This window comes from Triplophysa dalaica, chromosome 2 (genome assembly GCF_015846415.1).
Source record: "Triplophysa dalaica isolate WHDGS20190420 chromosome 2, ASM1584641v1, whole genome shotgun sequence".
NCBI classification, from domain to species: Eukaryota; Metazoa; Chordata; class Actinopteri; order Cypriniformes; family Nemacheilidae; genus Triplophysa; species Triplophysa dalaica.
The window spans coordinates 25,775,785-25,919,963 of record NC_079543.1 but is presented as its reverse complement, the minus strand read 5'-3'; the positions used below and the strand labels follow the sequence as shown (position 1 = coordinate 25,919,963).

The 144,179-nt window shown below is 37.7% G+C and overlaps 10 protein-coding genes, 1 long non-coding RNA gene and 2 other non-coding genes across 22 annotated transcripts in view; 3 read left to right on the top strand and 10 right to left on the bottom strand.

Moving 5' to 3' along the window:
• Positions 1–39,253: 39,253 nt before the first annotated feature.
• radil (Ras association and DIL domains) lies at positions 39,254–57,275 on the bottom strand. Of its 6 annotated transcripts, XM_056738555.1 has the most exons (18): positions 56,903–57,275; positions 56,431–56,761; positions 54,784–55,355; positions 52,207–52,326; positions 51,213–51,493; positions 50,394–51,071; positions 48,182–48,219; positions 47,850–48,007; positions 47,080–47,195; positions 46,627–46,891; positions 45,721–45,893; positions 45,149–45,299; positions 44,818–45,008; positions 43,730–44,147; positions 42,187–42,329; positions 41,510–41,649; positions 41,247–41,350; positions 39,254–40,143 (listed from the first exon to the last, which is right to left on the bottom strand). In XM_056738555.1, exons 3-17 carry the CDS (start codon positions 55,316–55,318, stop codon positions 41,251–41,253), a joined length of 3,507 nt encoding a protein of 1,168 aa, XP_056594533.1. In that variant the 5' UTR covers positions 55,319–55,355; positions 56,431–56,761; positions 56,903–57,275; the 3' UTR covers positions 39,254–40,143; positions 41,247–41,250. The 6 variants fall into 6 exon arrangements, with proteins under 6 accessions (XP_056594533.1, XP_056594525.1, XP_056594516.1 ...); XM_056738547.1 differs by having other exon boundaries at positions 39,254–41,350; positions 56,852–57,275; XM_056738538.1 differs by having other exon boundaries at positions 39,254–41,350.
• Positions 57,276–60,738: 3,463 nt separating this feature from the next.
• LOC130413357 (monocyte to macrophage differentiation factor 2) lies at positions 60,739–65,777 on the bottom strand. The gene is made up of 7 exons (XM_056738496.1): positions 65,494–65,777; positions 63,395–63,476; positions 63,084–63,244; positions 62,914–62,988; positions 61,597–61,698; positions 61,438–61,507; positions 60,739–61,351 (listed from the first exon to the last, which is right to left on the bottom strand). Exons 1-7 carry the CDS (start codon positions 65,505–65,507, stop codon positions 61,148–61,150), a joined length of 708 nt encoding a protein of 235 aa, XP_056594474.1. The 5' UTR covers positions 65,508–65,777; the 3' UTR covers positions 60,739–61,147.
• A 2,561-nt stretch (positions 65,778–68,338) lies between these two features.
• On the bottom strand, positions 68,339–69,973 carry LOC130409885 (uncharacterized). The gene is made up of 5 exons (XR_008904939.1): positions 69,865–69,973; positions 69,569–69,654; positions 69,138–69,248; positions 68,852–68,913; positions 68,339–68,531 (listed from the first exon to the last, which is right to left on the bottom strand). It is a non-coding gene; the product is annotated as an uncharacterized LOC130409885 (long non-coding RNA).
• On the bottom strand, positions 68,984–69,070 carry LOC130414664 (small nucleolar RNA SNORD60). Its single transcript, XR_008905639.1, has one exon. It is a non-coding gene; the product is annotated as a small nucleolar RNA SNORD60 (small nucleolar RNA).
• On the bottom strand, positions 69,395–69,482 carry LOC130414672 (small nucleolar RNA SNORD60). Its single transcript, XR_008905640.1, has one exon. It is a non-coding gene; the product is annotated as a small nucleolar RNA SNORD60 (small nucleolar RNA).
• A 399-nt stretch (positions 69,974–70,372) lies between the features above and the next one.
• LOC130407397 (interferon-induced protein 44-like) lies at positions 70,373–72,012 on the bottom strand. The gene is made up of 6 exons (XM_056730196.1): positions 71,992–72,012; positions 71,730–71,872; positions 71,502–71,628; positions 71,231–71,402; positions 70,807–70,907; positions 70,373–70,674 (listed from the first exon to the last, which is right to left on the bottom strand). Exons 1-6 carry the CDS (start codon positions 72,010–72,012, stop codon positions 70,507–70,509), a joined length of 732 nt encoding a protein of 243 aa, XP_056586174.1. The 3' UTR covers positions 70,373–70,506.
• Positions 72,013–77,287: 5,275 nt separating this feature from the next.
• LOC130407389 (interferon-induced protein 44-like) lies at positions 77,288–83,021 on the bottom strand. The gene is made up of 7 exons (XM_056730184.1): positions 82,968–83,021; positions 79,613–79,644; positions 79,038–79,239; positions 78,810–78,956; positions 78,542–78,713; positions 78,120–78,220; positions 77,288–77,980 (listed from the first exon to the last, which is right to left on the bottom strand). Exons 1-7 carry the CDS (start codon positions 83,019–83,021, stop codon positions 77,813–77,815), a joined length of 876 nt encoding a protein of 291 aa, XP_056586162.1. The 3' UTR covers positions 77,288–77,812.
• Positions 83,022–90,812: 7,791 nt separating this feature from the next.
• On the bottom strand, positions 90,813–91,724 carry LOC130407381 (interferon-induced protein 44-like; the record flags this gene model as incomplete). Its single annotated transcript, XM_056730172.1, has 3 exons — positions 90,813–91,138; positions 91,330–91,430; positions 91,547–91,724. Coding segments are annotated over 3 exons (444 nt in total), but the record flags the coding sequence as incomplete, so codon positions are not given.
• A 3,415-nt stretch (positions 91,725–95,139) lies between these two features.
• LOC130408877 (interferon-induced protein 44-like) lies at positions 95,140–111,935 on the bottom strand. Its single transcript, XM_056732361.1, has 8 exons — positions 111,855–111,935; positions 97,340–97,394; positions 96,671–96,698; positions 96,264–96,465; positions 95,959–96,105; positions 95,698–95,869; positions 95,477–95,577; positions 95,140–95,387 (listed from the first exon to the last, which is right to left on the bottom strand). The coding sequence occupies exons 2-8, from the start codon at positions 97,380–97,382 to the stop codon at positions 95,211–95,213; spliced, it is 870 nt and encodes a 289-aa protein (XP_056588339.1). The 5' UTR covers positions 97,383–97,394; positions 111,855–111,935; the 3' UTR covers positions 95,140–95,210.
• Positions 111,936–118,406: 6,471 nt separating this feature from the next.
• LOC130412827 (uncharacterized) lies at positions 118,407–120,267 on the bottom strand. 2 transcript variants are annotated; one of them, XR_008905412.1, is made up of 5 exons: positions 120,008–120,267; positions 119,318–119,632; positions 118,969–119,220; positions 118,728–118,851; positions 118,407–118,612 (listed from the first exon to the last, which is right to left on the bottom strand). XR_008905412.1 is itself a non-coding variant. In XM_056737611.1 (5 exons), the coding sequence occupies exons 1-4, from the start codon at positions 120,063–120,065 to the stop codon at positions 118,751–118,753; spliced, it is 756 nt and encodes a 251-aa protein (XP_056593589.1). In that variant the 5' UTR covers positions 120,066–120,267; the 3' UTR covers positions 118,407–118,612; positions 118,728–118,750. The 2 variants fall into 2 exon arrangements, 1 of the variants encoding a protein (XP_056593589.1); XM_056737611.1 differs by having other exon boundaries at positions 118,728–118,881.
• A 2,681-nt stretch (positions 120,268–122,948) lies between these two features.
• On the top strand, positions 122,949–124,608 carry LOC130407375 (interferon-induced protein 44-like). The gene is made up of 4 exons (XM_056730158.1): positions 122,949–123,010; positions 123,130–123,397; positions 123,588–123,660; positions 124,476–124,608. Exons 1-4 carry the CDS (start codon positions 122,949–122,951, stop codon positions 124,571–124,573), a joined length of 501 nt encoding a protein of 166 aa, XP_056586136.1. The 3' UTR covers positions 124,574–124,608.
• A 2,952-nt stretch (positions 124,609–127,560) lies between these two features.
• LOC130408440 (interferon-induced protein 44-like) lies at positions 127,561–137,805 on the top strand. Of its 4 annotated transcripts, none has more exons than XM_056731983.1 (9): positions 127,561–127,691; positions 128,016–128,286; positions 135,263–135,322; positions 135,417–135,450; positions 135,785–135,989; positions 136,319–136,459; positions 136,554–136,725; positions 136,866–136,966; positions 137,091–137,804. In XM_056731983.1, exons 3-9 carry the CDS (start codon positions 135,277–135,279, stop codon positions 137,268–137,270), a joined length of 879 nt encoding a protein of 292 aa, XP_056587961.1. In that variant the 5' UTR covers positions 127,561–127,691; positions 128,016–128,286; positions 135,263–135,276; the 3' UTR covers positions 137,271–137,804. The 4 variants fall into 4 exon arrangements, with proteins under 4 accessions (XP_056587961.1, XP_056587977.1, XP_056587953.1 ...); XM_056731975.1 differs by lacking the exons at positions 127,561–127,691; positions 128,016–128,286 and adding exons at positions 130,546–131,165; positions 132,742–132,895 and having other exon boundaries at positions 137,091–137,805; XM_056731999.1 differs by lacking the exon at positions 127,561–127,691 and having other exon boundaries at positions 128,173–128,286; positions 137,091–137,805.
• Positions 137,806–143,301: 5,496 nt separating this feature from the next.
• LOC130407367 (interferon-induced protein 44-like) overlaps positions 143,302–144,179 on the top strand; it is a 2,539-nt gene continuing 1,661 nt past the window's right edge. The window contains exons 1-3 of the mRNA XM_056730151.1: positions 143,302–143,381; positions 143,829–143,897; positions 143,984–144,017. Of these exons, the coding sequence (XP_056586129.1) occupies positions 143,843–143,897; positions 143,984–144,017 (89 nt within the window). The 5' untranslated portion in view covers positions 143,302–143,381; positions 143,829–143,842. The remainder of the gene's footprint in view (positions 143,382–143,828; positions 143,898–143,983; positions 144,018–144,179) is intronic.

Genomic DNA, 144,179 nt, shown 5'->3' with positions numbered 1-144,179 from the left:
AAATGTTGTCAGAAGTGACAAAAAGCATAGATGTGGACCAACGACAATACAACAATACAGCAACATAACAACAGATCTCTCCCCATTTGCTGCCATTTTAGGAAAAGTAAATGCTATGGGAGTCAACAGGGTTTGGTTACTGACATTTTTCCAAATATCTTACTTTGTATTTAGCAGAACAAAGAAATGTATCCAGGTTTGGAACAATCTGAGGGTGAGTAAATAACGACAGACTTTTTTATTTTTGGGTGAACTTTCCCATGTTGGTATTGAAGTTTTAGATTCTTATCAGTCTATTTTAGTAAAGTCAACCTGTTCATTATTCCTGAGTGAATGCAATTAAAAATCTTTACAAATATAGTTTATCTTCTTGATATGTAATATACATCTTTAACATCCTGAAAACTGAATACTGGTAGAAAAAAAAATTCAACATGCAGCAAGCTTACTGACCATAGACTGCATGAACAAAAGGCATCAAATTTGACTGACAGCTCGTCCTCGCTCTGAATAGACCCCAGCTATATTATACTGCTACATTCGCTCTGTGCCCCACCCCCTACATTATCTTGGGCTGTCCCATCTTTATCTGCATATTCCCTCCCATCTATGCAAATGGTTCCTCTCATTCACTTAATAGGGGTATTAATCTGATATCAGCCTCTTAAATACAGAGCACGCAGAGTATGGCTGAGATGAATGAGTTTAATGGAAGTACACCAGCACATCAGCATATAAATGTGACAAAGCCCTGGACGGTAGATGATTTAGTGCTTTATATTTGGGCAATTATTTAGCTTTTTGACACCTTTTGCACTGGGAATCTTTTTTATAAATCATACTATTGGATTATTATAGGATTCATCTTATTAGGTATCATTATTGATAATGTCCCAAAAATTGTATATGGAGAGGGCGAGCATATAACTGACCAAATGTGAAGTCCGTTTCAATAATCGCTATTTCTGTGAATTTCATATATTTTGTCCCATAAAATCCTTCTGGCACAGTATTTGTCGACGGCACCCTGCGCTAATGTTCATGTGCTCATCTGGAGTTTAATTGAAATAGATGAGGGCGCAAATGTTCAGGACACATTGAAAGCAACCGGGGCAAGAGACGAATTGGCAAAGTGGCGTTTGATTAATACGATACTTGACCCCCGGTAATTATGTCCTTTACAATAGACTGGTGACACCTATTAACCACAGTAATCACTTTTGCTGGTGCGCCGTGTCGGAGGAGCGCGACATATGGCCACCTTATTGAAATAGATGCTCCGGACGGAGAAGATGGGAGGCAAGGGTGCTCCAATGAATGTTTGCCTCATTCATGCAATCCCAGAGGAGAGATATCTGACAAAATGTACAATTATTTAGCCTTCTGTGAGCTTCGTGGGAAACCGGAGCTGAATACTATTTGTAGAACCGATGACATGGAGTTTGAAAGACAGGAAGTGACATCGCTAACCTTGGGATTCACTTGAAAGAATTGCGTGTCTTTGTGACTGTGAGGCAAAAGTTGAGCGATGTTTGTTCTTTTTGGAGGCAAAGCAAAATAGAACAAACAGCAAACCGAAGCCCACACATCTTGGAGTCTGACAGTTCTGAATTTTAATCACCCATAGTTTGATGTTTTATTAACTCAGTATGGCCTGAATTTATTTGGCATGCATGGCTTTGCAAACGGATTTAAATCTCTCTCTCTCTGGGACACACATACACATTTTGGCTTTCCATATTTGATGATGATTTTCCATAGACATAATCACTTTCAAACAAAACTCTTGCAGATATTTCTGCAAAAAAAAAAACTGTATGATTTCAAGACTTTTTCCTCATGGGCACCACAAAAATAGTCTCCACATGGTTGGAAATGAGCTTTTTTACAATTTTTGCAGGAATATTTGATTTGGTCCCTACAACGTAGGGGACCCCACACACAAACTGTCCTTTAATTAATGTCCATTTTTGTATTTTCAATTGTCGTAGTAAACAAAAACTTTTTTATCACAATCTGTACACAAGAAAATCCACCATGAGTTAAAGATAGGAAACTAAAGAGACAAGTATTGTAGTATTGATTACTAGTCTACTAGCACCCTGGGAGTCCTCTAGTATCCTTTACCTAGTTTCCTCACTTTTTGAGAGACTAGGGAGTGGTCGTGATGGCCAATCTCTGGTCATTCATTTGCAGGTAATGATTTTGGAACAGGGCTGTTAATGGGGCATTATGGGAGTCCCCGGTTCCCCTGACAGCTGATTAATGTCCACCGTGATGACATCAGCTCTGAGAGAAACTAGATAAAAGAACACTTGTATTGGACCGAACAGGATGATGAACGAGCGAGCATGCTAGCAACTCATCTCATTACGAACTACAGACTGCCGGCCATTTAGCTAATGTAGCGAGTCATTGTGTGTCCAGGGACCCCGGGCTGCAGGTTTGGAAATTAATGACACGGCAAACGTGCGATATGGAGTTTGACCCTGCATAATACGCAAGCATATAGGATTAACCTTGCCTTGTCAGACTCAGCTATTGTTATCCCGAACGCGGCGGCACAGTACACAAGCAGGGGAAAGAGATATTTATACCATTGCCCATATACCTGGATTTAAGATTCATTTCATGGGCTATGGCTAAGCCGCGGGGAAGGATTAAGAAGATAGTCTTTTCTCTAAGAGGTAGCGAAAATAAACCTCTCATTGAAAAGGTGAAAAAAATCAGCCTGTTTATTTTAAGGCTTATTCTATAACGGATAGAGTTGGCTAAGGCTGATCAAAAAGAATATGGCGGTTCAATGAAGGAAAATTGTGCAGCGTCATCAGTGTTATGTAGGGAGACAAATATAATGGAAAATACGTACACGTCTTAAACAACTTCTGAAGCAAATATTGTCGCTGTCCATGCGAAACTTTGGATGTCCAAATTGATTGTTTTTCAGGAAATTATAAAACACTGAACCTTTTAAATGATTAAATACTATGTTGTCAAAATTGACAGGCACTTTTTCATGCTTTTTATTGGTTAGATATTTGTAAACCCTGGGACATACATAAAGGGTGCCTAATTAATAGATAAAAATCATGAAATATGGAGATAAGAGGTTTCATAAGGACATGAAATTACAGATGATGGTAGACTCACAAGTCTTTACTATTAACCTGTGAAAACCTTTGCTTGCAACCACACAATCCTGTTCAGGGGTCAGAGGATAGAACATGGCATCGGCAATGGCAAGGTCATGCGATCAAATCCCAAAGAACACACATGCGGAGAAAGTAATCACAAAGAAGTGTTGGCCACACAAATAATCGAGAACAATTAAATCTACCACAGGTTCAAGTCCAATACCAATTTATTCAAAGTGTGGAAGAATTCAGCCGATGTGCTTCAAATGAACCTTAAAACCTTTTACGTTTACCATATACATGGGCCTGACCTTTCCGATGAGAACCATGTTTTCGCCACATACTTAAATCCTTGGGAATCTGCCCCATGTCTCTAATTAACCTCTAAGACTTTCTCTCCTTTCTCTTTCAATCAGGGTTATGCTGTCTTCCCTCCATCAAGACTAGCGTGCTAATAAGCATATCAATCAAAGAATAAATTAAGACCGCTAGCTATTTAGGGAGGTTCGTTCATCTCATCTCAGATTTAGAATCTATTTTTTTATTGCAATGTGGATTTTTAAGATTTGTCTTTTAAGGTTATATTTACAGGTCGAGTATATAATTTTTTTCACTAGCGGCACAGTTGGTAACTGACCAATGCTTTAAAGGCGGAACAGCCCAGAGGTAAAGGGTTTGAATCCCAGAGAACACATATAATGATAAATAAGTGTATTTCGAAGTCACTTTGGATAAAAGTGTCTTCCAAATGCATAAATTTAAATGACGGCAATATATCAACCCTTTACAATCCCATCTCTCTTGTAAAAAAACTATGAGCTATTTATGGTGCGTTACAAAATTACATGACACTTCACGGTGAGGGGGGCCACGTATTTAGTCACCGGTCACTCTTAATGGCTTCAAATCATGCAGAAAATTATTCACTGACCCCTCTCACACCTCCACGTTGCGAGCAGCTGTAAGACAACCCCGCTTTTGTCAAGGATTATAACGGGCGGAAATCTGGTCTTATTATTAAAGAGCCGCCCGGTTTGGGCCCCTTTTTCTTTCTTTCAGCCATCCAATATTCATTAAAGTGGGATTTCGGCACATTAGCAAAGGAGAAGAAAGTAGCCCCTAGAGACTGTGTTTGCGTTTCAACATTGCCTCTGTAATTCTGTCAGACACTTCTGTGAAGAGGGGCAAAGGGGAGGGGCTCCACTTAACCGGGATTTATTACCTCCACCAGCTGCCCTCTTCTCTCTCTCTCTGTAAAAGGTAATTGCGTCCAGTTGTAACAAGCTAATTGATTGCTAATTAGATAAATCAGCACTCTAAGAGCTGTCAAGAACTGACGGATGGTAACAGAAGTCATGTGGCCTCCACGCAACGGCAGGAGGGTGCGCCAGGGATGTTGCCGCCGAACAGAAAGAGCAGGCTGGGTGCATCGAGAAAGGTCGAGGGGAAGAAGATGATACCGGCAAAATGGGCAGATGAGCGCGGGGAAGGGGGGTCTCGCGTGTAGTGACAATGCAAATCAAATAGGGCCGAGCAAACATGATTGATTCAGAGGGGGAAATTGGATTGAATGGACAGCTGGATGTCTGCAATGACTCCCTGGCCACCGGGCAGCACCCGGCACTTTCTCATGCTAATTCATCCCGGGCCAGCGTAGCCGTGAATGGAGGGTACCAGCCTAAACAGGAACTGGGACCAGGGGGGGTGTTTTGGTTGGGTTGAGTGTAAGAATGAATGAATGAATGAATGGGGGAAGGGCAGTACTAAATACGGACTAACGTGCAGTATGACTTCTCGAATAAGTTTATACGTTCATGAAAATAAAAATGCAAAAAATTAGCAGAAAACGTAACACATTTTTCAAAAGAATACATGTTAAATGTAAGGCTTTTTAGAATTTATTTGTATTCAGTATAAATATAATTTGCTTTCCAAGACAATAATAATAATACAAATAATTGTTATTATCATCATAATATTGAATGAGAAAAATATCAGTAACATTATGTAATAAAATTTAATATAGATATATAATACAATTTAATTAATTTACTAAAACTATATATTTTTCTAAAATATCTAAAATATTGTGAATACTTTCTGAGGTCAATTTTAACACAAATGGTCATAATGCACCTGCTAAACTGACCAGTATCTCAAATTTGTTGTGTCTGCTCATCTTATTTTGTTTTGAAGAACAAACGGGCTGTTTTTGGTCTGTTTGAGCAGTATTATGTAAACATGCTCTTCAAGCCACCCAATAAGACTCAAGCCACACCTTTGTTTCTATTTAACCTCTCTGATTATGCAGACATCACTTAGACGTTGCCATGGACACGGAACATGGTTGGCAAGCAAGGCCAAGCGCCCTCTGTCTGCCTAAAAGCAGCCAATGAAACGAAACCAAAGAAACACAATCATCTTTTTTCCCTCACAACATTTTTTCATTTCCAAAATGAAAATAAATACGTTTCTTTGAAATGGCAATTTTGAACAAAATATATATATTCCTAATATTCTTTGTTGAAAACAAAAAAGCATAATTAATAAATGTTCTACATGAGTATTGGAGAGCCACTGCGGTGCTCTCAAGTGAAACGTTAAGCATTAACACACACATAGATCAGGTTTCCACATGAGGCGTTGGCCCCTGAAATAGGGGGTTGAGGATGTGATCCCTACAAGTTCCTCTTATCCCACCCACTCCTGACACACACACACTTTTTCACCAGCTGACCCATGAGAGACATACAGGCCTATTGAGTTCCAGCTTCGCTGGCATGCGACATGCCCATTCTTTGCATGCTGCAGTAACACAGTGGGTGGCATATCCGAGCGCAGTTGCTGCAGGATTTATAGCTAGCAGGTTGGGGGTTTGTTCCAATGAACTAGTTAGCATGTGACTATAAGTCAGTTTCTTTTTAGTAACCTTATTATATTATTTATTATGATATATTGATGGCAGCTTAGAATAAAAAATAAATCAATGTCATTATGGAATATTTCATTTTTTATCATATCTAATGGTTTTAGAGGGGTTTCCTTATTCAGGATTCTGGAACAAATATTGTATGATTTTTTTTAAGTTAAAAGTTGAAGGAATCAAAGACCTTGGAGGACTCAAAAATCATACAGTATAATGTAGGTTTATAGATACTAATAATGCATATGTTTAACCAATATTTGTATGCTTATATCCCATATGAGCTATAAATCCAGTGTCCTGTCACAGATTTACATTTAGGAGAATGTGATGCTCTGCACTGCTAAGCCATCCATGCTGTTCATCCAGTCACGGTGAGGGCTGTTGTCTGTGAGACCTGTGACATGATGAAAGGTGGAGCCACTGTGTAAATCCCGGCTTATTCACACCAAGACCCTCACAAGAAGTGTGTCCATGTATGCGCACAAATAAGTTATTGTGCATTTGTTCTCTTAGTCTTCCAACTGATGCATTTCCTAACATACTATATCTTCGTGGCTTATGTTACCACCTGTCCATTCTAAATTTGGAAATATTTCTTGACAGTAAGACTGTAGGTCCAATGTGTGGGAACTTCAGTGCTGAAAGGGATTTGCATTGAAACATATACATTTACAAAATATATTGTCAAATGCAAAAAAAATATATTTAAGTTAAAGAATATTTAAGGAAATGTTTAATTGCTTCCCTAAATTGAAGAGCTGCCAAAATTGCAATGATGTTATTGATCTTTGCATTTAATCTCAGCAATTTTTGAATTTTCTTACAGATAATGGAAATCAAAATTAGTTAAATACCAGATAACAGAAGTTTAATAAAAAATATACAAAATGATATAAACAAATAATAAAACACTTTGTTGAATAAAAACATTTCCAGACATATTTTGACTGAATTCTAACATTTCAAAGATGAAGTTGAGACCCAACAGTAAAACACTGATTCAACCAATAGTGTTAGTTTGGGGCGGGGCTATTGGTTTGTCCAACAATGATCAGTCATTTTTTACATTTTGAAAATATTTTTTATTGTCACAATCTGTAATCTATTGATTTGTGTTAATTGACATGAATTTACCCCTTTTTCATTTCAGTCGACACAACTTTTTTGTGTCACCCAGCATGACTTTTAATATCTTTCATTTGAATAAAGGATTTTCTTGATTTGTTGTAAAACTCAAGAGAAGTTCTTCACAACACTCCCAATTAACATAATTCTTAAAAAAGAAATCCATACCGCTATCCAGTGGTGTCTTGAGTTCAAAGCCAGAAGTTATCAGGGGGGTAAAACATTCTCAGCTTCTCATTGGAGATCACTTTCACACCTCGCCCTTTCATTTGCTTTGCAAAAAAACTTTCGGGGTGGAACATCGGTGTCTAGACGGGCGACATAAAAGAAGCAGCGGTCGTTCATGCGTGTCTCTTCCTCAGCATTGTCCCTCAACTCCTCGGCTCTCCTCGTCCCCTTCACCCACTGTCTGCAGAGTATTGTTGAAAGACAATGAACTGTCGTTGCCGCTTCCGAAAATTGTAGGGATCTTGCTCTTCCCTGCGATGTGACCAGCAGGACAGCGGTTGCAGCAGAGTGGCGGTGCCAATCAGAAAGAGTTCAAACATCTACTCCCTTTTACTATATAGTATTTAACAGTGTACATGCAGAGGACTTTGAAAAGCTATGCATTGTGGATGGTCGTGTTCACTTGACATTTAGTTAAAGGTAATTTTTTTACATTGAAATTATTTCTCATCCTAGTCGTCTAATTGGTAGGTTGAAATTTCTGGAAATGTCAAAACTGGGACCAACTTTGGTCTATTTGTTTGGGTGGATATGTTTGTTTGACCAATAGCTAAGGAAATCCATGACAATTATATAATGATTTTAGCAATGTTGAGAAATTAAACACAGCATATTTAATACTTACAGTGCAGTTATACACTTGTATACAGGGTGTTACAGGGTATACAGGGTGTTATAATAAAAATTGTGTGCATCACATTTTGGTTTTTGGTTCTTGCTTTAGAACTTAGCACTCACAGCAGAATGATATGGATTAACCACATTATGTTTTTACCCTCACTCATTCATGGTTTGAATTTGGGATGTCACGATAAAAACAATTACAACTCGGTTATCATTTGCAAATGAGCCCATGGCAATGATATTACCGCGGTATTTATCGCTATGGTTTCTTTTCAAAATAAAGGATGCCATCAGCGATATCCATCTTTAAATTAGTTTATATTGTGATTGGCTGTTATATGGTCATTGAATCATGTATAGAAAAGAGAAAACATTGTGAACCTTAACGCAAATTTTTTAATGGGTGTGGGATTACGAATAGTTTACGATATTACGATATGTGTAGAATTAGCTTGATATCGGTAATTACGGTTTGTAATATCGTGACCATACTAGTCTGTTTCACCATATTGTGATACAACTAGTTTGATAAGAACATATTTGCCTGCTTGTTTTCATTCTCGGTCTAAACATATCATCTCAATTGCTCATAGGTGACCCGTAGGTGTTTTCATTTTGTATAGAAAAATACAGTCATACAACAAGTCTAACAATTCTTCAAGTTAGCATTATTGTGCAGTATAGGACTCACAGTTCATTCAGGACATAACCTGTCAGTCTCCAGATCGTTCAATAAAAGGAACTGAATGGTTCCAACATAATGTAGATGTTTTACTGGCATATTACTATGCACAAATGCTAATTAAAATAATGCTTGTTTCGCAAAAGAATTAGGCTATAAAATAATAAAAGTCCATTAAATCAAAAGATTAATTTGTTCTTCTCTTAGCATGTAGCGCAAGACATTTTTTATTCTCCTCTCCGTGCCTTTATGAGAAGACTTGAGGTCTCCACGGACCACATCATCTGATCTGAGGCGGTGGCTTCCAATAATTCTGAATGAATGGAAAGACCTTCTCCCTTTCACTGGCACTTATCACCAGTCTAATGAGTACATCTCTTCTGCATGCTGCAGCGCGAGCTACCCGGGTAATTTATTCTGGGTCGCCTAAAGCCTTCATCACAATGAGGCGCCTCACAAAACAAACGCAGACAAAGCCAATGTTAATTTTCTTATTATCAGCCCCTTAATTATTTGTTGTGCGTGATAAGTGCTTTCAGCGCCCGTGATATCAGCAATAACCTTCTGGCTGTGGCATCGAGGGGCCTTGTTGAGTTTTCCCCTCGTCGCGCTTTCCCCCATTATTAAGACAATGAGGAGCGAACACAAATACCCTTCATCGCGCTGCCTTCTCCTCGAAACAGAGGAATAAATATTATAGATTAATTAATCCGTGCTGATTATAATTTAATTAGGTTGCCTCCAGAGGCCAGAGCACGCTTTCTCCCTTCAAATTTGTTATGTGGCGGGCTGAACGTTTATGAGAGTGTGCTCACTCACGGGCGCATGGGATCTTTGTTTATGAGAACGTTTTGGTCACGTAAATTTACTCTGTGGATGTATTACACGTCGCGCGTTTGTCGCCAGCAGTCATGGCTTGCGGCAAAGAAGACTGAGATATAAAATTAGTGAGCGTCTGATAAGTTTGGAAACGTTGCCAAAATGTTTTGTAGCCGGAGGGTTTTTTATTTTCATTTCTCATGTTTACAAAGTGCAATTGTTATTTTAAACAAATGTGTTAAGTACAACTATTTTCACTCAGTGGTTAGCTGTTGTTACAGAGCTCTCATGAATATGGACGCATTTGGTAGGTAAATATTTTTGTTGACCACTGAACCGATTATTGCAAGTTTCTACTTCTTCTTAATGTAATTTAACCATCTGAAATTTAGATGCACCAATACTAAATTTCTCCACCGATACCGATTATACAGTGATATCTGCAGATAACTTTCTGAAAGTTATTAATTAAAATTACGACTATTAATATTGAACATCAAACTGTTTATTGAAAATGTTAAGAAACATCACCAGAGGACAAATTCATTGCATTTTCTTGTCCTCTTTTGATTGACGGTATATTTCGGCCCTGATCATCAGCTGCTTTTAACCGATCAGCCGAAAGCCGATATATCGGTGCACCTCTACTATATCTGGCCTACATATAAAATTGCATTCAAAACTGTCTCTCTGTTTGGCAAAGGTAAGTTGTCGAGTACACATTTTTTGGAAATGTCAGTTTGACGTTACAGTCTGAACATTACTATATACGTGCATGTATATACATGGTATAAACGTTATATGTGTGTTTGTATGTATATATACCTATACATAGTATGGATTATCTGCAATTTCATGTTTAAACAGAGATGGCGATAGACAGGAAAAGTTGCAATTTGCAGTTTTATGCCCCTATTTACCCTACGGTCCTCTATATTAATCTTCAATGTCTTGTTATTTTTTCCACACCTCAAAATGCCCTATTAGCCTCTTTAAAACAACACCCACCAAGTCCAACCGTGCCAGCTGGTAGCCCGTTGACCTCCGCGACCTGCGTTTGTGTTCTGACCTCTGGAATGAAATAACCCACACCTGTAAGAATGACTTAGCAGGTGGACGAGTGTGCCATGAAAGTGCATCCAAATAACCGCATCAAGACCCTCTATTTTTGCGAGTGAGAGTGTGAGCGTATGTGTGTGTCTAATTTAAGGCAGGTCTCGGCCGTCCATCTGCTGTCGTCTACCGGTGTGGGCTTCCTTCAGAGGCTAAACACACATTCCTCTCACGGCCTTATTCTAGACTTGTAACACAAAGCCCCTGTACAGGTGCAATGTGCAAGGTGTCTGTCTAGCTCTCCTTCATACATCATCATCATCACTGACCCGGCATTCCATAGATTCCTCCGCCCTCCGCTGTCGGCCTATAGCTGGTGTGTGTCCGCAGACTTGGGCTAGAGGTCTGATTGCTTTTCCTACCTCCCACATGCAGAACAGGTGCCTCCTCCCCTGGGACTGTTAAAACTCCTACTGAGAGAACTTGAGTCATGTGCTGGCTGGTGAACTTTGACCTTGCTTAGCACCTGCGCAGACCACGGTGAAAAACAGCAGATCATCTCCATGGTTCATTCTGGAAGGATTAACTCTGTGTGTCGATGGAAATATGGCCGAGAAAGATTTAAGATTTAACTAGTCAAAAGTGTGATGTAGATACTTCTAATCTGTAAAGGGATAGTTCTCCTTAAAATAAATAATCTGTCATCATTTATTCATCCTGATTTATTCATCCTGATTCATCCTGCAGCTCAGTGGTAAGAGCATTGTGTTAACCACGCAAGGTTGTGGGTTCGATCCCAGGGGATTGCAAATCCCTATGTATAAATGTATAGGATACAGCAATGTAAGTCGCTTTGGATAAAAGCGTCTGCCAAATGCCTAAATGTAATGTAAATGTAAAAGCTCCGACCGAAAATGTCAATCGACCACATTGAAGTTTGGATACCAATGTTATGTAAAATATCTTCTTTTGTGTTCTGCAGAAGATAGAATGTCCTTCAGGTGACTAAATGATTTTTGGGATGAACTTCCCCTTTAATGTACTGCTTTTGACTTTCAGAATTAACTTCATAGATGCAAAATGCATTGTCAAAAAAGAAACGGGAAACCAAAATTCAGCTGATCTTAAAGTAATTTGTAACTACTTTACGCAATAGATTATTTGTATTAAAAAAAAAAGTAATAATGAAGTCCCACCATTAAACTTAACCGGCACTGTCATTAAATTGTTTCCTATACTTAAAGATAGAAAAGTAGCAAATTGCTATGAGATTGCATTGACAAATGTGCATTAACCAAAACAAGTATTTGAACATCTCAACACCGCAAGATTTTGTCTGATTTACCATTCTGGCCAATATTTTGGTCAATAGAAGTTCAATAGGTTGGTTTAAGGTCATGGTGTATTCGAGTTCCTTTTTCCTTTTTGTTTTAAAACTACATTTGCAAACATGAAAGTCTGCATTCCGAATGACTATTGAAATCGACTCAGTCAGTTTGATTTACACTTTAATATTCTTCGGTCACACAGGCCAGTAAGTAATCCGTGCAAGTAAATGACAGACAATAATTTTAGTTTGCATTTTCTGTCCACTTGTTTGTGTAATTCCTTCTAGAATTTACATCACAATGGCATTAAATTGATCTACATATTGCCAAACTGTGAAACGACTTAATCGAAAATGTCATTCGTAAGCAACCCATGCAAAACCCGAAGATAAAATGCCAGAAATTATGGCGATGTCTTTCACTTGATTGAAAGATCACAGACTTGGCCTCACCTCAGATGAACTGTAGCTGATTTAGACATGATTATAAAAGTGGGCTTGAGTTACAGCGTGCTCTTTTCGTTCCTTTCGTCTGGACATCATCCAGTAGTACCCTCTTATGATGTTTAAATTTGCTGGCAAATGCGTCTGTTTCGAGTTGAAGGAACACCAAACCGTTAGCACATGCAAAGACTAAAGGATAAGACACACGCACAAACATGAAGCAGCGATGCTTTGTGTTTGTTTTTCAGCGCAGCCACTGGTTTTACGCTTGAAACAAGGTACAACAGAGAGATATTGAATAAGTACATCCGTCCACAGACATGTCACGGTTAGGGACCTGAGGTGGACCCATCACATGTGGCAATCTTGGGTGGGAACGTCCGTGAAACTACAGAAATGGAGGGATAAATACAGCATGTCTCGCCTCTCAGCTGGAGCTTGACGGCACAGACCGTGAAAAAATGTGGAAGTTCACATTGCTCAGTCACCACAATTGGCACTTATGATACTTTTGAGGTTTGCACTCACCCTCTCTCAGCCCGATTGAGGCGGCGATGTTGCGAGGTGGAATGCAGGCGTGAGACGGCACTTAAACAACATGCAAACAAGAGAGAGAGAGCGGAACTATGACATCAAAACTATGCTCTCATTGCTTTTTAAAATTATATGCAATTCTATGTCTTTCTACTGCTCTGTGGTCTGGAATTATTGTTAGTAAGCGTAAGCAAAAAGGTAATGTAATGGGGTGTTGCTAGCATGAGTTAATGCGCTAATATGTTTAGTTTACACAAAAATAAATCATTATTTTATCATTTGTTCACCCCAGTGTCATTCCAAACCTGTATGACTTTCTTTCTTCTGCAGTACACAAAATAAGATATTTTGAAGAATCTTGGCAACTGAACAACATTGGATCCCATTGACTTCTGTTATGGACACAAAAGCACAGAGACAATCCTTAAATCAACTTTTGTTTCACAGAAAAAAGAATCATATACAGATTTTGATGAAGATTAATAAACACTCATCATAAAGAAAAATAGTTTCAGAGGCAAAGCAACTCAAGACATACATTTTGGTCAAATATTACATAATAAAAGAAATAGATCAAAACATGCACAATAAGATCAGGTGCATGTATTATCGTTTGATTTTATCAACCGATGTTTAACACCGAAACAGATTTAACCAAAAAAAGTACATCAAAGGGACCATGTAAAGGTTCATCAAGGTCACATCTGACCTCTTATAGTTACTAGCTATGCGATAGCTAAGTGTGCTAACATCCAATTAGGAACCGGATATTAAACAAATGGTATGAGGCGTGCTTCTCTGAGCTCAACCTCCACTACAACTACACACTCCAAGATTTGTCACAGTAAAATGTGACGTGCAGTTAGTCTTTTTCAGATTTTACGGTCTTATATTTAAATGGAAGTCAAATGTAGCTCCTGTGCACAGGACTGGGAAGCACTTCAGCCAGTCCTGGTACAAAATAATCATAATTGACGGGTCGATACTGTCAGCCTAAGCCAGACTGAACTCACAGCATCATACGGCCAAGAACCGCCCACTTAGACGGAAAGAGTTTGTCTGATATTCTTCTAAAACAACCAGCACTTTGATTCGTTTGTACAGACCTTGTAGGATCAAATACTACAAAATAATACACAGCAGACATCCATGACAGTCTCCACAAATGGTTCAGAAAAGAGTTTTCTTCTTTTTTCGTAAACTTTGTGATCAGAATTTCTATTGGTCTAAAGGTTATAAACAATAACTATTTCAATAAACGCCAAGAATTTACATTTATAAGAACCAAACAACATTGGATGCCATGGACTTCCAATGTGTGGACATAAAACCATACTGAGAAATATCTTCTTAAAACTCTTTTTTTTGTTATTAAGGTTTGGAAGTACATGAGGGTGAACAAATGCTGCAAGCATTGTAATTGTTAGATTAACAAAAGTCAATTACTCCCGTTTCACGCCTGTTTAAATAAAATAAAAAATAAAATGTTTACCAATTATTGGTAAAACGCAAGCTAAATTGAGCCTGATAAACAGTTGAAACAATATAAAAAAATGAAAAATAGAATTAATAACCTTGGTGACATGATCGTGCATTGCTTGTCACATGATATGTTATTTTAAATTGGTCATATGGCTGAATATGTGTTTTTCAGTGTCTTTGGTGTGAAGCCCATGCATGTATTAGACACGTAGAATTGCAAAAACTTCGGAACAAAAGATGCATTCTTTTTAAAAGCGAATGCTCACCCAGACCTGCCTGAAACGCCTCGTGTAACCGCACCCCCACAAATCTACGTCAGTTCCTGGTATGATTTGACTAAGACCGCCCAAATGTATACCCAAGTAAGGTGGGCGTACCTGTCAGTACAATTGCTTTGGAACCTGATGTTCCAAATATGGTAAGAGGCGTTACATTTCTGTCACACGCTTGCTGTTTTCAACCAATCACTACGCACTGTTTAACTGGCCAATCATAGCACACCTCGCTTTTCAGAGCGATTACGCGTTTCAGAGAGGCGGGGCAAAGACGAGATACAAACATGCACGATATGTGGAAAATACAGCCTTATTGAACCTTAAATTTCAATATTGGTCGGAATTGCACCCAAGTTTTTCACCTACTGTTGCACCTGTGCATATGGTTGAGTGACAATAAAGGGATTTGATAAATCATGTATACACATTGCGTTACATCTAAAACAAATGATAATATTCGTTTAAGCGTCATTTGACACCTTTATATATTATGTCATCAGTATTCTAAATACTTGATAGTAATATATATAACATAATTATATGCTCTTTCTTCCGGTACTTGTGTGAGGCCTGCCAATCACATTGGAGCTGCCGATTTTAGAGAAGTGCTTTTAAATCTTGAGTGCGATATTAGACAGTAAGTGAATGGACTCTGGGCGGTCTGTGAGCATGCACATCATGTCTTTTAGCAGATCATTACACGAGCGTTTCTCCAGTCTGCCTTCGTAATTAAGTGAATCATCCATTGGCTCTGCAGTGGTGGAGAACCTTCCCGGGCCTGGAGAAAAAAAAAAGAGTGGCGTATAAAATGAGGGTTGCCCTCGACGTGCCAGCAGTGAGGTGTTGGTCTGACAGGTGTGTCGTGATCAGTACAAAGTTTTGCCATTATTCTCACCTCACTCAGCCCACACGGTAAACACACTCATTAGCCAACGGGCCGTCCCGTGAGAGATAGCATGTTTGACATTATTAATTGGCTTTTCTGTAGAAGGAGTCAAGTAGATGAAAAGGTTTATCATGCTGAAATAATTAATTTTTGCCTCGGAATTTGCTGACTGTTCACTTATTCTGAATGAGAGAAAGAGAACAGGAGAGAGAGAGAGGATCTCGATTATATTGGGCTTCGGGTTTTTTCCACAGCGACTTTCAATCCATCCCGTTTCTGCTCCTCTTATTTTCTTCGCGGATGGGAGAAGACGTATTAGCCTGCGAAGATTTGAAATTGTACCAGAAAAATAATTAAATGAAACGTAATTAACTTGAACCTGTATAAAGGAAAGGATATATTTTATCTCTCTCCTTTTCAAAGGGCAAAGATTAGCCACATGTTTGGAGACCGGTGTTGCATACAATTAATTTACACTTAATTCAAATTAAAGTGGAAATTATGTTCTATGATAATGGCAAATTCGTGACATAATACCTTTAATCTACTCCGCTATCTTTGCCCTCCGTGGCCTCATAATTACTTTCATTAATGTCATCGAATATTTTACATAATGAAGTGCACCTGAACTCTGCCAATGTCAATATCTGACCCGATTAAAGAAGATTCAGCACAATACCCAAATTAAATGTTTAATACGGCCAGCGTCCGCCGCAGCCTTTGTGTACACACAAAACTCCCAAAATTGGACTCTCTCTACAAATTTGCCAAGTGGTCTGTAGTTTTATTACTTTTGTTCATAATGTTTGGTAGTCAATGCAAATGCATCTCCAAATGGACTAAAATTTACCAATATAGGTAAAGGCACATCGACCACAGTTTGGAAATGTAAAGGATACTTTGAGGATATTTTGTCACTAGTAATAAGGAAAAATGAAAAGCAATATCCCTGTGTGCTCAGAGGTTCATAGCACAGGAGATTGGGTGTAGTTCTCAGTTGTGTTCATTTAAGCTTCAACCATGTCTTTAGGATTTTCTAAAATTGCTATAAAGAGAAATTAAAACTAATTAGATTAACACATTGAAGATGTAAAATTAACGTAGATTGACCAGATAAAATAATCTGGATTTGAGTCAATTTGATGGTAAATGTTTGAGTTCATATTGAGAATATCAATAACATTGACTTTTGATTGCAGACTTGGCAAATCTGAGCTCCTTTGTGAAATTGTTGAGATCTCTTCTGAAACTGACACTTAAAGGGAAAGTTAAAAAAATATAATTCTGTCATGAATGACTCACTCTATAGTTGCTCCAAACCTCTTTACATTTCTTTGTTTAGTTAAACACAAAGAAAGATATTTGGAAAAGGTTTGCAACTGACATTTGTGGGACATCGTTGACTACCATAGTAGAAAATTCAAATGGTAGTCAAAGGCCCCAGAACTTGCTTCTTCCTCAAAATACCTTCTTTTGTGTTAAACAGAACAAAGACATAATATACAATTATTTTTCCTTATTCCCTAGAAATGTCTGTTGCTCACATTCTTCCAAATATCTTTCTTTGATACTTAAGGGTGTGTAAATGATAACAGAATTTTCATTTTAGGGTGAACTTACCTTTCAGCAAAAGTTTCCATTTGCTCTTTAATCTCATTGTTGTCTATGAGAATCAATTGATGTATTAAAGACATCCGTGATTTTTGGGAGATTATTCCTCTAGAAAACCGAATCTCGAGAATCTTCGGCTTTAATATTCTTCTATTGTGAGATAAAGACACTTTTGTTCTCATATTGTCCTTCGGAAATTTGTATTGTCCAAATTCACTGTTTTTAAGGAAGTGGGAAAAGTCTGTACTTTAAATGATTAAATACTGTGTTGTTGAAGTCGACAAACACTTTTTGATTCTTTTTATTGGTTACATATTTGCTAAACCCAGCGACAAACATAAAGAAGGACTAATAATTTGATTTATGGCAAAAAGTCACGAAGTATGTATAGCAGCAATATGCTTCTCTTCTAATGTACAGTTTCAGAAGTATTGGGGTATTTCCAAAGCAATAGTCCTTAAGGCTCCACATATACAAGCTAAATTGTGCCAACAAAATACATTGCGATACACTACCATTTCATATCCTGATCTTAAGGCCCTACAGAGAAAAACATGAGGGTTGCTTCAGAACACTTTCAAAGGCAGAAATCTGTGAACGGGACAAGCAAGACACAAATACAGTAAAAGAGCACTTGCTAGTGGCTTATACGTGCACAACAGCATCTAATGAAACTTAGTGAGAGCAGGCACTTGAAAGATTACGATCATACTGACAGTCTAACCACAGACTCTTAAATGTTCACATCACTGGCTTTTGGCATTTCTTGTTGGAAACCCCCTGGTGTTTATTCTTCATCATAAATCATATGATGTAAGCTTATTAGCATTGTGGATTTCATTAGAAGAAATGGACAAGATTTCCTGGCCTTTGTTTGTTATGTTATCTTCAACAATGTGTCATACTAAAAATGTTGTATTGTAACTTCCAATAAAATCAAAACTGGAGTTTTGTGTTGTTTAGTGTATGTCTGTGAGGTTTAGGGCCATGTATACCAGCGCACTTGTGAAAGTTGGTAACCAAACAACATTGATCCCCACAGACTTCCATTGTATGGACACAAAACCACCGAGACATTTCTCAAAATATCTTCTTTCGTGGTGCACAGAAGAAAGACTCGTAGGTTTAAACATCATGAGTTTTAACACAATATCGGACGTTTTTAATCCTGATTCTGTTATGTTGCCTTGAAAAAGACTTTATTTTTGTTTGACTAAATAGCGAATCATAGGAATACAAACACAAGATGACGTGAACTGTCATGAGGACATACTTAACACATGCTACAGATGGAAACATTAGTGTAATATGACACCACGATTGAGCAGAAATCATGCTGAAGGACGGCATGTGGAGAAGACGTACATAAACGTGTCTACTGCCATGTTTGAATGAATCCCGTCTGTATATGTGCCCCATTGTGCCCCACTGCTGCTTGGCCAATCTGTCTGGCCTTCACGTTCAGTTATCAGGTCATAACCCGACATGGCGCCAGCTTTATTGGGTCACGGCGTGGCACCAGCCTGGCATCGCCCGCACACGCAGGGTTGTCCTGGCAACCATCTGCCCTTTGTCACCGCGTCGCCTGCTGGGAATGCCTTGACACGCCAAACCTTGAGAACTGACAAGGTAACAAATGTTCCAGCTCAGGAGGATACACATGAACATGAGGGAGAGATCGAGAGAGACTATTTTCAGTAAAACAGACAGTGGCAATGATGATATTTAACCATTTTAAATAAATACATTTACATTTTGATATTTAAAAGTTACAGTATCATTTTATTTTGTTTTTTAAAGGGGTCATATGGTGCGAATACATATTTTTCTATGTCTTTGGTAAGTTGCCCAAGCGTGTTTTAGACATGTAAAATTGCAGATATTAAAAGTGTCTGAACAAAAGCTGCATTCTATCTAAAAGGGAATGCTCACCCAGACCTGCCTGAAACGCCTCATGTAACCACACCCCCTCAAATCTACATCAGTTCATGGTATGATTTGACTAAGACCGCCCAAATGTAAACACAAGTAGGGTGGGCGTACCTGTCAGTACAATGGATTTAGAACCTGATGTTCCAAATATGGTAAGAGGTGTTACATTTCCGTCACGCACTTGCAGTATTCGACCAATCACTATGCAATGGTTAACTGGCCAATCATAGCACACCTCGCTTTTCAGAGCGATGAGAGGTCGAATAAATAAGAGATACAAACATGCACGGTATGTGTTTTTTAACCTTAAATCGTTTATACACATTGCATTACATCGAAAATGATCCAGTTAATATTTGTTTTAGCCGTGTCATTTCACCCCTTTAAAAGCCATTCTTCCCTTTTTTTTTTAAGATATGGTGCCTCAGTCTACAATAACGTAAATGTAACGTAAAACAGTAAATGTGGGTATGCAACACAAATAAAGATCAGCAATTGGATGCTGCAGGATCACTCAAATAGTGAATAAATTGCTATTGATACTAATAACCATCAAAAACTTAAACATTTGATTTTAAACAAACATAAAAACACTACTGCTCTAAATTAGACTAACAATTATAGTAATATTTAAGGAATTATTTCATTACCAATTTTTTTTTTTTTAAACCCAACAACAGTGAAATTTTGTTAATTCTTGTTTGTAATTATTAAATACAGTTTCAATGGTTAACATTGAAGTACCAATAAACAATCCTTGTCAGCAGCATTGTTAGATCTTAGTACAGTAATATAATCTATTATAAATACAAACTTAAAAAAGTATACATATTTATTAATGTGCTAACTAACAAAAACTTAAAATGAAAATTGTATTTGAATTAACCTACATGTACACAACAAAGATAATTAATGCTGTTACCATACAGCTCATTGTTAATTCATGTAAATGCATTAACTTATATTAGGAAGTAAAACTTTACAACAAAGCGTTACGACTAAATCTTTATAAGAAACTATGAAAATGTTTCTCATAAAAACAAGGTGCAGGAAACGAGTATTCAGAAAGGATTCATTACTTCAAAGGTGCAAATGTCAAATAATTCCCCATTGTAACTAACAACATGTCAAGGAGATCTTCACATACTGACATTCTGGGAACCTGTTATCCGGTCATCTAGGTCATCTGGCTAGATCTCAGGAACTATCAAATGATGACCACAAGCCTAGTCTCTAATAGACCAGATGTTTGTGGTTCAATGATTGTAAACAGTCTGTCTTGCTGGAATCAATGAACAAAGGCTATATAATCCAATTAGAACAGTCCAACACATTGAGATCTGTTTGTTCGCTTGCTTATTGTTCTGAATTACTAGCTTTGGTTTTTATCAACCTAATTGATTATAACTCATCCGATTCGTACAGATTTTGCGAGGCATCTAATTCGTATGAAGGGGCACTAGGACTGGGCTAAAGGGGTTGAAGCCCCGAATGTGATCATTAAAGCCCCTAATGTTGTTATTACCATGCCCTATACGGCTGCTCACTTTGTGTGTCTTTTGCACATGCAAGTTTGTTATTTTAAATGTAGGCGTGCTGAAACTGCGTTCAAATAGAGAGTGACACTCTTTTCTTTTGTTTGTCATGCGCGTTCATTCACATTTCGCATTCACAATTTGAGTCCAAAACCTTTCAAAATGCCGCAAGTGCAGGAGATGCCCGATATATTTTTAAAATGTATACCGTGTATTCTGACATATGGATGTCTCTGGGCAAAGCCCCAGATATCCCCTCACCCTAGAACCGCCGCTGTGAATAAGTGCAAAGTGAATCATATAAAAACGTACCTTTTTTTAATGCAAATAATAAAGACCCACCTCTAAACCTAACATTACTGGTGCGAAAGCAAATCGTACTTAAATGTCAATATGAGATTGCATGAATTCATAGGAATTAGTCACCTCTCTAAATGTTATGAATCACCATGATATTCTATGACAATACTGCAAAGCAAGCTACAAAACTGTGCGTAACATATGTAATGAGTGTTTTTTAACACAGAATTGTTAAATTGAAAATGAAACCTGTTAGACATTTCAATAAAATGTAGTACAAAACCATGACTTCATCCCCAAACTGCGCTCTCATGTCTCTGCACGCAGGGAACGACAGATTGGAACCCTCTATCATTTCACTATCCATCTATCAGTCCCTCATGCCTCTTCTATCATTTCCTCATCTCTCTCTGCCTTTCCCTGGCTACTGGTGACAGCTTGAAAGGTATGGACGGTAAGAGCTTTGGCAGCTCGCTTCCCCACGCTTGGACACAATGAAACATTACTCTCAGATACATCTTCCGTGTTCAACACACAGTCCCAGGACAGGCTTATCGGCTCTGCCCAGGAAACCTGAAGTCAAGCCATGTTATGCTGAGCGGCTTCAGGTCCAATGTCTTTTTTTAAATTCAAACACTCTCTTTGTCCACCGCCTTGCACCGGAAAGCGACCTTGCCTTTTCGGCGTGACCCTAAAGGACAAAAATCATCTATTACCATATCAATATATGACATTTCAATGGCAATACTGTCTTTCAATTTGAATTAATTAGGATTACAATAAATTATAGAAGATATAATGTTGTTAAAAGTCAATAAATTTCATACAGGGATTACATTTATGAAATAATAGTTTTTACTATTGAAATGTACTTATTATTTCGTTTACTCACAAAACACAAACAACCATGATATTTTCTCTCATTGGTTCATCAGACATGAAGATGAATGTACAACATTTCATTATTAAGAAGCTTCTTGCCAAAGAGCTACAAATGCGTCTAAAGGAAACCAGGGCAAATTGTCACACAGGAAAGATGTCACCGTTGTCATGTTTCAGTAACTTTAAAGTTTAAAATCAAAAGCCTATTGCATAAATGATGTTTAGTTTATTAGTTTTAATCATTTCAATCAAATTTGAGTTAGAATATTTTTTGTGAAATATATAATTTTGTTGGATTCATTTAATTGATCGGTGGTTTCACCTATAGTGTGACTTTTTTATGTTTTAAGAATCATTATGTCCCTCTTAATTGCTTACACTGTTTCAATTCCAGTGAAAAGTCATCAAAGAGCATACAATTTGCTTTTTTTTTTGGCAAATTGTGACAATTTATCCTAAAGCATGATTATTTGGCTTGCTAATGGGGCATGTTGTCACAAAAGGTCAACAAGTGTTTATTGAACGTTTCCTAAAAGTTTCAGCAAATAATACTGTAATCCTCCTTGTGTGAATATTATGAAGTCTGAATGTGAATCCTTTTAGGAAATAACAGCAGAAATGTCCAATGGCCAAGGCCTTGCATGTGATTTCGAAAATGTATTTAAAGTGTAATAACTAGTCTTGGTCTCATCTGTATCATTTCATTACACAGGGTTTCTCATACATTAACACATTCAAGTGAACACTGCCAGTCAAATCAACACACAAGTACACATGGCCCAGACGCTATAGAGGAAAATAAAAGTGCTACACAGATGCCTGCCCGAAACCACAAACTGGAAACTAGTAGAAAAATAACTGAATGAATTGAACTGCTCTATTGCTTTGTGATCTATCTTAATGTCTAGAACATAATATTATATAAGCCGACTTAGCTCTTTAATACCGCTATGGAAAAACACTTACAGATTTTCAAGCCAGGTAGAATTGTAAAGATGCAAGAGGGGGTGAAACAGAAAAGAAAGAGAAGTCGCCCACAGGAAGAAATTCATTTCCTGCGGCATATAAGCAGCAAAGAGTATCAGTACGAAAAACCTGGCGGACCGATAAGAAAAATTCCCTCGTTACTTTGATAACCATTTGTTCATTTCCTGACAACAACAAAAAAATTATAAATCTCTAAAAATGAAACGGGGGCAGTTTTTTCCGCTCCTTTTCTTCCTTCTCTCCTTCATTCCATCCACAATATGGCAGCGGAATGATAATCGGAGCATCGGTTATCGCAGGGTATTTGTTCCTTGTGGGAAGAGGCCCGGTGACAGAAAGGGAGGGGGCTGCTACGGTTTGACTCTCTCACTTTTGTGTCAGGGCCCTGCACTCTGGACAAGGGTGGATTTGCATTTTAATAGATGCAATTTATAGAGTTCGCAGCCACATTCGGCGCAGCACAAGTAGCATCATTAAGTTAGCTAAGCCGGATTAGTCCTGATCTGGGGTCAGATAACAGCAGCGCCTAGCCAGCTTCAAGACCCACAAGTAATGTATGAGACGCCAGCAAGTGTGTGTCTGTGTTAACCTGTTTGTATGAGAGTATTTGTTGGAAACATCTGCAAAAATAATTAAATGGTCGATCAGAAAGTGAGTGAAAATAATGATATAACTATTGCTTTCATGCTGAACAAAACGATATAAACCATCATAGAAGTTCTGCTGGATGGAAGGGTCACAATGGGAATTGTATTGTTTTACTAGAAAATGGTCTTAACTTCTTGGGAACCAACAGAACACCATTAGATCCTACTTGGAGAAGACACAAAACACGATACATATTATATACACACATGCAATGGTTTATAATGGTAGAGCGATGGAACGAATTGGAGTATCTATTTATGCAAATGTTTGTTTTCATTTCATATACTGTATTTACATGCACATATATCTCCACATGCAGATTATCTTCTTCGATCATGTAGCAGTAAAAACTATTCGCTTGTAAGAGGAAAAGAGAGAGATTAACAGAGAAGACAGCTGCCTGGTCTTGAATTTACCACTGCATTGTGGGTAAGGAGTTGCAGTCTGTCAGTCGAAGAGCAACGGACTGTGGAAGACACACCTCGACGACCGCGTAAATAAGAGATTATGCATCGGGCAATAAAACGGCAAAGCGCACCGGGTTCTGTTTGTGCGTTTGTGTGTCACGAAGAGAGTGTGTATTTGCATGCGTATGTGTATTTGTGCAACTGTGCGTGTACGGCATTATTAGAAATGCAATATTCATGGCTGAGCTTGCACTTCTACAGAGGACCCTCATAATAGTTTGACTATGCAATAGTATGTGGGAATTTTGTGTTCTTTATTGAACAAGTCTTCTTTGTGGGTGTAAGTGTACTTTGACTTTGAGAAGGTTTGACATGCCTGGTCTCGCATCGTACCAAAATGAAAAAAATAAAAACTACAGCCTGAAATGATAGAAAAGCCTTCAACAAATCAGGTTTTAAAATCCAAATAACTAAAATGTCATATAAGATTGTGCTATTAGACAATTTACGTGTTATGTGTTATTTTTGTGGATTGATTACTATTTGTATTACAGTACCATAGTTTTACTACAAATACTATAGTTAAACTAAATAAATGGATACTAAAGTAAAACTTTAGGATTAGATGTTATAATTCCACCATTACAGCACAGTTGAATTCCCAATAGGTTATGGCTACTATGGTTTTACTACAAATTAAACCAATATCAAAAACTTTAATTACTGTAGTAAAAACATGGTTTATTTTTATGTAAGAATTTTTTTAAATGTAAGAAGCATTTAATTGATGATAATCGTAACTATATATTATAGTTAATGCATTTCAAGCAATTATTGTAATTGGGCTGATACATAAAATTATGCCGCTATGAAGACGTGTTGATTAGACTGAATAAAATGTAAAAAATATATAAAATATTTATATTATTTATATTTAAAAACTATAGTCTGCCTCCGAAAAATCTTCAGTGATTGATTTAATTTAATTATTATTTTTAAACATTATTGGGAAAATGCACTTTCATTGCATCAATTTATTCAAGTCTAACTATCTTTTTGGAAATGAGACCTCAATTTTGAAACCAAGAATAAATATAAAGCATAATTCATTAGCTAAAATAAGATGGAAAATATCAGCATATTGGAAACTGGCAAAAAATCCAACATCATGCATGCATAAACATAACTAAACTATGTTCGAGTTTACATGTTAGGGCTGTCAAGCGATTAATCGCGATTAATCACATCCAGAATAAATGCTTGTGTTTACATAAATACACATTTAGGAAATATTTACATATATTTATTTATAATAATATATATATTTTTATATTATATATGTTTATATTATTATAAAATGTTCTTGTTATTATTATATTATATTTTTATTTTGTAATTAATATTTGTTATATTACTTAAATATAACATATATAACATGTATGTGTATGCGTTTAGAAATACCAAATAACTATGCAAAGTACACAGACATAAATTATGCAAACACAAATTCTCATTCGGAATGCAATTAATCGTGATTAATCGCTTGACAGCCCTACAACAAGTAACTACCAGTGTAAAATATAAAATCCAGACAGGACTGGTTACATTCGTCTCAATAGGCCTATATTGTAAAGTTACCACGTGATGTGGCTGCAGCACATGAAACATACTAACACAGTTTCATTCAATTAAAAAAGTTAACTCACAAATCAAGGAGATTAAAATCAATAACGTTGTTTTCAATATCCAACTAACTAATCCTTTACCTGCCTGTAATAAATTGGACTTGTGCATTTAGCCCCATGTTTTGGCTTATTAAAACCTTTTAACGTTCCCCATTATGCTGATATACGCAGGCTGGACCCTGACTCTCACCTAATTGTGTGTATTTTAAAAAGCCATTTTCTGTTACACTGCACAAATCCATTATATCAGTGACTTTCGCAGTAATAATGCGATTGAATTAATGCACCAAAACAGATTCTGCGGCCTGCGGAGAGAGACAATGACAGATGCCCTTATTGCGAGCACGCCACCTCTCCACCCCGTTATCAATACTATTAGTGCGGGTGTTAATAAGAGGGAAGTATTAAAAACCCCTTGTGTGTGTCAGTCTGGGAGTGGATGTGGAGAGGGCCTCATAGTTGCTGATAAACCCTGACACCTCACAGCGGGGTTAAAGTGACACACAAAGCCTGTGCACAGAGACGGACGGGAGGGGCTCTTATCAACGTGTTAGAAGGGTCCAGATTCCCCCATAATTTCTCAAAAACAAAAAGAGATATGTATTATTCAGCATTCTTAAAACGTGACTTCTTTGTGAAACTATTTTTTGGGGAGACGGAAGGTAAGAGAGAAAAAAATGTTGTTACTTATTTATAATATATAAATATGATAAAAATACAGGCCAACCAAAGACCTGATAACTTGTCTTTGATACGTTTAAATATACATTTAGAGTTGAATTTGTCGTGTTAACATATAAGAATAAATATGTATCTAAACAAAATGAGCCTTACTACTGTACAGGAGACAAGCATAGTCATTTTGCAACTATTTGCAACTATCTCCAGGAAAACACCATCTGATCTCAGAATAATCATTAATTGGAATCTGTATGACATTTTTGCCACAAACAATATTTGTTTTTATCCGTTTACAGCATATTAACACACAAAGTGTTACAAATACTAATACAGATCTATTCTGTATTGCTGATAAATGCAACAAATACTTTGAAAGCAAAAGTAAAAAATGAATGAAATAATAAAACTGACATTCAAAATGTAGCCTTTTAAAAGTCTAGGAACCTAATGTATCTTTTTTTGATCGAATTCAAATGCAACAGTAATATTTCTCTTTGTCATTACGTCTTCACAAAGTTGAATAATAGCATCTACACTTTATAAAACGTGATTGTTTATTCAGGTCACAAATTGTGAAACCCACACTCCTCCAGAGGCCAGATTTGTATTAAGTCAGCTTTATTCAGTGTGATTTCCATGCATGGAATATGTTTTGTCAGTCGCCGAGGCAGAGGGATTAATTTACGATTGTACCAAATGAATATCAAACAACATGTTTATTCTAAAAGCCAATAATGACTAATGACGTTTGTCATATTGCCTATATGAATATTTAATGAAATTAATATATCTGTGACAGCAGATTTCATTTCGCCTATATTACAAATGTGTAAACACATCGACTGCGGCTGAATGCGAGTGTGTGTGTGTGCATTACTGTGTGTGTGATATACCCTCCCCTCTCACAGGACCCTTATCTCCAGGCTAGTGATCACAGAGTTTATCTTTTTAATTATGTGGCAGGTCTCTTCTAAAGACAGACGGGAGGTGTGTGTGCTCGTGTGTTATTTCCGTTGTCAGCAGTAGCGTCTCGGTCCCTTTTCATTCAACATCAAAATCAGCCAATTCCCGTTGCAACCCCTCACCTTTATATCAGGACCTCTGTGTTAGGGGAACCGGGGGTCCCCCTTCGACCTGCGCTGGGAAAAGCGCAGATAAGATTTCTCCCCTCTGTCAGATAAGCTTTACGGAATTTTCCTCTTTATAAAATCCTGAATTGTACACACTATAACTACATACACCCTAATAGTAATGTTCATATTTTGAAGTGTATCTTTTATGTAGAATTAAAGGGATAGTTCACCCAAAAAAATAAATCCTTACTCTCTAGTTATTCCAAATATGTATACATTTCTTTGTTTGGTTGAACAGAGAAAAGGATATTTGGACAAATGCTTGTAACCAAACAGTTCTTGGACACGATTGACTACCATAGTAGAAAAAAATACAAGTAAAAGCCCCAGAACTGTTTGCTTTCCTACATTCTTCAAAATATCTTCTTTTGTGTTCGACAGAACAAACAAATTTAAAGTAATTTTCCTACTAGGGTAGTCAATGGGGTCCAAGAACTGTTTGCTACAAGCATTCTTCCAAATATCGTTCTTTGTGTTCATCAGAACAACAAAATGTATACAACCTTGGAACAACTCTAATGCGAGTAAAAGGTGACATTTGGGTGAACTCTCCCCTAAAAATAATTGTTTGCTTTGCACAAACACCTTTTCCTTCCAGATAAGCATAATATAGACTCCATTTTTTATTACAAAAATGTCAAAGAAACAGCATGAGGTACCGTGTCTGGGCGAGACGCTACGGGGTGCATTATTATCAGTCATCTTGATATGTGTCAAGGAGACTACCTTTAAAATCTTTGCCTTTCATGGCGGGGTGCTCAGCCACGGTTTGTGCCTGACATCCGCTCAATATACGGTCTAAGGTCAAGCCTACACATACTGCATCATGGAATGCTAAGACTGTGGATTTTGAAGCCTCTCTCGATTTAGCATTCGGTCTGGAGTGTTAACCTCTTCTCTAAAAGTAATACTACGGGAAGCCAGACACATGGTACCTATAATCTCGAACATCTTTCAAAAATACAGAGGATGCATGCGTATGTCAAGACGGGCATTACTGCCTGGCTCCACAAAGAAACGTTGGCCCTCAACAAATGTCCCTGCGGTGCCACATGCTCACAATGTATAAAATACTTTTTCTGTTAGTCTAGATATATAAATATCAGATCTAAAATGTCATTTATGAATGTATGGTTTTAATTGTTATAAGTTATATTTTTATACAATTAATTAAGAACAATATCCGTTGTCCAGTGGTTGAATATTTTTGCTGTTTTAAGAATAATTTGGTGCTTCAGGACAGTTTAAATATCAAATAAAAAGCATCAGTCTTTTATTATTCCATTTAATGGCAGCTTCTCTGTGTGACAACTTACCCCACAGTGTTACTTCATTGGGGCATGTTGTCACAAACTGTATAAAACAATGACTTCTGAGGGTTTAAAAACATTAAAGGGATGTGGGGAATTACTTATTTATAAGAGATATGTTCTCATAAGAGGCCAAGTGTAAACAAGTATTCCTTTGAAAATATAGTAGTAATAGCATCAAAATGGGTTTTGTGGGCCATTGCATTGCTCGAATGTTATTATTTGCAAAGCTGAATATTATCACAATTAATTTGATATGCTACCTCATTAAATAAAATACCACATATATACACAATGGAAACAATGCAAACACATCCGCCAAGGAACAAATGCTCCTAGCAGGTAGGGCAACTCATCTGAATAAATCTATTTTGGTCCTCTCAAGGAGCTGTCAGCTGACCCTGTGTTGCAGGTTAAGGGTTAAACGGCTGTAAATGGCGACGACGAAAGCCGTAGGCGGTGGCTTTGGGAGATAACCTCCTCGCGATGCCTCCTACCCTCATATTAACCTCAACATGAGGGGAGCCACCCACATCACAGGCAAACAGACCCGGGTCGAATTTAAATGAAGCGTTCCGTCAATAAGCCTCCTCTGTGTATGAGACGTCCAGCACAGAGACAAGAGAGATTAAACAACAACAATGCAAAATTCTGTCAAATGTGCTATCAACTTGACTCTAGAACAATAACCGTTCTAATGAGATAATGTCTTGAAATCAATGATTGGCAATTATTGTAGACAAAATTGTAATTTCAATGCATGCCATTTTGGATCGTGATGTGCTAATATAATTATGTGTTTATCCAACAATGAACGGACTACATCTAGGACAGAATATAGACTACAGACAATAAAATGGTTTTGTATAATACTTTGTGAAATGTAATGTTATTTACAATGTACAATATAAAAAACAAAGATAACAAAAAGTAACAAAATAACACAGTAAGTCAATTAATGTAATTGAAAGGGATAGTTCAACCAAAAATTTAAATTCTTTCATCATTTACACAGCCTCAAGTTTTTCCAAACCAGTATAATTTTTTTGTTCTGTCTAACACAAAGAAAGATATTCGGAAGAATGTTACAACTGACAGTTCTGGGACATCATTGACTAGTAGAAACTAACTTCTGTTGAACACAAAATATATGATATTTTGAAGAATTTAGGAAAACAAACAGTTCTGGGTCACCTTTGACTACCATTTTTATTTTTCTACTATGCTAGTCAATGATGTCCCAGAACTGTCAGTTGCTAAAATTCTTACAAATATCTTCCCTTGTGTTCAACAGAACAATAACAACATATAAAGGTTTGAATTAACTTAGGAAAGAGTAATTCATTTGTGGATCGAGTATCCCTTTAAAAATGATCAACTACTCATCCTAATACACAAAATACACTGTTAATACACATATTGCCCAAATCTAAAATGGAAATACTGGAAATAAACAACAATATTTTATGGAAACTTTTATCCGGCAAGAATTTATGCATTTTTTAGAGAATATTTTTAAGAACTCTTTTCATTTCGATTTCATTTATTCTTTATATATCTATCATGTTTTACCTTTTTTGCTTACACAGCATTGACACACAGGGTTTAACTAGCCATCAACCTCTAGTGGTGGATGAGAGTATCAGGTGATCATATTTAAAAACACTTGTATTCTCATCTCAAATGAGAAAGTATAAAAGGGCGTAGTGCTAAAGCACATATTACAAAATGGATTTGATAAACAATATTACAAGTTTTAATGTTGAATGTACTTTGTAACAAATGAATTAGAATGTGTATAAAGTTTTTATTTTAAGTATTTATTCTCAGACAATTTTCAAGTCACCATAGTGGTAGATGTAGTAATACAACACCAGTATAATTGTAGTGACAGTATATTTACAAATTATATATGTGATATCAATAGAAGGCTATACATTGAAAAGCTTAAGCTTGTTTTTCCTATACTAAAACACTCCAGACGGATGTTATTTTCTCCATAATAATAGTTACAGTAACACAAGGTCAAGAGTGAAACGCACAAAGGTTATACGCAGCCCCGCAAGTGAATTTGGCTCAGGGTGTGAAAGCTTTAATGAGCATTGGGGAGGTCTGGTACTGGAGTGGTTCACATTATCTATCCCGGGCCTGAGTTTTTGATCTAACTCTCGCGCTAGACCTCCATGACTGTGGCATCATAGAGGTTATATGGATGTCAACACTGCAAATCATGCTATAATGACTATCCCACATGCTAAATGCTGAATCCATCCATTGTCTTTTAACTGTCCGTTTCCATCTCGCTAACCCTATTAGGATGGATGTGGTCCACATATGATAGAGTTTGGTCACAGCTGTCTTGCTTTGCAATAGTAACCGAAAATATACAATACAACACTGAATCCAGTCACCGGTGTAAAAAAAGGATTTGGGGAATTTGGGTAAATGCAATATACTACCTTTGTTCAGGAGCAGGTTGACAGTTGTCCTAAATATTTTTTATTGTTAGTCTATATGCAGGAGCATGTTAAGAATGTCAGTCACACATATGTATAGACACATTCAGTAGACATACAATCTACAGTCCTTTCAGATGGAAACAGACATTTGGTCACATTTTCTGTTTGGTGTCTTTAAATATTCACCTAATAAAATAATGTACCTATTGTGTATACATAAAGGGTACTAAATTATATTTAGATTTAAAATGTATACATTCAGTCATTCTCCTCATCATATCCGCAATCCCAAACCTTGCCAGAATGTGCACAATTAATATCAAATATGGTTTTCTTATCCAGATAGGCAGTATTAAAAGAAACTTAATATAACATGACACACATTTATAAAGTAAATTAAAGTAAAAATATTTCACTTTCAAAATTGACTAATGATGTTCAAATATATTTTCAACAGCTGTTGTGACTCTCATTGGTCTTCATGCATTTCTTTTTTTAAATACTGGAATAATAATTGCATTGACTTTTTTCATGAATTACTTACTTCAAACTTACACATCAAATGTTAAATATTTAGATTTAAATATTTTAGAAAGCAGAGTGTGTTCTTCTGTTTACGCAGCATCTGTTTGTATGATATCCCAGTGATTCTGAAGGCTGAGGGCCTCCTGGTGCAACCATGGTACAGTGATCGGCTTTCTCAAGTGTGACTGCAAGCATTGTTCTGCCAAACAAAGTCCTCACACTGATGTGCGGAACCCGCTTAACAGATAGAACTTCTTTAACTTTATACAGTTAAGCTGCAAAACATAGATATCAAGATTTACGTTCAACTGCAATAACCCAGCGAACACAGTTCACATTGAAATCTAAAAAAAATTGACCCTAATTTATGTGTGAAATGGGACAAAATAAAAAAGGACATTTCAGTTTTTTAATTTAAATCTTTTCTCTTGTGCATTTGAATATATATGATTTGTTTTTTCTAATTTCATTTAAGTGATTAAAACAAATGGAGGATTAGATGCTAAAATAATTATTCACATTATGTTTTTATGCATACATATAAATGTTTTTTGTTTGGCCGGGGAACTTGTTATAAGCCCCTGTTGGGGAAAAGCCTAACATGACCCCCTCATTGTTCTGTTTCTTGGACAACATGACTCATGATCAGATCTTTGACTGGCAGCTCTATGGCATTAGTATGGTGCACAATGTGAAAGGGCAGCAATAGGAAGTGCATCTTTCCTCAGTTACTAACCCACATCTGTTAATGGGCTATTCTTAGTGTGCTTTTGATGTGGCCCAAAGTGATGTCATTTTAACTTAATTTCATATGCCCTTAAAAATATATAAGGAAGACGTAACATCCGTGTGAGGCATATGCCTATAGTGTATATTCACATTTTATTTAACAACCTATATATATATATATTTAGGATATTTAAAACTGGACCTAAACACTTTACGCATCTTAATATTGCGTGTATATAAACATAAAAACTGCTTAAACCTTGTCAATATGCACATAATAATAAAATAAAAAAATGCTCTCACATGCATAAAATATTTAATAATTAAATAAATAAAGAGTGCGTAAATATAGTGTGGACATATGTTTAAAATCGACTGAAAAGGCTGGTAAATGCCTGAGTCAAAACCACACAAAATAACTTTATCTGAACTCTATCTAATATATAATTAGACTTTACCATGACACGAAAAGCTCTGGTGGTTTGCGGAACGACTTTCTGATGTCTTAAAAACTGTGTTTAGCTGACAAATGTTTTAGCTTTAGACGTATCCGCCTTTGAAAATTGTGACAGTGAAATTCTAATTATCTCTGGCGGAAAGTATAAATGCTATTTTCTGCATTAATTAACTTAAATAAGTGTATATTTTAAGAGATGTTTTGACAATAGCCTACACGATACTTCGTCACTTAACGTCACCTTTAGGTGTGAAGACAAGTAGGCTAAAGTGATGCCAGATTAACTTTTATAAATAATAAAATCATATTATTCATTTGTATTTTTAAGGATTATTAATATGGATATTATACTAATGTGGATTCTGCACATGTTCCTATGCCTACTAAAATCGGCAAATAGGCTAGCATGCTTTATATAGATATATTATTAGTATTAATTGAAAACAAGTTATGTTTTATAAATTGCAATAGATTTTATTGAAACTTAGTTATTTGAAATCTCAATATTTGTTTTAACAAAACATATTAAGGATATTTCAATTTTCAACAGTCACGGAATTAAAACAGAAATATGCCCAATTGTAAATTGCATGATTTGTTTCTTAATAAATACATCTATTACAACTACTAAGTCCACATTTTAAAATGATAAATATTTTAAACATGTATAGAATACGTTTGCAAGACGATGATATAACTCACGTGCATGTATTCCCTATTGAAAACGTGGTCTATAGATTCAGGTCTGTACAAATGTCTGCTGAAATCAGCATGTATTTGCACGTCACCTTCAACACATCTCAGTCCCCTTGAAACTGCACGGGTGAATCTTCACAGGTCTGGCAGATATTAAACAGGAAGATGTCGTGGACATGAAGCCGTGCGGATTTTTGTAAACAAGTGACTGTGCGCCACCTCCTGGGGATTCGCAGAAAATTCAGCAACAATATATCCAGCAGCAGAACAGGATTCATTTATAGGCGACGTCTCAAAAATGGCAAGGATGGATTACAGTTTCACAAAGCTTGTTGTTTTCTTTAAAAAGGACTTTAATAAAAGATGTTATATAATTAAGATAATAGCGCCGTTTGTAACATATAACCCTGGGGAACATCAATTCTGTTCAAGGGTTAAAATGGAATTTATCTTATCTTATTTTATTGGGAACTAAGCTGGTCGGATCTCAACTTATGTGTTGGGTTCTACTAGTGTAAGGTTATCTGTCGGATGGGTACCAGTAGAAACCCATTAAATCCTATAAGAATAAGGCCCAAAACACAACTGAACGTAATTTTAGCAGGGAAGTAACGACACTGTCGTAAAAACGCATTTCATGTTCTAATGTTTGCGTTGCACTGTTCAACTCGTCTGAATTGCAAAGCATAAGGTCGATCTGTACCTGAAGGCCTTTTCCCTCGACGACCTACGCCATCACGTCTCATGGATAAAGACTGTAATTAGTGCGCTTTGACGTGTGGCTAAACGTGGCATGTTCATTACCGCACCCACTATGAATTTATCTCTTCCTATGGGTCCTTTTTTCCACAGATGCTCATTCTGATGGCTTGAGATGAAAGAGAGAAAGAGAGAGAGAGAGAGAGAGACGCAGACGAGTCTAGTTACCTTGACACCCTAATAGACTGCTTTCTTCAGTGCAATCGAGCAAACCAGTGGAGCAAAAACCATTTAGGTAAGCAACATAATCACAATCAGATCACTGCCCATCTCCCCATTTCATCTGCGTATGTGTACACTCTGGCTAACTCTTCTTTTTCTCAATCTCATGTGGATGCGTTTAGATATTTCTTTTCATCATTCTTCCCAGCATCATGTCACTTTCTCTCGCGCATCCTCCCGTTAAAAGAGATGCTGATGCTGACTTTAATCTAGGCGAGGTAAATGACCTCTCGGATGAGCCCGGGTCGCTATCTGCGGCTATAGAAGTATGTTATCACCGTTATTAGAGCACGTTAAACAGTGGCGGAGAGTGTTGAGACACCGGGCGAAATTGGAAGCTTATTGTGATTGATGGGTTCCTATTAGGTGCGCGCCGTTATCGCGGCGGATGGAGGGGAACGGCGCACTGAGTTGTAACACAACAGATTACCTGAGCCTGTAGTCTCCCAAAGGATGTTTAAATAAAACAGTCGCTCTCTTTAGCTCTCCTTTTTTCTCCCCACACCTTCATTTTCACTCGCGGGCCACTCCGCCTACCCAACGTCATGTGCAATTTGCCCGAGCCGCTCCACTCAATAAACCGACATTGCGCTCATATTTCCTTTCATTTCCCCGACGATAAAGGAGAGAGTAGTGCGGAGAGGGAATAGTATTCTGCTCCGCGCTCTTGCACCGATTTTTTTCTCCCATTTCTTTCCCTTTTGGCGCACCGTGCCAACATGATTGATTGTGACTCGCAAACCGGGTGTCCGGCTCTGCCCAACAAATGACTTTGGCCCCTACCAGTAGACCTTGACCAGACAGAAATCAATATTTCACCATTAAAATCTATCAAAGAAGAGTTAAGGCTCCAGCTGTCCAAGGCGCCCTTTTGGCGCGGTGCGCACATTAAAGCCGACACTTGTAGTACATGGGTAATCAATATATAGTGGTTCACATATCATTTGTGGTCACCTTTTGGGTCGTGATGGATACTTGGACGAGTCGTGATTCATTTTGTCACCCCATTAAGGCGAACTGTGTCAAGTCGTTCTTTCGATTCATCTGGAAGAGATTCCTATTCCTCAAAATCTAAGCGCGAGGGAAGGCAGGGGGAAACAGCTATGGGGGGTGTATAAAAAGAGCACTGGCCTTTGGGTACCCATTTCAATGAGGATCTATGGAGCCTGTTGGAATGTAAAAATCCTTTTGAGAACAACCAGAGCACAAGGGTGAAATAAATGAAAAGTACACTTGGAGGCGATCAAACAGTATTTCAATCATGTGCCATAAAAAAAGTAAAAGACTTTAATTGATAGTTCACGCAAAAACGAGAACTCTGTCATAATTTACTCAACCGTGCGTAATTTCAAAGCTGTGTGACCTTTATTTTGCACAAAAATAAGCATTTTTTGAAAAATGCTGGTAACCAAAAATGAATGCTACACTTTGACTTGTATATGTTTTGTGTACAGAAGTGAATGGTTTTTGGATACCAGCATTTTCTACATTTTCTTTTTCTGTGTTTTGAAGACGAAAGAAAGTCATATTTCAATAAAAAGGACAGATTTTTAATATTTGGTTAAACTATCCCTTTAATGAAAAATGTGATATAAAGTGCATACTTTATTGTAACAAATGTTTTATAAATAACTATAATCATATTTTTGATCCTATTATTATGTTTGTATTTTAAATTACTCAATGCTTTCATCCCCTGCCTGCTTTGTTTTGATACATCCCTCATCCAATTCAGTTCAATGTACCTCATGGTTGAGGGCTGTTTAGCATTCAAGGAGGGGCATAATTTCCACTCAACCTTAAAAACAGCCTACTGTTTGACGTGGTTACTCGAAAGTATAAACATTTAAAGACTTAAAAAACAGTCAAAGAACATGACTGTTTTTTGCCGTTACACATAGGCTAGAGCGAGTGTCCCCTGCCATCTTGACCCATATGTTAGCATCTTACCTGCTGCAGAGACGATTATTAGTTACAAGAAACTGTCATTAAAAATGGATTTAGTCACTCTCTGCAGGGGGCAAGTCTGCCCTCCTGATCATGTGTGCCTTCAAATTATGATGGTGTCTTTCACAACTATGCTCATTCACACATTTAACATGAACGACAAAAAATATATTGTCTTTGGAATTCTGTGTTATGGTAATAGCACCATTTCTGAATCGTATTTATCACTAATAAACAGTTTCAAGATGGCTTATTGTATTTGGTATTGTGTGTTGACAGATGGGATTTGTTGTCACAATACTAAATAGCAAGTTATTTAATGTTTTTCAGCAAAATCTTTGACAAACATTTGCACATTATGCTTGAATAAAGTTCTCCACATCCTTGGTTTTTCATACCCTGTCCAGTCAAATATTTCCTTTACAAATTACACCATTACACCATGCGAGTACAGTATTATCATTTTCAACTCCCTAATATATTTTGCGGGACATTTAGGTTTAAAATGCCCGTTGTAAGATTTATTGCTGCCAAAATGGGATCTAGAAAAGACAATGAATATTTACGTAGGAACAGGCCAAACGGAGATGGTAGTTCTGTCATACGGAAGAGGAGGAGAAGAAAAGGAGGCTGCAACGATAAGTGATTATGCTTGGGCGCTCTATAAATCATCTGCTGCCGAGCACATTTTCCAGGGTCTTTACTGTTATCAGCACTATATAGACCGAATGTCAATGCCCCTGAATAAATCTGGCTCTCAGCATCTATGTCAAACTGATTTACCATTACGAGACCTTGATCCTGCTTGATCACCACATCAACCCTGCAAAGGCTGGTGTATGGAAAATGCAGGTAAACGTTAACTTACATGTCACTTCAGCTTGAAAACAGCCTAGTGCTTTTAACTCTTTGTAAGCAGAAGTATTGCTGAAGCTCAGGAAATACACGAATTGTATCTTAAATGCACTATAGTGAAAAAGGTTTCACAATGGCATGTGTAAAATTCTATGTTTTCCCCGTAACAATATTGTTAATGAACCATGGCTTTCCAATACAAATGAAAAGTAAAAAAGTAAATTCCTATGTCAAGTACTGTGCTCGTCTCATTTTTAACAAGTGTAAATGCAACACGTTGTTCAAATTTTACATGAGTTTTCCGCGGATCGGTGGATAAACTAATGCGCTAATAGGACTATGTACCGGCTTTGTTGATCCTCTTTCTGGCCATTTCTCATGATGGACGATGCGGTCTACAGGCCCATTCATTGCTATAAAGCAGCTTAGTGTCCTGTCAGTCTGCATCAGCATTCAGCACCCCCTGCGTATGATAGAGGTGCGGGCGTGATGCATTTCACAACCTGGCAAATTACCTTCGCAAAAGCACTATAGCGATAGGAAGAAAACCCAGCAACATTAATATATCAAGGCTAATAGGCAAACGGGATGGAGAATCTGTGTACCGCGCACTTGGATAACAATTTAGGATAACCATTACGCAACCATAAACGTAAAAGATGGAAGCCTACACACAAAATTGCCGACAATAACATGCATTTCTTATTGCACCTGTGCGTAAAAGCTGGTGTATTTTAGTGACGGCAGAAGAGGGTTCTGCTTGCCTGCGCATCCGCTATCTGTTAATTGAGGCGAGGGAGAGCGCAGTTACCAGACCTGTCAGTGTTAATCAAGCCTCATCTCTTAACACAAGCCGCGCTTTGCGACGAGCCGAAGATTAATATTCCGAGCGAAACAGATGATAAATCATTTGTACATAATTAGCGCTAGGCAAGGTTATAGCTGACACCAATTTTTATCTTAATTACGGGGGAAATTTGTTCCATTAATTTAATTTGTCGCGCACGGACGCGCACGCGCCTAACAAAGTTAATCTTACACCTGTCAGCGCGCGACTGAGGTAGGCTGTGTATTCAAACCTGCTTGTGATCTAAGTCGCTCTCTACTGCATGCCAACCCAAATGGGACCTCGTGAGTGCGTGATTTGAGACGCTCTCGCGTGGCAAAAGTTGTTTGCAACTGGAGCGCGCCGGATGAAGTTTTGGGTTGTCTGCGAGACTCCGTCTGTTGATTGGTCAGAAATGTCAACGGACTCGTTGTAAAACCAATGAGGTGATGCGACGACTTTTCTTCGCACTGTATTTGCATGGGTGGGCTACTGTATTTATTTTAAAAGGTCGGTCACGGTTTAATGGTCAAAACAAACATATTTATGCCCCTTTACAGTGCCCGATCATGCAAACATATTTTCGGATGGACATATCGATGTAGGATTTTATAATTGAGTAAATTATAATTGGCTGATAATTATTGAATCAAGCGTGGCATTTCATTAAAATCGTTTGCCAAATGAAAAGGTCTGTTCACGAAGTGGGATATAAAGCAATCTTCTACTGGGAAAAATGTTCGATATCATCTTAATTACAAGATGAGATTGATCGTGGTGATATTTTCACAAACAAGAGCAGGTAATGTGAAACATTAAATACAACAGAGATCCGAATTTTGACACAATGCTGCCCCCTGGTGGGCGGTGTATCCCGTTGAAATCCACTGAAATAGATCATAACTGCCGTAAACACACAAGTATCGGTCTATTCGAAATCTTGTACACATTTTCCTTTAAAAACAAACAAAAATAAATAAATATATGGGTAGGCAGATGTGTGTTGAACAAGCTCTAGTCTGCAATTTATCTATTTGTAAAGAACAACCCCATCCGCAGTGTTTTGGCGCCCTCTCCTGGCCATTTCTGTGTACAGCATTAATGACAAATATTCAAAGTTCAGTTTGATTTCGACGTTTAATTTAATAGCAAGGTTACCATATAAATTTTCCAAATACAAGTTCAACCAAAAACGAAACGTATTTATGAAATATTGCGATACAGATTTGGTACAAACATGAAATAATGGAAAAAAGAAACCCCTTGTATTCAAAACCTTGTGCAATGTATTCTCAAGTATAAATGGAGAAAGCTTCTATTGTGAATTATACGTAGTATACTAATACTGTTATTTTGAAAACAATATATGCTTACACATATGCAGCTTGTGAATAAATAAACGTACAGTTGCTTCCATTGTGAAAACTGCCAACATGGTAAACTAACACAATTATGTAAAATAGAGAGAGAGAGAGAGAGAGAGAAGTGCACCTTGAATTAGACGCTTCGTGTTGATTTAGTTACGTACATATATGATTTATCACTAATGAAACTTTCAAATATTTTAGTTAATAAATAAGTTCTTTTGGAGGATTTTGCATGAGGCAAAAACCTGTTATATCCGAAGAACCAATATTTCCACCAAATATAGAAAATACATTCAATTCTGCCTTTTCGCGAGGCCACTTAAACATCTTTAATGTATAACAGGGAACTAACCAGACGCGACACTGAACGCATTGTGTGACGCGAATCACAAAACAGCGTGTAGACAAGTTTATCCGTTTTCGTTACTTATAAGAAACTTCTAAGATAAACAGATGAATGCATACCTTTACATTTTAAAGGTTCGGCGAGGCTTCTGTTAATGTCTTGCTGTCGATTTTTCGTAGTATTTAAATTGTAGTTTCTGAACCTGCCACAATCACTAGCTGCTTGTCCATCTTTGATGATTATTCATTATGACGAGCAGGAGACTTCGGTCCAATGAGATTTCAGTTTGGGCGTGGCTACCTTGCCTGTCGTCACAAAACGTAAATAGTATTAAAATCTATAACTCGTTGCAAATAGGAGAAGTGTAGTGACGCTACACAAATGTATAAATTCCATAGGTAGTGCTATATAAAAATATCAGATTAAACTATTGGCCTATAATAACTATTTATAGCTTCGAACAATAAAACTGTGCGTCTAGATAACCATTTTCACTCCCTTTACAAACTTGCATTTCATCCCTGTCCTTCTAAAACCTTGTATGTCCGAATTCGCTGTTTTTAAGGAAATGTAAAAAAATACTTTTCAATTATTACATATTTTGTTGAAAAGCACTTACAATACTTTAGTTCTTGGTTATATAATTGCAAACCCAGTGACAAGCATAAGGGTGACTAATAAGAATGATTTATGGCATAAAAAGAATCACGAAATATGGAGATATGAGTTTACAGAAGGACAGCAGTGATATGCTCTGCTATGCACTGAAATCTATATATTGGGCCATAGCAGAAAATGCATACTTTAAGTAGATATATGTAGGCGAACTGGGATGCAGCTTGGTACAGACAGCTGGGTTAAAATGTGTTTACTATGTCGCGTTTGGTTAGGACCCTGTATAGTACAGATACAGTACTGTTTGTTATTTTGTTTGTTATTACCAGCAAATAACACCATCTAAAAATGTGATAGATTTTAACAGGGCTGTGGTTTGGGTTTGATAGGACGGGCATCTGGGAATATGGACCTGGGCTTCTTGATGAGGGTATCCACCAATGTCCTCTATGGTATAGCTTATTCATTAGGCAGGAGAAGAATGGGACCACCCTTAAACCTTTTGTTCCAAGCCCAGTATTTTTCAGAGATGTCACTGGGTTGACATCACATCAGCCAGATTACGTGCACGAATACATTCCCCTATTTTTTACATTCAAAAACCACAACCAATTTGTGTAAGAGGTAAAGTAAGACAGAGCTGTCAAACTGTCATTCTCATGAATGAGAACTAGTGCAGTATTGTACAGGGCTGCAAGGTCTATAGTGTGCTTATTCTCCTGTCTCTAGTCTAAGGAGGACTCGATGTCTCTCCTCATATTTCATCTAGGTAGAGAGTCACACTTGCAGTTACTCTCTCAGCAGGAAGAGGCGATGATCTTCTCTGATACGTCAAGATCTGATTTGGCGACGAGAAACCGGAGCCGTCCTCCCCCAAGACGAATCAAATCCACAGCACTTCAAGAGAGAGACAAAGACAAATTTAACTGCGTGTTTTAATAATACCTGCACAAAATGTAACAGTAACATCTTATATGAAAATTTTAATTTTTGCTGAACTATAAGTGTGTGAGAGAGATAAGATCATCATATACAATATGTACATTGAGCACTAACCTCTGGTAGTCTGCTCCAATGAGACTCGTCCCGTTTACTGCCAGGATTCTGTCTCCGATGTTAAGTCTTCCATCTGCAGCAGCTGGTCCATCTGGAATCAGTGTCCTGATGTAGATTCCAGGAGAGTTCAAAGGGGTATGCTGTGTTTAAAAAAAAAAAAAAAAAGACGCACTGGTTGGCTTTTTAATGGAAAAGATAGGCTATGGAATTAACACGAATGCATCACTTTTCACTTTATTTTTTTTAACGTTTTGCCAATTTTTTTAATAGTCAGTGATGGACATGACGGAGAAACGAGCGGAGAATAGGATTGGAAGAGTCTGACTTAATTTCAAAGTCAGCTTGAAGAAAACCTAACCTAAAAATGACATAGACACTTATAGGGATAGTTCACCCAAAAATGAAAATTTGACATCATTCGCTCTCTCTCCAGTTGTTACAAACCTGTATACATTTCTTTGTTGTGCTGCAAAGAAATTAAGATATTTTAATGAAGTTTTTAACTAAACTGTTTTGGGTCACCATTGTCTCCCGTAGTATGATAAAAGATTACTTTGGGTTTGTAACAACTGGAGGTTGAGCAAATGAGAGGGCACATAAGGCTAACATCCTTTAATTCGTCCTGATAGTATTATGCACATAAAACCTTAACCACCAGCAATAGTGATGTGACTCACAAGTCCATCGATAAGTCCCATTCCCAGGCCGTACAGTCCTTTATCCAGGTCCACTACAAAGACGGAACAGATATCATCAGAGTTTGGGCCCAGATTGTGAGAGACATGGACAGGGAAAGGAAAGCCACAACCACTTACAGGGCCTGGAGTACGTCAGGAATAAAACAAATACACATAGGACTCAGTTCCCGTCTGACACACACACAATGACTCTGAGGTTGGTCCTATAAACAACATCAATATGTCCACAATAGGCAAATACACAAGTGCACACGTAAACAAAAATTCAACAAAGTGTACAGTGAACACACACACAAAACTGATAATACGCAGACCTCTGTGCATGTGTTTATTACTCAAGAAATAAACACATGCATCTACACATGCAACTTATTCAAGTCAAATACAAGCAATGTACACAAATCAGTCATGCCTGTCATCAAACAACAACAGCTAACATGTGTAGATGATAACTGGGTCATTTCTACTATGCAGTGTTACGTCTCCACATGTACGTAAATGTATTTACGTGTTGTAAAAGTTACCTGTAAAAGTTTTTTTTAAATATCAATCATTTTGAAATCACATTTGGGTGAATAAAGGGGTGCGATTTAAATCATTGTACTACTTTAAGTGGATTGTGCTATTATCAGCTATGAAATTTCCACATTTAAAAATGATAACAAAATGATAAATTAAAGACTTTAATGGGATTTGGTTTACCCAAAAAGGAAATTCTGTCATTGTTTACTCACCCTCTTGTCATTTTGAACCTGTATGACTTTCTTTCTTCTGCTGAATACAAAAGAGGATGTTTTGAAGAATGTTGGTAAACAAAAAACATTGGGTCCCCATTCACATCTAATGTATGAACACAAAACCAATGCAAGTCAATAGAGACCAACATGTTACCAACATAGTTCAAACCTTGTTCTTTTGTGTTCTGCAGAAAATCAATACAGAATTAAAACGACATGAGGGTGAGTAAACGATGACAGACCTTTCATTTTGGGGTGAACTGCCACTTAACTTAACTGACACTGCCACTTTTTTTTAAATCATTCATGTTAGATAAAATTACAAACACAATGACTTTAATACCCAGGGAACACAAAACTAAACAACTCATGGGTTCATGGGTTCAACATCCGGGGAACTAAAATTAGATTAAAAAAAAGAAAATACGAACCTTGAATGCGCTTTAGGTTTCTTTTGCTAAAAGTGTCTAACAGATACATAAAAAGGTACAAATATGAGGTAAGACCAATATTAAACAAAAACAACACATTCATGCAATTCCTTAAAATTCATTATTAAGTATTATTTTGGGGGGGATTTTTCTAGCATTATTCCACATTTTCTTGTGTAGATAGATAATCACGTTATAATTAAATATGTCACATTTCTAAAAGTTTGCTGTACCATTTGGTTTAATTGGAAAAGTTCTAGACTAAACTTTACTATGTAAAGGCACTGCATAACAGTAATGACCCAACAGACAAACACACACATCCACGACCCAAGGGACGTTTCTTTGACTTGCCTTCGAAGCCATTGCTGATGAAGCCATTGATTTTCTTGTGTTCTGGGGTGGAACGCATGCAACCGTTAGATTTAGTGTGAGAGTGTGTATGTGTGTGCTCTTGTGAAGCATGCTCGGAGTAGTGGGCCGGATTGGACTGTGTATTGGAGTGTATATACGTGTGTTCGGGATAGAGAGGCGTGTTGGGCGGAGTCAGTATACAGGTAGAGTCTGTCGTTTGGGTTTGGTTGCCGTAGCGCACTCCGTTCCCATTCCTGTAGTGAATGCTGTGTGGCGGTTTGTCTCGTGGACGATCCTCGGCTCCGGACCCTTCTCCTCTTCCTCCGAGACTGGCCGAGGGGCCCCGTACCTCCCCTTCTCCCTCCCCACGCAAAGAAGGCACTGGGTGCGGGCTGGTGTGGGGTTGAGGAGGGTCACGCTGGAGAACAAAATTTCAGGGCAATATGAACAGGAGTTTTGAAGAAACTTGATTTTTGATCTTTCCTTGATGCTTTAGTTATTTCCTTGTCGGCTTCATGTTGAAATTTGGCCAGTTTATGCATGAAATGCCTTGACGAAAAATGATACATAGGGAATAATGTGGTCAACTAGACTGTAAAAAACAAGACAAGCCTGATCTAATGTGAAAACGTAACAGTTTTACAAGGTAGTGATTCGTATGAATACATACAATGTAATTGTATAAAAACCATTGTTAGAAAAAACATAAGTACGTCCCTGCGCACAAAGCAGGTTATTTTAAAATGTGTCAAGGACATTGAAAAACTTTACGGACTGCCATAAGATTTTGTTGACCCAAACTTCTAATCATAATCATGTGTAGGTTTTATAGATGTGTAAACATGTCAGGTTTTTCCACATGGGACTGATACAGACTTGACCCATTATTCAGTCAGAAGTAATTACAGAGTTAATCTTATAATGAGATTAAGAATGACTCTCATGTCTAGAATTTAAATCTCAGGCCACAGTCCTGAAGAAATCAGTTCACCTTTTAAAACAACACTTTAAAAGCCATAAACTGGTCAATTTTTAAAATAAAAGCATTTCTCTTGTACACCAGTATGTATGACAGAAAATGACATTACCTGGGCTTCCTGTCGGTCTGTGCAGCCATTAGAGGGAGGGGTCTTGGTGCGCAGACCCCACACAAAGTGACGAACGTAAAGCAGCTGGCGGTATATACTGTCCTCAACACAATCGCTCTCCAGGTCCACTTTGAAGCCAGCACTGGGTAGCACGATAGGAGGATGATTCTCAAAACTCTCGAGTAGATCTACTTTTGAAAACACACAAAGACAACTGTTTACTTTTATCACAATGTCTCTTGATGTAAAATAGATAATACTATGGACATGCTATTACATAAAACAAGTCAACAAATACATATTGATTCATTTAAAAGTACGTCATAACTACCTGTTCTGTAGATATAGGCCTCGTCTTCACTGCTTGGTTGCCAGATTGGCAGAGGACCCAGTTCAGCCATAAGCTGGTACTGTGTTAAGATTCTGTGTAGCTGGACGGGTTTGAGAGAGGGGTGCTCCACACACAAAGCTTTCCAACTCATCTACACACAAATACACACACAAATGCAGGAGCAGTTAATACTTTTTGGACTTGCAATGACACTCATAATTTGTGGTCCTTTAACAACTGTTAAAACAAACCTTAAAACAAATTTAGTCATCTTCTGAAAATATCATCCAGATCAGCATTACGTTTTAATAAACCAGAAATGCCAGAAAAGTTTACAGCATGCCACATATCAAAACATAACCATTGAATCAAATTAAGGGGGCGATCCCTTATTTTTTTGTGCAGTTTTCTGATGTGGCTGGTCTTTTTGATATACAGTATGTTTGCTTATAAATCCATCATCTTTTATATTTTAAGCCAATAAAACTATTTTAATACAGATGCGATCACCACAAGTAGAAAATACAGAAAAATGCACGGCAACGCAGATAAAATGAACACGTATATGTTACCTGTGTAAGCTGTTGAGGGGGCGTGGCCATGATGCTCAAAGTGCTGCAGAACTTGGCGAAAAATTTCTGAGCGAGATGACTGTGCCCAGCCCCTTTCGCCCAGTCCAAAACCATCTTCAGACAAGCCTGGATCTGCAAGACGCGTGAACGCTGAAACCAGCCGCGAGCAGGGCCTACAAACACACCGTTGCGCACATTCATTTGTTATCCTAATACGCGTGATTGTAAAAATAATTTACATGCATAAATAATCTGTTATTACGGAGTGTATTAAAGGTCACTTCTCACACTGTGTGAGTGTAAGCAGATGTTTGTGTGTGAAGACCACCCATGATGCTCTTTTTATTTGTTATGACATAAGGAAGATTATGGCTGTCAGGCAAAATAATCTTAACCTGACCGTGAATAATACACACATGTACTACATGCAGTGTAAGACATGTGTTTTTAAAAAAGGACATGTCCCTTTAAAAAGGAAACTGGTGAGGGTTTTGTAACATTATGCAATAATAACGAATATTGGGAAATTAAATTCAGCCAATTACAATACAAGACATCTATTTTTTTTTAATGGCAGAATTCTCATTTTTGGGTGACCTATGCCTTTATGATGGGACCCAAAGCATCCACTGACTCATTCAGAGTATCTAGTGTAACACTAGAGGGCAGAATAAAATTGCTGTTCTCTTTTTTCCTTTGTACGTCTCTCTCCTTTTTCACCTGGTCGTCTGTTTTCTGTATCGACTGCTGACACAGTACCTGCGCCATGCTGTTTCCATAGCAGCACGGTCTGCTTAATGAAAATATATGACAGGGTGTGTGATTGTGCCTTTCAGTATGCGATGTGTGTTATGCTCAGAATAACAACCGAAAGCTAGAAAAGCAGCAGCAGATGTTTGATCGAACCTTTATCGATGAGTTGATTGAAGAGCGATACATTGGTAAAGAAGAAGAGGTAGGCGAACATTTGACTCTGAATCTCAGAATGAACCTGGTACTGCTGGAGGAGGTCGGCTGTCGTCTGAAACACGCTCACCAGCCTTCGCACGGCCTCTGGCATCACACACACGGCACACACGCAGGCGCCCACAGCTCGGCGACACTGCTCGGATGAAGGCTCGGCCCCAAACGGGTTACAGTCTAACAGGCCGGGCAACACAATGTACAGAGTCTGAAAAGTAAAGAACAGACATTTGTGATGAATAAAATGCTTTGTGGCATAATATTAGAACGAGGAGAAGAATTTGGGGGTAAGGGTGCAGACCAAGAAGACATTCACGTATGCACTGAATAATTCATTCAGTGGCTCTGGTAACATCTCATTTGGTGGCGCCAGGCGGACTTAATACTACACAGTACCTTAGTGATGTAGTAGACACATTGTTGGAACGTGTACATGATTACTTCTTCTAATATGGTCATGGCTTCTTCGTTGGCTGATATTGTTGCTGAGAGGAGAGACTCTTTAGATCCTGCTATGATGAAAAAAGAAACCAAATTTATTGCACCAATGGAGACAAAATTAAGATATTTTGTTCAGGTTTGCCAAAAACTTTCTGGTTCAAAACTTCTCGAATGCGTTTCTAATGTACATTATTATCCAAATATAATTTATATGCATCTAATTTTGCTTAAGTGTTCACACCCATTCAAATTTGCACACGTCCTAATTCTTCTTTAAAAATCTTGTAGGTTTGGGTCAGGCAGTCTTTCCTAATATCCATGAGATATGGTTAAAAAGGGGACATTATACAAATGTATAACTTGACTGTTTTGATACTGCTCATATAAAGTGTCTCATTAACTAAGAAAAATATTATTTATTTAAATGTATATAAAAATATAGGTTTTCAGAGGGGTATGTTGAGTGCTGAGAGGGGGCAAGGAACAAATATTGTCTCATTTTTTCTTCATTTCACACTGTGCCAACAATCGCTGGCACACATTAAATGATGTTCATCTATCTATATTGACCGAAAATCTGCAAGGGCTTCTTTCCCGGTGGTGTCCTTATCTCAAGGCTGCCATCACATCAACCCATTCATAATAAGTCCTTGGGCATTGTATCTTCATACACTACATTTGTTTAATTCATTCTCATTAAAATAATATAAGTATCTATTTCATACCTTTATCATCCATGAGCTCAATAGCCTGCATGTATGTGGGCGATTTCTGCTGAATAAAATAAAGTATCTCGATGGCGTTGGACATCCAGAAGAATATAAACTGGAGGTCAGGTACTAGGTCTGAGATGCTGAGGAGAGAAAGCGAGGCGGGGTCCTGACTGCATAACCAAACACAAAAACAACATTTCAGTTCAATTCAATTCAATTCAATAGTTTGGTAACCCTTACAGAATTGCCAATGGCCTACTCAGCAGTCTATGACCTTCGAGGGTCATGCGAACAAAGGACGACTTCACGTATGAGCAAATTGCAAGGTGGAACGTGATACTTACTGCTGAGCTTGCTTCTGGGCCAAGTCCTTTGTCTTCTCCTAAGAGACACACGGATGGGCGGCAATTAATGTCATGGTATTTTAAAAGGCTTAATGTGGGAGGTATAGTACAACCTGTTATCACCTCGCTACCTTCCATTTCTCCTCGCTGGGGCTATTACCCCTATTATTTGTTGTATTGTCTTTACTTTTGGTTAGTATTCAGGATGATGGTTGACATTCTATAATTGGATTTTAATAATTAATGGGTTGAGAGACAGTTTCAAGCAGTTGTTAAATGCTTCATAGTCCCTTTGATAGGGGGTTAAAGGGACATTACTATTTTACACAATTTGTTCTGTAGTGTTTAAATCGGCAACAACAAATCTTTGTTTAGTTATTCCAGCAGTCTATACAAGCTTCTTAACATTGATATCTTAGATTCAACGGATATACTTTGGCTTTATGTAAAGAGACGAAAGAAATAACAAACATAATGGTCAAACACACTTTTTCAAAATGTTGTTTCAAATATGAACAAAATGTAGAATCTAAGTCTAATGTATTATGATAAAGACATACGACAAGACAGAGTAGACAATTGTGTCAACCCCTTTTTCACTGCTATGTACCAACTAGAATATTACTATACTGCATTATAGACAGGCCCGATTAACTACTGATCTGTGTTTGATACTAGTCTGGCTAGTGGCTAATAATAACTCATTTTATTTTTATTAATTTCTATAATATTTTATTGTATAATAACTGTATTAAATAAACAATTTGTTGCATTTCATTGTGTGTTCATTTTATTAAATAAACAATTTGTTAACTTTGTCGCATTAAGTTAAACCAAGTTACAGTTCTACTGGTAACCCAAAGGAATACTGGCTTGACATACTTTTAATTTGTAATTTACTTGTTATTTCTTTTGCTGTGTCCCGGAAGTTAAGTTTAGGCTAAAAAAGCGTGCATTACGCAAATGTTTTATTTTTAGCTTTTTATATTTTAACATTTTATAAAGTGAGCTTTTTTGTCGTAATTCAGTTCTATTTCTATAGTGCTTTCCACAATATTGCATTGTAACAAAGCAGCTTTATAGAAAATACAGGGAAGCAAAAAATTAAAAAACATAAGAAATTATGTAATTTAGCAATACTTACATTAAAAAGGGCAGAATTAGAAAAATGTTGCATTAATGGTGCTATAATGCATGTTCTTTGCTACTGTAAACTGCTACAATTAATGATGCGTTTTATTACTTTAAAGAGTACATATTTGTGATTTTTAAGGTCCCACTTTGGTTCATGGAGTGTCCATTAAACAAGTTGACGTACATACAAAGTGTAAAACCACTTTCATTTTCCAATATTATGATTTCCTTACTTCTTGACTGACTCTCAAATGATTCGTTCGGCAATTCATCGGTCTAATCCTCTCCTATCTGTCAGTCTACTCTGATCTGATTGGTCAGATGGTCCTTTTTTCCCAAGCCAATAACTTTGTTATTCGTTCACTTTCAGCTTTACAACTTGGCAGACTGCTTATTCACACACAGCAACATTACACACTGCATGAAGTTTAATTTTGAGCACATTGTAATAGTTCCTCTTTAAATTATTTTTAAAAAGAAACATTTTATTAGTATTCATTCATTATTATTTCATATCATTATTCTTTTTTCAATTATTTTATACTGTTTTGATTATTTATTTTTGTAAAATTTCGTCAAAAACTGTTTTCTTTAATTGTGCTTTAAAAAGAATCGGACATTGACATTGCTGTCACATGACCTCGTCATAGTGCATTTTTAATTCCAAGAGCAGCGTTAAGTTTTCATATAGAGAAAAACCTGAATTTTGTTAACGAATGTTTATAATTTCAGTCTCATCGAATAAACTGCCAGGAGAGAGATTGTGGTTCATTTGCGATGCTAAAAAAGGAAGTTCATTGAGGGACACAGTTTTCCACACTGCAGTGTTTGCTATTTTGTAGTAGGACAGGAAAGGATTCTGTGTATACAGAAAATGTGCCTACACTGCACAGTATGCATAATATATACTCCAGATGTTGTATGGTAGAATGCAATTTCAAACATCACTTTTGATCATATGGGATCAACTACACATTTGTTGTTGAGCAATAAGGGCAATTCTCTTTTAAGAGAAATGTTAGGATGTACACACAACACACTTCCTGAACTAACATTAAATATTGACAAGAGTACTAACCCATGCTATGGTTTGAATCCTCTTGGCAATTTTCAGCAATAGTTTACCGAAGCTGCCAGGTGGAAATGTATTAGCTGAGTGTTTGATGCACAGGCACAGCAGATATGCTGGTGTCAGCTTGTGGTCATCCCCGCTCGGCTCGATAAGCGTCAGCACCCGGCTCACCAGAGCATCCTCTTGAGCCCGCTCAAATTCCAAGGCAAGCTTTCGTTTCTGTGCACTCCGAACTGGAGCCTTAGAGCTGCGTCGAGACGCCACCGGTTCATGCAATACGGCCCCACACATACGACACGCCTCCCCTTTCTCAGGCGCACCCCCCGATTCACCATCACAAAGACGTGCCAGCGCTCTGAGTCGAGTGAGGGTTTGGGCAGGAAGAGGTTTCGCACTCAATGGATCTTTGTACAGGAAGATATAATGAGCACCAAAAGACAATAAATCGCCATGACGAAGAGGAGTGGGCCGCTCGATACGCATGAAGTTAACCAGCACGTTCCCGTGGGCGACAGGCTCCAGGAGTAAGCGTTGTTCTGAGGAGGTGCGTCGTGATGGAGCACGACGGATTCGGCAGTGAAGTGGAAGAACATCTGGAGAAGAGAGGCAGATATTTGGCCGGGCGGACGCTGTTTCCTGACCGACTGTGTGCTGGTCCCTGTTCAACAGGTAAACCAGGCAATCCTGACAAGCAAGAATAAATCAAAACGATAAACAAATAAATCAAGGAAATGTGTCGATTCGTGTTTAAAAGAAGGGCTAAGACACATTTAGTCAAGTGACATTTCCTATCATGAGTTGGTCATTCTTTTTTAATTCACTCACCTGTTGGTTGTAGCCTTGAAGAAGCAGCAAGTGTGGCGATTGGTAAAGAGAGTGTTTAACTCCGCCCCCGTCACGCTCCTTACGGGTCTCATGGTCCCTTGCAGAGCGTGATCTGATTGGCCCAGGGAGGGTGGAGTAGTACCGTTTGGGTTCCTCTCCAGGCAAGCCCACCAAGTTAAGACTGGTTTCACTGAGGCTGCGGCAGAACGATGTTCCATGCTGGAGCGTCATCGTTCCTTTAGCGCGGTTTCTTTGCAGCTTCCTCGCTTGAGCGTTAATATCTGTTTCAGAGAGAAAATCATTGAACACTTTGATGTATGCAGTCATTAACTAACCTGCCGGATGTAATGAACCAATCGCTTAAGGTTACCTAATGGAATGTACACATAAGCATTAAAAACAAAGAATAAGTGAAATTATAATATGTTTAACTTTAATTCATGCTTTCTGTCATAACATGGTTTCACTGAGCGTAGATAGTGATGATACAGCTGAAATGAAAACACGTTTTTGGGCATTCAAGGACACCGTTGCACACAGCTTGGAGTGGATATGAAGGGGACTTGCGAAGCATAATAAAGGTAAATATGTTAATTTAGTGCTTTATGTTTAGTTAAATCGACCCTATTTACTTTCGGTGTAAGAAATAGTGCTTGTTAACATTCTGTTTAACATCTTTAAAATAATAACGAAGGTAAAATGGTTATAGAACAACAACAGATTGAGTGTATTTGCTTTTTTATTGTTTAAGTTTAAAGGAGTATCTTAAAAAAAATATTGAGTTGAATTGTATATAACAACAGAATATGTCTAGCTGCTGTAGAGAGGCTCATGAAATGATGGATGAATAATAATTGTATGGGGGATATAATGTGGTAAGATGCTGGATAGATTAAACACTGGACTGTCACATGGAGCAATACCGTAAATTATGGGTCTGCATAGTAATGGAGGAGGGCTGGTGGTTGACACCATACCTGAGGACAATTCCCACCTTTAACAAAAGCTGTGCAGGGCTGTACCATACGCCAGCCCCTGGGGGAGCTCCGATAGCATCTAGCATTCCCGCTTCTACTGAGGGATGAAGATTGCACGGGGGAGTTTGTGTGGGTCCCTGGGCATGGGTAAACACCACAGCACAATATGTGACAGTTATTAACAAATCCATCACAATACATACAGATTGTGTGCATTCATTTCATTTCAGTCTTTCGAGCAAAGCAAGGCATTATTCACCACGTTTCTTGACTTCCTGTAAATTAAAGTTACAGTAGTTGTAGTGTGCTATGTAAAATGGAATGTTAACTATAATTCAGTTGTGAAAGAGTGTTTTAGTTGTTGTAGTTTTATACATTTGCATTGATTTCAAAAAGGGGCAAGTGGTCAATTAAACACTAATAAAAAAGTTTGGAGGGTTTTAAACAAAACTTCCAATGCTCTCTTTGGGAGATATTATTTCTGTTGGTGTTCTACACATGTCGTTGGTATATCTTTAAATGTAACAAATATTTACAACTATTATCTATTCCAATAAAAAAAGCAGTTTTTAAATGCTGTGGCATCTGACAACAGTACCTCAGTTAACAATAGTTAACACATTTTAGAATTAATTTCAGGGAAACCTGAAGCATAAAACCAACAAACAAAAATGTGAGGTCATCACATCCGTCCCTAAGTAAACCATGTTTTATATCGAATAAATGATAAAATTAACAAAAAAGAAATCCAAACTTTACAGTATACAACCTTCTAAATTAAAGTAATTCTTCACCCAAAAATGAAAATGAATGACTCACCTTGGAGTTCCAGTTCTGTTTAAATGTCTTTGTTCTGATGAACACAGAGAAAGATATTTGGAAGAATGCTTACAACCAGACAGATAAAAAAATGCCCTACTATGGGAGTCAATGGGGGGCAAGATCTATTTGATAATAAGCATTCTTCCAAATATCTTTCTCTGTGTTCATCCGAACAAAGAAATATATACAGCTTTGGTTGGAACAACTCGAATGTGAGTAAAGGATTTTTTTTAGGTAAAGTACACCTTTAATCCAAACGCTAACTCTAACAACCCTAAACTCTAATTTGATTGATTTTAAGAAATGTTTGAACCTGGAAAATTAGGTGCAACTGCAATATTCATCTGTTATTCTAGGATATGTAGAGGAATAGTATCATAAAAAGGAACATTTAAGGCACAGCCTTTTAGTTAGAATATTTACATTTAAGTATTGGCAGAGACATTTATCGAAAACGACCGACAGTGCATTCAAGGTCAATTCATACATTTGATCAATTCATGTAAATCAAACCTATGACCTTGCTCTATGGATTACCAGTTGAGCTACTGGAACACTAGAGGTTAAAAAAGATTGTGAAATTGAACAGCAAAGTCATATACTGCCAATATGTGTACAGGCAGATTAGCAGTGTTTTGCAGAATCCAGCTTTGTTTATCAGTGTCCCTTCACCTTCTAAAGCATCTCTACCCTTTTGATTGAGTGTGAAAAGCACTGAACACATTCCATTTAGTGAACAACCCAACACAATTAAGAGACAACAAGAGACCACTAAGCCAAGTGTCTGATGATCACATTGAATCAGCGCCAAGAAGTTTTGAACACTGTGGTTTTTATGTACTTGGGAGTTGGGTAGCTGAAAAATATACCTTACATGTGTCCTATGGAGTGACAGCAAAAATGTAGTTAAAAAAATAATTAATGTATAATTATTTATTATTAATTCATATTAATAACATTTAAATAGCATTAAATGGAGTTATCTTCATTTAGTTTTAGGCTTTTTTTCAAAAATGTTGCTTTCACACAATAGGACACATGTAGGTACGCTATATTTATCAACTACCCACTACTGATTATTGGCCAAAAAGTTACAAATTACTGCTTTCCAATAGCCCTATAAAATTTCCTTTCATTCGATAATGCAGTCTAATACTACCAAAAAGTTAAAACAACACGCATCCCTTGAGAAATTCTCAAGTTAATATATCCAAAATGCATTACTTGAGTAAGATCATTTTACCAATGCGTCAGATTAACTACAGCATCGAAGTTACACAATGGTTTCTAGCTGTGTTCAGGTAAAGTGTAAAATCTTGTGGTGAGCCCTCAAGTGCACACACACATACACAGCCCTCAAAGCACAAACACACACACTTGTTCTTTCTACCCCGCCAGGAAGAAAAGCAGTTCAACCTGAGGATAATTTATCCCGAGTAATGTGCCTGCTGATATTGATTTAACTTCCACCCTGTGTCTTGGCTCAACGGCCACCTTGTTGAATTTGTTATTTAGTACAACAGCATCCGAGGCACAAACACAATGACAGTGAGAAAGAGGGTTGCATAACAGTGTTATGACTACTCTGCAATAAAAGATAAAATAGTGAAACTGAGCCCTCGGTTCAACTGCTGGAAGCCAGCCATACGACGACAGACCCAATCATGTGTTTATCTCCGGCACCTGCTCCTGACATCTGCGTGTCAGTATAAGTCAACCTGAACGACAAAAACAACTTTTTTCAATTTCGCGTAAATGCGTTTTTGCATCACCTGCAGTTATTGTGTCTTTCTCTTTAGCTGCTAGCTCCTCCACCTCTCCTCTTCGTCTCAGCTCAAAACGGCGAGCGTACCCCTCCTTCGGCTTCCACAAGTCTTGCAGAAGAAGAGGTTTTTCGTTGTTTCCAAGTGCCCGAAGGCACTCGGTCCGCCATCGCCTCTCCGGTCCCTCGAAGCGGCCAATCACGTCGCACAACACGTAGCTACAAGATGAGGCCTTGTTCAAAGAGTAGCGATCGAGCGCCTCCTTGATCAGCTCTTGGGCGCTGGAGCGAGGCGTGGCAAGAACGCTCTTATAGTTAGCACCAGCGCTAATTTCATCACCAAATATCTTCAGCACACCTGGCGCTGACGACTGCGTGGAAAGCTCAGCTGGATCATCCCGTACCTGCTCAGGTAGGTCGGTCACGGAACGGCGGTCTCGATAACTCAGTGTCCGGTAGAGAACCTGCGTGAAGGTGCGACTCTGGCGCTTCAGACGGTTCTTGGACGGCAGAGACATGCTGGCTGAGGTGGAACCGTAGAACATGGTGCCGGAACTCTTGCTGGTTGAAAAGCTCCTAAAACTGAGGAAAACAAAAAATTGCTCTTTTGAGCATCGTTCAGACAAAATGACATAAGGTTACATATAGGACAAGGACAGGTAAGACATATAACACGTACAGTAAGCTTGTTGTCTAATTCGAGTTCTTAGATATAGAATATTCTAGATATCTACTGTAATATTGGACGTAAGTGGGGGTAGATTCCAGCACTGCACCACCCCAGAACTGGTGTGCCCGCACAGCATCACAGTATAATGGGACAGACAGAGGCTGACAGAAATAGACAGGATGGGCACGGCCGAATATTGTTTAAAACAAATAGAAATGGTGCCAAGTATCTGATGGAAAATACCGCCTGATGGAAACTATGGGAGTAACGTTTCTGGGCAGCTGTGATAAAATCATTCACAATTTTCAATACCTCACCGAAAATACAATATACTTTACATTAGATACATACTTACAGTTCACGAGACAATGTCTAACCATAATATATCATCATAGACTGCTAATGATTGCTGGTGTTAAGACAGACAGACAGGTAGACAGACAATTTTGAAACAATATGGATGATTAATGTTAAGACAGAGATCTGTAGTCAAACATACATAAATACACAGATAGATACTGCAGAGATCTCCAATGCTGCAGACACAAGAAATACGTACTAAGTGTGCGTGTGTGTGTGTGTGTGTGAGAGAGAGAGAGAGAGAGAGAGAGAGAGAGAGAGAGAGAGAGAGAGAGAGAGAGAGAGACTGCATCAGCTAAAATCCTCACTACTCGGCAGTGTGAACGGACACCATCTGCTCGTGCGTGAAAATACTTCACCGTAAGAACGTGAAGCCTATTCACAAAATGAGTTTAATTGACAAAAAATCTCTCAACCTACATCTACATGTCTGCTCGTTGCCTTATTAAAATGCGCAAAATCATTGACATAAAACTTGCAACTTAAAGGTACAGAACATAAAATGTGAATGAATAATTGAATCGTCATTAAGACTTACCTTAGTTCTGAAAGAACAGCGCGTATGAACTAGCGAACAATTAGTCAAAGTTTCCTTGTAAATAAACAAAAATAAAAAGCAGAGCTTACCTGTCAAACGCGTTTTATTCCCCGTGTGCTGAAGTGACTCATTTGGAGGCATTAAATTTACACGAGCGTCTCCTTTTGCGCGTCGTGCTACTGCGGGTCTCCACTGGCAACGGCGCGAGCCAACAAAGGCACCTGCTCACGGGTCCTAATCCGCTTGTGCGTCTTAAGCAGCCAGCCTCAGACCTCTGATCCCTCACAAGCCTCTCGCCGGACTCCTGTTATTCACATTTGCCAGCGATTCAACTTGTGCGTGTGTTAAATTAGCGGTAGGGGCCGGGATGATATAGTTAAGATCCGCCCAGTCACTGTCATGGAATGCGACAACGTCTACCTGTACAGTAAGAGTGAGGTGTCAAACATACATTACTGTACAGGTTTCCTTATACCTGCATTATTTAGCTATACATGTGCTTCTCCATACCTTACATACAGTTGCTCGCAACATCTTTCTGATGGTTGAGGTTATACTCACGCTCAATGCAGTAAAGGGCTTCATTCCGGAGACCTCTGTTAGTTGTTTGCAGTATTCCCCTTTGTGTTAAATCCATTGACTATCGAAATCTCTTTATTTGTTTAGTCAGAATGGGTTACCTGTCTATTTTTGTTTCACCGCTATTCTTGAGCAGTCGTCGCCGCTTTTTATTCCGTTATCGTTACCCTTCTTCTATTTGCCCGTCTCCACTGGCTACACTGTAGTCTGCTTGCTTCGGCGTCTGCATTCCTCGTGCCGAATGCAGCCGGAAAAAGCCGAACCAAGAGCTTGAAGGTCTCGCGCATTGTTGCAACAGCCCGGGTAACCCCCTCCTGCTGCTAATGTGGGGTGCTTGAAAAGTAGAAATAGGAAACGAAAGTTCCACAATGGCTCGAATTTTTAGGTAAAGTTGTATACATATATACATATCGATTCCAAATGTAACGTTATTTGGACTCCGGCAAAATTAGTGGCATATTTGTCATGTCCAGGTCTCTTAGCCTAGCTACAATGCTAAATAAATTGAAATATTGACTTAATTAACTAAAGACTTCGAAACAAATTGATTATAAAATTGTGAAAGTGGTTAAGACAAATAAGGTAAGTTCTAAGAAGAATGAATACTAAACAATCAATTTATGTAGAATGCAGACTTCATTAACAAGAAGCGTCAAAGAAGCGTAACCAACATGTGACATCTGGCGGTGTGGAGTTGGAAGTGCGGTCCAAAAATCTTAATTTCATTTTTTTTCAAATCTTTCGAATACAAAACTTTATCAATATTTCTTTATTTTGTTTACTGGTAATTAAATGCAAAAAAACTTGCCTTATCGTCCAAAAAAATCATACATTTTACAATTAAAATTTTGATTGTCCTGCAGCATATATCATGATTATTCAATGTTAACTGTGATATCCCAGAATTAAGATATATAATATGATACGATAAAATGAACATTCAACCAAACAGTATTACTATTATTATATCGTTATATGTCAAGTCACATTTTATCATAAAGATTGAGATAAAGATTTGCAAGGGCGCAATACCTTTTTCATACTTCACATTTATTGATCAACCCACAGACATAAAAAATGTATAGAATGCAGGACTCGAATAATGATTCAGCAGGGAGGACGTTTTTTAAAAGCATTGATATTGAGAATATGTTCTTGAAAACAGATACAAAACCTGGGTTAATACAAACATTGCAGCAAAATCACAATCACAAATACCTTTATGTGAAAGGCTCACAGGACACATTTCTTTAAGCTGAGTGAATTAGTAGAACAGCTAAAAACATATACCTTGAACTGTTCTGTAACACAACCAGACAAGAAAAGGCACAATAATATTTACAGTGAAGTCAGGGTTAATATTTCAAGTGGATTTAGTTTTATTAACAAATCCAGTTTTAAAAACTTTTTCTGTACTTAGTACTTGTGGAGTTGATGCCTTTCAATTCGAATGTACAATATTATGAATTATCTTTGGAAGGTATTATCATAATACTATAAAACCAAACATTGGTGCAAACATGAAGTATGTAAAGAATCACTTAAAATACAGACCAGTAGGATAAAAATAGTATTACTTTCTCCTAAAACATGGTTGTCTAAGAAATGCAATTCATTTTCTGATTGATGAAACACAGCCAATCACTGCTGCGGGTCACTCTTTAACATTCATTTGAAGGCCAATGTAAGGCTGACATAACCCCTTATTCAACTTTCAGTATATTCAATATATTGTGCAGTTTTACTCAATTCAAGGTAAATAGAAACAACACTACATTAGGCTTAGTGGCAGTAAAAGCTGTATCACGGACTTAAAATGTAAACTTTCTGAAGCAACAGCCCCTTTATGTTGCAATAAATCGATTTAAGACAGTCCCAAGTAAACATCATTTTCATTACAGACCAGACCACATTAATATTTAAAAGACAAAAAGCAGGATTACAAACAAATACATAAATAAATAAAAAAGGAAGCCACAATACTCAATGCAATAATGCATCATCATATCAAAGATCATAAACGTATTTGATTCATTATGGGAAAAAACACTGGCTTTATGCTTGGGCTCAAACAAAATGTACAAATAAATAATTTTCAAAGAAATATTTAAAACGGAAAATAGTTAACATTATATAGTTAATGTTATTTTTTACTTGAACGATAAAACACCTAAAATTGTAGGTAAAAAGTAGCCTGAAATCTAAACACCGCAGTAAACCACAAAAGGTTTTGGTCCAATGTGCCTTGTACAATAATTTTTTATCTGACACCCTGTTCATTGTCTAACCCGCTTACATGGATAACATTTGACAATTGTAAGGGTATAATCAAATAAAAATGAAGAACATTTGTTCTATATCTAACCTGGCTATAATTATCATGATTATTTTAATGTGATGTTAACTGACTAATGCACCCGTGTACCCATATGGACTATATACAGCTGTTTTAGAATTCGACCTTGGTATTTTATTCTTAATAAAGTTTTTACAAAAATTCAATAATGCATCTAAAAATACTGAAATGGTTAATCGGTCTAAAAGTCGTGACAGAAAACAAATGTAACTGTGTGTTAACAAATACATTTCCTGACAAATGAACCACTATTCTCACATTCTCTATTCATAATACTTAAACATTACTTTGTTTTTGATGTAAAACAATAATAAATACACATTAAGAAAAGCAGTTACATTACATCCAGTATTATGAGTTTTCAGTGGTTAAAGACCATAGAAATTTAAATACTTTTTTCAATTGTTTTAGAAACTAATGTATCAACTGCAGATATTTAATTGTTGCTTGTGTGTGTCTCCATAGAGAATCTGTGTTGCCCTGATTACAAAACTTGTTTGTTTTAGACAAAATATTTGTCATCTGCAATTTTCAAGCGCACTTTAAAAGCTTAATGGTTATTAAAATGTGTATGGCCTGAGAGAGCAGGACAAACATGGAATGTATCAGAAATATGATTGCACTGGCCAGTGAGATAACCCTGAGACCTGAAACTTTGGCTGACCAGTCCAATAAAACAGATGGTTAATAGACAGAATTTTAGTGTTGACCAGTGGTAAACTCATGGAAAATCTGATCACAAGATAACATTAAATGGAGCAGAATAAAAGTGTCTCATACTTGACGGGATAGTTCACTAAAAATTACCTATTGTAATTCCAAATTTCTTTTGTGGACAATTTTTGTTCTAATCTTTTTTTAATTGATTTGTGTTTTTGTAAAAGTCTGTGAATGGTGATTTCTATCCGTTCTATAAATCAATTTGTGTAAACTATCCCACTAACCATAATATAAGTTCACGTGAGGAGACATAAATACAGTCAGAACATCAGTATTCTCTCACAAAACATTATATGATGAAGGCAAAAGCTGACAGTGGATCTGTTGTTTAAACCATACCACTCTCAAGCAATCCCATATCATTATAAATAACACAATAGCTCCAGTAGTTTTAAGATTAAAAAGACAATCGGCAATTAATACAGAATTAATTACAAAGGAGCCTTTTGAGAAGTTTACCAACACATAACCATCTTGTCATGGTACGGGTTGAAAAAACTGAACCTTTCACGCTATTAAATCAGATAATGTCACTAGGAAAAACTTCCCTGGACATTATCAGCACTTGTGGCATATCTAAAAGACATAACACATCTAAAATGAAATAAAGCGTTGTATAGTATATACTTTTAACACAATAACTCGCCTGGTAACTTACTGAAAGTGTTTTACTTTCTAAAGTGTACAGTTATACAAAATGCATTCCTATTTCTGTTGAGGACGAAATAAGAATTATTCCATATTGGCAGTGGCAGAAGGTATGTAATCTAAGTCACAGGTTTAATAATACTACAGAAATCCCTTTTCAAACTGTAGTCAAGTAACTGCTGTCGAGGATGAGTGCTTTCACAAATATGTGGCAGTGATTTTACCTCTAAAAATCGTGTAAACTTAGAATTTTTCAGTAGATTTTCTGGATCCTTTATCACTCTGGATTGAAAATGGCGTCAGGTCCAAAATGACCCCTGCTGTCTGTAGTCTCACAAAGGCTAGTTGGCTAGTGGTGTGTGCTAGTTATAGACCTAATAATAAGTGACAAGAATTACATCAGTCAAAAAGAAAAAAAGGTATTTCCAAAAAATAATACTGTTTCTCCTGTTATACATTCAACTCGCAAATAAATGATTTTGTGGTGGGTGTGTGCATTTGTGTCACCGGGCCGCACTGGTTGGTTGATTGACAGGTGTGTACAGGTACTTCCAGATGGCATAGTAATGGACGCTCGCCCCCATTACGACAAAGAGGTGCCATATAGCGTGAGCAAAGGGAACTATTCCGTCGCTTTTAAAGAACATTGTGCCCAGCAAATAAAACCCTCCACCAATCAGCAGCTCATATAGACCAGACCTGTCTGCCTACAATGGAAACAAACAGATGAATAAAACAATGTTTCATGCGGTTTGTCATGATATTGTCCATTAAAAAATTTAAACTTTCTTACCATAGAAAGAATGACAAGGGCAGGAAAAACACCCATTGCCACATAACAGATCAGCTCTACAACTTTGAACCTGAAATACAGAAAACATGTGAAACAAAAGGTCAACTATAGACACGTTTCCATACAATGCGCAATATTTTGACAAAAAAAAACCCCTACCTCTCATGAAAGAAAAATACATAAGCAGTTCCTCCAGAGGCCATCAGCCAGACAACCCAACGCATGTGGGCAGCCCATGGGCCGAGCTCCCGCAGTGTCAGCCTGTCATAAATACATTTGATTTTTTAATTTAAACATGAAAATTACCTTGAAAATCTTACACGGTGTACTGACCAAACGCGATGAGATTCCTGCGATAAGCAATTTGATTGTCCATACCGACGTGAAAAAGGTGCGGGACATGACAATCAATCACAAAACACAACCAATCAGAACAGTTCTTCTTTGTCCACGCACCCTCTCACGCTGCAGCTGAAAAATGCACATAGAGAGATGTGCATCCTGTTCTCATGACTTTAGATATGCCTCACCGCACAATATAATATAATTACAGAATCTAAATGTATGGGATCAAATATAGCCTGTCCTCATTCATGTTTGGCAATTAATATTCATGAGGTGCAAAACTTGCATCAAATGAGATCGTTGTGTTAGCAGAGTTGTCAGCCGCAACGTCGCAGAAATAGAAACCGCGTGCTGCGGTTAGGACAAAACCTTTGATTAAAGGCTAAAATACACTACAAGACTTGCTCAGATTTTGCCCATATTTTCAGTCTGGACTTGTTACAGAAAGTCTGTTCCAGTCTGCAGATTTGATTAGTTACTGTGTTTCTACCTGAAACTTTCAAAAAGTCTGCAAGTGATGTCTAGTTAAAAAATAAAAAAGTCATAACATGGAAAAGATACCTTTTTTCGCGTGTCGCAGAGTCTCATCGCAGGTTATGCTTAAGACATGGTAACACAAATATAAGATAAACCCTAAATGCACTGTCACCTTGGATAAAAGCTAAAACTAAAATAACATTATTTATGTTGACTTTTGACTTTTCAGTGAAGCACCTCATATGTTGTGTATGATATTAAAGGGGTAGTTTCCCCACAAATTAATTCTATCATTTATTCATTCTCATGTTGATCAAAGAAGATATTTTGAGAAATGTTTCGATTTTTAGTCCATGCAGTAGTCAATGGGGGCCTATGTTGTTTGGTTCTTTAAAATATCTCCTTTTGTGTCCTGCAGATTAAAGAAAGTCACCAAGGTTTGGGCAAACATGATAAGGTTTAAATAATTTTGATTTTTGGATGAATTATCACTTTAAAAGCTTCTTATATATGAGTGAGTTTCGTTTTATTTACTTACATAATTTGCTATTTAAATTTAGGAACTAAATTGCAATTTAAAGGGCAGGTCCAATTCATTTTTAAATGAGGCAACTCCAATTCTCAGATTGCTTCGTACAGTTTATTTTCACTCACCAAGGTGTGTATGAAGCAGCGATGAAGAAGTAGATCACCATCCTGTCGCACATGTGGAAACAGTGTTCAACTGACCTAAAGATTAAAGTAAGACTTGTTAAAATCTCACTTCTTCATAACTGTACATAACTGTTACCCTGTTCAGGTATTGATAAACTAATAGTTTTTACCGAAGATGACTTTTCTTCCAGGAGACCGTATGGAAAACGGTGGATATGATGAAAAGGCTTGACAGCCCCGCCCCGTAGAGCCACGCTGAAATCTCCTCCCAGTGGTCATCAGACAGGAAGTACAACAAGACTCCGCCCAAAAGGCTGGGAATGATCCAGAGCTGAGAAAAGAATAGTCACAAATACAAGTTCATCAATGAGTGGAAATCATGAGTATCTGATGAGAAATATTTACCTTCTTTCTCAATACAAAGATATTGCATATATTGTATGCACACAATCATATTTAGGGCATTATACACATAACTCACCGCATGTGTGGCACAGTTAGCAGCATGTTCATATTCTGTTGGTTGGTATCTCTTATTAGATGGTGCACGATTGTTCATAAATCTAAAATAAAAAAACATAAATTTTAGAATGAAGTAGAGCCAGTTCCTTACAAACTTTAAATCTCAACGCATAATATAATACGGTATTTAGCAACTGGTGTTGAACAAAACTGCAATCAATTTGTATCATACAAATAACTTTTTAATTTAAGTCTCTGCACTTTTACTATGTAGTACATCTCACTTTTCTCACTCCACAAATCCTCTGTTAACAATGCATGTGTGTGAGCCTTTGGCAAGTTCAAGACAAATTTATTAAATAATCGAGTCAAAAATCATAAAATAGATAAATAATAAGTTATTCAATAGGAATATCAAACTGGTTTGGTATCCTGCTAAATGTTATTATGAATTGTATACTTAACACTATTTCCATTGAAAGCATTGAGCAGATTATTCCGAACATAAAATATATTGATCAATTATAAGTTATTATTATATTACTAGTTATGATTATTATTTACATTTAAATGTTATCACTAAGTGTGATCAATGATACCTTTTTACTCTAGTTGGCTGGCACTGTCTGGTATCAGCAGACAACCAAGTCAGTGTCTTTAATCTTTTTCACACAACCCAGAACAGTGGTGATGTCACTGTTGTCATGGAAACACATAAGCCTGCAATGAGGCTGTGTTTTTACTCCCCCCCCCCCCATGTACAACAAAAGTGGTACAAAAAGAGTTTAAAAATGTATAACATTTAAACAGTTGCAGTTCTGGGTTTGAGGTCAAACATATGAACTTCTCGAAAAACAAACCACCTTCTTAGCCATTAGGAAAACATAATGTGACACAAATTTTGATTACAATCCATTTATTCTAACACTTCTTTACTGTCTTAAGAAGCCTTTGAGCTGATTTGCTAAATTGTTTTATGTTTGGGGTCTGAGAGCCCAAGCATTGTAACATTTATGGTGGACTAGTTGAATGTTACCAAATTGAAACATCACCTACAGAATGGCTTTCTCTTATGAAAACATAAGAAAACAAAACAAACATTTCTTTCCACGTTTTCAATTAGGCCAAATAAAAAAAAAAATTTTAATGTGAGTGTTAAAGAATTGTAGCATAACCTGCTGTTGTCCTACTTTCCATTGCTAGTAATCCAAATTACATAGCCTAAATTTAATACATTACATTACACTCATAACTGACACAACCAACACTCAAACAAATAATGTTGTTGATTTAATATTTTGTTTAAAATATCTACAACATGACTTCGTGAAACTAAAACATTGCAGATGTTTTATACAAACAATGGTTAACCATTACAGCACTGTAAAAGAACAAAACACAACAGAAACCATTACAGATATTATGGATTTAAACCATAATCTCTGTGGATTTCCACAAGGAATGCATTGAGTAGTACTGGTTGGATGTTTAATGTGTAAAAAAGTAATGTGTAATGATCTTCATGGTAAACTGCTGATGGTATAAACTTGTTTAGCAATGGAAATAGATTTTCTAGTCTTTTTAATAGTGGAGATGGAGTCGATGTTATACCACCGTGAGCGCGCAGCATCACTCAAAATCCCATCCATACTTATGAACCCATGTGATACGGAACTGACCCAGATGTTAACTGCTCGTAAGCGGTACTGAAACCTTGTAACAATATCCTCAATAAAACTCACAATCCGATCTCTGCATTGCCGAACAGTCTTCGACCACAACACAAAAAACAACACCACTCCCTGACACATCAGTCTATCGCACATCGCGTTTCTGTGAAACGACTGCTCACCCGCATTAGCAATCTTATGAGCGTTTAACGCGTTTTGAATATTAAATATCAAAACCCCAGTAAAATAAAAAACCCTCAAATTATCAAAGTACACAAGATAACGTTTCTTGTTTCTTTGTGATGCGTGGGCGGCACGACACAGATGCCGAATATCAAGAGGAGGAAGAAAACACGACAGTCGTGACATATCGCATAACTACTACATGCAAAACGCTCCGTTTATTTCGTTAGTTTTTATTAACTGCATCCGTTTATTCGTACCTTACCTTACAAGTTTCATTTAAAAGCGTGAAGCCCAACAGTTGCGCGCGTGTAGAATGATTTTAGCGATTTAATCCAAAGCGTACACGAGTATATCCCGATACAGGTATCGATTAAAACACTCATTTGGGTGCAAAAACACGGGACGATTCGTTCATTACAAACAACAATCCGGAAGAGGAAGCGTGCATCAGTATCAGAAGAGCACGTCTTCCTGCAGCAAGTAACATCTGTGGAATGGTGCGTAAACAGCGAGGCATCAGTCAGTTTGAGATGACCACACTCATATCACGAGTGTTTTGGTTATGTTTGCATATGGACAATTCAAAACTGGACTGGTTAAATTTGTCGGATTATTCACAAGCGTCTCGGCTGTGCACGACCAGCCCTGCTTTGTTGCACACTTTCTAGCTGACCTCTGACCTTCATTGTCTCCGTTTAGTCATGCCCCAGACAGAACCATTGAACCATTTTTATGATGCACAGTCGTGTTGCCACATTGTATTGGTTTAAAGCACTAATGTGGGGATAGTGCGATAAACATCATGCCTAAACATTTTTGTACTTTGCAGTTAGATAAATTATAGTGTGCCTTTTAATCAACATTTGTCCCTATTTGTAACCCGATTGGCCAACAATTAATCAGAATCAGAAAGAGCTTTATTGCCAAGTATGCTTGCACATACAAGGAATTTGTTTTGGTGACAGGAGCATCCAGTACACAGAATCAGCAACAACACACAGAGACCATCAAACAATACACAATAGTTACACAGATGATTTATATAAGGGCCTATAGGTATAAAAAAATGAGAAATACAATACAATAAACGCAAGAGTAAAGCTATACAGTGAAAAGTTTATATAAATTATGTAAAGTGTATGTAAATATGTACAAGTAAAAAATAAGAACAGACTATTGTAGTAAAAGGTATGTGTTATATGCAGCAGAATGAAATATTATTTACAGAAAAAGTTGTATAAAAATAGATAGTGTATTATCTGCAGGACATATTTAAATTGCACTTTATTATTATTGCACAGTTAATTGCACATACATTTTTTGCACCAAGTTCTTAATTGCATGTAAAAAACATTTAACTGTTCAAGATGTAGATGGCCTGAGGGAAGAAGCTATCTAGTACATTATACTAAGAACTGACTCAAGTTAATAAGACAACATTATTGGCAAGGCTTACATAAAAACATATTGTATTTATGAAAGATCAGGTAATCCACGCAGTATCTCATATTAATATCGAGTACCTATTCAGAATTAAATATGTCCAATCTTCGAATAGCTTTTAAACAAATGTATAAAAGAGAGATACAGCTGTACGATTATTTCCGGAAAAAGGCGAGCTGCTGGAGGCAGGCAGTGGGATGGAACTAATGCACAAGCACACAATACATCATCGCATTAATCCCTTCATGGTTATTTAGATTAAATCCACGTGCACAACGATTGCCAACAAAACACACAGATATAACTTCGTTTGACTTACCAAATGCAGTTCATGTCCGGCATCTTTCAGCGCTGGGACCGCGCCATCTATCAGTTTCAAACGATCTCCATCTTGACGCAGGGTCTTCATATCTCTCGTCGGTTGTGATACTATATCTTTCACCTTGCCTTGCTTTTCCGGGAGAATTGCCCAATAAAAGGAATAGGCTTATAAAAACTCCAAAACAAGTTGGAGTGCATCGAAATACTATACTGAGTTTTCTGAACTCCATAGTCAACGCAGCCATCTACCAGGAGATTTTAGAGCACTTCATGCTTCCTTCTGCTGACAAACTTTATGGAGGTGCTAATTTCATTTTCCAGCAGGACTTGGCACCTGTCACACTGCCAAAGGTACCAAAAGATGGTTCAATGACCATGGTGGTAGTTTGCTTGATTGGCCAGCAAACCAGGTGGACCTGAATCCCATAGAGAGGTCAAAAGAAATGATAGACACCAGACCAAACAATGCAGATGACATCAAGGTCGCTATCAAAGCAACCTGGGCTTTCATTACACTTGAGCAGTGCCACAGGCTGATAGAATCCATGCCATGCCGCATTGATGCAGTAATTCATGCAAAAGGTCCAACCAAATATTTAGACCATAGAAATGAACATACATTTCAGATGCCTGACATGTTTAAAAAATGTTTTTTATTGATCTTATGTAATATTGTGAATTTCAGGTTATGATCTGTCAGCCATAATCAAATTTTCAAGAAATAAAGGCTTAAAAATATTTCACTGTGTAATGAATCTATAATATATGGGTTTTCTTTCTGAAATGAGTGACAAAAATATTGACCTCTTCCACGAGATTTCATTTTTATTTAGTACCTGTATATCTCAGCAAACTGTATTAAAAAAAAAAAAAAAAATCACATTTGGCTTATAAAAGTGCATGTGTATGTGCCAGGCACATTCAGTTGCTTTAAACAACACCCCCATCCACTTCAGTGTTTTCAGTTTTCCTGGATCTGTTTAAATGCAGACCGGTTTGATAACGCGGTCATGTGTACTTGTAACTTTCTAAAAACGTCTCTGTTAATGTGGCCCTAGACTGTTATTACAGTAGGTGGATAGGTCATGTACATTTTACATATTAACCTAGTTTAAAAAAAAATTAACTTTCAAATGGATTATATTGCGCATCACTTATGAATAGTCAGGACAGAGACTCATTTTAAAGACATTTCAAGATAGTGATGCACTCCCATGGATAGCAAAAAAAAAATTCTAAATAACAACCTTTTGGGTTCTATATAGGAAACAAAGCAGGAGAGATTTGACCAAGATAAATAACTATTTTTGGTAAAATACATCAATACATTAAGATGCATAGAATTCTGTACCAACCGTTTATTTTATTGAATAGATACAATGTTACTAAATTGGGAAAATTTAGTTCTGAAGAAAGCATTAATTCACTAATGTGTAGTACAGTCAACAACAGCAACAATGTAGGAAGTTACTGAAGGAGCTTTTAATTCCAACTTGTAGCCACCCAATGAGACGGCTGGAGGAAGACTTCTCACATCTGCAAACAACAATAGACATGAGGATCCAAACAGGGAAAAAACTAAACACCAAACGCCCCTTCAATCTAGCTCAGGGAGAGAGTTTTACAATCAGACCCAGTTACCATGGATCAGATTCATAAACAGTTTCTCATCACTGCTGACAACTGAACATGACTGACAACACAAACATTACAAATAAATGTGGTTTCGGGAAAAGTATATCCGTAAACTCCTAGCAAGCCGTGTCATTGCCAATACGTTGAGTCTTAATTAGAGCATTTACAGAACCACAAAGAATAAAATATAGTTTCCACTAATTTGAACAAACCAAACTCACCTCATTCAACCACATTACTTTGGCAGCCAGGAACTTACCAAAGTTCCCACATTTTGTGAAATCTGTTGAAAGTAAAATAAATACTTAATATATAACGTTTTCAAGCTGTAGATATTATCAAAACATATAAAGGAGCCTCAGAAAAGCAAGTAGAATCAACCGCTGACATTCAGCGTTCATACGAGGTGTCAGAAATTGTTTAGAAAATCATCACTGGCTCAATAACTTATCCAAAAACACGGTGGCCACATTATCTCTACTTGAACACTTAAATTCTAGCACTTACCAGCATTTCACTTGATCGATGCCCAAGGCACAGTCGTTTCCAACCACACGCATGCGTGCTGGCTCCGGTCACAAAAATCCATGCGCTTTTTCGCGCAGAGCATGTTGAACACTAAAAGACAAGAACGTACAGCCATATTTAACAAACGTACTGGAGCCTTTAAAAAAAAAGTTAATTTCGATTCACTACAACCAAAGAGATAACGGAGACGATCGATCAAAACCACTCAAGTAAACGTACGTAACGTTATATTAACAGAGCCTCAGAAATTATAAAATAGTAGAATCACCCGCTAGCATACAGCGTTCATAAGAGGTGTCAGAAAAAATAAAATCATCATCGGCTCAATATATTCTTACCCCATCAAAAACAGCATCGTCACATCTGCTACGCAGTTATGTAATGAATGAAACCCAAATTCAAGCACTTACCGCCCGAACATCAAGCGAAACCACACGTGCGCGCTGCCTCTAGTCATCCAAGCCCACGCGTCACTGCGCGCGCACCATGGCATAGACTGGAGAAGAAAGCACAACAACCAACGTTTATTTCCAAAGACGTATAAATATAAAGTCGTACATACTTTTGCAAATACATGGAATATTAAAACGTACTTTCTACAGATCAACGTGATCGATCAAAATCCACAGGCTTTGCTTATTGCGCTTATAATCTTAAAAAAAGTATATAAACTGTTCAACCAAAACCATTAGAAATAAACACTTACATGCTTATGCTCGGATTACATTTTGATGACGTCTCCATAGCAATGACTTCCCAGTTCAACGACTTCTGTTGCAGAGAGAACGTCGAGGCTTTGGTTCTGCTATTTATAAGCGCTCTTCTTCGTGACGTTAAAAGATAGGTCGGAACACTCAAGTACGCCCTCTGCTGGTTGGTTTGGGTCGTTCGGATTATGTTATTTTTCGGCGTGATAAATTGAAGTGAGCAATAAAAACGAAGAATAACGATGGTTAAGGTTATTTGAATTATGACCAGTGATTTTTAAAATAATAGTAATCGTGCATCCTTATTTCACAACATATTTCAAACTATTTTAATTTCATTCTTTATATCTATATGATTTGCTTAAAATGAATATAAAATGAGGCTATTCTTCAAAAAAGAGAAATGCAAAATTGCTTTAAAGGAAGATCTGATTGTATTACAAAACACAAGCTCTGTGATTAAGCAATGATCCAGAAAAGCAAAATGAGAAACAAATCGATCTGAACTGTTTGCAAATGTTATTTATGTTAATTATGAAACGTTTCCTCATAAAAACACAGAATCTTAAAAATATGGACAATCTGTACATTCTAGACATTTTAGAACTCTTATTCCACTTGTATTCATCATACATAACATTTTAAATAGCACCATCCCGCAGTCGATCATCAGCATTATATACAATCTGTTCAATTGCTTTTAGAATCAGAACATCAATTGTGTCATTTGTGTCAATCTCTTCATGGTAGTTCTTAACTGGAAAGATGCTGTTCATTGGCACACCCACTTTGTCACTGCACATTTGCATCTGCACAGGAAGACAACAAAAAACAGAAAATAAACCGAAAAATCACAGATCCAGTTTTTCAACAGGATTAGATCATCACTGGCATAAAACACATAGTCAATGACAGCAGGCAAAACACAGGTGAAGATTTACCTTCTCTCTGATCTTTGCGCTATAATGTACTTTCTTTAGATCTTTTTTCACCAGTGGACATGCTTCATCCACTTTGGTCATGACAATCACCTGAGGAATCCCTACAACAAATGCACAATGTAAAATGTCTAATGAGAGTTTTCTCTGTTCTATCTTTGTGTTGTTTATATGTCACATTTGGTTTACAATTTCAAATTGCAAAGCCAAGTATTTGACATGTGAAATAAACAATACAGTACAGTAATAACGGTAGCCTATTTTGTAAAAGGGCCCAAATTATATCACATTATTGGGGGTGAGATCCTTTATCACAATTTTTAGCAAAAGTATCAGTGTCAATCTTTTCTTGATTATGAAACTTAAGAAAATGTTGATGGTTCCTGTGATAAAAGCAATGGTCCTATATTCATGTCTTCAGCTTTACCTTTTTCTCTGAGTTTCAGGCGGATCGCTGTCAGCTTCTCAATGAGTTTGTCATCTGTGAAGTTGACTGTACTTGCATCTATGATGTAAACGAGGCAGAGAGCTTTTTCAGAGAGTGTGGGATCTGTGTTAAAATGTTCCTCCCCAAAGTTCAGTGGGTCTTTTGGGTCAAACTTTGGAAATAAAGACAAAATGTCACATGAAGTGGACACATATAAATTATTAAAATGAGAAGGCCCCCTTCCCCCAAGAAATAAATAAACTATCATTACTTTATACTTCTCCCTTATGTGGCCCAAAGCAGCACTGACAATGTCTTCGGTGGAACACCCATTGAATTTTTCTGGTTCCAAGCCCATTACGTCACGCAAGACAAAAGGCAAATTGGCACCCCCACTTCTGATACGATAAGTTTTGTAATACAAACAGACCAACAGAATGAAATAAAATTGAAGAATGGAATAAATATCCGTAAACAGCTCAACTAAAGTCTAACCTACATTTTCAGTGAAACTGCGACCAGTAGCAGATGAATTGACCTGAGCGCTGTTGGTGATCCGTCCTTCAAGGACAGTAATGACAGAGTTGATAAAGCTGGACTTGCCTGCTCCAATTTGTCCAGCAACCAGAATCCCAATATGATCTATATCTGGGTTACTCAAAGTGAACTCCTTCAGACGCTTTAACAGCACTGCTTTTTGTCTGAAAAAGGATAAAGTAGAATGATGCCAAATGATTCAAATATGAAGATCACATGTTAACCAGCCACTGGAAATTGAGCATATAGGGTCACAAAGTTTGAAGATTCAGAAACAAACGAGTGCCTTAACATTTGAACTGGAATTCTACTCCTTTGTTTTCTGTTTTCAGAATCACTTGGAATGCCTTCATTGATGAGTCTTTTTGATCTAGGCAGAGGGATGGACAATCCTATTCCTGAAGGGGCGCAGCTCTGCAGAGTTAAGCTCCAATCAGCTCCGACAGACCTGTTTTGAAGTGTGTTTGATTAGGTTTGGAGCTAAACTGTGCAGACCTGTGGTCCTCCAGGACAAGGTTTCCCCACCCTTTAAGGTCCTTGCAGGTATGGAATCTGGGTGTTATCTTATATGACTCATTAAAATTTGACAAACAATTTTCTAGTGTAATTGGATCATCAGCTCTGTATATGTCCAAAATGTAACATTTACTTACTGATAAGACTGTGGAGATGTCGGTGCATTCATTTATTACGTCACGTCTCGATTACATTTACGCATTTGGCCGACGCTTTTATCCAAAGCGACTTATATAGCATTATCCCATACATTTATACATAGGTATTTCTAAACCCCTGGGATCGAATCCACAACCTTGCGTTGTTAACGCAATGCTCTTACCAATGAGCTACAGGAAAGCTTTTATAGCTTTTATCTCTAAAGCCCAAATTGCCCGTCTTCAACTGGTCCAAGATGCTGCCTCGAGATTTCTTTTAAAAAATAAAAAAAGGGATCAACCTACTGTGTTTAAAAGGCCCTTCATTGGTTGCCTGTTCAATTTTGTATACACTTTAAAATTGTACTGTTTGTTTTCAAATCTTTGCACAATCAAGCACACGCTACCCATCTGAATAGCTACACTTGTATATCTCCTCAAGAAGTCTAAGATCTGCTGACCAGAACCTTATTTTTATTCCACATTCCAGACTAAAGATTAGAGGTGACTGTGCCTTCTCAGTAATTCGTCCTTGTCTCTTGAACGACTTGCCAGTGGAAATCCAAATGGCCTCTATTGTGACTATTTTTAAGTCTCTTTTAAAAAGCCATCTGTTTTCATTGGCCTATTAGATTTATATTCCTGCCTGTTATATTTTCTATTTGTGATTTTTTCTGGTTCTTTGTTTTAGTCTGCTTTGTATTACTCTTGTGATGATGTGTCTTTTCTGAAGCGCTTTGGTCAGTCTTGTGGCTGTCTTAAATGTGCTATATAAATAAACTAAACTAAACTAAACTAAACTAAACTAAACTAAACTAAACTTTGGTCATAAATCATCATTACATTGTGTACATGAGTTTGAACACTGGGAAGTACAGTGGTTCACTGACTCATACCAGTGACAACACTCCCTTTTCACACTCGACTGCAGACCTGTGAATGGATCTAACTCCTTCATCAAGTTCGCAGACGATACAACAGTGATTGGTCTCATCAGCAACAACGATGAGACTGCTTACAGGGAGGAAGTACGGCACCTGGCCACATGGTGCTCTAACAACAACCTGCTCCTTAACACCTCCAAGACAAAGGAGATCATAGTGGACTTCAGGAAGGCGAAAGGAGGCACACACGACCCCATCCACATTAACGGGATGGCTGTTGAACGTGTTTCCAGTTTTAAGTTCCTGGGGACCCATATTTCGGAGGACCTGTCCTGGACCACCAACACCTCATGCCTGGTCAAGAAGGCTCACCAGCGTCTCTTCTTTCTGAGGACACTAAAGAAGAACCAACTGTCTTCAACTATCCTGGTGAACTTCTATCGCTGCACGATAGAGAGCATCCTGACCAACTGTGTCACAGTCTGGTACGGGAACTGTTCTGTTGCTGAGCGCAAGGCACTGCAGCGGGTGGTGAAAACAGCCCAGCGCATCACAGGGACTACACTCTCTTCCATTGAGGACATCCAAAAGAAACGCTGTCTGCGTCGAGCTCGCAGCATTCTCAAGGACTCCTCTCACCCCGCTCATAGACTATTTACTCTCCTGCCTTCCGGCAGGCGCTTCAGGTGCCTCCGGACAAGAACCAGCAGACTAGGAAACAGCTTTTTTCCCAGAGCTGTTTCATTATTGAACTCTGCTCCCCGCTGATTCCACTACCCCTCATAACTTTAACTTTAATGCTGCTATTACATTGTTTACATTGCACTATAGGGCTGCCATGCATGACTGAACTGTACACACCAGTACTTCATGTATCTGCTCTTTCGGACTGTTTATACACACAGCATCATTTGCACTCTATACTGCTCACTTGCACACCAGGAATACTACACTGAATGCTCATTTGCACTAATGGACTACTCTCATAACTAGATTACCTCATCTAGTGCACTGTAACTTTCATAACTGCATTACCTCATCTACTGCACTGTAACTTCAATAACTGCACCAACTTCTCTACTGCACTGTAACTCATCTATTGCATAACTGCATCTATTGCATAACTAACTGCATCTACTCATCTATTGCACTATAACTTCAATAACTGCATTAACTCATCTACTGCACTGTGACCTTATTAACCGCATTAACGCATCTACTGCACTGTAACTTCAATAACTGCACTAACTCATCTACTGCACTGTAAATGTATAACTGCATCTACTCATGTATTGCACTATAACTTCAATAACTCATGTACTGCACTGTACCTTTAATAACCGCACCAACTCATCTACTGCACTGTAACTTTAATAGCTAATGTCTGTAACTTATGCACACTCAAGTCACTTGCACTATTGTATAGTCTATATTGTTATCTGTTCATAACCACCTGTACATTAATGTTCACAGTATGTAGCCTTCTGTCTATATTGTTCATAGTACATACCGACTGTCACATTTTCATAGTACATGGCCATATCCTGCACTTGCTAATTGCACTTCTGGTTAGACCTAAACTACATTTCGTTACACTGTACTTGTATATGTGTAATGACAATAAAGTTGAATCTAATCTAATCTAATAAGCATGTTCTATTGTTGTGTTTCTAATGTTTTAATAACTTTGAACTTTTCTCTATTTTAATAACAATCTTTATTTACGTCTTTTAAATCTGTTTATAATATTACTAGTATTTACATTACGAGATATAATCAAATGATTCAAAACTATCATTCAACAAGTCAGGTTATGTGGCAAATATCTTTAGAAGATCAGAAAAAGAGGAAGACACCGTCTCAATCTCTGACCTTTAGTTTGTTTAAAAGCTTGATAGTTTCACCCTAAAAAAACGCTTCACGCGAGTCAACAGAACATTGTAGCATTACACTCATAATACTCTTAAACCTAAAAATTAGGGATGAGCGAGTACAGCATTATCTGTATCCGTATCTGTATCTGTCAACCATATGAATTATCTGTATTCGTATCTGTACTCGGACTGGGCGGGACATAACCCGGAAATTGTCGGGATTTAACCAGGAAGTGGGTCGGGTTGTCTTGATATTGGCGGGGCTTTAACCGGTATGTTATTTTAAGCATGCAATTGATATGGGTTGATCAGAAATTGTTATATTTATTGCTGATTATAAAACTATTTACATGACAGCATCAGCATTGAGCTTCAGATCAATGGTTTTGATCACGATAACAAACGAACTATATTCAGAACAAGTTTGGCAACAATGAATACAACACATGCGGTTGCAATTATGAAGTAAAATGTAATGAACAAGAGTTTTCATCTCAACATAACTTTATTTTTTAAACTTTTAATTAAAAACTGGTAAGAGCCAGCTGACGGTTTAAAAAAGAGAAATAAACTCCGACAGGCGGAGACGTAACGCGAGGCGCATTCTACCAAGCACCACGTCTGAACAAACCCCACGTTTACCAGAACTCTTCTCGTTAATAAGTAAGTACTACAAACCGAAATAAAAAACAAACCTGACGCTGAAGAAACCCTAAACGTTAACGGAAAAGACCCGCAATCCTGAGTGACTGAGGGAGAGACAGATAGACAGAGCGCTGTTCTCTTCTCAGTGTTCTGTGTGTGAGTGAGCAGAGCGGGACACAGTCAGCAACACAATGAGGATTTTTATTCAATCCGAGCACAGATATTGACTCGTATTACTCGTATGATACTCGTACTCGGCAAAAGTGCTTTATCCGTACCGGATACTCGTTTCAGCCGAGTATCCGGCTCAACTCTACTAAAAATATAAATACTCAACAATACCTTACCCAAAATCAATGTCTCTCCAAGGTTTTTCAAATTCTAGGACAACAATAACAATAATAATGAGAATCATTATCATATATATTACCAATAATATAAGGTTCTCTCACCTTCTGGGGCTTTTTGATATGTCGATTTATTTTGTCCCATTATTTTTGTTGTTTTTTCCAGATAACTTTGACTTTACTTGCCACTCGCTCTTAAAACAACCCATAAGAAACAGCTTTCCCCCTAAACATGGTATATTTTCACTTTCAGTTATGGGGGCAATGTTTTTTTCATACATGCACACAGGAAATAGAGACTAGCTACACACGCTATGTGAATTATTTGTAACATATAAATAATATCATAAACTCTGATTTCACTTAATGGGACTCAGTGCAGGTTACATTATGACATTATAAACCAAGGCTTATTTAAAGGCTTCATTGCATGGAACATAAAAATGAATAAAGTTATGATGGACAATCTTGGGTTCAATTAGATCTACACAGCATAGTGTCAATGCAAAGTGAGTAAATTAAATAAATATGTCATGTATTTACGATATGTACATATATACCAATATGTAACACTGAAAGATATAAATTTCACAATGCAAAAAGTAAAAATGAAATCTAGTTGTAGACGTGCATTCACAGTAACATAAAATTATTGCAACCATAAGATGAGCTGAGGAAAGACGCTGTAGGAAGTGACTGCAGGAAGTGCCTAAAACCTCACGACTTAAAAACGCTTAGCTTCAGTCAAGAAGCTGAAAAGAAGTTTCACTTCTGGATCGAAATTTTACATTTTAAATATCACAAGGTGATATTATGATCAATCATGATATCCCAGCATGATCATCAGTTGGAACAGGGAAAGCTGACTTAAAAAATATTCATGTCACATTCGTGCCTATTTTATAACTGAACTATAGATTTGGTCTCAGATTTTGATAACATTATGAGAAGCAGCAGACAAAGCAACTTAAAGAGATAGTTCACCTAAAATTGGAAAGTTTGTCATAATTTTTTACCCTTATGTCATTCAAAAAAATCTTTCAGTTATGCAGGCAATGTTTATTTTTCATACATGTATACAGGGAATGGACACAATACACACACACACTATTTTTGGTAGTCGTGGCCTAATGGTTAGAGACTTGGACTTGTTACCCAAACGTTGCCGGTTTGAGCCTCAGTACCAGCAGGGATTGTAGGTGGGGGAAGTGAATGATCAGTGCTCTCCTCCACCTTGAATACCACGGCTGAGGTGAGACCCTTGAGTAAGGCACCGTACCTCCCCAACTGTTTCACAGGCACCGCAGCAATAGCTGCTCACTGGTATGGTTGTGTGTTCCTCACTGTGAAGCTCGAAAAAATCATGTGAAATAAACAATACAGTACAATACAGAAACTCAAGTACGCCCTTTGCTGGTTGAATTTCATTCTTTATTCATGGTTTACTTAAAATGAATATAAAATGAGGCAATTCTTAAAAAAAAGATAAGTGCTAAATTACTAGATATAAATTTGAAAATGTTCAACAGGACCTTATGAAATGTTTCCTCATAAAAACACAGAATCTTAAAAATTTGGAAAATCTGGACATTCTAGACATTTTAGAACTCTTATTCCACTTGTATTCATTATACATAATATTTTAAATGTCGCCCTCCCGCAGTCGATCATCAGCATTATGTAAAATCTGATCCAGTGCTTTTAAAATCAGAACATCAATTGTGTCATTTGTGTCAATCTCTTCATGGTAGTTCTTCACTGGAAAGATGCTGGTCATTGGCACACCAACTTTGTCACTGCACATTTGCATCTGCACAGGAAGAGAAAAAAATCTCAGCAAATGAAACAGAAAATCACAGAAAATGCAGTTTTTCAACAGGATTAGATCATCACTGGCATAAAACACATAGTCAATGACAGCAGGTAAAACACAGGTGAATGGGATCTACCTTCTCTTTGATCTTTTTGCTATGGTAGATCTTCCTTAGATTGTTCTTCACCAGTGGACATGCTTCATCCACCTTGGTCATGACAATCACCTGAGGAATCCCTAAAACAAATGCACAATGTAATGTTTTCTATGTTTTATCTTTGTGTTGTATATATGTCATATCTGGTTTACAAATTCAATTTGCAAAGCCAAGTATTTTGTGCAAAAAAATCATGTGAAATAAACAATACAGTACAGTTATAACGGTAGCCTATTTTGAAAAAGGGCCCAAATTATATCAGATTATTGGGGGTGAGATCCTTTATCACAATTTTTAGCAAAAGTATCAGTGTCAATCTTTTCTTGATTATGAAATTTAAGAAAATGTTGATGGTTCCTGTGATAAAAGCAATGGTCCTATATTCATGTGTTCAGCTTTACCTTTTTCTTTGAGTTTCAGGCGGATCGCTTCCAGCTTCTCAATGAGTTTGTCATCTGTGAAGTCGATTGTACTTGCATCTATGATGTAAACGAGGCAGAGAGCTTTTTCAGAGAGTGTGGGATCTGTGTTAAAAGGTTCCGTCTTAAAGTTCAATGAGTCTTTTGGGTCAAACTTTGGAAATAAAGAAAAAATGACACATGAAGAGCACATGTATTAATTATTAAAATGAGAAGTCCCCCCCTCAAGAAATCAATAAACTATCATTACTTTATACTTCTCCCTTATGTGGCCCAAAACTGCATTGACAATGTCTTCGACGGAAGACCCTTCGAATTTTTCTGGTTCCAAGCCCATTACGTCACGCAAGACAAAAGGCAAATCGGCACCCCCACTTCTGATACGATAAGTTTTGTACTACAAACAGACCAACAGAATGTAATGAAATTGAAGAATGGAATAAATATCTGTAAACAGCTCAACTAAAGTCTAACCTACATTTTCAGTGAAACTGCGACCAGTAGCAGATGAATTGACCTGAGCGCTGTTGGTGATCCGTCCTTCAAAGACATTAGTGACAGAGTTGATAAAGCTGGACTTGCCTGCTCCAATTTGTCCAGCAACCAGAATCCCAATATGATCTATATCTGGGTTACTCAAAGTGAACTCCTTCAGACGCTTTAACAGCACTGCTTTTTGTCTGAAAAAGGATAAAGTAGAATGATGCCAAATGATTCAAATATGAAGATCAGAAAAAGAGGAAGACACCGTCTCAATCTCTGACCTTTAGTTTGTTTAAAAGCTTGACAGTTTCACCCTAAAAAAATGCTTCACTTGATTTAACAGAACATTGAAGCATTGCACTCATAATACTCTTAAACCTAAAAATATAAATTTTCTGTAACTCAGTGGTAAGAGCATTGCGTCGACAACGCAAGGTCGTGGGTTGGATATCAGGGGATTGCACATATCTATGTATAAATGTATAGGTCATTGCAATGTAAGTTGTTTGGATAAAAGCGTCTGTCAAATGCATAAATATAAATGTAAATAAATACTCAACAATACCTTACCCCACATCAAAGTCTCTAAGGATTTTCCAATTCTAGGACAACAATGACAATAATAATGAGAATCATTGTGATACATATAACTTATAATATATGAGGTTCCTCTCACCTTCTGGGGCTTTTTGATATGTCGATTTATTTTGTCCCATTATTTTTGTTGTTGTTGTTTCCAGATAACTTTGACTTTACTTGCCACTCGCTCTTAAAACAACCCATAAGAAACAGCTTTCCCCCTAAACATGGTATATTTTCACTTTCAGTTATGGGGGCAATGTTTTTTTCATACATGCACACAGGAAATAGAGACTAGCTACACACGCTATGTGAATTATTTGTAACATATAAATAATATCATAAACTCTGATTTCACTTAATGGGACTCAGTGCAGGTTACATTATGACATTATAAACCAAGGCTTATTTAAAGGCTTCATTGCATGGAACATAAAAATGAATAAAGTTATGATGGACAATCTTGGGTTCAATTAGATCTACACAGCATAGTGTCAATGCAAAGTGAGTAAATTAAATAAATATGATATATAGACCAATATGTATGGATATAAGTTTCATACTGCAAACTGTAAAAATGAAATCTAGTCGTAGTCGTGCATTCACAGTAACTTAAAATGATTACCACCATAAGATGAGCTGAGGTATGACGCTGCAGGAAGTGACTGCAGGAAGTGTCTAAAACCTCACAACTTAGCTTCAGTCGGGGGGCTGAAAAGAAGCTTCACTTCTAGATCGAAATTTTACATTTTAAATATCACAAGGTGATATTATGATCAATCATGATATCCCAGCATGATCATCAGTTGGAACAGGGAAAGCTGACTTAAAAAAAAAAACTTATGTCATTCAAAAAGATCTTTCAGTTATGCAGGCAATGTTTTTTTTCACACACTTATACAGGAAATGGACATCACACCACACACACACACACACACACACACACACAGACACGCTATTTAGAGCAGTCGTGGCCTTATGGTTAGAGACTCGGACTTGAGTGTGTGTGCAGTGTGTGTGCACTTGGATGGGTTAAATGCAGAGCACAAATTCAGAGTGTGGAACACCATACCTGGCCGCATTTCACATCACTCACTATCATTATGTTATTCAAATGTTCACTGCATTCACTGTTTGAAGTTTTTTTACTTTATTTCAAAAATACATTTAAAATCAGTTTTTTAGACCAACCTGTTGTAACATCATGTAAATAACAATATTCAAATAAAAGATAATATCAATCACTAAACATTACATTGACTATATAAATTTAATAAACAAAAACATTTATGAGACAAGTTGTCATGATTCCACCTCTCCTTGTCACGTATTTCTTGGTCTACAGGTGGAATCATACAGGATCCTTTGTTTCATGTGGAAGAGAGACGATTTCATCTCTGGGTGCTTCTCATTTCTTATTTGTGCGTCCTCGTTTCCTTTCCTCGCTTCCTTTCCTCGTGTCTCCACCTATTCAGGATGCGAGAGAAGGAAGCAAGGAAAAGACGAAAGGACGGAGGAATCGAAGCAATTGAAATGATATATCCTCGCTCTTTTTAGTGTCACTTCAAAGCGTCGTCAACTAATGATGACTCTACACCGGATTCTTGAACATAAGATATAATTATATATATTGTAACCGTTTCAACCTCCACAATATACCACATTTGTTCTTATTTTTTTACCAGTTATCATTAATTAATTATAGTTGTTGTGATTTCACATACATTGTGTTTTGTACATGTTACAAGTAATGATAATGATTATAATAAAAATAATTAAAACTGTCCTGAAAAGTACACTTTATACATCGAAATTAAAGGCACTGTCAAAAAAAAAGAACACACAGTTACAATAACTTTATGCTTAATAGTCACATTTATGTTTGTTTGAATGTTCTGCCATGGTTAGCACTTGGAGCAGATGTGAAGTGGGAGGAGAATTTATACGTGCGTCACGTTTAGGCAATAAAGAACTTCCGCATAGGATACACCTGTGTATCCTCACTCATGACTCCTCAGGAAGCCTCCTCCCTCCTCGATCCTCGACTCCTCCCGGTGCAATTAGAGAATTGAGATGTCCTTCAATATGGCTGAGCTCGATCGGTTTCCGGGTCATAGGATGGAGGATAGAGGAGCGAGGAGACGAGGAGGGATATTGAGAAGCACCCTCTCTCCGGTCTGTGTCATCGTTCCTGCCCTCCTGGGGCCCGTTCTTCGTACGTCGCTAACTCGGTTAGCTGGATTTGATTGTTGACGATTTGGCATGATCTTGGATTGTTTGGTTCTTCGAAGCTCATCCTGGACTTGCTGTCATAGTAACAGGTCCGTAAGCTTGAACCTGCTAGCGAGCAGGCTTACTTCATGTAAACAGGATTAGATTGCGGCTTTATAAGCGTAGGTGATATGGGAAGTCTTTCGCAGACATGTCTTGTCCGTTTTTACGTCAGGAATGCGTTGCTGAAGGTGCCAGAATAATTCAAAGAGCTTTTCGAATAAATCCCGTTTTGTGAGATCGACAGGATCCGTTTGCGCAGCGCGATAATCTACTGATTGAGAGATATCGTTTTTCTCTGGAGGGTGTAATATACATTAGCAACTTGTTGGAGCCACACGTTAAATGTTCGACTCGTCGCAGTCGGGCTTTAACAACTGCACAAACAGTTTGTATAGCTTTGCGATTCTTTGCGAGTGGCACTTTCCTTTACACTATTGGCGATGCAGACTACCTGGGTAAAAATGCTGTATGTCGTGCCACTCGCAAAGTTTATCTGTCACTCAAACAGTTTTTAGGGGGCTTTGTTGTATTTCCAAGACACTAAAGACCACAGGCTGTGAAGCAGATTTTTTTTGCCATTGCAGGTACATTATAATTGTTAAGGAAGATCATGGAATCATGATCATGCCAAAAAGTAGCCTAGGACTTACAGTATTTGTTCCTCAGGCTTCCCTAACGTTATTGGTGCCATAGACTGCACACAGGTCCCCACCAAGGCCCCACCTGCCCCAAATGAAGGGGATTTTTTGAACCGAAAGGGATTTCACAGTGTAAATGTGCAAGTAAATTACTATAACAATTATTCATATTCCAGATAAGCAATAAATAAATAAAAGTAACGTAATCAAAAAGTATGCAGTTGAGTGATTACAAATATTTTAGATGGTGTGCGACTCCATGTTCCACATCACAAATGTGGAAGCCACATGGCCTGGTTCTGTGCATGACTCCAGGATTTTCAGAGAGTCACATTTATGCACATTATTTGAACGTGGTTAAAATGATTTAAAACTCTCTGTATTACATAATTTTATTCTGAGCCTAACAAAACTGCATTTTTCCAGGTGCTTACGATGGGATCCTGTTTGGCGACAGGGGCTATGCCTTCAGGCAGGCAGTACTTCATGACGCCATTCCCCGACCCAAACCCTGGACCACAAACCCGTTACAATGCAGCTCTAGCCAGGACAAGGCCACGCATTGAAATGACCTTTGGCCAACTAAAGGAAGATTTCAGTGTCTTAAGGGTCTGAGGGTTGCACCTGGAGAGGACCCCTGTGGTGGAGGTGCAGCCTGATGATGACCTCCAGCCAGTGCACTTGGATCAACCTAGTGGCAGAGCTGCACGGGACAGAATTGTGGAACACGATTTTAGGAATTCTTTTTTTACACATAAACTTTCATTAAATGAACAATAGAAGACAACATGCTTAGTTCATGGAGCTTTATTTCAATGATTGTTTCTCAAGAAAAGCCAGTGATGGTCATCTTTTGCCTGCAATAAGATATATATATAGTTATCCAAGGGCAGCAATAGTGCTCTTTGTGAAAAATAGTGTTTAAGCACTTACTCTGAAGTTTCTTTTGAAGCAACTCAATCTCTAGTGCCAGTTTTTTCTTCTGTAAGGTGTCAAGTTCAATTTCTCCCCTTAATTTTTGTTTTTTTAAGAGCAAAATACTCAATTTTATGTTGAAGATTCTGTTTATATAGGGTTCGGATATCCCCCTGTGCCATTACAAAAAATAAACTCAACAAGCCTCATGCAACAGAAAAAGGAAAAGTAGACTGCCCACCTCTGTGCTGTAGGCGTTTCCTCCTGCAACTCATATTGCAGTCAGAAATAATGTGTCCACACCTATAAATTACATAAAGTTATTTGTGCACTTACAAGTAATTCCTCCAAAGAACAAACATCTGAGGGGGTTTCTTCACTGGCCTGTGCAAAAGAAAAATGGGTATTACAAAGTGTTGCACTTTCTTTCCTTTTGATGTAAAGTTAGAAATGTCCACTCACTGTACATATTTCAGACACCACTTTCCTGGGAACAGATAAAAGTGTTGGTGTATTATGCAAAACTACACAAAAGAGGAGAACTCAATGGCATTACAATACACTAGGAGAAAATATGATCAATATCAAATTGCAAAAAAAATGACATTAGTTATACAGCTTTCACCTTCACAAGTCAAAGCAATTGACTCAATATTTATTTGTTGAAATGACTGTACAAGCCATTTGGATTATAGACATAATTTAACGCAGCAACAAATTATTTACGAAAATTGAAATATATATGAAATATGAAATTATTAAAATAAGACTATATACTGTAATAATAAGTGATATAACCATAACATGGAACACTTACGCATTTAATTTGTCTGCTACTTTTTGCCAGACCTCTCTCCTGGCGTTTTAATTATTTTTTCAAATTATTACTGGAAGCATAGCAAACCCTTCCAGTAATAATTCTTGCTCAGTTGCGTTGAAAAACTGAGCGCGCTCTTTTGCCATGTGAGCAGCCAATAGCAGCGTTGCTGATCATTGTTTCTACTATCGATACATATCCCCTTTTAAACAAGCGCAAGAACGCGCATTTATCTCAGATAACTCAATCCAGCGATACTAATCATAAGCGGCAGGTGTGTTCGAAGAACCCAATTAGCCGGATCATGATTAGCACGATGATATTATCTTGGATGTGTCATTTGATCTCGGATGTAATAAGCGACGTACGAAGAACGGGCCCCTGTGCTGGTTCATTGTACGTCTTACCTCGTGTGTAGCGGAATATGTTCATGATACCTTGTTGATGTTGATGTTGATGTTGATGTTGATGTTGATGATGATGATGATGTTGTTGATGATGTTGATGTTCCTAAAAGTTACCTTGTCTGCCTTGTTACCTTGTTCCTGTTTCCTTGAGTCCTAGTAAGTGTTAGTTTCGTGTTATTGTTCTAGTCTAGGTAGTCACTGTCCTTGTATATTTATGTTATCCTGTATTGTTTGCCCGAATGTGGGTTTTGTTTTGCCTCTGTCTTGTTGTCTTGTTTTGTAATAATAAATTATCTGTTAACCCCGTCATCCCTGAGTCCTGCCTGCAATTGGGTTCTCCCTGGATTGTCTTCCTTGCAGTCCCTGACAGAAGTATTTTTACTAGCCTATTACTTTACACTCAATCTATCATTTGTGACATCCACAATATGTTAAAGTGCCCTCAGAAGCAGTGTATCAAAGTCATTTTTTGTATCAATTTCTTCTTGATAGTTCTTCACAAGAAGAATTTGTGGCCCACAAGCACACCCATAACATTACAGCATTCCTCCATCTAGAAAAAAAACATACTGAATATTTGATTGATATTTGTTGGTTTGTGATGCATGAAGAGAGAGGACAAAGAAAGAACAAGAATACGCATACACAATTTAAGCAATACACATTTCACTTGCCTTCGTCATATTTAACAACGTCTTTCACAACTCTATCTGAACACAAACAGTTGTGAATTAAAACCTTTGATTATGAAGCTGTGAATTTTTTTTACAGCACACACAAAAAATGATTCTGTGTCGTAGTATTTTTCATGAAATGAATTGGGTAAACTTTACTTAATAGAATTGTGATATTGTTTTTTTAACCAAAATTAAAAGTTAAAATTATAGAAATATCTCAGAATTCTAAATGCACAAATAATTGAGTGAATTTGACTTAATTGTAGCATGTTCAACCCACTTAAACTTGTATGAAGGATCTTTACTTAATTATTTTGTGGTGGAACTACATGAATTATTTAAGTTAAAATCCCTAACTGAGCAGTGAATTTAGAGTTCCCAGCATGCTCTGCATGCGACTGCATTTGGAGAGTCATTTTTGTGAAAAAGTGCTATTTTATGTGCTTTAGAATGAAATGAAAGACTTGATAGTGTTTATTGTTCCGTTGTCTTTAAGATTTAGAAGATATTCAGTTTGTATTTCTGAGTTTCGTGGTTACCATCTTTCAGAAGTGTGCTGCTTGTACTTAGTGTGTTGGAGAGCTTGTGCAGTGTGTTTTTTCATGTAGTGATCAGCAATACTGCTAATGTCAGTAGTGAGTCAACTCTCAGCTTACTTGTACATCATATATGTTGTGAACAATAATAAATATTAATATGAAGTTAAAAAAGTTCAAGAAGTTAAATCCAATGCTCAAATGAGTAATTCTACTTCATTTTTTAAAGTTTATCATGTGACCTGCTTAAATGATTTAGGTAGTTTTACTTTGGATTGGATTGGATTCAATTTATTGTCATTACACATATAACAAGTACAGTGTAACGAAATGGATTTAAGAAGAAGAATACAGCAAACATGAGGGAAGTGGAGAGAAAAACAGATACACATAATACACCATAGACAAGACTTGCAACAGGGTAAGATAATCCAGCTCAGGCAAGCAGCCATCCGGTCCTGCAGCCATTACGGCGCTTAACACAGACCCGCTTGCCAAGCTGGCGGGTCAAAGCTACGGAGGTTTGGAATTGGTCAGAGTCAGTGTTTGTGTGTTTTTGTATGAGCGATAAGGTCCAAAAGTCTGTGTGTGAGTGTATGATGGGGGAGGGAACGCAAGAGCGTCTCGCCACATTGCCCTTCAGGGTTGTTTCTCCAGTATCGCCTCGGCCAAGGCCAATCCTGGTTCAAGGGGGGCCGAAAAGATAAGATTGCAGTTGTTTCGTCTTGAGGCGAGTACACCGCATTCCAATTCCACGGCTACTCTCTTTGTCCATTCTGGTTTCTAACATCATAAATTTTCCTTTCCATAGCCGTGAGCTTTTTCAAGATGTAATCCATATTGCGATTAATAGTCTCATTCTCAGTGCTGACCGCTCTTCCCACGGCCTCTGTCAAAACTTTGTGAGGCTTTGGACAGCTGTTCCCGTTTTAAGAATTTTTCGATAACCCAGGGCAAAGCATAATCCAATCAGCATAATACCTGTTATCATGGTTCCGAAAAGGTAGATATCTTCAATGTCCTCCACGGAAAGAGCCGCCAGACACACGATCCGCCATCTCTCCCACGCGTCCATCGTGTAGCCAGCTGCGAACGTTCCATCAGGGCATTCAGGTTCACCCGAACCTGAGTCTCTCAATAGATGAGACGAGACAAGACAGGAGACAAAGCAGGGAAGATATGGGCAAGGACGGGGAGAGTGAAAATGCGACCGCCTCCGATGAGAGCCAAACGGGGCTCTTTACTTGATTTTTTCATGGAATATTGCGTAAAAAATATGCTTCAATAAGCTTTGTTTAAAAGTGACTTTAATAATGAATTACAAAGAAATAAATTAAGTTAATGATATGTTTTCATTTTCTATAAAGAAATGTTGTTAACATAAAAGACTCAAATGTATTAAGATCATACACAGTTTGAAGTTTGTGCCCTGAAGTTTAAACTGCAAAGCTGTTTACATTCTTTTCCTGTATATTTTACGGAGGTTTACTGGCAACCACAGCTGCTGATATTTTTCCGTAAAAATTACGGAACATTTTTTACAGTGTAAATGTTACCTATTCAAGTAATAGGTTAAAAATCGTTTTAGGGGTTTTTCCAACCAGAAATCTGCCATTAATAGACTATGAAGCAATTTAAAGCAAAACATACTGACTACTAATCATACATCTCTACAGTCAAATCTGTGCATCTGCTTTAGTAATGCAAAAGTATACTAACATGATCTCTGAGTCCTGTCAAAGGCACACGGCAAGCTTGTTTTGGCTGCTGTCCATAAAACACCACAGTTTATTCTCCCCTATATGCCCCCACAACTATTGAATGAAGGCTCGAAATGATTTCGTTCGAATATGATCCCGAAATTTAATCTGTGCAATATAAAAATATTACTGAGGGTATTTTTGTAACTAATTATTACTAGAAGTATCTGTGTAATGAAGGATTTAATCATTTAATTAGTTGTGTCTTATTAGGTGAAGTCATAATATTGTGAGTGTTTTAATACATACATTTGATACCCAAGCTATGTGCTGATATTGAAGTGCTTGCAGAAAAGGAATGTGAGTTTGTGGGGGAGAAGGGGCATCTTCGGCTGCAGTTGTTTAGGGGGTTGGGGGAGGTATTTGGAATGTTGTTTCAGAAGTGTTTTGCAGAACCCAGATAAGGCAGAAGTTGGTGATTGGTGGAAACAAGGAAGATCCTGGCCCCTGGCAGAAGAGAGATCGGCGTGAAATAACAATAAATGCTGTGAATATGTGCTGTGGGGGTTGTTGTTCCTGGGAAGGACAGAGGAGTGTTGTCCAGCAACCCAGCGCGCTGTATTTTTGTTAATCTGATTAATAAACCTCAGTTTGATTAGAAATCGCCTCTCTCCAATTTTTGGACATGCAGGACATTTTTTAAAGTCAAACAGTAACAGTAGCGATGCTGTTAGCAGGCGCTGCTAGTAACAGAAGCCATTGCTATCTAAAGCACTAGCATCTCTGCTAACGCGAGCACCTCACGACAGCCGCATCCCCCACCGGAAACCCTGTTGTTAATATGAAATTAAATAAGTGCTGTAGTCATGCCTACTATGTGTTTTAAGGCTACTTTGGCTTTAATTTGACAAATAATATAATTTTTAATCGTTAGTAAGCGTCACCTTAAACTAGCGTAGTACCAATGTTAACGTGCTTTGTCTAAGACTTTTACCTTACCGTTTAATGTTAAATATTACGTTAATAAATGTGAAATAAACATTTCTCAACTTACCGTGTTAATCAGTCACTGAAATTCAGATCCGATGGAGGGAACAAACCGTTGATGTGCTGCGGAAGATGCTGTATCTGACTGGAAAAATCCCCGCCAGTGAAAAGGGATAATGCCATTGCCAATTTAAAATATTTACATTTCTTGTACACAATAACCACATAAAAAGAACTACCCAAATAAATTGAATTAGTTTTACTTAAAATATATCAGTTTTATAAAAAACGGATATATTTTAAGTAAAGAGGAAGTATACTGATACGTTTTAGTATAAAACAAATAAAATTAAGTAGATTAAAACCATTTAAATTAAATAAAACCTACTTTGTGAGTGAAGCACTTTTTACAGTGTAGTAAGTGAAACTCCTACTCGCAGCACTAGTTGCATTAGCGACTGATTCACTAACAATCTTTCCTTAAAAGGCGCTATAGACCGAGTTAATAAAGCTAGACTTTCCTGCTCCAATCTGTCCAGCAACAAGGATCCTGACACGTTTAACATCTGGATTACTGACAGAGAAGTTTTCTAGCAGTGCTTTCAGCTCTTCATTTTGGCTGTGCAATGATGAGACAAATACGCCAGATTCAGAATGTGATGCATGATACGAATACAACTGGATGTCTTTATTTATACCCCAGACCACATTTTACAGTGCATATTATTATGCTGGACCCAGAAAGCTTATAAAAATACTTCCAATTAAATATTCTCCATGGTGTGCTTAAGGCTGGGGTATAAAATACAAATGATTTAAAAACAATTCTCTACCAAACAAAGCTAGAACATCTGTGGTCTACATAAATTAAAGGCAGATTTTTATTAAACAATGCCATGTGAAATCAGAATAGTGTTATTTCACAATAGAGTTAGTTCACACAATAGTAACAATTGACCCCTACAAAAACACACAACACCACAGAGCTATAATAAGTGTTGTCCCCTTCCATGTGCCATAAAAAAAATCATTTTTAAACACTAAAAAAAAGGCAGAAAATGTAAAAAAAGGGACATTCAGATGGTCTTAAAGTCTGCAAAATGTTTATGCAATCTAACATCAGCACTTTATATTTTAAGCATTGTAGCTCCAAGTATTTTTAATTGATATCAATCAATAATATTGGCTCAAAACATTAATTGTGTTGAGAACAGTTTGTTAAAATGGAGTATCATTTGGTTTTTAGCCAGACTAAACAAAAAAAAGAAGAAATGCACTTTAAAGTTTACTTTTGGAATTCTAGGCTTACACCAAGATAGAAAATGTTTGCGGCCCAAATCCGGCCCACATCTTATTCCCCACACCACCTCATCTGGCCCACATACCGCGTGGAATGATAACACTTGGGCGGTCGGCTCCAGAATTCGGCCACAGGCATGCCAAAGCTCTGCCACATGTCAAAAAACTAAAAAAATAAAGCAGAGCTGGCCCAAATATAAATAACAGTTCATTTTAATTCTGGCCCAGATTTATCCCAAGACCAACACCTTTCTGTGATCCTGTTTGACAGAATTTGTATTGAGCTTTATTATTATTAAAGTGATGATCAAGTTATTAGTGATGAACATCTGCTGTTAAAAAACAAAATCACTGCAGAAATGTTTAACAAACAAAAATATTTACCCAGAGAAACACAACAACTACAACCCGAATAAATGCCAGCTAACAAAAGTTTGTTATAAGAACGTTCCTTGGAGGATTTTCATGTCTGATCCTGAAAGAAATATATGTAATGTGGAAGATTGATTGCATTTTGTAGTTTACAAAGATTTGTGAAAAATGAAACAAATAAATATTTGAACGAAAAGCAAAATTTAGACACACAGAAATGTAGAATCAGTATATGAATCTCAACAATAGTGAGGATTAGCAAACGACTTCATGCTGTGATGCATGCTGGGTAACATCATAGCACAAAATTCATTCATAATTCCCAGCATGCATTGAGGTTGATCCGTTTATCTGAATTAGTTAGTTGTTTCTCACCATTGCTGGTATTACATACTTATTCTTGATGTCTGTGTGATTCTAGAAATAGTTTTGTTAAACATTCATCCATTTTTCACAAATCTTTCTAGATATCTAAGTACAACCAAACTTAATTCTGTTACATATGAAATTGACAAAGGGTAAAACTAAAGGTTCTCTACAAGTTGTTCTTGTAGTGCTAGACAAATGTTTTTTATTCTCAAGTGGTTAACTGTATGCAACTATTAAATTATATTATAAAGTTGCATAAAATCTACAGATTTTTTGTGATAATAATGTGATAAAAATAAGGATAACACTAACAGGTTGCCCCTATATAACCTTTCTTCTAGGCATAATGCAGATTTGACTTTTAAACTTTTTGAGCCAATTTGTCATTTGCTATGTTTACAATGTGAGTAAGTGCCCTTAGAAGCAGTACATCAATGCCATCTTCTGGATCAATTTCTTTATGGTAGTTCTTCACAGGAAAGATGTGGCTCACAGGCACACCCACAAGATTACTGCATTCCTGCATCTAAAAAACAAACACAAACGGAATATGGCAATTGGACTTTTCTGAGTTTGAGATAGGGTAAGAGGAAAGAAAAAATTATCATCTCCCTTGCCTTTCAAATCATTTGTTCAGCTTGTGACAAGCCCGACCACTATCAAAGGGGCTACACATCATTCTCTAAAAAGACCTGTTTGATATCGTAAATACTGTACCTTGTCTTTGATGTTCCGACTATTGTAGATCTTCCTTAAATTTTCTTTGACCAGTGGACATGCTTCATCAACCTTTGTCATGATGATCACTTGAGGAATGTCTGTCGATTCCAATCATATGAAGCATGTATAAACATTTCTGGCATCTTTGTTTTTAGAAGTCCCTTGATTTTTGTTGCATGGATTTGAAAATCTGCGTTTCCATGTTGGCACTCACCCAGTTCAGTGGCCTTATCCCTTATATTTTGCATCTTTTCAATGACACCTTGATTCATGATTGAAACTTTATCAGCTGCCATGATGTACAACATGCAGTATGACTGTTCCTGAAGGCTCGGGTCACTTTTGTAGCCCTCGTCACCAACAGAAGCAGGGGATAGTGGATTGAACTGAATTCAAAGACAGAAAACAGAAAGACACATTTAACAGTTTGTATCTCTATGGTATCTGTGGAAGGTCTTAACTAAAGAAAATTAATCATATTTACCAAGCCATGTTAATAAATGTATAGCAGAATCATTCAAATCTGTTTCTGGGAATCATCACATCGTGGAGAGTTAAATTCAAGTGACCTGCAAAACACGGCCCTCCAGGAACAGAACTGAATACAGTCTGATAAGAAGTTTTTTCTTACTTTGTGTCCTTCCTTCAGGAATCCCTGGAGGGCATTGACAATATCCTCCGGACGTGCACCATTTGGTTCCTCAGACTGCAGGCCCATGACGTCATTAAAGACAAACGGCAGAACTGATTCTCCACTTTTAATGCAAAAGGTTATGTACTGTAAGTTAAATGCAGAAATGTGGAAAAACATTAACAAATACATTCACACACACACACACTGTAAAACTTTTCAGTGTTAATATGCAGTAGTTAACTGGCAGCCGCTTCACCTATTAGGAACTTTTTTCCAATCATGTTCAGTGTAATAGTCTATTTACAATTTATTACATTTACGTTTATTTGGTGTTATACAGTGAGGGTATTTAATTTGATCCTACTAAAATAAAATTACCTTCAAACATGTATCAAACAACATAAAACATTTTTAAACGCCATTTAAACTGTTTCAACGGTTATTTGACTAATGGTTTGGCTTTTATTTGATAAAATAACATAAAATTCATTAAGAAGTTGAGTTTTATTTGATAAAAGACTAGCTGGGTGGACTTGTTAGACATGTAACTTGTTAAACAGAGTAAGAACCACTTGGCCCAAAAGTTGAGTACTTTAAAATCGTCCCAAAAATATTTTTTAATAAGTTTTTAGGAGTGTAACTATAGGCATTTTGAGAACTGTCATTTGCTTTAAATTCAAAACACTCTATCTCTTTGTGTTTAGTAAAAAGTTTAAAGATGTTTGGACACTCCCCACGTCGAAATACTCACTGTTTTTGTGAAAGATACTGTATTAGACATTGCTGAATTAGCAAGAGCCTCTGTTGTGATTCTCTTCTGGAACGCGCTGTTGATCGAGTTGATGAAGCTGGATTTTCCTGCTCCAACATCTCCAGTTAGCAAGATCCTCACATAATGCACGTTTGGATGACTCAACCGAAACTCCCTCAATTCCTTTTCCAAACTTTCTTTCTCTCTGTTCATATAGAGTCATGTTTTACAAATGCGATATTCAAACAACTTATGTTTTTACCTTTCAGTCGACAGGCAGTTATAGATGTTGTTAAAATTACTCCCACTTACCCCCAGAGTGCCTTCCTCCATGGATTAGGCAATTCTGGTGAAAAAAGTGTTTACAGGATTTGAAATGAACACAATTAAAACCAACAGGTGTTGACCAATGGGCTTCACACTCATGAGTTTGCATTAATTGATATTACTGTTTCTCATGGAGCAGCCTGTTGTCTCACTGACATTACAGCGTTTGTTTTGCTAACTGTAGGGCTCCCTCTAGGGGACAGGCTCCCGATGTAGTGACACCACTGAACAAACACATCTATACAAACTCACTGGATTTCATCTGGTATGAATGAACAGTGTAAGCATTAAGTCAAGAGATAAGATTGTCTTTCATTAGTTACTTTTCATCACTGTCTGTCTGCTAACTTGAGAAACTTACCTCTTTGTGTTGTTTGTACATTTTGAATGTTTTCTCTCATCCTCTCTCTTTCAGCTTCATGAGAAAGGAAAGTATTTTGAGGAGATGGCAGTCTCACATCTATATCACAGAGAAAGCGCGAAGCCAGAAAATAACTCTACACACTACACAAAAGTTATTTACAAAAGGATTGTTTACTGTAAAAGACTGAAGATAGTCAGTCAGGTTGACTAATCATTAAGTGATACCCGTTTCCTCAGACGCTAAAGCACTTTATTATTTTTAAATGCATTATTTAGGGGCATATCAAACAACAAATACAAGGAAAAGATAACCTCTTTGAACATTCTCTGTTCCAAAAAACGCCCGAAGCAGTTTTCCAGCAAACTGAAGCATCTCCAACTGTGACCGCCTTTTGTTCCCTTGACAGTGTGCACTTTGATTTCTAACCTTTAAGGGCTCCCTCTGAGGTACGGGCTCTGCTGACGCTTACAATGTTGCTATAGTAACAGACGTAGGAACACATTATTGTGACTTCACTAAACAAACATGTTGAACACAAACACACAAGATCTCAAAAAAAGTAAACAATATATCTAAGAAATTATATATTATATAGGTCTATATCCAATTTATGTGACAATATATGGGATTTTAATTCATTCGCTGTAAAAAGTCCTCATGCGAACATGCATGCGTTTCATGATTGAATTATTATCATTATTATTATTATTATTAACATGATTTGACAAACTCACCTGGCGATGGTTTATTGTTTTGTGTCGATTCTGATTCTCCCATTTGTGATGTCCTATTCCTTATAAATTCAGTAAATATAGTAATTGTGTTACATGTTAAAAATATATATATATATATGTATATATATATAAGTTAATAACAATCATGATATGTATATGTTTATGTCTATATATTATTATCAAACTTACCTGATGGGGTGATCTGCTTTTTGGTTATGACAGTCCTTTTTTTATGTTATTTTAAAATTAAATTTAGCAAGAAACTTATGAACTGCATAAAATTAGTAAACTGGCCTTTATGTGTTCTGTGTAGAAAGTGCAGGTGTGGAGTGAGAGCAACTCTCATCTCAGACCTTATTTGTCAGTAAATCTATCTTTCAGTTTCACTTTGTGGTAGCAGGTGGACATGCTCTTGGGTTTATGCTAACCTCAACCCTTCCCAGACTACAAGACACTCATAATTATAATAAGTTTACCAATAGTAAAACTGCACAACATTTTGTAATGTGGAATCAAACTACTGAGCAATATATATTCCCAACCGATCGATTGTAATTCATCCTGCTGGGTTGGAAACCAAAATGCTGACTTATTTCCTTTTTGATAACGCTGAGCAGAAAATAGCCCACAAAATGACACAAAATTAATATCAAGTACATGTCTCACATCATCAAGAACCTTTTTTTCTTGTTCTTTTGTTTACACAACACCATTGTTCAAAGAAGTTATGTGCGTCTTGGCCATTCATGTACATACAGTGTTTAGGAGGCCTGAAAATGGGTTTAAAGTGCATCTATCTCATCTCATCTCAGCAATCATTTCTGGCCTCTAACTCCAGTATGTATTTCTTGTGTGGTTTCTTTGCCACAACCATTAAAAAGCTTAAATTTGCAGATCTTAAACATGTTTAACATATATCTAAATAGAAACTTGATTTCTTTATTATTACAAGTTGTGTATATTGAAAGAAATAAGAGGTTTAAGTGAGTGTGGAAAACATTATTTCCCTTTAATGACACATTGTTAGCAGTAGTCATATTTTACATGCTTTCAATATCTGTAGCAATATCATTTCAGCGTGTAAAAGCCTTTCTGAAATCTTCTGGCAGCAGAGTCCACAATCTGATCGAGGGCCTTCAAAATCAGAACATCAACATCAGGGTTTGTGTTGATCTCATCATGGTAGGTCTTTACTGGAAAGATACAGGTCTTTGGCACACCCACTTCAGCACTGCAGAAGTCCACCTGAAAACAATCAAAAGGTGAGTGAAATGGTTTTGTAATTGTGAACAACACCTGCAGCAGGTTACACATAAATCAATGGAGTAATTTACCAGCTTTTTAATCTTCGTGCTAGTGTAAATCTTTCTTAGATCTTTCTTCACCAGTGGACATGCTTCATCCACTTTTGTCATGACAATCACTTGAGGAATCCCTACAATGATGACACAGAGACAATGTCAATTGCTTGAATTACTCTGAATAAAGAAAAATAAAGTCATGGCTCATTGAGCCCGAGTTAAAGAAAGCTATAGGATAGAAAATGGAGTTTTACCTTGATCACTGATTCTATGGCGGATGAGCCTTAACTTTTCAAACAGTACTTTATCTGCCAATGTGACTGTATCAGCAGCTATGATGTAAACCAAGCAGAAGCTCTGGTCAGAGACTGTAGGGTTTTTATTGTAATTATCATCTTCAGAAGTGAGTGTCTTCCCTGCTTGAAACTAAAATTGTAAGATAAACATGATTTCAATATTGCACACAAACAAATCTATTTCAAATGTTTCATTGTCAATTTAATGTATTTTATTACTTTACAGTTCTCCGTCACATGGCCAAGTATGGTGCTGATGACATCATCTACTTGTAACCCAGACAACGAAGGAGATTCTAAACCCATGATGTCACCAAAGACAAAAGGCAACTCTCCATTTTTATTACAGATGCGATATGTTTGGAACTGAAAAGAAAGATCAACAGAACAAAATAAATAAAATAATATTATAAATAAAGAATCTTAAGATTATTTGCTACGCATACAAAGTTTAAGCGTTTAACAAGAAACTGGAGATTCCTGTATTAAAGGTTTCTGTATTCAAGATCAGTTAGTATACCTACTCTTTGTGTGAAACTGCTACTAGTACCAACAGTTGCATCAACGAGCGCTTCACACACAATCTTTCCTTGAAAGGCACTGTTGACCGAGTTAATAAAGCTGGACTTTCCTGCTCCAATTTGTCCAGTCACCAGAATCCTGACATTTACATCCGGTTTCCTCTCAGAAAAGTTTTCCAGGTGTCTTTGCAGCGCTTCTTTCTCACTGTGCCAAAACATTTTGCCAACAACATTTTTGTGCACATTAAATTAGTGTTCCTGTTCAGGCTTCTCTTCCGGCAAGAATGTTTGAATGACCTCTATCCTTTATCTCTAACCTAGATCATTATTTACAGTTCTTTTACAGTAAATATTATAATGCAAAACACAGCAAAAGCTTTGGTAGTCCAACAGGTCGAAAATGAACTTACCCCCAATCAAAATTCCTCCACGGTTTATCTACATTTAGAGGAGAAGACACAAATTTTGTGAAAAAAAATTACAGTGCATTTACTTTTTTAAAGGTATTTGATATAGTACAGCAGGTGGATTTTCAAAACGTGCACCAAATGTCCAACACAATGGCACAACAGACTGCACTAAGGGCGAGACATGTCTTCTTTGCCAAATCAGCATGCAATATAAATGATGCCCGCTACCCCACACATAAACCTTAGGGTTTAAGAAAATCATGTAACATGACTGGAAACACCATCCAGTTTGGAAAAACACTGGTTAGGAATTACTGTTTTGCAGGGTTAAAAACCCATGTGAAGAAATCCGTCGAAAGGTTTTTTCCGACCTAAGCAAATTTATTAATTTTATCTACAGCAATCAATTATTATAATAAAACAAAATTGCCAAAGCTCACAAAAATGTTTAATTAAATGAACAGTTATAAATAATTTTTAAAATAAATATATGTAATATTTGTATGATTACATGATTTATTTCACATTACATAGGATCATCTACTGTATCCCCATAAAATGTATTTTTTCATTAATTGAACAGTGATTGTTACACACAAGGGCTGTATAATTAAAAAACTAATTTACATAGACAATTTGTAAGCTATAAGCAGAATAGGACAAACTCACCTTCTATTTGGTCTTTCTGTTGTGTTGACTTTGATCCTCCCATTTTTATCTCCCTCTGTTGGTATATATGTATATTTTAATTTCAGCAAAATACCAAACTACAGCACAAAAGTATTAAAAGTCAAAAGAAAGTCAATACAGAATAAATAAAGCTGTGTTCTGTGTTATAGAGGGTTCAGGTGATATGTGAGAGCAGTTCTCATCAAAATTTCAGTCTGTCCCTACTTTCACTTTGGAGAGGCATGTTTGGACCCGTTAAAATATGTGTCAAAGAGAAAAGCCTTTTTTTATAGAAATTAGAAATAAAATAAAAAAACAGAAAAGTGTGAATTCCTAAAATGTTATTTCCAAGTTGCTTGTTACAAGAATATTGCTGCAAGAAATTGCCATTGCTTCAGAAATCCCTGCAGGGCTTTGACAATGTTTTCTGGTTGTGCGCCATGTGATTCCTCAGACTCTAAGCCCATAATATCATTGAAGACAAACAGCAGAATAGATTGTTCACTTTTAAAGGTATTGGTTATGTACTGTAAAGTAATGACAAGAATAGTAAATGTGATGCTGTGACTTGGGTTCAGGGTTTCATAAGAATTGCATTCTTTTTTCCCCTTCTATGGCTATTTTCATAGTGTGTTTAATAATGAAAAATAAAAAGGGTATTAACTTTCAAAAGTATCAGCAGAATAAAACAAGTTCCTCACAGGGCTAGAAGTAAAGTCTAGTAGAATGGATAGTGGGTCAAGATGAACACGTTATTGTCAATAAAACTTTCTGAATGACTTCGCTACAAATAAAAGTTTTTGGGGGGGTCAATGTGTTTAATGTGAATGATCCTAAGTGCTCATGTGTTCTCATACTCACTGTTTTTGCGAAAGATGTACTAGAAATGGAATTGGCAAGAGCTCCATTTGTGATTCTTTTTTTGGAAAACCCTATTTATTGAGTTGATGAAGCTGGATTTTCCTGCTCCAGTTTCTCCAGTCACCAGGATCCTGACGTATTCGACTGATTCGACTGAAACTACCTCAGATCTATTTCCAGACGTTCTTTTTTGCTGTTCCAAAAAAGTGTGTTTTACAAATGTAGTGTTCCAGCGACACACTTGTTTGTTGGACTATTAATATAATTTTACCTCACAGACCTTAAGGAATTAGAAATGTTGGTCATTTTTTTCTCACTTACTGAAAGAGTGTGTTTCTCCATGCTGTGTCAAATGAATCAGTGAAATTAAGCGACATTTAGTAGTGAAGTTGTGAATTGCAACCAACGGCTCCCTCCACCGCTCACCCCTTCTTATGTAGCACTACGGCGACTGACAGAGGCAAAGACGTCGTCACATTTTCACCCTTTGGCCAAAAGGAGGTAACATATTTATGAAATGCGCTCTGTATAGCAGTGGGCTTTGTAGTTCATTTTCTTCTCAGCTTTTCATTCTGTTTTAGGCATTTTGATTTTTTTATAATCCAGATTTTCAGTAACAAATATTTTTGTAACAACTTCATATATTTTGTATCAATTTGCTGTGTCATTCTAAAGCTCTATGCACCCCACCACTGTGGCCAAACTGACTCTGTATCATTAAACTAGTTCTTATTTCATCACTGCTACAATCGGGTGTTACAAGCCATTTTGAGAGGAAACAGTGATATAATTAAGTAATTCCATTAGGTTTAGGGTTTGGGGTCATACTACAAAAAAATATTGAATTAGGAAATTGAAATATTGTCTAAGTGTCTTTAACTTATTATGTCTGAATTGAGTAAACATTTAAATGTCGCTTATGCATTACAATAAAGCCCTTTGCAAATCCTGTCTAAACAAACATTTTAGATTTTGTTTCTAAAAGTATCTGTGTAAACAGTCATTTCCAAAGATTGATGGCTTATTTGAAGAACAAATCAGATTTATGTGCTAACAAAAAGATAACCCAGATAGCAGCCAAACCAGAAAATTGTTACTCCCCACACCACCTCCACTGGCCCACATACCGTGTGGAATGATAGCACTTGTGCGGTCCGCTCGTGTTTGCCAGATTTGGGCCACGGGCATGCCAAAGCTATTCCACATGTCAAACATCAGAAGAAATAAAGCAGAGCTGACCCAAATATAAACAACAGTTCATTTCAATTCTGGCCCAGATTCATCCCAAAACCAACACCTTTCTGTGCTCCAGTTTGACAGAATTTGTATTGAGTTTCATTATTATTATAGTGATGATTGAGTCATTAGTGATGAACATCTGCTGTTAACAAGCAGAATCACTGCAGCAAAGTTCAACAAAATTGAAAAAAATTATTTACAAAAGAAACACAAATCACATGTCAGCTGTTTGAGTGCAGCTATGACACATCAGAGGGGATCTGGCCCTCCCGGCTGAGCCTGGTTCAATCATGGAAGTTTGGGTTCCTCGCCACAGTAGGGCAGTGTTGGCCTGCTCACCGGGAGACTGCATTTATTTATTTATTTAGAAATTAGATATCGTTCATTAGAATGATCTTACTTGTTGTATAAATACCATGCACTGTGCTGTGTTTTACCTTTTCTGTTTTTCCTGTTTGCCCCTGTAAAGCTGCTTTGAAACAATACACATTGTGAAAAGCGCTATATAAATAAACTTGAAACACAACAACTACAACCTGAAATACCACACAGCTAACAAAAGTTTGTTAAAAGAACATTCCGTAGAGGTTTTTCATGTGTTTGAATATGTTTAAAACATATTTTAATGTTTTATGAATTTTACCATCATGGTGATCAGTGTTTTCTTGAGTTGGTATCTTGACCCTTAACTTTTCCTTTGGTTGATCTGCATGCTTTCAAAATGCACCCGTCATGGTAGAGCAAATGCGATTACAACCAAATAGTATCGGCAGAGAACCTTTGAAACCACTGTTATTGATCCTAATAGAACATTACAATATCAGGGAATTTGGTTGTATTTAGATATCTAGAGAGATTTGTCTACACACATTTGGAGTCACAAAGACATCAAGAATCAGTGTATGAATCTCAGCAATGGTGAGAAACAAAAAACTAAATCAGATAAACGGATCAACCTCAACGCATGCTGGGAATCATAAATGAGTTTTGTGCTATGATGTTACCCAGCATGCATCACAGCATGAAGTTTTCGTTGGCTGATTGTCACCAATGTTGAGATTCAGACACTTATTCTTCATGCCTGTGTGTGTAAATTCGGTATTTTGTTAATAATATTATTTCTGTCTATTTTATAAATCTACTTAAAGTTCAAAATACAATTAAACTGCAAGATGTCATAATGTTTTAGTGGATCTTCACCACAGCAATTTATTATTAACAATATTATTGTTAACATTTAGTTATTTCACATATCACAAACAAAATCTTTGATTGGATTAACAGTTCCATAAACTTTCAAAAATAGATGTCAGGGGTTCAAGATCCCAACTCAAGGAAACACTGATCACCATGATGGTGACTTTTGTCAGCTTGGAACGATCTTAAAACAAAAAACTGACATTTTAATTATTTTTAACGTAAAAAACTCAAAGGAATGTTCTTATTTCAAACTTTTGTTAGCTGGGTTGTTGTGTTTCTTTCGGTAAATTATTTTTTTTCAGTTTTTGTTGAACTTTTCTGAAGTGATTTTGTTTGGTAACAGCAGATGTTCATCTCTAATGACTCAATCATCACTATAATACTAGTGAAACTCAATACAAATTCTGTTAAACTGGAGCACAGAAAGGTGTTGGTTTTGGGATAAATCTGGGCCAGAATTGAAATGAACTGTTGTTTATATTTGTTTTGATGTTTGACATGTGGCATAGCTTTGGCATGCCTGTGGCCCAAATCTGGCTAACAGATTTTATTGATCTTTTATACATTGGTGGCGAAACTCGGGAGGAAGGAGAGACATGATGTCAGAGAGTTCTCGCCGCCGAGTGGCCACTCGGTGCCGGAAAGTTAGGGTAGCTTTTCTATATTGGTGCCGAAACCCGGGAGGAAGGAGAGTGGCCGCTCGGTGCCGGATAGTTCAGGCAGCGCGAAGTGGCTGCCCGAAGCGGTGGTTCTGGGTAAAAGGAAGTGCACAGTGCGGCCACCGTCAAAGCTTCGGTGCGCCGGCGACCTTTGCTGCCGCGCCCCTGGGTCGAGGTGGGGTGGCTATTACCTGACTTTTTTGTATTTAATTTACAAATTTAGTTCAAGAAGAACCCACTCACTCATAAGGATCAACAATTTACCAGTGACCCAGTCTCTCTGACCAGGCTTTCTGTCTGGTTTTTCACAGATGACAAACTCATTGACAAGTTGAAGATCATCCGCCAAAGATTAAGTGATGGAGGTCCAGAACACTGAATGTTGGTATTTTTTTAAATAATTTCACATAACCTGACCTAACCCATAACCCATTTGACAATGATTGTGTGTGTCATGTGCAGTTTTGTTTAATTACAGACAAAAGCAGAAGCACTAGAACTTTCTTTAAATAATATATAATTAGATCAAAATATTGAATATAAAAGTTACAGAAGTGAGTATGCATGATTTGGGTAGACAAGAAAAAGTTATTTGCAGTATTTTATCGATATTGAAAAAATAGGCCATTCTGGTTTGTATGGAGGGTGTTAAATGGTTTAAATTTGAAAATAGTTATTAATGGTCACAAGGGGTGTCACGATTTCGATTTTAAATCGAAATCGATCGAAATTAAGTCACAGTCTCAAACTTCGACTTAAAAAATGGAAACGTCGATGCTGCCACGCCTCCATGTTGCGTCTGGTTACTTGCCAAGCGGAAAAAAACACACGTGTTGAAGTGCTGCGAGTCAACCTCCTCTAACAGCCACTCAAAAGATAGCATGGCAACTGCAGATGCAGGATACCCATCGACAGAACTCGAATCCTCTCCTCTTTAACTGAAGTCGCTGGTGTGGAAGTATTTTGGATTTCCAGTGAGTTATGTTGACAACGTTCGGGTTGTCGACAAAAAAACAACAGTTTGCAAGCTGTGTTATGTGCGTGTACCATATTCTCTCACTGGCAGCACTACTAACATGGCAGGGCATCTCCGCAGGCACATCAAAAACATAAATTTATCTGTTAAACCAACAACTACACAAACTACTCTTCTGTCTTCATTTGGAATTAAACTTCCAAGCAACTCAATTCGTGCAACTGCAATTACGCGTGCGGTAGGAGTATTCATAGCCGCGGACATGCGACTTTATTCGGTGGTGGAAAACTCCGGTTTTAGGCATTTAATTAGAATGTTAGAGCCACGCTACGAAATCCCAAGTAGAACGCATCTCACAGCTACGGTAACTCCCTCCATGTACAATAATGTAAAAGAGAAAGTTATTGAAGGTCTGAGCAGCGCACATTTAGTTGCCTTGACTACAGATTGCTGGACATCCAGAGCAACACAGAGCTTCATGACTGTTACAGCACATTACATTAATGATGACTGGGAAATTCAAAATCCAGTCCTTCAAACTCGCCCCATATATGAAGCACACACAAGTGAACATTTAGCAGAAGTGCTGAGGGAAGTGGAAGTGGAATGGAAGTTGGATAGACAAAATTCAACCATCCCTGTGACAACTGATAATGCTAAGAACATTGTCAATGCCTCAAAAGCAGCAGGATTGTCACCACACATTGGATGTTTATGTGGTATATGTTCATCTGTTCGGAAATAGATTAAAACACTTATTTGTTCAGAGACTATGGACATGTCTGTTTTACTGTTTTTGTTTGTTTTGTTGTGAACTTAAATGTAATCTTTTGTGAAGAAGACTGCACTTAAAAAAATGAAACTGGATGACAATTTATTTTAAGTTTTCAATTGACTAAAGATATAAGTTATTGTTACATTATGTTGTTAATAAAAGTTTTAAATTTGACAATGTAGTGTGGTACATTGCAAACAAAGGTCAGATATTATATTGCATAAAAGTCTAGTTTGAAAAATGACAATCTGTGCTTTAAAAAGAATAAATGTAAAAATCGAGAATCGAATCGAACCGTGACCTTAGAATCGAACATGCAATCGAATCGAGGATTTGGAGAATCGTGCCACCCCTTATGGTCACTTTCATTTCCAAGTTGCACTTGACACCGATGTTTTGCATATCATACTGAATGTCACGGGCCCAGACGAGCCCTTATCGAATGTACCACCTCGAGGAGTTACCCAGAGACACCACAGACGGACAACAAGGTAAGTAATTAAAAGTTCAGTTTTATTATAGTAAAAACTCCCTATAGCTAAAACACGTAGTGGGCGAGCCCCAACTCTGATCTCCCCTGTCCAGCAGCGGTGGGAACTCCTGGCACCTCAGTCCCAATCCAGCGGGTGACGAAGCAGCGGATCGGCTCAATCGTTCCTCCTCAGAGCAGGCCACAGCGACCAATGGGTCAGAAGGTGGTAAGAAACTTTCTCACAGCGGCTTCCCTTCAGAACAGACAGCGGCTTCCAGCAACTTTCCTTCGGAACAGGCAGTGGCAGTCCATAGAACAGAATGTGGTAAGAGAATTTCTCACAGCGGCTTCTCTTCAGAGCAGACAGCGGCTTCCAGCAACTTTCCTTCGGAACAGGCAGTGGCAGTCCATAGAACAGAATGTGGTAAGAAACTTTCTCACAGCGGCTTCCCTTCAGAGCAGACAGCGGCTTCCAGCAACTTTCCTTCGGAACAGGCAGTGGCAGTCCATAGAACAGAATGTGGTAAGAGACTTTCTCACAGCGGCTTCTCTTCAGAGCAGACAGCGGCTTCCAGCAACTTTCCTTCGGAACAGGCAGTGGCAGTCCATAGAACGGAATGTGGTAAGAGACTTTCTCACAGCGGCTTCCCTTCAGAGCAGACAGCGGCTTCCAGCAACTTTCCTTCGGAACAAGCAGTGGCAGTCCATAGAACAGAATGTGGTAGGAGACTTTCTCACAGCGGCTTCCCTTCAGAGCAGACAGCGGCTTCCAGCAACTTTCCTTCGGAACAGGCAGTGGCAGTCCATAGAACGGAATGTGGTAAGAGACTTTCTCACAGCGGCTTCCCTTCAGAGCAGACAGCGGCTTCCAGCAACTTTCCTTCGGAACAGGCAGTGGCAGTCCATAGAACAGAATGTGGTAGGAGACTTTCTCACAGCGGCTTCCCTTCAGAGCAGACAGCGGCTTCCAGCAACTTTCCTTCGGAACAGGCAGTGGCAGTCCATAGAACAGAATGTGGTAAGAGACTTTCTCACAGCGGCTTCTCTTCAGAGCAGACAGCGGCTTCCAGCAACTTTCCTTCGGAACAGGCAGTGGCAATCCATAGAACAGAATGTGGTAAGAGACTTTCTGCCCACTGGGCCAACGGGTGGAAGCAGGATTAAACACCCTCACTTGTGCACATGGTAAATCACTTCACTTCACACCAAGCACTGCAGTACACAGCAAACTCACAGTGAATAAGGCTCCCATTCGAGGTCCCAGCCGATGTCCTATCCCTTTTTTAGGTCTGCATATCCAACACGGTATGGGGTATCTGCTGCCTAGAGGATATGGATACTCAGCCACTCTTCCATCCCGCTTGCTTTCACCTCGTAGACCCCCCCGTCCAGTTCCCCGAAATGTAGAGAAAGACGTTCCTTCACGTTAATCCTTCCTGCTCCGTACCTCCCGATGCTCTACCCCCGTCCGTCTGTCCGCACGCCGTATTTATAATCCACATTATGGGTACGTGTCCCAATCACAGCTCACTCCCGTCCTCCCACACAGCTGACGCTTATCTATCCATTCAGTCGCTGCGCCCGGACACAAAACATGGGGAAACACCCAGAACCAGCTCGATGTTACACTTTAACTGGCCCCACCCGGAAACAATTCCCGGGACAGTAGTTCCTCCTTGTCCCTCACCTTGTGACATCCTCCCCCACCATTTCGGTCTAGTCCCTAGACCAGGGGACCCGAAACCCAATCTCCAAATCTCTCAGGGGGTTGTCCTCGTGTCTCCCGTGAGCGTCTAGGAGGCGAAACGGGGTTCACTCTTCTCGCCTCCACCTCTGGACCTCTCGGGGCCACCGCCCACCCCACAAAGGGTGGCCTCGGGGACGCCGGGACTGCAGGAATACCAGTCGTGGGCTTCCTCTTATTTTTATCGGCCGCCCTACCAATTTGATCCGTGACTCGTTGGTAGGCCGTATGGAGTTGTTGGTGATGACGATTCGCCCAGTCTGTAAGACTAAGAGACTCTCCGACCATAGCCGTCCCCCAAAGGAGATCCATGGGTAGGTGCACATGTCTCCCGAACATCAGGTAGGTAGGGGCGTAGCCGGTAGTACTATGCACACTGTTATTATACGCTTGGGTCAGGGCAGGAAGGCTGTCGATCCAATGGCTCTGATGGTCTGTGTCTAGAGTTCCTAATAGGCTCAACAGGGTCTGATTAAACCGTTCACACCCTCCGTTGCCCTGAGGGTGGTACGGGGTGGTGTGGGTCTTCTTACACCCGTAGAGCCAGCACTGTTACTGCACCACCTTAGACTCGAAATTTGGCCCCTGATCTGAGTGTAAGGTTTCCGGACACCCGAACGGTTGAAACACCGCCCTCCAGAGGGCATTCACATTAGTGGTCGCTGTTTGGTCTAGAGTTGGAATCGCCCAGGCATAATTGGTGAATAGATCTGTCACCACCAGGATATTCTGGAAACGATCAGTGGGTCGGCTCAATGTCAGATAATCTATTGCCACAATGTGTAAGGGGGCCTTAGGGCGCAATGGAACCAGAGGGGCCCTCACCTCTCTTCGGGCCTTGAAGAGCGTACAGCGGGGGCAGCCCTGGATGAACAGATTCACTGACGCCTTCATCCCGGACCAGTAGAAGCATCTCCGCAACAAGGACATAGTCCTCTCCTGCCCTTGGTGTCCCAACTGGGCATGATAAGCTCGTAGCAGCGGCTGAATCTGACCTTCCGACACTACCACCTGGAGCACAGCTTCGTGGGTTACCGGGTCCTGGACGGAGCGCAAACCACTCCATCGTTTAGGCAGAGCCGCTCCCATTGTCCGAGCAGCTTCCTCGCTACCTGTGTCTGAGTCTGTCTCTCTGCTGCTCCAGGAAGAATTCCCCGCTCCAGACAAGACCGTAACACCACCAGATCAGCATCCTCCCTTTGCCGTTCCTTCCATCGCTGAGGGTCCCAGCCCCAACTAGCAGGAGTTTCCTCCGGGTGACATCCGACCGCCTCCACCACCCTTACCATCAGCTCCTCTTCCTGCCCAGCTGAACACATCGGAGGGGAACTCCCAGTATCAGACACCGGGAGTCTAGACAATACATCTGCGTTAGTATGCTGTCGGCCCGGTCGATACTGCAGCTGGTAGTCGTAGTTGGCCAGCTGAGCTACCCATCGCTGTTCAACGGCCCCCAATTTGGCCGTACGCAAGTGCACCAATGGGTTGTTATCCGTGACCACGAGTACCTGTGCCCCCCACAGGTAATCTTTAAACTTCTCACATACGGCCCACTTCATGGCCAGCAGCTCGATCTTGAAGGAAATGTAATTGGAATCGTTCCGTTTGGCCGGATGGAGGCTCCTGCTCGCATAAGCGATAACCCGTTCCATTCCATGTTGTTGTTGTGCCAACACCGCTCCCAGCCCGGTATTACTGGCATCAGTATAGAGGATGAAGGGTTGGGTGAAATCCGCATAGGCCAAAATGGGAGCCTGCAGTAATTCCTGTTTAAGCCTTTGAAAGGCTATTTCGCATTCAGACTCCCAAGTGACAGGGGGAGAGCTTCGGCCACGAGGGCGACCCGAACCTGCAAGAAGTTGGTTCAATGGCTTGGCAGTCTTGGAGAAGTCCTTTATAAAACGCCGGTAGTATCCAACAAAACCCAGAAAGGACCTTACTTGCCGCACCGTCTTAGGTGGTTCCCAACCTTGGACAACCGCCACTTTATCCGGGTCCACAGAGACTCCAGCAGCACTCACACGGTTACCCAGGAATTTCTCCTCCTTTCGGAGCAATTGGCACTTGTCTGGTTGTAGCTTCAGACCATATTTCTCCATCGCTTGAAACACCTGTTCTAGATGCCGTAGGTGTGAGGTAAAATCCGGGGAATAAACGTTCACATCGTCCAGATACACCAGTGCAGAATCCATCAACTGACTGCTCAGGCACCGCTGCATCAACCGCTGGAATGTAGCTGGGGCGTTACACAGTCCAAACGGCACCCGATCCCATTCGAAGAGTCCAAAGGGGGTAGTGAAAGCAGTCTTCTCCCGATCCCTCTCCTCCACCCGTACCTGCCAATACCCACTGGCGAGATCTAGGGTGGAATACCACGCGGCCTGTGTCAAACTGGTGAGGGAGTCCTCTATCCTCGGCAAGGGGAAAGCATCTTTCTTGGTGACATGATTCAGCTTTCGATAATCCACACAGAATCTCCAAGCTCCAGTCTTCTTCCTTACTAGGACGATCGGGGCGGCCCGCGGGCTGCTACTCTCGCGGATAACCCCCTTATCCAGCATCCCTCGTAATAGGGTACGGACCTCCGAATACAAAGTTGGTGGCACTGGGCGGTAGCGCTCTCGACTGGGCGCGGCATCGCCGGTACAAATCGGATGCTTCACAATGTCCGTACACCCATAGTCCTCGTCATGGGCTGAGAATATGTGCTGCCACTTTGCCAAGAAGTCCTGGAGCTGTTTTGCCTGGTCCTCTTCCAGACCCTCTCCTCGCAGCGACTTCCCCAGGAGATGTACCGGCTTTCCCTCCCCGATAGGGTCCTTCGGCGGATCTACTCGCCCAAGGGCTACCTCGACCACCTGGAGCTTACTTAACAGAAGTGAACTTCTCTGCCCTCCCTCACCTGGTAAGGGCTCACCGAGGTAACTCGGACCAATCGCTGGTGATGGTAGAGGTTAACGGGGTATGGGTTCACATTCCGCACCCTCACGGAAACACGGCCTCGGCGGACCACCGCAAGTCCTCGAGCCACTTCCACTCTTTGGCAGTCCCAATGGGGCTCCACCATGACCCAATTTTCCGGTCCGTACGATCGAGCAGGTAACTGGGCCCAGACAACCGCTTCGCTCCCTGCTGGGACAGAAAGGGCATAACGACAGGCCACTCTGCCAGTATCTTCTCTGTCCCCCTGGGAACTGGACATCTGGATTCTACGACAATCAGCCACAATCTGCTCCCATTCCCTCCTCTCCGCCATCGGAGTAGTTTGAGCTGGTCTAACACGGAATACTTCTTCCCAGCAGTCGGTAAGGACATTCATGCCTAGAAGAGCTCGATGTACCCATAAACAGTGGTCTCGAACAATCACTACCCCTTTCTGGGGTAGGGTGACCGCATAATTCTTGATATCCGTTACCAAGTACCCAACATAGGGGATATCCAGGCCATTCGCCCCTCTCAGAGTGAGCCACGGGGCTTCCATTCCCTGCAGTTGACAGGCATCAAAAAGTTCTTGAGACAGACTTTCAGAAAACAAGGTGACTTGGGAACCAGTATCCATCAGGCACCGGAACTCAACGCCATGCACTTGGCCCTCTACTGTCGGGCAGTGTCCCACCAAACTGGCTCTAGGAACATACAATGAAGGAGGGTCCATTAAAGGGGTCCCGACCACTTGACCCACAGTGGCCAATGACTCTAAAAACCCCCTTGCGCGCCACAGCGGGAGCCGCACTGACGGCTAATGTGACCAGGCTCTCCGCAGCTGTTACAGAAGGGCCGTCCCTGTTCGTCCCACTCGAACCTCAAACCAGTAGGCCGGATAGGACGTCGTCCCTGCTCTCGAATCCCGTCCGAGCAGGAACGTTCTCGGGGCAAGGTTGAGGGTTGGGACCGTCCCCGACGCAACTCCTCCAAAAGGGTTCTAGACAACTCAGTCATTTGCTCTCGAACGTCCTTCATAAGCTCCATCTGTAAGGTCTGCTTCCAATCAGAGACTTCCTAAGGTGTAGGGGCACAACTCCCACCAGTGGTCATACACAAGGAAGGATCCGCTACCTCTACATGGTCCAGTTCCAGGGCCAAGCCCTCTCGCCTCAGACATCCGAACGTCAGCCCCGGGTCCCGGCGAAGCTGTAGGCATAAACTCTGCCGGATGGGCCCCTCGCGGAGGCCCAAGAGGAACTGGTCCCGCAGCAAGGTCTCTCCTTCCCCCAAGCCATGTTCACGTCGCCCCTTCAACCTAGCGAACCGCTCCCGTAGTCTTAGGGCAAAAGCCCGCAGAGTCTGCCTGGGTCCTTGTTTACAATTGAAGAACTGGGCTCTCAGGACGGCCACCAGGGTGGCGTCACCGTACTGCCCGACCAGGAAGTCGAAGATTGTTTGGGCAGTGCCTCGGGTCGCTTCGGGCGCAGCTTGTACTTCCCTTTTAGCCTCGCCTTCAAGTGAATTCAACACGAACTGAGTCTTCTGCGAGGCACTCAGCCCTTGCAGGCCCGCTAGGTCCTCTACCTGAGCCTTCCAGTCCATCAAGCTCAATTCTGATCCTGGTCCTCCATACTTCTGGGCCCAAGGGGCACCCACAAAGACAGGCATAACAGGGGACCGGACTGCTGCCAAGTCCTTGTCCGCCATCCTGGGTCTCCGGTTGCTCAACTCGAGGTGGAACCCTGCCGACTACGCCAAGTATGTCACGGGCCGAGGCGAGCCCCTATCGAACGTACCACCTCGAGGAGTTACCCAGAGACACCACAGACGGACAACAAGGTAAGTAATTAAAAGTTCAGTTTTATTATAGTAAAAACTCCCTATAGCTAAAACACCTAGTGGGCGAGCCCCAACTCTGATCTCCCCTGTCCAGCAGCGGTGGGAGCTCCTGGCACCTCAGTCCCAATCCAGCGGGTGACGAAGCAGGGGATCGGCTCAATCGTTCCTCCTCAGAGCAGGCCACAGCGACCAATGGGTCAGAAGGTGGTAAGAAACTTTCTCACAGTGGCTTCCCTTCAGAACAGACAGCGGCTTCCAGCAACTTTCCTTCGGAACAGGCAGTGGCAGTCCATAGAACAGAATGTGGTAAGAAACTTTCTCACAGCGGCTTCCCTTCAGAGCAGACAGCGGCTTCCAGCAACTTTCCTTCGGAACAGGCAGTGGCAGTCCATAGAACAGAATGTGGTAAGAAACTTTCTGCCCACTGGGCCAACGGGTGGAAGCAGGATTAAACACCCTCACTTGTGCACATGGTAAATCACTTCAAAGAGTCACACGTGTTCACTTCACACCAAGCACTGCAGTACACAGCAAACTCACAGTGAATAAGGCTCCCATTCGAGGTCCCAGCCGATGTCCTCTCCCTTTTTTAGGTCTGCATATCCAACACGGTATGGGGTATCTGCTGCCTAGAGGATATGGATACTCAGCCATTCTTCCATCCCGCTTGCTTTCACCTCATAGATCCCCCCGTCCAGTTCCCCGAAATGTAGAGAAAGACGTTCCTTCACGTTAATCCTTCCTGCTCCGTACCTCCCGATGCTCTACCCCCGTCCGTCTGTCCCCACGCCGTATTTATAATCCACATTATGGGTACGTGTCCCAATCACAGCTCACTCCCGTCCTCCCACACAGCTGACGCTTATCTATCCATTCAGTCGCTGCGCCCGGACACAAAACATGGGGAAACACCCGGAACCAGCTCGATGTTACACTCTAACTGGCCCCATCCGGAAACATTTCCCAGGACAGTAGTTCCTCCTTGTCCCTCACCTTGTGACACTGAATGTGATTATAAAATGTCATCGTCTGTGTGGCATGATTGTAGGGATTCCTCAAGTGATTGTCATGACTAAAGTGGATGAAGCATGTCCACTGGTGAAAAATGATCTAATAAAGATCTACTACAGCAATAAGATCAAAGAGAAGGTAAACCATCCTTTCAATTATCTACATTTTAAACTTCCTATAGAAATCAAAATTCACAGTCAAATTTTCTGGATTTATGTTTTGTTTCTTTCTAGATGCAGATGTGCAGTGATAAAGTGGGTATGCCAATGAACTACATCTTCCCAGTGAAGAACTACCATGATGAGATCGAAACTGATGATAATATTGATATTCTGATTCTGAAAGCATTGGAACAGATTGTATATATCGATGAAGATTGATTGAGAGCAGTGATAACTGACATAAAAAACAAAGAAAACATAAAGGCGAGTGCATACCAAGCATGACAAATTATTATTAACTGAGAAAAATGCCAATGTTTATTACGTTTTTTAACTAAAAAAGGAATCTATTTTTTACATATAGTAAATAGTACAGTATGCACAGTATGTGCTTGAAAGTCTTATTTCTCAAAAGTTACAACGAGCAGTCAGAATATACACTTTTATTTTGAAAGACTTAACGTAATTCAATATATTTATAATTTTAATCTCCTTAACAACTGTCTGTGAGTGCACAAATATAGAAACATCACTAACTAGGAAGTAAAAGTGTTATGGATTTAATGCAACAATTTCAAAAATTGATAACATGGTTGCTTGTTATCAGGGTAAGCATTAACATGATTTCCAATTCATTTGAAAGGTTTGCTCACCTAAATTCTCAAGATTTTCAGAGCTGTAGCTGTAAAGCGGATGTTGTTGAATATTCTATCAAGATGAAGTGGTTACTGGAAAAAAAGAAACTGCTGCAAGGCTTTTATGCTGTGATACTTTCACTTTTTACATCCTGCATCAAACTGTGCAAAGGGAAGATAAAAATCCCCTAACCTGAGAAAATATGAGGGCTTTCATGCTCATTTGAGAGGTCGTTAAACGTTATATTTTAAGTACCCAAATGCATTTAATATAATTTAAATCCAACATTAATATAGAATTTAATTTCAACCACAACTGTTCATATACATTTGCATAACTTCCTTCCTGCATTGCGGTGATCAGTCTTTACGAGATGAGGCTGCATTTACTGGAAATTAAACTTATAGAAATTTGAGTCTTTGTGCAAGATTTAACTTGATTAACTTGACAAGTAAGAATAAAAGCTCAGTAAATAATATCATTTATAGTTGGGAGTGTTCTTCAGGCAGTGAATTAGATTGATTTGTAGTCCTCATTTATGATATGGTATAAAATTTAACATTATACTGAAGGTATTTAAAAGCATGTCAACCACATGACGAATGTTCTAAGAGATATCAAGTATAAAACAGTTTGTCTCAACAATGGTGACCACCAAAAAACTCTTAAGATAAACACAATGCATTCTGGGTATCATCTAAGCACAAAACTCTTCCATGACTCCCAGCATGCAATGCGGCTGCTAGCTTTTCATTTGTTGGTCACCACTGTTGAGATGCTGATTCATGGTGTCTATGTCAAAGACCCACGTGCAGGCTTGGAATCAACTCATAATCTCTTTCTATTGATTGTTGCAGGAAATGTGAATTTGAAATGTAAATTCACTCGGACTATTGAAAGGAAAACACAATGGATGGTTAAACAACATTGAACGAAAGCCTTTTGAATGAATCTTATCAGACTGCTTGTTATTTGCTTCAAATCTATGATTTAATTATAACACTGGTTATAGTCTTATTAGTCTGTGTTTAAGTCAAGATGAGGGAGTTAGATGCTGAGGTCGTGTGGTGATGGGAAGTTCTCATCATTTTAATGACTCGGACGTTTGAGTCTCGTTCAGCAAAAAGAAAAGAATCTGTTTTAGAGTCATATCGTTCTTTTCGTTCATTTTAGCAAAGTATAATTAAAATGTTACATGTCACTTTCCTTACAAATCTACTACTTAGGCAAACGTTGATCACATTACAACCAATACAAAACTATAATGCTATTATAAACATAAAAGATTAATTACTTATTTAGTCTATGATTAGCTCACATCACCTTTATCTTGATTAATTTATAATTTCACTGTCTTTGTCTATCAATAGACAAACACTAGGGCTAGGCTATGCACCCGTTTGTAAGGAAGGTTGTAAATTACCTAATTTATCTGTCCAAAGCTGTCACGTCACATTACAAAAGACCGAACGACTCGAACCCGAAGACTCGGGAGGTGAACTAATAGATTCTCTTTCCGGCTCTGACTGCATTTGTTTAGCGTTGAGGGATGTCACGTGATGAACGAATGACTCGAACCCGAAGACTCGAGAGGTGAACTAATCAATTCTCTTTCCGGCTCTGATTGCATTTGTTAATTTGTAGCAATAAACAATGAGGTGTCCCGCAAATCACAAGTCCAGTACGGTGTACCACAGGGCTCAGTCTTGGGGCCTCTGCTCTTCGCTTTATACATGCTACCTCTAGGAGATATAATAAAGCGACACGGAATTAGCTTTCACTGTTATGCTGATGATACTCAACTTTATATTTCTGCGAAGCCTAATGAAACTCAGCAGTTTCATCGAATAAAGGATTGCATAGCTGACTTAAAAATGTGGATGAGTAACACTTTTTTACTACTAAACTCGGACAAAACAGAAGTGCTACTTACTGGACCGAAAACAGCTATGCGTAACAACCAAGAATACCGCTTAACGATTGATATATGCTCCATAAAATCCTCGTCATCAGCTAAGAATCTTGGTGTTGTATTTGATAGTACTCTGTCATTTGAAAGCCATGTCGCCAACACCTGTAAAATTGCATTTTTCCATTTTAAGAATATATCTAAATTACGTCATATGCTGTCACTGTCAGATGCAGAGAAATGAATTCATGCATTCATGACATCAAGACTAGATTACTGTAATGCACTTCTAGGTGGTTGCCCTGCTGGCCTATTACAAAAACTGCAACCGGTTCAAAACGCGGCAGTTCGAGTTCTTACACGTACAAAAAAGTATGAGCATATAACCCCGGTTCTGTCAACCTTCCACTGGTTACCTATAAAGCATCGCATTAACTTTAAGATCATGCTTATTACCTATAAAGCCATATTATTAATCCTCAGAGGATTTAGGCTGCATTATTTAGATCAACCGGAACCAGGAACTCATCCAACAACAAATGTACTTGTTGCATCAAAGAGTGCAGAACAGTACTCTACTCTCAGCCAGTCTTGTCTCTTTGTTCCAAGGTTACCGCAGGATGCAGTTCATGCCCAGACCTGATGGCAGAGCTGAGAATGGGAAGCGGGGACCTGAAAAGAGCTAAGAGGATAGAGCTGGATAAAGGACGCGACAACTTTGTTTTTCCTACAAGATTTAAAATGCTATTAGATTGTTAATGATAATCTTAAATCCTTAATTTTTATATTTTATTAAGCCTTGTTGTGCAAGCACTGTTGAGCTTGTGCAGAGGCAGCAGCTTTTGCCAGAGGGGAACTGGAATCCCCTGGTTGGGCCTGGGTTCCCCTGAGGTTTTTTTTCTCGATGGGAGTTTTGGGTTCCTCACCACCGTTTGCATATGCCTGGCGGGGGGGGGCTGCTTTCGAATTCATACTTGTATTCAATGTGTCTCATGTACAGCTGCTTTGTAACAATGAAAATTGTAAAAAGCGCTATATAAATAAAGTTGAGTTGAGTTGAGTTGAGTTAAACGTCCGGAGCATGTTGCACAATGCGCATGCGCGACTGAACGAATCATGTCCCATGACGACTCGTTCTTCCCGAGTAACATTTAGGATTCGTTACGAACAACCCATCACTAAGGTCATGCTGCATTATGCTGCCCATCGATTGAATGCGATTCTCCGGTTCCATATACTGATGTTCCTTAACACCGTAGAACCAAAAGTTCAAGTAAATGAAATAAAAGACAACATCAAATATTGCAAACATTACATAAAAAAAAAGAAATGAATACAGAGTAATGCTGACGACTTTAGACTGCTTTTCAACCAACGGCAGAGTAATTTCCCAGAAGCAATCTTCAGAGTCAAATATATTCTTCAACTTATACGCAGTTGTAACAAACACCACAAAGCAGGGAGTATAAAGAATAAAGAATTAAACTAGCATGAACATCACCGCTACATGTGCGCTTGGTCCCTATACGCTTTGGTTACGGGGCTTACTTCTGGTTTTCGGCATGTCAAAATAAAAGTACACGAGTATTTCAAATATATAAAAAATACCAGCTGCATTTAAATGCATGTTGCTTTGTTTAAAAGTGACTTTGATGTTTTTAATAATGTATTACAAAGAAATAAATTAAGTAAATGAAATGTTTTCACTTTTATGCATTTGGACCAAGTTTTCATTTTATACAAAAAAATGCTGTTAATATAAAAGACTCAAATGTATTAAAAGTTCATAGACAGCTTGAAGTTTGTGCCCTGAAGTTTAAAACTGCAAAGCTGTTCACGTTCTTCTGCCTGTATTTTTTACGGAATTGTACTGGCAACCACAGCTACCGGTATTTTTCCGAAAAAAATTCGAAACAATTTTTACAGTGAGGGTAGTAACATACCATTAACCAAAAACATTCAACAACTAGAAGATCAATTATTTTACAACACTAGTGTTGATCTGCACGTTGTTCACGTATCCCAGATAGCAATTTTTTGCGGCCCACATCTGGCCCACACCTTACTCCCCATACTTTACTCATCTGGCCCACATACGGCGTGGAATGATGGCACTTGTGCGGTCCGATCCTGTTTGCTAGATTTGGGCCAAAGCTATGCCACATGTCAAACATCAGAACAAATAAAGCAGCCCAGCAGAGGTGGACAATCCTGGGCCATAAAGTAAAAGTCCTGCCATATTTTTGTTTCACCCATGAACTCAGCAGCTGATTTCACCAGCGGAGGAACCAAAACATTTCTTTCAAGTCACAAGCAAGTCTCAAGTCAAATCTCAAGTCCTCAAAGAGTTAAAGTTAATGAGATAATTAAGTGAGTAATTAAATGATGATTGAGCATTAGTGATGAACACCTGCTGTTATTGAGATGTTGATGTTTTATTGGTTATATGATGTCACCATCATGGAGATCAGTGTTTGCTTTAGTTGGACTCTTGACCCTTGACTCTATTGTTAGATTCTGTTGAGGTTCATATGATCAATGTTCATGTGTAAAAGGAGGTTTTTATACCCAAATGCAGATCATAAACCTAGAGAGATTTAAACCAAAAACACAAACTATTCAATATTTGATTTATCATTGAACAAATGTTTGCTATAAAAGCATTGTAATTATTTAAGCAATTATCTTTGAAGGAATAAGACATTTATATAGCGCTCAATTGTATATTCCTGTACACCTAACGTGCTTAATAAACATATGTGGGGAGTCTATGAGACCTCCAATGCGCTCAAGACACACCAGCTATAGGTGTAGAGGAGAAACAGATCCACTTCCTGAAAGGCTCAAGAAGACAACTAAAGCAAACACTTATCACAATTATGGTGGAAATGTTTTTTTTTTCAGCTGATGTCATCCAAGGCTGTGGCTGAAGTCAGTTGTAGTTCTTGTGTTTCTCTTTTCTTCAGTGTTGTTGATTGTTAACAGCAGGTGTTCATCACTCAATCATCATTAAATTACTCACTTAATTATTTCATTAACTTTAACTCTTTGAGGACTTGAGATTTGACTTGAGACTTGCTTGTGACTTGAAAGGAATGTTTTGGTTCCTCCGCTGGTGAAATCAGCTGCTGAGTTCCAGAGGTGGACAATCCTGGTGCCATAAAGTAAAAGTCCTGCCATATTTTTGTTTCACCCATGAACTCAGCAGCTGATTTCACCAGCGGAGGAACCAAGACATTCCTTTCAAGTCACAAGTCAAATCTCAAGTCCTCAAAGAGTTAAAGTTAATGAGATAATTAAGTGAGTAATAAAATGATGATTGAGCATTAGTGATGAACACCTGCTGTAATTGAGATGTTGGTGTTTTATTGGTTAAATGATGTCACCATCATGGAGATCAGTGTTTGCTTTTGTTGGACTCTTTACCCTAATGTCGGATTTTGCACTGTGTCAACTCATGTAATGTTGTAAAGCAGACAGGTCAGTTATGTGAAATGTGTAGCTCTTTACCGGTTTTTTATGATGAGTTGATCTAACACTGAAATGTCTACTGGCAAGATATCTCTTTTAGATTATATTCATCAAAATGAACCCTGTACATCTGTTTAAACAAAATATTTATCTAACATTATCAGTGATAAAATTTAAAAGCATCAAAACAAATGCTAAATTAAAACCTTCTAGACAGACATCAAGAACCAGCATATGAAGCTCAACAAAATGCTTCAAGCTGCAATGCATGAAAACCTCCCATCATGCAATGCAGTATGAATAATAATTGTTACCACTGTTGAGGTTCATATGATAAATGTTCATGTGTAAAAAACTGATCTCAATACTAAAGCCTTATGGTGCTGTTGATTTAGGAGGTTTTTATATATCCAAATGCAGATCATAAACCTAGAGATATTTAAACCACAAACACACACTATTCTATTCCTTTGAATAAATGTGAAACAAATGCTGTGAAAAAAGCAATTATCTTTGAATGACTTAGACATTTATATAGCGCTCAATTGTTTATTCCTGTACACCCAAAGTGCTTTATAATCATATGTTGGAAGTCTGTGAGATCTCCAGTGCGCTCACAACATACCAGTTATCGGTGGAGAGGAGAGACAGAAACAGATCCACCTCCTGAAAGGCTCAAGAGCACAACTAAAGCAAACACTGATCACAATTATGGTGGAAATGTTTTTTTTTCAGATGATGTCATCTAAGGCTGTGACTGAAGTCAGTTGTAGTTCTTGTGTTTCTCTTTTCTTCAGTGATGTTGATTGTTAACAGCAGGTGTTCATCACTCAATCATCATTTAATTACTCACTTAATCATCTCATTAACTTTAACTCTTTGAGGACTTGAGACTTGTTTTGAGACTTTCTTGTGACTTGAAAGGAATGTTTTGGTTCCTCCGCTGGTGAAATCAGCTGCTGAGTTCATGGGTGAAACAAAGATATGGCAGGACTTTTACTTTATGGCCCAGGATTGTCCACCTCTGTATTTTAGCCACTTCCTGTGTGGAGAACCAAGAAAGTGCGTAGGCATGTGTACATCTGATGTTAGAGGTGAAGTTTATTTCAGAAGGGAAGTTTGACATTGACATACATAGATTTTTATGTATACGTTTAATTTATTTATAAAAAAGCAAAAAGTTTTTCTGCGCATGATATAACACAAGCCCAAAATCATGTTTTAGTCCAAACAAATTGGCACAATGTATGTATATCATAACAAAAATGATATTTACAACTAGGATAACACAGTAAATAAGAATTTTCGAAAAGCCACGACTCGTTTAACATCCAGCGCACACAGTCCAGTGTAGGTGGATTTGGAAAGACATGTACATGGGCGAAGACAGGTAACCTGCAGGCAAACAACAGACACCAACACACAAAAAACATCACTTGATATAAATTAATATTGAAAAGGTAAATAATGTTCTCATGACACAATTTCTGAGGTAGTAAGCTACTCCTACCGTGCTGTTACTCCACACACAGATCACAATAACAACAGTAGAAGTAAAGCTCCTCCAACCGCTACAGCATGCACCATTAACCAGTTATCTGGAAATCCACCATTCGTTCCACGAACAATTCCTCCTGGTAGACAAGAACTTATACGTGTATAGCCTAGATTAATTTAGCAAACAGATTGAGGAGTGTTCATTCATAAAGCATTGAAGAATAAGAAGCAATGTGAGATAAAAAGACACGTACTTGTACATGGTGTTTCTATGATGTCACTTCGTGCCTCGCTTACTGGATTCTGTACGCGACATGAATAGTGTTTGTTCTCTTGTAATTGTGTTGATGTCAGGATAAGGTTTGCTTTATTTTCACGCAGTATGGGTTCTGTTCCTTTAAACCAGGTTACAGTTAGATCTCTCCTGTCTTTCATCTGAGTCTCACAGATCAGTGTAGCATTTCCATTGCGGCATATAAACATCAGATTGGGTTTAAGGGCCTTTTCTGAAACATATGTGACAAGTAATTGTGGTTATTTTCATTAAATAAGAATACATGTGAGATAATGTTAAGTGTGTGGTCAACTTTTTCAGTCTCTTACCGTAAACTGTAATTTCCTCTTTGTGATTTGCAACTATTTTGTCTTCATTATCATAAGCTTCAAATGTATATTTGCCAGTGTTGCTCACTTTAACATTATGAAGCTTTAATGATCCATCTGATTCAATTGTTGCATCAGGAAATGTTTTCACATTTTTCCCTTTCTTCCGCTGAGCTACATACATTAAACTTTTAGAGGTAAAGGACCATTTTATCTCGCCTTCGTTGGCTTTAATAATTTGACCAAATTCCTTTCGAAGTTTAAGAATGCAGGAATCTCCCTCAGGTATGTTCTTTTCACATGTCTTTGTAGAAACTATAAATAATAAAATTACACAAGCATTTAATAACTCACCATCTGGCTTAAAACACTTTTAAATTAGAACATCTTAAGTTGAGACATGCATTGAGGATGTTTGCTAAAAAAGTCACATACATCACAGACAAAATAATTTCCAGTGTCTTAGTTAGTAGTGGTAAATTGGTTTCTGCTAAATAAACATAATACTATTACTTAGATCCAGAAGCTATAGATTATATTTGATTGAATATTGTAACTATTGATTTTCAAAACAAAAATTTATAGTAAAAATGTTTTTCACATGTTAATGTAGGCGAAAATCCCCAGAACAAATGAAAAGAAAATCATATTTTTGTAATAAAATATCCATGAAATAAAATCACAACTTACCACTTAGCAGAGCAAAGCCACAGAGAAGTAAAACTGTAAGATTATGTTTGATGCTCATTGTTTTTAATTTCTCTAGCAATGGATCCAGAAAGGTTTGACAGCAGTATTAGACTAAGCTTCCTGTTTGTGAACAAAGAGTTTTGTAGATGTAGAGAGAGGCAGAAAATGTCTACGCACAATTGTGTGTATGTATAAATAAACTTTTAATGTGTTTTGTTAGGCAGCCAGCAAAGTGATCAACAATAATGGGTGTGGTTGTGGAGTTGCAACATGCAGCATTGCAAACCCACATTCCCACTCTACTCGGGGGATGATATAGTATCCTCTAGCTCCTCCCTCCCTTCAAATTAAGACTATCTTACGACAACGATTGATTAGAAAATATAACTTTAGCATTTTATAAAAGTTTCACATACGCACGACACTGCTGTTAAAACATTCAGCAGTACATTTAGCCGCGAACACTAAAGCCGTTGTATTGCACATGTGAGGCCAGTGAATGGCGATGTCACTTTCAAGCCTATTCCCAGTTTTAAGAGGCTACCCTCTGCTTGCGTGTATGCGTGTTAAAAGTTTGTTGTAATATGCCTAATAGTAATACATCTCCGCTGGTTGTAGTGATACAATCTGCCACTATAGAAGAACACAAGCGCAGACAGCAGTACGGAGCAACAAAAACACTTGACACTTAATAAACAAAAAAACTAAACTAAGGCAGTATACAAAAATAATCACTTCCCACATGGGGGAAAACAAGAGAAAAGGATACAAACTAAAGCTAGGGAAAACAGGAACCAAAAATAAACTAACTATTCACCCTGCGGGTTATAACATTAACTCACAATAGAACAAAACACAATATAGTGGCATCTATGTAACAATAATAAATGATCTGAGGTCGCGCGATTGAAAAAGGCGGCAATTCATTTACGTATTCATTAATTCACAGAGTTTAGTGACGCTAGTATTATTTAAATTAAATAACATATCCTTTAATCAATTAATAAATGTGAGTACAGTAAACATAACATAAAAAAGAGAATAAATATACACTTAAATGCAAAGAAGGGCTGTAGTTTGATGATCGTGACTGCTAACAAACATTTGTCATCTAGGCAACAGCCACTTCTGTTTCGTGTCAGTATGTCCCACTGCACACTGTACATACTTTCCATGACAAAACAGTACATTCTTTGAGGACATGTATAAGTCGTCGAATTGGGATGACAATGATGTTCTACGTTTGCATATCAAGTGTTCGCGAGCATTCCCAAAAATAATGGCGCTCATTCACTGGCATGACATGTGCAAAACAACATTTTTACTGTTTGTACCTCCATGTAAACACTGAACGTTTTGAGAACAGTGTTATGCGTATGTGGAACTTTTATAAGCAAGTATTAATATCTTTGATATTAATATTGTATTATTATTGATATTATTATTATTATATCTTAATATATTAATATCTTTGATATGGCCTACACGAGGGCTGGTTAACTAAAATTCAACAAAGTGTCCTGTCAAACACACCAGATCAAACTATTTAAACCCTGAGGTCCATTCCTAAGGGCTCATCCCTATGCCCTAACCCCTTCAAAGGGTTTACCCTCCGGAGTGAGAGTTTTCGAAGGGTTGAAGGGTGTACAGAACCAAACAACTGTTTCTTAAAGTCCCCTTCTGCATCATCATTCAGTGCCCATTAGATGGGGCGTTAAGTGTCAATCAGTTCTGACCTTCAAAATCCCTCTTTCTGAAGGGCCCTTTGAAGTGGACAGTTATGAGCACTTCGGTTTGGAATTACCCTTCAAATACTCTATGGAGGGCGATATATATAATTGTTGACAAGATTGTGCAAAATCAAGTTAAATCTTGCACAAAGACTCAAATCTCTTTCAGTTTCTTTTTCCAGTAAATGCAGCCTGATCTCGTAAAGACTGATCACTGCAATGCAGGAAGGCAGTATAGCAAACATATATGAACAGTTGTGGTTGAGATTAAACTCTTTATTAAAGCTGGATTTAAGTTATATTAAATGCATATGGGTACGTTAAATATAAAGTTTAACGACCTCTCAAATGAGCATGAAAGCCCTCATATTTTCTCAGGTTAGGGGATTTTTATCTGCTTTTTGCGCTGTCTGGTGCAAGATACAGAAAGTGAAAGTATCACAGCATTAAAGCCTTGCAGCGGTTGCTTTTTTGCAGTAACCACTTCAGCTTGATAAAGTAATCAACAGGATCAGCTTTACAGCTACAGCTCAGACAATCTTGAGAATTTAGGTGTGCAAACCTTTCCAATTAATTTGAAATCATGTTTGAATGCACAGCTATTGTTCTGCTCTTTGTTATAAAAAGCACTATTTAATGTCCAATATGTTAAAGTATCCATATACTGTTAATTATATATGCCTATAGATATGGGTCCTTATTAAGAAACCTGTTAATTTTCTGATTTTACATTTGCATTGTATTGCATTGTCATGATTTTATGCATAAGAACCACCCACTGGCCACACGACAGAATCCAATCTTGTGGGTGAAAATATCTTACACGTTTCGTCTTTTCTTGTCACTTCGTTTATTTTTTGAAAATTCTTTCATCGTTTACTCTCCCTCCTGTCATGTCGCACCTGTATGACTTTAATTTCTCAGAACATAAATGAAGATGTTTTGAACAAGCTGGTTGCCAAACAATGGCATTGACTTGCATTGGTTTTGTGTCCATACAATAGAATTGAATTCATAAAGATGTTTGGTTACCAACATTCTTCAAAATATATTGTTTTGTGTTCTGCAGAAGAAAGTCATACAGGTTTGAAATGACAAGAGAGTGAATAAATAATGTTTGGGTAAATTTAGTGGCATCCTCACTAAACTCTGCCCTCTCCTGGTGAGTCATGGGTAATTCTATTATGTGTGCCTTTTTGGGGATTAACAAAATGGTGAGGAGTGACCGGTATACTTATTTTGAGGACAAGTCTCAGATTAGTCGTATCATGAAGTATTATAAAATGCTGGAGAAATTAACTATTCTAACCGAAGCAAGCAATGTTGTGCTGAAAGTTTTGGTTGTTATTAAAGTTTTTTAGAGCGAATAATTGTTTATTTTTCTCGATACAGGCAAAAATCAACCCTGAAGAAGCAGCTGGAAGAATTCAGTGCAAATGATCCAAGTGTAACAGACTTCAAGATCCTGGTCAGTGGAGAGGTTGGAACAGGAAAGTCCAGCTTTATAAACTCGGTCAATAATGTCTTTCAAGACCGGATCACTTGTGGAGCACTTGTCAGTTCTTTTGCTGGTACAAGTTTTACAAAAAGAGTAGATATTTCTCACTCAAGAGCTTTTGCTTCATTCACAGATTTTAAAACCAATGAAGAGAGTCATGAAGTAAGTCAATGGAAAATATACAGCAAGGAATTTTTAATGTAAAAGAACAAAAAAAATGACAGACTAAAATATTTTTACATTAATGTAAAGTATTTATGTTTTTCTGTCAATATGTGTACATTTGTTTGTCTTAAGGAACTGCCTATAAAAGTGTCTGTTTAATGTGTTTTTCTTTATTTTTGGTTTTTAGCTCAAAGAAGACCAGATCAGAAGTGGAAAAGTCACCCTGCACTTTGTGTTCAGAGACATAATGGGCTTAGAACGTTAAGTATTGAGGGGGTCGCAACCAGATGACATCATAAATGCTATATTTGACCATGTGAAGGATGGCTATAAAGTAAAAATAACACAATAATTGGGAAAAATCACATTTTAAGATTGGTGTGTGCATTATTACTGCCATTTACAAAATGTGTTTTTATTTTCCAAATTTAGTTTGATGAGTCATGCCCACTCGCTCATGAGGATAAACATTATACCAGTGACCCCAGTCTCTCTGACCAGGCATCCTGTCTGGTTTACGTCATAGACGCTAATAAAGTCCATATGGCAGATGACAAACTCAGTGACAAACTGAAGGACATTCGACAAAGAATCAGTGATAGGGATAAAACTGAACCTTGATTATCTTTGTTTGTTATTTACTCTCGGGTTCACATAAGTCATTTACAAACTTGTCCAGGGCCAGCCACTGGACTATGATACAATAGTTTGCTTCAACTGTATTTTCCATGCAGACATAATGCTTATAAAGCAGATCATTAGTATGTTCTTGAAAACGATAAATAATTAAATCAAAATTAATTCTCAACCAAATTCGTTTTAAAATACAAAAAATGTCAATGCTTATGATTTGCCATTAAATGAATAGGCCTATGGTTGGTTATTACAAGACCACTTTATTTTGTTATGAGACACATTTTTGATATGGTGATTCACTGTCAGAGGCCATTAAATGGTTAAAATATGACATTTATGATAAATGGTTACCAATCTTTCTAAAGTACTGTGCCATCTTGTCCTTGTGACATATACACATGCTATTAAAACGTATTGCATTGTCTCTGTTACATCATAGGGATTCCTCAAGTGATTGTCATGACTAAGGTGGATGAAGCATGTCAACTGGTGAACAAAGATCTAAGGAAGATCTACCATAGTACGGGATTCCTTTAAAAGCCAATAAAAAAGCGAACACGAAATAAAAAAATAAACAACACGAAAGAAGAAATACACTTTGAAAACAAAAACAATGAACTCCAATTGCAAACTTTTAACATACTTTCAAACAAACTGCATTCATCATCAAATGTTTTCTAAATATCCTTTTAGAAAATCATTGTTTATGAATACGATGCCCAAGATTTCATGTGCGCTTCATTATTTTTCGTTTACACTGCAAAAAGTTACGTTCGAACTTCTGGCAAAAACCTCTCGCGTGGGCGGGAGTTAACAGTGCTTTACTCTCATTGGCTAGTCAGATTTTGATCGACAGGTCCGTGACCTGGAAGTTGAAGAAGTCTCAGTGACGGCACGCAACTTTAGAAAGCGATCTGGAGTTGCACAGTGAAGTTACTTGTGATTAGTTACCTTTGTTATTAAACGTTTTTTTTGCTACAGTTTGGATTGAAATGTATGGAGCCGGCCAGTCTTTTTGCATAACCTTACATTTTTAGAAACATCTATCACTGCTGTGGTTTTATGGTTTTAATTGTCTCATTTAAAAATGTTTTACAAGTAAATCCTTTACAGACAAGAGCTAATGGTCCTCAGATATCATATGTCATCAATAAAAATTGTAACTTCTTTTCTTCTACTCCTTGAACAGCACAATTAAAACATTTACGGATTTTCTCACAAACCTAACTTAATGCTGTAACAGTTTTTTACATAAATTAAGAATGTGATTGTCATGTGACAGCTACTATACTGTGCTTTAGTGATTGGTGTGGTCTAGTTTGCTTTAAAAAAAACATTTAAGATTCAAATACATTTACATTTAGATATTTATTAGACGCATTTATCCAAAGCGACTTAGAGATGGGGTAAACAATGGAAGCAATTGGGACAACATAAGATTTTGACCCTCTCGGCCTGCCATACTCTCTCTCCGGTCTCTGCTCTCTCCGGTCTCTGCTCTCTCCAGCAGTGTTTCATCCCCTACTCCTGTTCCCTTGTTAATTATCCTCTGTCTGTCTCCCTATATAATATCATCGTGTCTATTGTCCTGTTCTCAACTTCTCGTTCGTTTTGCATGTTGGTCATGTTTGCCCGAGTGCCTTGTTACATCGCATCTCATCAGACCTTATCCTTCCGTGTTCTGTTCACTGCAGTGCCGGCCCAACCTAATAAGCGATAGGCAGTTAGCGATAGGCAGTTGCATGGGGCCTCCGTGGGCCCCTGCTGTGCGTCAAAATTTAATTTACTTGCTCGTTGTGTCAGTGTAAATCATCATGTGCGTTAGCTTTAAACTGTGCACAGATTGATAATTAAAAGGCGGCACTATCAGTCTGGTGCAGAGAGGAGGAAGAAGAGGAAAGAAGATGAGAAAAGAAAGGATCAAGAAAAGGCTAAGTAGTTTGAAATCTGTGGGATCGAACCCATGATCTCGGCACTGAGAAAACCATGCTCTAACCACTGAGCTACAGGAAAGCTGTAAAGTGAGACTATTGTGTTGTTAATTTGACCTTTTCAGATATAATTGGATATATGTGATATATTCTGTGTAAGGTTAGTTTGTTGTGTACATTAGATGATGAGGGGCCTCATTTTGTAATTTGTAATCAGTTTAGGGCCCCCAAAATGCAAGGGCCGGCCCTGTGTCACTTTTTATACACTGTAAAAAATGCCTGTGAAATTAACGGTAAAATTCTGTTGTTTTCAAATAAAAAACCTGTTATTAGAAAGTGTCCGTAAAAAATACAGAAAAACACTGTAAAATTTTCTGTAAAATTAACAGTGAAATTCTGTAGTTTTCACATAGAAAAGTGGTGTCAAAAAACGTCCATAAAATACGGTAAACACTGTCAAATTCTCTGGGAAATGAACAGTGAAATTCCAAAATTTTCACAAGGAGTTTTTTTTCAACTCCACAAACACTTTTATCACCTTCACTTACAGACACCACTGTCACCTTATTTCTGTTGCACGTCTACAAAAGTTATAATTGAAAATGAACACAAGTTTACATGTCGATGGTTTTGTTGAGTCACCATTAGGTTTAAGAGTGTTTGCTTTAGTTGTGGTCTTGACCCTTTGCATTCCATGTGACGAAGTCTTTCCCCAGTATTGACATCTAAGAGTTGAAACACACTGACTCAGGTGGGTGAAAAGCTCAGATAAAGCTAACGCATTAAATTATTTGTGTTAGTAAGTACATGTTCAAGAGTTTAGGTAGAGCTTTAAAGTTACTTGTCCTCATTTATGATACTGAATGAAATTAACATACTGAATGTCTTTAACAGCACATCTAACACATGATACATGTTCTAGCAGATATCTAGAATATAACAGTTTGTCTCAACAATGGTGACAACAGAAAAACCTCTAAAGCTAAACGCAATGCATTCTGGGTATCATCAAAGCACAAAACTCATCAATGACTCCCAGCATGCATTGCGGCTGTAAGCTTTTCATTTGTTAGTCACCACTGTTGAGATTCATACACCGATTCTTGATGTTTGAGTCAAAGACAAAATGCAAGCTTTTTAACGGTTCAAATATGTTTTATATTGACAATTGCAAGAAATGTGAATTTTAAAAGTAGATTCATTGAGGAATTTGTAACAATAAATACAATAAGTAATTAAACAACATCCCTGATAAAGAGTAAATACCTAATCACACTTTCATTTGATTTGCTACAAAACTATGTTTTATATAAAACATTGTTATAGCAGCACAAAGATAACTGGAAACTTATGCATGACGGCTGAAAGATGCCAACTAAAGCAAACACTGATCACAAAAACGGTGACTTTAAATAAACCAATAAAGCATCAAGTCATGGCTGTTATGCTGCAGTCCCTGTGAAGCAGAAGTGATGATCGTCTTCAGTATTCTGACGTATTTACAAAATGAATAGTGGGTGTGGCTCATGTTTTCTACTGTGAATTGATTGGATGAATAAAAACAGGATGTTCTCGTAATTTTACGGTAGATTGCTGGCAACCACAGCTGCCGGTATTTTTCCGTAAAAACTACGGAATTTGTATTTTTTTTCTTTTCTTTTCTGATATTAAATGTTTTGTGGGTCACCACTAAGCTGAAGAGTCGAGTCTGTGTTCAACTCACGGTCAGGCAAAGATATTCTGATGTTATGCTGCATGTTGCAAATTTGTTTAAAAGTGACTTTAATAATGAATTACAAAGAAATAAATGAAGTAAATGTAATTTTATCACTTTTATGCATTTGGACCAAGTTTTCATTTTCTATAAAGAAATGTTGTTAATATAAAAGACTCAAATGTATTAAGCTCATTCACAGTTTGAAGTTTGTGCCCTGATGTTTTAAACTGCAAAGCTGTTTACATTCTTTTCCTGTATTTTTTACGGAATTTTACTGGTAACCACAACTGCCGGTATTTTTCCGTAAAAATTACGGAACATTTTTTTACAGTGTATACATCAACAATGATAACAACCAAAAACAAAGATGATTTTCTGCAGTTCTTTCTGTACCAGAAGTAATCTGCAGTTTGCACAGTTTGGTGCAGCCTATAGAAAGTGAAAGCACCAGGACAGTATAAAAGCCTTTGAAGTCACTGTTTGCTGACAAGACCTTAAGCATCCAGTCAGTTGGAGACTGAGATCTACATCACTCACACAAAAGAAATCAGAAACACCAGACGCCCAAATTACATCTTGGACAATCTTGAGACTAAACCCAGGTGAGCCAAGTGTATTTTATAGTGTTTCAAGTTTATTTAAAATTGTGTTGACTGGTAATGATTAAGGAAAAAAGAACACCCTGCATGTTTACCTTACTATCTGTATGGCTTTGTATGAACCGTGCCCGAGCAAGTTGACACCTAAAGTATAGTTGGCGCGACTAGAGTGATCTCTCTGTACCGTGCCCATGTCCGTCTAAAACGGTGGTCTTGCGTGTGGTTCGGCACAGAACAACCCCACAAACATTAAACAATTCTACAAACACCATTTCTATACCATATTCGACTTTTGCAAACCATTTTGAATTGATCTCATATGTGCATGAGAGATCTTAGTGCGATTTAACAGAGGTTTCCCTTTTAAAAATATACCTATAAAACATATGCCTATTCTGATTATTCGAACTGTTTTTTAATCAAATTAAATAAAAAATTAAACAAAATGCATTATTAGAACCTATAAGATGTTTGTTCAATACGTAATTAAAAATCAACTAATTTAGTCAAATCACAAGGAAGCGCTTCAATACAAAGTGAAATAAAAAAAATAAAGTTATGAAACTTTTTTTGCCCTTAGTCAAAACGATTTGAGAAGATACAAATAACAGATTTATAAGGCTGAAAGGGACCGTTAGACATATGCCCAACATGAATTATATATCAAAAATGCAATAAGAAACAAAATAACACTAATATTACGAGCATTGCAAAACTGTCTTGCTCTATTGCCGTTGGTGCGCAATGGCGCCTTTCAAACTGCAGTAAACAGATGAAGCTCCGCCTACTGACGACGTATGTTTCCTAGTTCGAGACAAGCAAACTTTCGGTGCCAGTTCGGATACAGGATCTTGACACCGGCCCAGGAGAGGAAAGGCGCAACCCGGTTCCCGGCAACAGCCCCGGTGGAAAAGCTGTATGAGGGTGCTTTTGAAAATAGTGATGGTGCTCACTTATATCTAAATATATTATGTTGTAAACAGCCTGTAATCATAAACAGGTAATACAACTAAAAATATTTCCGCCAAACCAAACATAGTTATATCCATATATATAATTTAAAACCATGTAAACAATGGGTGTATAACTCACTCACAGCGGACACAGACCCTAAACGGAAGAGCAATTCAAATTCAATTTTTTTAGAATTGAAATGAGAAATACAGAACTCGCTGGGAATTGACAAACATCTTGCTTGTTTGGGCTTTATTTAACCAGTTTCTAATATCCATAATTACATTGTTTAAGAAAAACATGGACGATAAATGTTTTTATTTTTTCAGCTAGCAGATTTGTCTTCCAGAGTGGAAGTCTGCAAACCTGGAGCATGCAGTTTTGCGCCCCCGGCAGTTTTAAGCCCCTCTGTTCCTTATTTCTCCAGTAGGGGGAGAATGCAGTTTTACGCCCCTGCTGTGTGATTCATACAAGTTCATAGAGATTTATTTTTCTAAAACTTTTTGAAATAACAAGACAACACAACTGCATGATCATTTTATATTAAATTATTTCCAAGTATTATTACAAATGAGATCAATAATATCACAACATAATAGGCCTAATTAGCCAGCCAACAACTACTATTAAGAAAACAGGATACAATATTAATTGAGCACTAACAACCACAAACGTGATAAAACCCACATAAGGTACGATAATTGGATCATCTCTTTAACAACTCAAATCAAGATCCGTATGGGACTTATGTTTTCGATTTGAGTTTGAACATGTTTGTTGTTGTTGGTGCTCAATTGTTGATTGTTTTTTATAAAAACAACTTGAATACGTGTGCAGCTAAACTGAAATGGTTTATATATAATATATAATGCAAGTTAACAGGGTCAGAAGAATATCTTACCAGGAAAGGCCATCAACCCACAAAATGAGAATAAATTATAAAGAAAATAAATATGAAAATGAGTAAGAGTAAGAGATATTTAGTTGGCATACACGTAGTTAGCTAAGGTTGATCCAGACAAAACATTGACCTGGTCGCCAATAAGTATTCATTTTATTGTCTTTGAGTTTAAATTACACACACACATATATATATATATTATATATATATTTAAGATGTTTAAATTAATTCATAACAATATCAACTAATCATTAAAAAAATATGCATGTTGGGCCATTTCTTAGTAACAAAAACGATTGTTTTTGCGATCCCCTACTGGAGAAATAAGGAACCCCTTCTCGAGTGGAACGCTGCAGTGAACAAGTAAAGAGACAGACTCACATGCACTTCACGCTCGCTGAAGATATGAATTAAATAAAATGCCATACAGAAAAAATGAAATTAAGAGTTTAAGGTCGTAGCCTATGTGTGCATCTGCTTTTATTGGCTACTTGTAGTTTACATTATTAATAATACGCTATTCATATCCGCTAATATTACTTTCATCTGAGGATGCTTTTCCTTGCTCGGCACCCTCAATCACCCTCGTAGAACCGGGCCTGCTCTCATCCAAGGACCTGCAAGGATTTTTTTCTCTGCTGTCTGTGTTGTAATGGGATAAAACCGCATAACTGATGATGATTGGCTGATGATCAGCGTTTGCCAACCAGAGGCAGTGGAGGGCGGGTTTTCACACACAAGCACTAACCCAGTCCCACAGAACACCAACGCCCGTCGCATAGGAATCAGAGAGGAATGGCAAGAGCAAAATGTTTAAAAGTAGATTTCACAAACTGGATATATAAGCACTACTATCCATCAATAAAGTGAAACACAAGGAATGTGGATGTAACGTGCAAGTTCCTTATGCTGCTGCGGGTAAAAAAACTACAACATTTCCAAAGCGAAAGTGAAACTATCCTCGCGCTCCGCTGTCAAACAATAATTGCGAATAATTACATATCCGTCTCTTACAGTGCAATATAAGGTATGTACGAACTAACTTTCGCTACCATATTGGAAAGCAGTCAAAACATTTAGAGCATTTCTTGTTATTAAACTGGTAACTTTTGTAAGAAAATACGAAAAATAATAGTACATCACAGCAGAGGTGGACATTCCAGGGGCCATAAAGTAAAAGTCCTCCCATATTTTTGTTTCACCCATGAACTCAGCAGCTGATTTCAGCAGTGGAGGAACCAAAACATTCCTTTCAAGTCACAAGCAAGTCTTAAGTCAAATCTCAAGTCCTCAAAGAGTTAAAGTTAATGAGATAATTAAGTGAGTAATTAAATGATGATTGAGCATTAGTGATGAACACCTGGTGTAATTGAGATGTTGATGTTTTATTGGTTAAATGATGTCACCATCATGGAGATCAGTGTTTGCTTTTGTTGGACTCTTTACCCTAATGTCGGATTTTGCACTATATCAACTCATGTAATGTTGTAAAGCAGACAGATCAGTTCTGTGAATTGTGTAGCTCTTAACCGTTTTTTATGATGAGCTGATCTAATACTGAAATGTCTACAGGCAAGATATCTCTTATATCCAAATGGAGATCATAAACCTAGAGATATTTAAACCACAAACACACTCTATTCTATTCCTACAAGATTTCATTCAGCTTTGAACAAATGTTTGCGGTGAAAAAAGCAATTATCTTTGAATGAATTAGACATTTATATAGCGCTCAATTGTGTTTTCCTGTACACCTAAAGTGCTTAATAATCATATGTTGGGAGTCTGTGAGATATCCAGTGCGCTCACGACATACCAGTTATTGGTGGAGAGGAGAGAGAGAAACAGAGACACTTCCATTTACTGAAAGGCTCAAGAGCACAACTAAAGCAAACACTAACCACAATTATGGTGGAAATGGGTTTTTTTCTTCTTCCAGCTGATGTCATCCAAGGCTGTGGCTGAAGTCAGTTGTAGTTCTTGTGTTTCTCTTTTCTTCAGTGTTGTTGATTGTTAACAGCAGGTGTTCATCACTCAATCATCATTTAATTACTCACTTAATTTTCTCATTAACTTTAACTCTTTGAGGACTTAAGATTTGTTTTGAGACTTGCTTGTGACTTGAAAGGAATGACTTGGTTCCTCCGCTGGTGAAATCAGCTGCTGAGTTCATGGGTGAAACAAAGATATGGCAGGACTTTTACTTTATGACCCAGGATTGTCCACCTCTGCATCACAGTATCCATCGAAGCGTATATTTATCTTTAGACTTATTTGTTGACCAGTTGTGGTCTGTTCAATAAACAGTAAAAGTTCTGAACTATTCTATTGTGTTTAATTGTTCCAGTATAGTAATGATAATATTTACAAATACAATATTTACAATAATAATATATTGATATATAAAAATGGAATTTAATAGGTGTCTCAATATTAACCCACAGCTAAAATAAAATAGTGTCTTCACTATTAGTAGACATAATTAGACATGATTAAACATGATTAGACAATGTTTTATACAAATAATTAATAACTAAATTGTATTTAGTTTCCATTTTGTTAATTTAACATATTTAATATTTGGGGGGGGACACTCCATCCAGGGTGTATCCTGCCTTGATGCCCGGTGACTCCTGAGATAGGCGCAGGCTCCCCGTGACCCGAGGTAGTTCGGATAAGCGGTAGAAAATGGAATGGAATGGAATGGAATATTGGGGGGATCCAAGTTATTTGACATATTTGAATTTTTTTTCAAAGGTAAAGCAATAGTTACATTCACAGTGTAATTAGTTACTTTTATAAGGATGTTACTCAGCAATGTAAACCCTTACAAGTTCTTAAACATTTTGAGGAAAACGATTCCATTAAAACAGTTAAGTAATGTGTATTTGATATTTGAGTAAAGAGAATTTAGAACTTTATATTTTATATGCTGGATGAGCTGAACATTTTAAGTAGGCTGAACTTAAAATAAGTAGTAACATCAACTGCTCTGTCAAACAGTGAAATGTAATTAGTTGACTTTACAAAAAAAAGATGAGGTAACCGATTACATAAATATTTTTATGTAAAGAAGTATTTTAATTTTAAATTAGTAGAACTCAAGTATAATTAGTAGAGATCAAGTTGAATTAAGTACTGCTGGCTCAAAATCATTACTCAAGTTAACTTATTATCAGAGGTGGACAATCCAGGGCCAAAAAGTAAAAGTCCTGCAATATTTTTGTTTCACCCATGGACTCAGCAGCAGAATTCATCAGGGAGGAACCAAGACATTCCTTTCAAGTCTCAAGTCAAATCTCAAGTCCTCAAAGAGTTAAAGTTAATGAGATAATTAAGTGAGTAATTTAATAATGATTGAGTGATGAACACCTGCTGTTAACAATCAACAACACTGAAGAAAAGAGAAACACAAGAACTACAACTGACTTCAGCCACAGCCTTGGATGACATCAGCTGGAAAAAAACATTTCCACCATAATTGTGGTCAGTGTTTGCTTTAGTTGTGCTCTTGAGCCTTTCAATAATAGGAAGTGGCTCTGTTTCTCTCTCTCCTCTCCACCTATAGCTGGTATGTTGTGAGCGTACTGGTGGTCTCACAGACTCCCCACATATGGTTATACAGCACTTAAGGTATACAGGAAAACACAATTGAGCGCTATATAAATGTCTTATTCACTCAAAGATAATTGCTTCTTAAAAAATTCCAATATTTATTCACGTCAAACATTTGTTCAATGCTGAATCAAATCTTGAAGGAACCGAACAGTTTGTGTTTCAAGTTTAAATCTCTCTAGGTTTATGATCTGCATTTGGATATAAAAAACCTCCTAAATCAATGTCACTATAAAGCTTCATCATTGGGTTCAGTCTTTTACACATGAACATTTATCATTTGAACCTCAACATTGGTGACAATAATTAGTCAGCTGCATTGCATGATGGGAGTTTGAAGCATTTTGTTGACCGTCACCATTGTTGAGCTTCATATGCTGGTTCTTGATGTCTTTCTAGAAGGTTTTTAGTAGGGATATGTTTTGTTACTTTTAAATTTTCTCACTGATACTTTTAGATGAACATTTTGTTTAAACACTGAGCATGCAGGGTGCATTATGACAAGCATGATTATGATCTAAAAGAGATGTGTTGCCTGTTAACATTTCAGTGTTAGAAGAACTCATAACAAAACAGTGAAGAGTTAAACACTTCACAGAACTGATTTACTGCTTTAAAACAGTACATGAATTGATTCAGTTCAACATCTGACAAAAGGGTCAAGTGTCCAACAAAAGCAAACACTGATCTCCATGATGGTGACATCATTTAACCAATAAAACATCAACATCTCAATTACGGCAGGTGTTCATCACTAATGCTCAATCATCATTTAATTACTCACATAATCATCTCATTAACTTTAACTCTTTGAAGACTTGAGATTTGACTTGTGACTTGAAAGGAATGTCTTGGTTCCTCCGCTGATGAAATCAGCTGCTGAGTCCATGGGTGAAACAAAAATATGGCAGGATTTTTACTTTTTGGCCCTGGATTGTCCACCTCTGCTTATTATAATAGTGTTCACTTTACTAAAAGAATATTAGGACGTTATTAAACTACCATTATGGTGACCAGTGTTTGCTTTAGTTATGCTCTTACATTTACATTTACATTTATGTATTTGGCAGACGCTTTTATCCAAAGCAAATTACAATGCATTTACGGGCAATCCCCTGGGTTTGAACCCACGATCAATGCTCTTACCACTGATAACTCACAGTTAACTCATTTTTTATGACTAGAGTGCACTGTCAAGCATATTTGTGAAAAGTAACTAGTAACAATAACTAATTTCTTTTATTAAAGTAACGTGCCCAACACTGCTCTTGGGTTTTAGTGAAAAGTAAATACCAAATTAAATGTTGCTTGTGAAATGTTTGCAAATGAAAAAATAAAATAAAAAATGTTTTTGCTGCTTTTATTCATTTTCACGCATGTTGAAGTGCCAGAAAAGCTTTGCACCTGGGAAAATGCTAATAACATATATTATTAAAAACGTATTTTTGCTTAATTAAAGTTCAAAATATGTTTTCTATAAAGAGATATTTCTGCTGTTGTGTGATTTAGAAGGTAATAAAGAAATGGGATCAGAAGAGTCAAAGCCTGCAGCACCAACATATAACCCAGGTTAGAAGATTCATAAGTAACCGAATGATCATTAATCTTTCTATAGAGCACATAGCAGATTAAATTATGTTTTACATGATTGTTCTTGTTCTAGAATTTGATAAACCATGGAGGAACTTTAAGTGGAAGTAAGTAATATACTTAAATGCTCAGGTCATAATTGCCATAATAGTCAAAATATTGACAGATTTATAATGTAATGATATGTCAAACAAATATATTATTTATCTAAACTGCTTTTTGTTGGATTGTTCTCGTATGATCGGCATTAAATTAATCTCGACATTTTCTTGCCCCCTACCCCATATAAACTGTATGCAAATAGGCATACTGCGGAAAATAAATAAAGATCTGTCATTATTTTTCAATCTCATGTCATTCTAAACCTGCATGTATACCTGATTCTTTCTTCTGTGCAACCCGAAAGAGGTCTCAATATTTGTGTCTCTTGTCCTGACACAGTCAGAAATCAGAACTGAAAAAGCAACTAGAGGAATTCAGTCTGTGTAACCAAGATGTGAAGCACATCAAGATTCTGGTTGCTGGACCAATAGGAGCAGGAAAGTCCAGCTTCATCAACTCTGTCAATAACGTCTTTCAAGGACGAATCACCTCTGATGCGCCAGCTAATTCATCTTCTGGCCATGGTAAAAGTTTCACTACTACAGTAAGTATTTCTCATCTAATTGTGGCATTACATATAGACACTTTTAAAACTAAACAAATGTAATGTAAAATCTTAGTATGTTCAATCATGCATGTGAACTTTTCTGAACCACCTAGACATGTCCTAGAAACCACCTACAACAAATTCTAAAAACTTATAGTAATGCTTTTCTAATTATTTTAATGTATGTGTTCTATATCTGAAGTGAACTGGTAGCAATGCCAATGTTATGGATACATATACTGTATACAGTGATGATAATATGTATTGTTTGAATATTCTATAAGTCACGTAATACTTATTTGTCTGGTTTTGTTCTTGGTTTATAGCTTAAAGGACATTACATCAGTCGTGGAAAAATCCCGTTAGTCTTTGTTGATATAATGGGTTTAGAACCTGATACAATGGCCGGGTCACAACCAGAGGACATCATCAAGGCTGTATATGGCCATGTGAAGGATGGATATAAAGTAATTAACCAAAGGAATTCGACATTTTATCATGATGTATGATTGTATACACGACTAAAGTTTTACACTTTTTGTCTTTACTTTCCAAATGTAGTTTGATGAGTCAAAGCCACTCTCTCATGAGGATCAACAGTATGCCAGTGACCCCAGTCTCTCTGACCAGGCATTCTGTCTGGTTTACGTCATACCTGCTAATACAGTTGACATGACGGATGACAAACTCATTGACAAGTTGAAGATCATCCGTCACAGAATCAGTGAAAATGGTAAAACTGAACTGGCACTGGTTGTCAATTTAACTGGTTCCAGCTGGTCTGAATGTCTTTGTATATTGTTTTTATTACTTAAGATTCCAGAAATGTTCATATTATATGGTGTTATAAACTGTGTCTGTGACTCATTGTAGGGATTCCTCAAGTGATTGTTATGACCAAAGTGGATGAAGCATGTCCACTGGTGAACAAAGATCTAAAGAAGATGTACTACAGCAAGAAGATCAAAGAAAAGGTAAATCATCTATCTTTATTTTAAATCTATCTATCTATATTAATATCTGAGATAAAGACTATTAATTATTTCTAATTATCTGTATTAATTATTTGATTTCTCGATTTCTTCTCTTTCGTTCTAGATGCAGGTATGCCATGACAAACTGGGTGTGCCGATGTGCAACATCTTCCCAGTGAAGAACTATCATGAAGAGATCGACACTGATGATGATGTTGATGTTCTGATTCTGAAAGCTCTGGATCAGATCGTTCGGCTTGCTGATGATAGATTGTTTAATAGCAGTGATACCCTGAAAAACTGACTCTACGAGTCATTTCTCTACACAAATGCATAGTGTAATGCAATGTAATGCAAAGTCGCTTTGGAAAAAAGCATCTGTCAAATGCATAAAAAAAATATGTGTTAAATATCGACTACTGATGAACTGCTGTAACTCATGAAATATATATATTTTTTAACTATTTCTGAGTAAATGTAAACATATGTTGGCATATTTTATAAATACAAAAAAAAAAATAGCAACTGTTCATTTTACTGTTCCCTGTAAAACTTGATTCTGATTGGTTACTTGCAACACTATAACGTTTTTTATTTTAATTAAAAAATTGCCGTATGGACAGCGCTCCACAATGTACTTGGGGCAACCTGTGATGTAATTCTGCTCTTGGTCCTATCCTGCCCAGATAGCAAATTTTTGCGGCCCAAATCCTGCCCACACCTTACTCGCCAAACCACCTAATCTGTACAACCTTGAATGATGGCACTTGGGCGGTCCGCTCCTGTTTGCCAGATTTGGGCCGCAGCCATGCCAAAGCTATGCCACATGTCACACATCAAAACAAATAAAGCAGAGGTGACCCAAATATATCAACAGTTCATTTCAATTCTGGCCCAGATTTATCCTAAAACCAATACCTTTCTGTGCTCCAGTTTGACAGAATTTGTATTGAGTTTCACTAGTATTATAGTGATGATTGAGTCATTAGTGATGAACATCTGCTGTTAACAAACAGCATCACTGCAGAAAAGTTCAACAAAAACCGAAAAACACCACAACTACAACCTGAAATACAACCCAGCTCACAAAAGTTTGTTATAAGAACATTCCTTGGAAAATTTTTCACATTTTAAAATATTTAAAATGTCAGTTTTTTATGTTTTAAGATCGTTCCCAGCTGACAAAAGTCACGAACATGATGATCAGTGTTTCCCTGAGTTGGGCTCTTGACCCTTGACATTTACTCTTTTACACATATTTACTTTTAAAGTTGATCTGTAATAGATGTACATCCATTTGTCACAAATCATTCTATATATCTAAATACAGTGAAATTCCCTGATCTTTTAACAGACAGTGCTGGCCATTGAGAGGACACTGGTCAAGTCACTGGAAAAGACGCCTAGTTGGTACGACAGGGTTACAGAGCATTTTCTTGAAAAGGAACGTAGGGCAGAATTTACATATAAATAAATGGACAATTTTTATGATTTAGGCCGAAAATGAGCTTCCCCTCTTTAAAAGATCAGCAGCCGCCACTGCTCTCCACCCATCACAGCCTCAGGTGACATATACAGATGTAACCATTGTGAAACCACCTAAATATACTCCAAACAGTGCTATGCCTAAATGCTTTACTAGGTGCTAACAGAATGTGTTTTCTTGACTACTGAACAACTTAAAGAAGCTTCTTATTTATATTACAATTTGACAACCATCATAAAAAAGCAAACTACTTCAAAACAACTTCAAAACAATCAATGGCCACCATATTAATGGGTCGTTCCACACCAAAGTGCTCATAACTGGCTACTTCGAAGGGCCCTTCAGAATGATGTACCTTTCTTACCCCATGATTCTTTCCGTGACAATAGCACCCCCTTATGGACACAGAATGATGATGCAGAAAGAAACTTCATGATACTGTTGTTGGGTCTCCTCCACCCTTCAAAGCTCTCAATCCAACGGAAATAAGAGAATATAATCCTCTGAAGTGCTTATTAATGAGCCTTTTGGAATAGAAGCTGTGTTATGATTTACATGCATCCAGTGGTTATCACTACATTGTCAGAGTAATAAGAGTTTAACAAGGACAGGGTTTATGAGGACAATGACAATTACATCAGTGTTTATAGAATTGAATTGTCTGTACCATTTTAAATTACTATTTCTATTACTATTTATGAACTTTATCTTGTAAATTGAAACTTATAAAATCAAGTTAAAATGTAACCTGTAAAATGTTGGCATCACTTCTTGATGGTTATGAGTAGTGTAGTGAAATATATTTTAGTCATAGCTTGAATTTTCATTGTACCCTATTTTTCAGATAGAAAAGTTTGTTTAACAAACAACCTTAAAAGGAGAAATGCTGAGTAAACCTGTGTGTAGGGGTATGTTAATCCAACAGACTTTTTCCATTGTCAAACAAATAATTCTTATTTATGAAAACGGCTTTTTAATTGTATTATATCTAACACAGACCTGACTGAAAAGACACAATGATGAATAATTTTCTTTTGAACACACGCACTACCAGTTTTATTGTGTAATTTCTGAGTGATTGGAGCACAAACAAGACATATTTAGATATATTTTATATACACTGGGCACTGGTCTTCACCACAGTTATTATGTCCCTGAGAAATACCCAAACTGTATTAAGAAGATATGTCCTGGCCGCAGTCATGCCTGAGGACAAAATTTGGGCATGTTCCGCCTCGTTACTATGACAACAATGTAGATTGAGTTTTGCTAAGGGAAGCAGGTCAGGATGACCATTATGTAATTGAGGTGGACAAGAAATAACTAAACAGTATCAAAAAGACTTGTACCGGCCCCAATCATGCCTGAGGTCCAAATTTGGGCATGTTCCGCCCCGTTGCTATGACTACAATCTTCAAACAGGTCATGATAACCTTGTGCTGAGCAGGTGATGAGTGAGGATTATATAAAAACTCACAAAGATTTATTTTTATTCATTCATTTATACCTAAAAAGTATTCAGAAGTATTCATATGAACAGTAGGAATGTAAGTTGACATATGTGTATCAGTGGAAACATCTGAAAACACATTTAACTAAAAATAATTGCATTCGAATTAGTTTGTGATGATGATTTAATGATTTGATGTTATAATCTGTATATCTGTTCAATGATTATTCACATAAATGCACTTTATGTCATTTTAAGCAAGTTTAGAGCACATTTTGAACAATGTTAAATCCAGTGATGTTTCTGAGGCCGAAAACCCACAGGCCTGAATGTTTGTGAAATGTTGTTCTCTCACAAGCTTGGGTACTTTTCCAGTGTTTATTGGGCATGATCCAGCAGTTTTTGATGACTTCATAAGTATTTAAATTTTGCCAACTGATTTTAAATGTGTTTTGAAAATAATAAAAATAACGAACGAACCACTGTTAGATACGTAACTGGTTGCCTACGAAAAAATAAGAGATAACGTGAATTTACCTGATTGGTTTTTGAGGAGTACTCCTCTTAGAAGTTTTGCTATAACAGTAGGCTGAGGGCAGTGGATTTACAGATGCTCTGGGGAACATCTCACTTTGTTTGATTCGAACACATAAAGTTAACTCTTTGACACCTGGACCTTCTTTGTCTGAGAGATTTTTCGAACGGCAAAATCAACTTTTGACACATCAGTTTCAGTTTATTTTTTAATCATTTATCAGTACAAGATACGATTCTAGACTTTAGGTTAACCTGTCCATTTAAGATCAAGTCTTAAAAGTGATATAAGGAAACCTACATTAAAACAGAAGAGCCAAGAGCCTGCAAACACGGATCACAATAATTATTGTTTGAGGAAATTTCAAAAATCATCCACATCAAGAAATTTGCAGAAGTCTGCAGCATTGACGATGTCTTCTGTTTGAGCCCCAGCCAATACATCAGGTTCTGAGCCCAATATGTCTCTAAAGATAAACCACTTGTGATGTGGTATCCTTTGAACAACACACCAAAAATACAGAAGCATTCATATATTTGGGAGTCCAAAAGAGGGGGTGTTATGTAGTTAGACCCACTAAGTATTTAATGATAGATATATTAATGTACATATTTCCTGTCTGAAGACTTATCTTTGATTCATCTCAACAAGTGATGGTAGAACCATTATTATATGTAAATTGCATTAAAGCAAATATATATATTGTTCTATTGTGAGTTCATGTTATGACCTGCAGGGAGCATGATTGTGCAAAACAAATTACTTTCAATTTCTGATTCCTGTAAATGCAGGCAGATCTTGTAGAAACTGTCTTTTTCAATGCTATAGACGGGGACTATTTTTTAATCAAATAGATAAACAGTGCAATAGTAAATTCTTTTAGATGTAGGCCTACACTGAAAAAATCAGCAACTCTATTAGCACTTTCATCTGACTTTCATTTGCTACGGCATATATGCTTTCAGTGCAACATCTATTCAGAGATGAATGAGTCTTAATGTGAAAGAGTGTACTTTCCTGTGACTCACTGGTTGGGCCATGGCACCAGGAATGCCAAGTCATGGGTTTAATCCCAGGGGACTTCACACACTATAGCATAATAAAATGTCAGTCACTTTGGCTAAAGCGTCTTGAAAATGTATAAATGTTAAACGCAAAAGTCAAGAGCTCAACTAAAGTGAACATTGATCACAATAATGGTGACATCAAATTAATCTTGTGTTCATTGTCAAAAAGGGGTTTTATAGATGTTTGTTATTTGATCAATTAAAGCAATTGATGTAATCTGCTGTTTCAGACCATTTTTTCAGACCATGGTCAATTCAAGCTTCTCTGAATAAGTCATATTTAGTGTTTAATTATTTAATATTTATCATTCATAATACATAAGTAGATGAACTGTTGTCGGTTATATAAACTGATATTACTCAATTTTATAAGTAATTATTATTGAGAAATATTAGATAGACTCATTTCTTTTAGTGTGTCATGACCCATATCTGATACATTTAGGTACTCTTTACTTAGTAATAGACAATAAAATCCACTCAATTTAATTCTTGCCTCAATTTTACTAAGTAGATTCAGGAAGTTGGCATGTAGTTTACTTTACTATCTAGTATATGTGAGAAAACTTTTACTGATTTCCATGGGTAATATTTAATAACCCTCAAGAAAGATTTGTTTCAGTATAGGTACATTAAAACTGCACATAGATTTCCACACATCAAATTCCCAGATAAAATAATTTTCAATGGTTTAATGTTGATATTTCTTGCCTGAACGAACAACACTGTGTTCTAAATGTGGATGAACATGCGTATAGAAATATTAGTCTTAGTACTAATTACAAGGTTGAACTACAACAACAGTTTGATGTTAAAAACATACCATTAAAAGCAACTTTTTGGTCAATCCTTTTTTACTGATGCAAATGTTCTGTTTCATATGTTAAAGTACCGTACTGTGACAAAACAATGAGCAAATTTTGCTTACACACTTAGACATCCAAAATGGTAACAACCAAAAACAAAATGTATGAAAGTGAACACTGCTTCAATCCCCTATAACACAAGCAAAAAAAAAATCTTGACTGACATCACGAACGATGAATCCCTGATCCCGTGGTGCTGAGTGTAGTGTAAGTGCATTTTCATCCACGCTGGCCGGGATGACAGACTTGACGCATTATGTCATCCAAGTTGATGCTGCACACTGTTTGTGCTTGTGTAGAGACCCCCCTTAAATGACTTTAAAGCACTTTAGGTGAACAGCAATTCACAATAAAGCGCAATATAAATGCCTCATTCATTCACATCATGGTGGGTGACGTGATTACTTCAGTAACAGAATCTGTGCACTGGTTCATTGAAACAAACCTTCTGAAAGATCTGTTTGGCAGAAAATAACCGTACTTCCCGTCACAAGATCCCAGTAGAGCTCCGTTTTCTTTACAACAATAAATATATACACCTGTTAAAATAATAATACCAAACCCTTCAAATATAGATTTGACTACACTATAACAATTTCCAAAAAAAATATGTCTTTAGAACACAAGAGTCAAGACCCCAACTAAAGCAAACATTCACAACAATAATGTTTTTTTATTGAGATTTTCTCAACATTATTTACAGATTCAATGCAATTAACATTCACAAATCAAACATTTGTAAAGTTGACTCAATTTTTTACTATCAGGGAACGGATGGTGAAGATGAAGAAGGATTTTCTGCAGTAATTAGCAGATGCACAGTTTGGTGCAGTCTACAGAAAGTGAAAGTATCAGAGGAGAGTCTGCAGTATAAAAGCCCAGCACATCATTGTTTGCTGTCCAGTAAGACCTTCAACATCCTCAGGCTGAGATCTGCATCTCTCACACATAAGAAATCAGAAACACCAGACGCCCAAATTACATCTTGGACAATCTTGAGACTAAACCCAGGTGAGCCAAATGTATATTATACAGCGCTTCAAGTTTATTTTAAAGTAATTGGTGCAAAGTAAATACCAAATTAAATTTGGTTTGTGAAACGTTTGCAAATAAGAAATTATATTAAATAAAAAAAAATGATGCTTTTATTCAATTTTCACACTTGCTGAAGTGGCAGAAAAACTTGGCACCAGGAAAAATCTAATTAATATGAACAAAGAAAATCTTGTTCTTCATACTCTCCTTTGCTGACTCCATCTTTAATCCTTCTAGTGGCATGGCCTTGTAAACTAACAGTACTGTTTAGCATGTTGACAAAATGTTTATATGCTCTCCTATGTAAGTCGCTTTGGATAATAGCGTCTGCTAAATGATGAAGTGTAAATGTGAATTAATTAAGCAAAAATAAGTTTTTAGTAATATAAATTCAAAAGATATTTCTGTTGTTGTATGATTTAGAAGGAAATAAAGAAATGGGAGGATCAGAGTCAAAGCCCGTAGAACCTGCAGCACCAACATATAACCCAGGTGAGAAGATCTATAACATAATGACCATTAATCTCAAGAGCACCTAGCAGATTAAATGATGTTTGATATGATTGTTCTTCTTCTAGAATTTGATAAACCATGGAGGAACTTTAATTGGAAGTAAGTAATATACTTAAATGCTTGGGTCATTGTTGCCATGCATATAAAAATATTGGCAGATTTAAAGGACTAATGTAATGATATTTTAAGCAAATATATATATATATATTTTTAAAGTGCTTGTTGTTGGAGTGTCCTCTTATGATCAACATTAAATAAACA

Excerpts from the sequence above, each read along its gene's own strand:
- LOC130412827 (XM_056737611.1), bottom strand. The coding sequence starts at position 120,065 with ATGAGCATCAAACATAATCTTACAGTTTTACTTCTCTGTGGCTTTGCT. Across the intron at positions 119,221-119,317 it reads AGAGGAAATTACAGTTTACG|AAAAGGCCCTTAAACCCAAT; the intron begins GTAAGAGACTGA and ends CATATGTTTCAG. Across the intron at positions 118,882-118,968 it reads CATAGAAACACCATGTACAA|GCTATACACGTATAAGTTCT; the intron begins GTACGTGTCTTT and ends AAATTAATCTAG.
- radil (XM_056738547.1), bottom strand. The coding sequence starts at position 55,318 with ATGTTCTACGGTTCCACCTCAGCCAGCATGTCTCTGCCGTCCAAGAAC. Across the intron at positions 52,327-54,783 it reads GAAAGACACAATAACTGCAG|GGACCCACACAAACTCCCCC; the intron begins GTGATGCAAAAA and ends ACCCATGCCCAG. Across the intron at positions 41,650-42,186 it reads TGGGACTTATCGATGGACTT|CATACCCCTTTGAACTCTCC; the intron begins GTGAGTCACATC and ends TTTTAAACACAG.
- LOC130407375 (XM_056730158.1), top strand. The coding sequence starts at position 122,949 with ATGGTGAGGAGTGACCGGTATACTTATTTTGAGGACAAGTCTCAGATT. Across the intron at positions 123,011-123,129 it reads CAGATTAGTCGTATCATGAA|GCAAAAATCAACCCTGAAGA; the intron begins GTATTATAAAAT and ends TTCTCGATACAG. Across the intron at positions 123,398-123,587 it reads CCAATGAAGAGAGTCATGAA|CTCAAAGAAGACCAGATCAG; the intron begins GTAAGTCAATGG and ends TTTGGTTTTTAG.
- LOC130413357 (XM_056738496.1), bottom strand. Across the intron at positions 63,245-63,394 it reads CTAACTGTGCCACACATGCG|CTCTGGATCATTCCCAGCCT; the intron begins GTGAGTTATGTG and ends TTCTTTTCTCAG. Across the intron at positions 61,699-62,913 it reads GCTGCTTCATACACACCTTG|GCTGACACTGCGGGAGCTCG; the intron begins GTGAGTGAAAAT and ends TATTTATGACAG.
- LOC130408877 (XM_056732361.1), bottom strand. The coding sequence starts at position 97,382 with ATGGGAGGATCAAAGTCAACACAACAGAAAGACCAAATAGAAG. Across the intron at positions 95,870-95,958 it reads ATGTGACGGAGAACTGTAAA|TTTCAAGCAGGGAAGACACT; the intron begins GTAATAAAATAC and ends TTACAATTTTAG. Across the intron at positions 95,388-95,476 it reads GCACGAAGATTAAAAAGCTG|GTGGACTTCTGCAGTGCTGA; the intron begins GTAAATTACTCC and ends GATTGTTTTCAG.
- LOC130408440 (XM_056731975.1), top strand. The coding sequence starts at position 132,832 with ATGGAATGGAATGGAATATTGGGGGGATCCAAGTTATTTGACATATTT. Across the intron at positions 135,990-136,318 it reads GTAAAAGTTTCACTACTACA|CTTAAAGGACATTACATCAG; the intron begins GTAAGTATTTCT and ends CTTGGTTTATAG. Across the intron at positions 136,726-136,865 it reads TCACAGAATCAGTGAAAATG|GGATTCCTCAAGTGATTGTT; the intron begins GTAAAACTGAAC and ends GACTCATTGTAG.
- LOC130407389 (XM_056730184.1), bottom strand. The coding sequence starts at position 83,021 with ATGAAGTACTGCCTGCCTGAAGGCATAGCCCCTGTCGCCAAACAGGAT. Across the intron at positions 78,957-79,037 it reads GTCGCAGTTTCACTGAAAAT|TACAAAACTTATCGTATCAG; the intron begins GTAGGTTAGACT and ends GTCTGTTTGTAG. Across the intron at positions 78,221-78,541 it reads CCTGAAACTCAAAGAAAAAG|GGATTCCTCAGGTGATTGTC; the intron begins GTAAAGCTGAAC and ends CATTTGTTTTAG.
- LOC130407397 (XM_056730196.1), bottom strand. The coding sequence starts at position 72,012 with ATGCTCAATTTCCAGTGGCTG. Across the intron at positions 71,403-71,501 it reads ACATAAGGGAGAAGTATAAA|TTTGACCCAAAAGACCCACT; the intron begins GTAATGATAGTT and ends TTATTTCCAAAG. Across the intron at positions 70,908-71,230 it reads CCTGAAACTCAGAGAAAAAG|GGATTCCTCAGGTGATTGTC; the intron begins GTAAAGCTGAAG and ends CATTTGTTGTAG.